Genomic DNA, 121,894 nt, shown 5'->3' with positions numbered 1-121,894 from the left:
AGCGCTGGGCTGGGGTGGCTGCCAAGGCCGGCAGAAACGGAAACCTTTCACCCACCTGAAATATTTACAGCGCGATAAATAACTTGAGCTGCTGCTGGCAGCTTTAACCCGCTGCCGGGTTTGTACGGCACAACAAGCGCCCGCGATGGCACCGGCCCGGCCGCCCTCTCGAACCGCCCCCGCCACCCGGCTCAGCGAACCGCTTCTCCGCGGGGGTGCCGCCGGGGGAACGGCAGAAGCCTCGCCTCCCCTCCCGTCCCCTCCCCGTTCCCGCCGTGTCCCTCGGCGGCGCCCGTAGCGGCCGGAAGCGTTGCCATGGCGCCGGGCGGCGGTGCCGGGCGGCGGGTGATGGCGCTGTGGTGGGCGGCGCGGGGCCGGGCCCCGGAGCGCTGGGCCGCGGAGCGGCGGCGGGAGCTGGAGGCGCGCAACCGGCAGCAGTGGGAGCGGGCCAGCCGCTCCTTCGCCCGGGCCGCCATTTGCTGCTCCAGGCAGGCGCGGTGGAGTGTGCCGCGGGCCCCACCGCCCAGGTACGGGGCCGGGCCCCGGGGGGACCGGGCGGGGAGACCGGGCCGGGCCCCGGGAGGGGAGGCGAGGCGAGGCCAGGCCGGCGGGCGCTTCCCCTGACACGCCCGGGTGTGTCGCAGCCCGGCGGCGGTGCGGCGGGAGGCGGAGGAGGCGGCGGCGCGGCTGGAGCAGCGGCGGACGCGGCTGCGGCGGCTGCTGGGCGAGGAGCGGGAGGCGCTGGCGGCGGAGCTGCGGGAGCTGCGGCGGGGCCGCGGGCCGGAGGCCGTGGGGATGCGGCAGCGGAGCGAGGAGCTGCGAGCCGGCCGGGAGGAGCGGAGGAGGAAGGTGAGGGGAGCGGCGGGGCCTCCCGCGGCCCCGGGAGAGGCCTCGCAGCCCGGGGTCCGGTCCTCACCTCGGCCGATTTGAGCACTTGTCGTGCTTAGTCCTGGGGGGGGTGGTTGGTATCCCGAGTTCTTCTGTGTTCGGACTTAATCCAACTCTGGTGGTTCCAGGTTGCTGAGCAGCTGCTGTACGAGCACTGGAAGAAGAACAACACTGAGCTCCGGGAGGTGAAGTTACTTTCTTTTTAGTCCCCGACGCCTTGCATTTATCAAACCAGTTTTTAACTCAAAAGTCACCATGTATCTATGTTGCCGTGCATCTTTAATTACAGCAGTTGTCCTGAGTTCTGATAAGCAAAAGGCAAAAAAGAAAATGGCTTCGCAGCGTAAGAGGTCCTCTCAAAGCTGGTATTTTTCAAAAACAGTCAGAAATCTGTTCTGGCACTGAGAGCACGGTTTCAGTGCTCGTGATGTAAATATCTCAGGTGCTTTTTAAAACTGTACCTGCCGTGTCTGTGGCGCTTCCTTATTCTTTATTCCACCAACCTGCTGCTCTGGCCGCCACAGCTCTGGTTTCAGTGTCACCGTAGCGTTTCCCAGAACTGGCACGTGACATTGACACCGAAGGAGCCCACCTCTGCAGAGGCAGATCCTGCTGGGCCAGGTGCTGCTCCAGAGAGTCCGGCAGATCCTGGGAAGAGGAGAGCCTCTGGCACATCTCTTGGTGTTTACAGGTGGAGTCGGAGCTGCACAGGAAGCACGTGCTGGAGGCTTGGGGTGATCAGCTAATGCAAAAAACCAAGGTACGCTAGGGCAGACTCCTGAAACACGTGAGCAGGGGCAGGTGTGACACCGTGTGCCTTTGGACCCAGCTGGCAGGCAGCTTGCCTTCCTGTACGGGCGCAGCTCGGATGTGGAGGGAATAGGACTTGGCTCTTTGTTTGTTTTTCCTCACACCAGCCCTGAAAGAAATAATGACTGAGGTCACCGTGCTCATTCCCATAGCGATGGGGAGTTCTGGTGTCTGCAGAAGGACAGGAGCTGCTAACAGGAGGGATGCTTTTAACAAAGAGCCGTCATTCCTGTCCAACAAGTACATACTGTCCCTCTCCTAGAAAATCCCATGCTCGCCTAACAGCAAACTGCAGCGCAGAGAGCTCAGTATTTGAATACGCACACACTAGATGTGGGAATACAGTGATTTTGATGTGAAAGAATAATAAAGGCCTTCAAATACAGATTTCAGACTTAACTAAAACAATAATCTAGGTTGTAATAGAAAATTCTGAGTGTATTTGTGAGACCACTTGTGCTTAGTTAGCATCAGACCTGTGCAGGGTCCTGCGAAGGACGTGTAGGGACTGAAACCTTTTTCAGGCAGTGGTCAGCAGAGAGTTTTGCTTGGTCCTTGTGTCCCTTCCTAGCGTATTTTGTTCCATATTTTCCCAATGCATGTCAGCTTGCAGGAGTTTGGTTTGTGGATTTCCTGAGCCAGAGGCTGTTTCTTTGCGTTAGCTTAACCTTAAATGCCATGTTTTCTTTTGGCTTGGAAAGCAAGAAGCAGCTGAACTTGAAGAGAAAAAACGTTATGAAAACGAATATGAAGTTGCACGAAGGGAAGCGCTGGAAAGAATGAGACAAGAGGAAGAGAAGCGTCAGCTGGAAGAGAAGAAGCAAGCGGAGACGTTGCTTCAACAAATAGAAGAACTAAAATTACAGGAGACAGAGGTAATCTTTAGTTTCTCCTCATTTGAGGAGGAAATTAATTGTTTCACTTGGAATACAGCAACACTGACCTGACCTCTTCCCTGCAGGTTTCCGCTAGATTAAATCTGGAACCAAGTTAGTTGGGACACGATTTCTGTTAGTAACGTAGACCTCTCGGCATATTAACTGAATTCTGGTAGCTTTCGTTTGCTCCTCTTGAAATGCGAGCACCCTTTCGTGCTGCATCAGGCAAGAAGAAGATTTGTAGAAACTTCTAAGTGTGACAGGTTCAGGTCAAAGGCTTTGTCAGCTGGAGCTCCTCACGGTGTCTCGTGCTGTGAGCCACTGACACACGAATTAAATTCCTGTGGAATATTTACTGCAATGAGGATTTTGACTGCTTGCAGAGGAGCAGAATGGGGTACAAGCTCTGGTACAAAGGCTCTCTCTGGGGTGTCCTAGCTCTCCGACGTACTCTTTTGTGGTGGTTGTTTCCTTTTAGGCAAAAAAACTGAAAAAAGAACAAGAGAATTTATTGAAGCAGCAGTGGGAGCTGGAGAACTTGGAAGAAGAAAGGAAACAAATGGAAGAGCACCAGAAGAAGAGAGAGCTTGGGTATGAGATCAAGCGTAGCTTGTTTCAGCAGGGCTGGGATAGACTCTGTTCCTATGTCCGCGATAGTACGTGTGGCACGAGGAGATATTTCAGATGGCAGCAGTGGGTTGTAAATATTTGGGTTTTTTCGGTGGAAGCGCCCAGAACAGCCAGTGAGCAAACACATCGGTGCTGTGACTTTTTGTTCATGTTAGCGGTCGCAGGTCCCTCTGTTGCCTGTGAGTTCCATTGTCACAGATGGACCTTCTTGAACGCTGGCATGTAACAACGTCAGGCTTTAGAGTCAGTTTGAATGTTTTCTTTTTTTTGTCCTTCAGTCGCTTTTTGAGGCATCAGTGTAATGCCCAGTTAAAGAGACGAGCCCAGCAGATACAAGAGGAGCTGGTAAGAGAAAGTACCCCTCGATTTATACCTTCTAGATACTGTGTGCTGAAGAAACTTGTTCTGTGTGGTTCATTTATGCATCTGCCTCTGATGCCTACAGCTAAGTAGCTAGGGAGCCCCTTTCAGGTTGTGAACGGGGCTGGAGCAAAAAGATGATGGAGAAGGTGGCAGACCGAGCGTCTTGCTGAGCACACCCCTGACACTGTCACCAATAATTGTAGCGAGTAGCCCTGCACACAGGCTGGAAACCTGTTGGATAGTTGTTACTAATCTTGTGGCTTTTCTCAAGGAGACGGACAGGCAAATCTTACTAGCCCTCCTGGAGAAAGAAGATGAGGATCAGCGCCGCCAGTCTGCGCGACGAGAACGAGCTGTTGCAGATGTTGCCTGGATGAAACATGTCATTGAGGAACAGCTCCAGTTAGAAAAGGAGAGGGAGGCGGAGCTGCAGACTATTTTTAGGTGAGTCTACCCGGCTCTGAACGTCATCGAAAGAGACCCTATGTGCTGAATGTTCCTGCCTGGTTGGAATTCCTGTTCGTTAACTAGGCTTTGAAAGCAGACATTAGAAACTGGTGCCTGGTTGGCTCTGCCGTAGAAGTGAGCTCTGCCCCTTCGTCCTGAGTGCCAAGCACCGTGCTCAGCGGTCAGCCTGCCAGGACAGAATCAAAACCTGAGGCTGTTTTTCAGTTGCTTCAGCCCAAAGCCTAGTCCATCATTTCTGTTACGTTAGCTCTAATGCAACAGCTTTAATAACAAAAAAAGGTAGTAACACAGAGACAGCAAGAATTACCTTTTAGTTGTAAGTACTTTGTAACCAACTCTCAATGATTCTTCTCTACTGCTGTGGAGGGGTTTAGTCCAAGTGACCCCAAAACCTGCAAACTGTCTCCTTCAGTAGCTCAGAGCTTGTAGATAAAAGCTGCCTCAGGTTCCACATGTGCTCTCCCTAGCTCAGAGAGCACCTTCACTGCTGACAGGACAGTGCACGCTCCATCAGTCAAGTTTTGGTTAAAAGTTTTGTTGCCGAGGGAGATCGGAGCGGCAGAGGGGGTGTGAAGAGAAACCTGCGTGTTCCTCTGAAGCACAGGGTAGCTCATCTATGCCCACAGAGTATATACTTGTTTTTAACTATAAGTAGTAACCTTAGAGATAATTCTTCCTCTCTCCTTTAGAGAAGAAGCTAAAAAAATGTGGGAGAAGAGGGAAGAAGAATGGGAAAGGGAGAAGAAGGCCAGAGATCGCCTGATGAATGAGGTGACGACCTCTTGGTTTAAAGCAGCCAGCTGTTACCCCTCCACCTTCCAGAGGGTTACAGCACCCAGGGCAGAGGTTTTCTGCTTGTCAGATATGTTTTCTGAGAGCTGTTTAACCGTCTGCACTGAGATTTCCCCAGTTCTGCTTCTAAGCCTGGTCCCTTTCTTGACTTACCTTCTCCCTTCATCCTCTCGCTTCACAAAGGTCCTGGCAGGCAGGCAGCGCCAGATCCAAGAGAAGATGGAGTTGAACAGGCGGGCCCAAGAAGAGTCTATAAAGTATCGAGAGCAGCTGATTAAAGACCTTGAAGAGGCAAAAGAACTGACTAGGCGAGAGAAGGAGCAGGAGGAGGAACTGAAGGCAGCCCAGAGGCAGGAGCTGGAAGCGCAGGTACACTCTGCTTCTCAGGTACACGCCCAGTTGCGCCCGATCTCACTCTAACAGCCCGGTCTTCTCCGTGCCCAGCTGACAGAACGCCGCTTGCGCTTGCGAGACCAGGAGGAGCAGCAGCGCCAGAGGGAGGAGGAGGAAGAGGCGCGATCAGCCCGGCAGCGCTGCGAGGAGCTGGTGCGGCAGGAGGCCAGACGCATGGCTGAGCAGGGCTATCGCAGCAGGGTAGGTGGCCGCAGTTACAGGTGGCCCTGATGTGCGAGCCCGGCGGGGAGGGCAATGGCATCACGCAAGAATTGTTGTTTCTGATCTCCACCGTAGTTGCCACGCAGCGCCAGGGCCCATTCCTTCCCCTGGTGCTATTCTAACAGAGGTCCACCATAGTTCTCTTATAAATTGCTTTTCTCTTGATGATACTGATACCTTAGGTCCCAATTTTAAAATAATTTGAGGCAAACTTATTGCTACTGCCTCAAATTCTAATTATTCTTAGCTGCTCAATGCCTTTCTGTCTTCTGTCATGCTTTGCCCAGCTCTAAACACAAAGCTGAATTTGAGTAACCCTGCCTAAACCACCTGCCCAGCAGCTTAGAGTTTCATACTGTGAACTCTGAGGTGCTGTGCAGTCACTCACCTCTGAGACAGCAGCCAGAGAAAGGTGGAGGGAGGTGCTCCTGCCTTAGAGTACCAACTCTTAAACATTACCGCTGCCTTTCTTGGCAGATGTTCTGCACTCTCCACAGTACCTTTGCACAATGTATAGCGTGGGCGCGGAAGGTTAATTCTGGAGCCCATGAAGCAGTTACCATCCTTGTTTTGACCCTGTAGCTCTACAGTTCCCCAAAAGCAGCATGGACCTGAGGATCCTCGTCCTTTGCACCTGAGGAACGAGCACTGCATGCAGCTGCAGACTACAGAAAGAAAAGTTTGAAGAATCAAGGAACTGCTGAAATAACAGGGGCTTTGGAGTAGCCTACAATGGTGCTGAGACTCAACACTGTAGAAGTGAGATTTCTGGAAATATTTAGCCGTGGACCAGGAACTGTAAATGACCCTGTGCTGCGTTTGCTGTTGAAGTGTCAGACTGCACAGAGCGCGAGGAGCACATCCAAAGATGGGTGCCCCATCAACACCGCAGGCTTTACTCAACTGGAGAAACCTTTTCCAAGATCTTTTCTGTACAGAACCAGCAAATAACCCCAAATTTCACACACTGAAAGGGTTTTAGCATTTTATAGTAATACTGTAAACAAAAGATTAAGTCAAAATATTGTACAGACAGAATGACACTGATAAATACAAGGTTTGGAAAAAGGCAAAAAAATTGTTTACTTTCCTATGCAGCATTTTGTAAAGAAAGAGCAAGTTTGTTTACAGGGGAAAAAGAGGAGATCTAGTCATAAAAGAACAAACCACCTTTGTTATTTCAGGTATTCTAACTCCCCCGACCCGCAGTGCTGTACAAGGAGGGCTAATTGACTTACTACCCTTTAGTTCCACTGTTGGCTCTGAACCGCTTCGCCTGTCTGCGGGAAGAGCTGAGGGAGCACGGCAGCACGTGTCGGAGAAGTGCCCGTCTTGCATGACTGTCACCACAGTTCTGGAGCGATGACGCAGTGTGACCGTAACCAACCTACAACAAACGTGTTCCCAACTGGGGGAAGGGACCAGAAATATTGTTTAAGTGACAGGATGGGAAATCAATTACGGGTTGGCCATGTTCTTATAGCTAAACCAAGGTAAATAGTTTATTTTAGAAAATCCGGAGCTAGCATAGCTGGAATGAGGGCTTGCAGTTATCTACGGGCCCCTTTGGTTTGGTACAGAGGCAAGTTTAAACAACTGGTAAATTACAGCGTAACTCAGTATTACCCTGCTTTGGGAACCGAGCAAGATACGTTACAGAAAGCATACAACGGTGTCCTGAGATTAAAAAATACCGTCCGCTGCCTTTCAAGGATGCCAATTTAAGAAAAAGTTCCTAGAAGATTATCAATGTATTTAATTGCCAGTAGCATAATTCTGAAGTAGGTTTTAGAAATATCTTTCGCAGTTCTAATCCCAGCCTGTCTACGTTCCCATTAGTTTAGAGACAGTTCTGGAATTCAGAAGTGCAGAAAAGAAATAAAAACCCCACTATGATGAACATTACAGGATTGTCCTCTACTCTCTCCCTTCCTTCCCTCAAACTTGCACTACTTTAAAAAGGGAGGTAATTGCAACACACAAGAATCGACAGTGTTCTGGCACTTAGTGCTTATTTATACATACAGACACACTATGATTTGAACAGGAACCAACCACTGAACTGTAGTTCGCTCGTGCTCCTAAACATGGCCGTTTTTCACCAGAAAGCCTTGAAGGGTGGGTGGTTTTGGCAGGCGGCACGCTGCAGACCTGTTTGTGGAACAGCAGAGCGCCGGTTCTGTGAAAACCGTCCAAATGTTCACATCAGCTGAACTGCCAGGGCCGGCTCCTTGGAAATGACAACACGCTTCCAAAAGGGACACACGCAGAGGCAAAAAGTGGTGATTCCCCCCCATGGAATTTAGACTCCCAAAACACTCTAGTTTTTGAAATCACGGGACACAGTTTTGGAAGTTTTGTGAACTGCTGTGAATGGCAAAACCTGAAACACACACTGACATTTGTCACCCACCTACCTTTCTGACAGGCAGCCTAGCATGGGTTACTCCACACGTAGCTTGTAAAATTTTGAAAGATTTGCATAAAACTAGAAGTAAGCAATCTTTTCACATTTGGGTATGTTGAGGTACAGAGGTTATATGCTATGGCAGACACAGCTGCTTTTGCACTGGCACTCTTCTAACTTCCTTTTTTTGTTTTGTGGTTTTTTGGTTTTTTTTAATTACCACAGAAATCTTTAGTGAAATTGCATCGAGTTACTGAGCAATGCTGCTGCAAACAAGATAGTGCCTTGGAGATGACAGTAAAATTCTGTAGAAAACTTAAGAATGAATTATTAAATCGGAAACAAAGGATAATATTTTAACCACTAATGCCCTAAAATAACATCAAACATATATATTAATGGCATAGTGACAACTAAAAGAAATAACTATTACATTTCAAATTCCTTCCAAAACAGATAAAGTGACAAAGACCTTGTATAGTTACATGTAATAAGCTCGGATGCCCACAACTACTATTGTTTTAGCAGACTAAAAACATATTATTGCACAACAGTCAATATGGGAACAGATAATATTCGGCTTGTACTCCGTTATCAGGACTACAGCCTTCTTCCTGCTGGGTGGCAGTTATGGTCCTGGAGCCGTCAGAGCCCTGTGTCGCTGCAGGTTTCTCAGTCAGCGACATCACGGCACACACGGCTCCGGGATGGACGGAGCAGAGGCCAGATTCTGCCCTCCGATAGGAGCAGCTGATGTCAGCGGGAGGTTTGCAAGCAGTATCTGAAAGCAGAACGTGGCCCCAAGGAAACATCTAGCAAGAGCTTGATATAACGCTGGTACGTGATATTGGCTCAACAGCTATTTGCAACATGCTATTATCTGTAACTAAACTGGCAACACAGGCACAAAATAAGGCAGTGGGTTAAATTAATCATAAAATTGTTAGAAAACATGCAAAAATAATACTGAGTTTTAAAAAAAAAGTTTCTTGCCCCTTTAGTTTTTCTCATAAAAATTTGAATAGTTCCACACCTATATTTGAAATCCAACCTTTAAAAAACAAGCCTAAAAAGCCAAGTGTGACTCAGTTGTTGTTCTCTTTGGTTGTGATGGTAACCAGCTGTTTAGCAGCCTTGGCGATGTCGTAGGCGCACTGGATAACTTGCTGCGTGACCAGCTGGATGTCTGTCGTAGGGCACGTCTCCACGGGAAGGGTTTTTTTGCACTCTGACTGGAGTCTGTAGGCACTAGATGTCAGCAGACGCAAAGAAGTCCTTACCAGTTCAGATCTGGGTTTCTGGGAAGGGAAAGAAGAAGTTGAACTAAGAACAACAAAACCGTTTCAGGATCACTTTTAATTAGCTGGTAGTGGTTCACAAGTACTGTTTAGTACAGGCCATCTGCTGCCAGGGCCCTGCTTTCTGCACAAGAGGTGGGGTAGAAACAAGTTCCTGGAATTTCTCCTCTCTCATCTCAGGGAGATTTCAAACTGCTGCCAGGCAGAATGCAGGGAATACTGCTTCATCCTCCCATTTAGGAAGTTACTCATACACTTTTTCTGCTACCCAGCCCGCGTCCTGGCTGACATCAAGGTACAGCGTGTACAAGACGAGCAGGTCAGGTAGGCACAACAGCATTAGGTTCTCCTGGCAGTTTTAGAGAGGTAAGACTTTACAAAATCTTCATCATGGAGACTTCACTCCCTAAATCTGCTGTGAAGAAACAAATGACTTTGGTATATGGATAACCGGTCTAAATATACCTGCAAGTAAGAAATCCAGGCAACGGCACTCAAATGGCAACTTGGGGGTGAGTCTAGCAAAATTCCCGTATAACCACGACTCCTCAAGCTAGATACAAGTAGCCTCCAGTTTTAGAGGAACTGCATGCAATTCTTAAAGTTTTAAGTTCAAGAGTAAAATTAAAGGCCTGGATTCACAAATTAGCCCTTCCCAATCAGCATGCTAATAAATACAAAGCTGCAAGATTTGACAAAAACACCTAGTCATTTCTCCCTACCTTTGGCTTTTGGTTTTCATGTACTGAAGGGAAATCTACTAATGAGGAATGAGGCCAAAAACATTTCAATGCTGGAAGGTACTTACTTTTGGGAACAAAGCTGCCATTTCCGTTACTGCCACATGTATTCTCTCGGAGCATGGTATATAGCTGCAAAAAGATGTAATCTATTATTCATTACATAAAGACTCCCTTTCCTCTTCAATTTCACTAGTCAGTGGCTATTATTCTAAAAACTGAGTAACAAAAATCACATATATATTCTAAAAGTATCTTTGTAGGCTGCACTGAAAGCAATGAAAGAAGCCAGTGCAACACACAGTATGGTGACTCCTACTGCCTCCTCAGCATTCCCCAGCACACTGCAGCACAAGTTTGTATATAACTGTGCAATTTCAGAAAAAGCAAGAACTTAACCAACAGTACAAAATTATTTCTTAAGTTTTCATTATTCTTTGAACAAAGCTGGTTTGAAGGAATAACTGTCCACGCCTATTATACCAAACACTGTCAGAAAAAGTCTCAATTTGTATGCAATTATGGAAATGTGTCTATGAATATTAACTGCACATTAATTCATACGCTTGCATTTCCTAACCTCCCCCCCGCCCAACTATTCAAGTATTAGAAATTGTCCCCAAATTGTACAGAAAATTGCTCAGCTTGTGCGTACACCAAACAGAACGACATATTATTGTTATGTGTAGGAGAGCATGCCCAAACAAACTGGTTCATGTAAGTCAGGCAGAAAATAAAGTAAGATTCTGCAGTTTGAAAATACTTAAACAAAATCTGGTGACACAGACATGCTTTGGAAAAAAAACAACTTTTTTTTTCCTCAGTGCAGTGTTGACTATCACAAGCAGATTAAAAAAACACTTTTGTATGTGGGATCTAAGGAAGTTTAACTTGCTGCCATTTTAGGGAAATCTCTATCCATTTGTTTTGAAAGAGCTCTTTCTGCATAAGCCAAGAGACTGTAAAACCAGTCTACTAAAAGTTCAAAAATTGCTAAGGATCTAAGCAGCTAAAAATAATGAGTAATCTCTGAAGAAAAGTTTAAAAAAACAAACCAGGAAAACCACCAAAGGTGTTTCAATTGATTTTATGTTTCAGAGTTTAATTTTGGCCATCCAAATTCTTCAAAATAATTTAAGAGTCAAGTGTTGATATTTATAGGACTGTCTTGTCTACACCTTTACAGCAATGTAATTTTTCTGCACTTCTTTTCCATGTGTAAGTTACAAAGTAGAGGCCTTTCAAAAAAAAACAAACAAAAAACCCCACACCCACCTTGTAGCTAAGTTACCAAAATACAGTAAACCCAAAAAATTGTATTTAAAACACAGCAAGACCTAAAGCCTGACCTCTGTAGGCTTTTAACCCATCGGTTCTCAGCTCAACGCCAAGCGATCTCTCTACCAACCACGTGCCTCTCTGGCTCAGCAGCCGGGCTGGAAGCTTTAGTTTGTCACAGAGACAGATGCTGAGGACATGCCTTGATTCCAAGGAGATTTATTTCCATCCCTGTATCAGTCCATTATCAGCTGAAGCCAGGAATGAAGCACTATGCACAGATTTCCCCTTTTTCATTTCACAAACGGGAAGGTTAGACACCTGAGAACGGGGTATGCCAAACCGCCAGTACAGAATTCAGACCCTGCTCTTTTGGTAAAGTTTAACTAAAGGTAAAACACCACACGAAGGTAACTTAAGAACACCAAGATGCCTTCTCAGATTAATTTATACACAGTAAACAGACAACGCACAATTCTCATACAGCAGCTTACAGATACACACATTTCCAGGCTAACAACTACTTTCACAATGTGTGAATTTTAGGCTAATTATTCAGTAATTCTGTTATTAGCTAATAAAACAAGGGCAGATTCCATGAGTCTTCATAGATTTCACTTCTGCCTTATTTACCAAATTAAAATTGGTCTGTTCAAAACAGATCTTAAAACTATTTACCATAAGCTGCTGTGAAGTGCTGTGTTAGTGTGGTCTGTCAAAAGTCTAATTTCAAAAGACTTGATTTATGTTTCAAAGACTCAAAGTTAGTCAACGTGATTCAATCTTAAACAAGAGAATCTCAAAATCACAAAGCAACAGCACTCAAGAAAAATATTCAGCATCTGTACATTACGGTAGATCACTGCTCTTTCAAGCAAAAAAAAAAAAACAACCCAACAAAAACCCAACGTCCCCCAGTCATTATTTATGCAGTCATCTTGCAATACCAAGGTGCAAAAATAGGTCACTTGCAAATGCACTGAGAAAGAAGCAACACACGGGGGTCATTTTGGCAATGCAGGAAAACTGCTTTACAAAGGAATGTTTCCATATGTCTCAAGTCACATGAGTTCTTGCAAATAAACTCAAAGTGGAGAAAAATCTTCCAAGTTCATTGTAATTTCCATTCTGCTATTGAGTTAACAATTAATTTACTCCCTGCAAGCCACACTGAACAGCACCTTACCTCATAAAAAAGCTAGTTTGCTGATTAAACCCTTCACTAACAAGGCACAGAAAGCCCTATGAGTAACTCGAATGAAAGAGATTAACGACACATATTTCATAATATGTTCTTAGCTTAGCTGCAAAGTGTACAGTGTGTCTTGGAGGAATGGCTTTATTTTATAGTCTAAACACCCACTCTAAGCTCATGAAATAAGCTGACATGTTTGTTGAGTTTACACACGTTCCAGTAAGGCATCAGGAAGATATTCAAGCAGTGACAGCTTGGAAAGAAGAATCCATCATTAGCAGTAACTTGTGGTAACCTTTTCCTCTAATCTTGATATTTGTCACTGGCATTAACATCTGGGTTAGAACTTGGGAAGTTCTGTTTTAAAGAACATCTCACTTAAATTTCATTTTTATTTTAGGCATTAATAAACAATATTTTGGTCAGGTTGGAAGATACCATATAAACACCCTTTTTTTCATTGATTCAAGGTACAAATGACCTCATTTGACATGCCAGCTGTATAAACAGTGAGGGCCTACGCTGTCAGGTGCGAACATTGCATATTGGGAACCATGAAACTTCAGTTACTTTTGCAACAGTGCACAGAAGCAGCAACCATATGTTGTGCTGTTAGTTGTGATAATTTATCTCGATGGACAATCAACAGAACAGAGACAGGACAGTCTCTCAAACTAGAGAGTTATATAGTTCCAGGCTGTGATTCTGTTCCCCATTAAATCAATACTGGGAGCTTCGACTGAATGGGCAGCGTCATAGGCTCGTAACACTCTGTATGAGCTATCTGCAATTTCTTTATCATCCGCAGCATTTCATGCATAGCCTTCAACGACCCCTGTGCAGACGGTGCGTGAGGGAAAGAGGCAGCAGAGAGAAAGAGAAAGGACACTGTGCCTGGGAGGCAGGGACAGAGGCCAGAGTACCAGGAGGCAGGACCAGGCTGCGGGATGGTCAGAGGCTGCAGGGCGGCTCTCTCAGCCCAGGGAACCACCACGCTGAAGCAGCCGAGGCTACGTCTGAGCTTCGGCAAGCCCACACGCTCTAATGGTCTACTTGGCCAGTTGAGTACAGGAAAAGGAACGGAAGAAAGCGAGGAAAAAAAGGAAGAAGGTGTTTCATCAATAGATCATATTCTTGCATCATTTTATTACTCTCCAATTATCTATGCACCACATGCTTTTTATCTACAATGTTCCCAGCACTGGCTTAAGAAGACGTATTATTATATCCCTAAGTATCCCATTTTAAGGAAGCGGGAAGAGAATGGTGGAACAAGCCTACTCCATCTCCTGCATGTCCCAGGCTGCGCAGTTCTCAGCCCACTGAGACAAAGCCATGGAATAGGAAAACAAAGAACAGCAGCTTCATAGTTCAGTGTTTTGCAAGATTATACTTGTTTAAGCACTTGGCAAACACCCCACTCCACACATGGCACAGAAGAACAAACAAAAAAGAACATAACAGGTTGTTTAAAAATCTATTCAATTTAAGAGCAAAAGCTAGATATGCTGCATTGTTTCCTTCAATGATTTAAAAAAATATATAATTCAAATACTGTAAATGGTGATCTATATAAACCCCAAACTCATTTAAAGCTTCTCTTTCTGTTGCTTCTCTGTGAGAAACAAGCAACAAGGGATCACAGTGGAAAAGGTTACGACAAGGGCAATGAGCTCAGCACAAACACGTTAGAACTCGCCATTCAGCGTGAGAAGGAGAGGCTGCGCGCTGTCCCTTCTAAAAATAGAAAAGTACAAGAAGGAAAAAAAAAAACCCAACACACAGAACAAAAGTGGCCCCATTGTTGCGCACTTCTCTGGGCAAGGCAGGAAGCGAGGGCTTAACGTAAATCAGCAGCTGCTTCTCGCGGGCAAAGATGGGTGCAGAACTTGGGCTGGGAGGCAGAATGGAAGACCTGCCAGGCTGCAAGTTCAGATTTTCTGCAGACCAAAGCTGTTCCAAACCTAAAACATGTTCATACCTGGGAGGACGTAACTCTTATTTACAGTCTTCTAAGATAGCTGTGCAGGAGCACCACCTGATGATCAGTCACGGGCAGTGTCACTTATACTCGCTCGTGGCTATTCTGATAATTAATTGTTCGGTTGGGCCAGAAGTTCCCTGAGGGAGCTGAAGCTGCGTGCTATCTGATGTGGTGATGAACACTGTCCTGCTTACCCAGCTACGTTGGTATCTAAACCAATAGTTCCAAATAGCTTTTGCTGGTACGTTATTGGTACTACTATTTCAGTAAGAAAGCCAAATTCTCCCTGCCTTTGCAAATTTTTCCTGAAACCAGACGTGGTGTTACTGTCACACTTCTGTGGGGTGTCCCTACCTAAGGACACAGAGGTCTGAAGATCCAAGAGAAACTTACGCCAAGTTCTCTGCAACACATTTGATTTATATCTAACCCAACATTCATTCTGCAGCAGGACTTCACGAGCGCTTTGCTCGCCAGCGCTCCCCGTCCCAGTTCTGGGCAGGGCAGGCAGGTAGGTGGCAGGCTGCAGCCAGAATCCACTCGCAAGGGGGCCAACACCAGCTTTTTGGACGGGAGTGTGTGTTCCCACTGCCTGTGCTGATCACTTGTCCCCACTCTCACTGGGTCCAGTACACGAGGAACCACCACAGACCTACAAGCTTTGTAGGTGTGCAATCAGTATCTCCAGTGTGAACATGGTGGGTGGTGGCGGTACTTCTCAAAATACTGAAGAATTTTCTTCGTTTTCTCACAAACTCCACAGCTTTTCCAGCACCCACTCCTTACCTGTCATGCTTGTTCTCTTGCGCTGCTCGCAGCAGCTCCTGAATGTTCTTAGTGATCTGCTCAGTTTTCCGAATCACATCTTCTGTACTGGGCAAACTGGAGCTGGGAGCTGTGTCAGCGTCTTCAGGGATGGATCCCTCCCCCTGCCAAATGACGCTCCTCTGCCGGCCCTTCCTGCCCGACCTGCAAAGGAACAAAGCGGAGGTCGGCCCTGTGGGACAGAACTGGCTGTTCACGCAACTCCCCATCAACTCCGTGTCACCACGCCATTAACTTCGCATCACCGTGCCGTTAGCTCTGCGTCGCAACACCTACCCCGTCTCCTCCAGCTCTAGGGGGGCGGTGGGGTTATCGTAGTCACTCTCAGACACGCTGCTCTGCTTCTCCAGCTTTGAAGTCTGCAATGAATACAGATTTATTTCAGTGCTGTGCAGGAAAGAGCAGCCCCGAGCTGTGCCAGCGTATGCAGGCCTGCTCTTGAGCACAACAGCCCCTGCACCAGCCGCTACCCTGGAGCCCGGTGCGCCCACCCGTCCTGTGCCGGGCTCCTGCTGCCAGCTTGTACCCACAAACGTGGGTGCTGAAACAAGAACTGAGGCCCAACACAAGGTGGGAGGCTGAACCAAGTGAGGGAGGCCCATGGCAGAGTAGAGGCCAAATCAAGCACGGGGGTCTGACCACAGAGCAGAGGCTGACCTGGGCATGGGAAGCCTACCGCAGAATGGGAGACCAAAAAGAGGGTTGAGGACTGTTGCAATGGGAAAGCCAAAATAAAGACAGGAGACTGGAATGATTGCTGAGTGGAAGCCAAACTGCAGAAGGAAGACCAAAGGGCATGTACGAAGCCAAATCAATGAGACTTGGAGCCCATCGCAGATTGGAGGCCAAAACAGGGGTGGGAGCCCAAAACAGGAAGAGTTGAGGCCCGCTGAACACTTGAGACTGATACAAAGTTGGGAGGCCAAATCAGTGAGAGATGTGGCCCATAGCAGAGCATAGGATGAAACAAGGGCAGGAGGCCTAGCCATCCGGTGTAGACGGTCACTGAAGGATGACACAAGGGTGTCAAAAGGAGGGTGGGAGGCCAGTTCCAAAGTGGAGGCTGAAACAAGGGCAGGAGGCACACAAGGAAGTGGAGGCTGGATGGACCGTTGCAGGCCCACTGCGAAGTGGGAGGCTTATCCCAGAGAGAAGGTTGAATGAAGAGTGGGATACCAAAACGAACTTGGAGGCCAAATCCACAGCGGAGGCCGAAACCAGAGTGAAGGCCCACAACGGAGTGGAGGCTGAACTGAGCCTGTGACTCCAAACTCAGAATGGAGGCCCACCACAGAGGCGGCGGCCAAACCTGGATTGGGGGGCACACAAAGAAGGTGAGGTCAAACCTACAGTGGGAGGACCATGGCAGAGGGAAGGCTGAAGACAGGGTTGGAGGCTTGAACCAAGCGTGGGAAGCTCACTGCAGAGCAGAGGCTAGTCCAAGCATGGGAAGGCCCAGTGGCAGTGTGCTGCTCCAGAGGGTGGAAGCCATAAACAGAGCCCAGAGGCTCAGTATTTTCCAGCTCTCCCCTTCAAGTGGCATTCCCTGAGGAGATACCAGTGACTTCGCCCACACCAGGAACCAGCACCGCCCACCCCCTGCCTCTGACAACATGCACCTCCTCCCAGGTGCGATGGCAGAACACTCACCACCTCCCACTCCCACACAGACCAGTTCTGCACCTCCCAGTAAAGCATCCAATCCATGGGCAAGGACGACGCTTGGGGTTTTTTTCCTAAACTCCTTTTCAACTTTTTTCGTTTGTTTGTTTTACCCTCTTGGAGGGCTGCTAACACCCATAAGCATACTTGCACCATGGCAGCTCAAGAGCACTCTCCCTGCAGATCCGAACATATAGCCCCCTGTCAGCAAGAGAGTCAAAGCAGACTTTCAGATAGAGAGCTAGGCTCCCTCCTCTGACCTGGTTTAGCCTTTTGGATCTTTTATGCCCAGGCAATGCAACATCCTGAAGGTCTATGCTATGAATACCTACTATCAGACCAATCTCATGAGTTTGCAGCTTGAAGCCCCTGAGGCACACTCCCGTCCTCAACCAGGCCCCAGGATCACCACACATCTGCTTACTCTAGTCCTAAAAATTGCAAAGCTCATCAGAAGTGCCTACTACAGCTCATCCATTTGCTCGTGTGCCACATCAGTGCCACTCTACGTACAGATCAGCCTCCGCATCAGCTCCTGCCTTAGTCACAGACACTGCTCAGGTAAGAGGGTCCTCTGCAATCTCCAGTGAAGAACCAGCTGTGGAGCCTTACAGATACTCTGAAGTCAGGAAGAGGGAATCTCGAGTGTTAGACTGTAAGGGACACCTTCCATTTGCATCCCCAATCCATACACTTACAAACTAATACTTCTACCTCCAGGACAGACCAAAAACGTGACTGGGAATTGGTTTTCATTGGTTAAGATCCAGTACATTTGTTAAGCGCTCATTTAATGTTAAACCCAACAATTCTTAACTCTGAACACCTGGAGGATGAACGTTTTCCGTCCATTTTAAAGTTACTCTGCACAGAAGGAAAAAAACAGCATTTTTTTAATGCTCACCTCTCAGGATAGCTAGTAAAAATCAATTGTAAAAGTGATACATATTTTGAAGATATGAAGCTATTACATGTAGGGTCTGATCTTTCCCTTTTCCCAGATGTATAGTGGAAAACAATACGATTAGTGGCAAAGCTGTATGCTATGCTCAGAAATACAAATGACAACAATGATTTACAAGAATAGGATATTACAGAATCAGTAATACAGTATAGAATCAGTGTACAATAAAAGAAAGAAACAAAACCTCTGCAAGTTTCTAGTACTACACAGTACTGGTATCAGCTGCAGCCAAACCTAGATTTGCATTTGACCAAGCAGGATATTCCCTTCTAAGTTTTATCATCTAGTCCTACTTGCAAATCTAATATTTTCTTGACTGATATGTCCATACATTGTACAGTTAAAATGGGGACACAAGAATTTGAAAAGCAGGTTCTTTATCCTGGCAGGAAGAGGCCAGGGTATGATCATTCAACATCTAAACCCACAGATGTGTTTTTTGAAAAATTTAGTATTATATAGTAAAATTTGATTAGAGACTCTACTATGCTTACCCAAAAAACTGAACGAGACAATAACTTCATTATACTAACCACACAGAAAAAGCAGAGCAAAAAGAGAGAACTTTTCTTGAAAGATTTTTTCAAAATCAGTTAAGTCTTACAAAGAAATACAAATACTTCTCTCTCAAGTTTACTCTCAGAAAGTCTTAACACAGAAATAAGCAGAGCCTAAGTCTTGAACATGTGGTACAACAAAATGGATATAAGCTACTCATTTCCTAAGAAATGAGACATAAACATCTAGAACCAGTCCAAAGGACCCTGTATCGATATTTGCTAAGTTAACGAGGTTTAGTCAGAGCAAGACCTTGAAATGTAATCAACTCCTGATGATGATGGAGGGTACTTTACGCAAGCAGTGCAAGCTGGTAGCTCAGGCTGGTCAAACAGCAGTGTGAAACCTATGGGTTGCTCGTCTTCAGCATTCATTAGTCTGTGACACATCAAGCTGTACCTGCTCAGTGCCCATTACTTCAGTCACAGCCCCTTCACAGCCAAAACCGGATGTTATTCTAGAGTTGCAAATGCAACGTGCTTTTCCCTTCTTTTGAATATGCAACTTGCAATTAGTTCAAGGATCCCAAATAAAACAGTCTAAAAAGAAGCTGTCACAGACAGACCACTCTATCAAACTGTTTGTCTTGCTAAATGCATTCTAGGGCAAGGTGGCATTTTATGCTCGCTTCTAGCAAATGAATCTGAGTAAGACTAGATTTAAGCATCCCACTACAAAAAGAGAGAACAGTGTTTAAGAAAAGTTTAAGCAGCTGGACAAGGGTTTCTTCAAATAGCTAATAGCTCACATACGAGGCCACAGCAAAGACAGTGTCTTTGGAATAACATAAGCTTACAGAATGCATTTAATGTTTCTTGGTAACACTGCAATTTTTTTCCCCTAGAGTCAGTAATGTAGCTAACAAAACCCCTAAGAACAAAGTTTTGTAGATCCTGATGGAACACCAATATAAGCTTCCTTTATACACTCTCAGTGTCTTTAACCTTGCCCTGAAAGGAATCTTGCTAAAAACAACTCCCATGCACATTCAGACTTTCGCCTATCAATGTCAGCAGAAAGCAGGCTACCTGACACTAAACGTATGGGAGGGCAATACAAATGACTGTTTGGATGCTTCGAGAACTCATTTCAAACAAACTAAAGAACATCTGTGAGATAACGGTCAATCAGTACCAACTTGGACTGGTGCAAATTGACAGCCCCCAAAGAAAGCAGGCTTTAAAGCTAGGATCCAGTGAGCTTCATACGCCTCATGCAGTGCATTTTAGTCAGTAGGGAGAGTTATGTATTGGCTTATGAAATATAACCCTGCCAGGTTACTTTCCAAACAGCAACCAACTTGTCTTCTGGCTGTTTTCAGCGTTAGACAGTTGAACGAGTGATCTGGAGTAACTGTGCACAGTGTTAAATGCTACAGATTTTAGCTGTTGTGAAGTTAGAGAGGCAAGTATCCACAGCATGTGGCAGAAGAAACCGAAAGTGATGAAATACTGCTTCATGCAAGCATGAAGGCTAATCAGCATGAAAGGGGAGAAGACAGAGGCATAACGGCTTCTGGGGAGATTGCCACCTCCTCCAGGTAAAAGACTGATTGGGAAGGTACTTAACCCTTCGTGTGCTTTCATCCCTTGACCAGGAAAGCGTGGAGGGGAAGGAAGGTAGAGATGAAGAGGAGGTCACAAACGCACTCCTCCCGATCTAAAAATGGGAAAGAGAAAAACACTCGGGAAAACCAAAAACAAAACACAAATAAATTCTTAACGGAAATAAAGGAACATTCTTAAAACCATGGAGATGACAAAGTAAGAATTATTTTGAGAATTTGGCTAAGCCCGAGTGGACTTAATTCTTTCAAAATACAATTGACTTCGTGTTAATTCAAATACTGATATTCCGGAGGTGCTAAGTTCCACAGAGAATAAAATACATTCACCATAATACCAAATTAACTAACTCCACGTAACAAATTAATGCTTCAGAACCGCTACTTCTATCCAAATTTCAAGCCAAATGACCAAAGGCCCTTTACAAAGCACCGTCATGTTTTGCAAACACTGCCACATACAAAAGAATTCTGGCATTTCTTGCTGCCTTTATATCAACATGCCAATATGTTTTAAAGGGTTTAATTGTTTATCTGGAAGGAAATACAAGATAGTGCTATCAACAAGGAAATATATTGAACCAAATCTACAAATGTTAAATACGTGCCTAAAAAATATTGTCCCATATTCCACAGGGCAAACAAAAAACTTTAATAAGCACTAGTGTCTGTTGGGTCACTTATCTAAAGTGTGAACACGTCAGTGCAGAATCCTTGGGGCTAATGCTGAACTCCCTCTCCACTATTAGCACATCATACAGGAAAATACTAAACCAGAAGAATTTGTTCAACTAACAGATCTAAACCATCTTCAGCCTCCAGTTCCAAACTCAGAATAAGAAATTGGTGGCCTACCGAAAAAGTTAGCTTCACTTTTATTTTTGAAAGGTGGTTCTGAAGTTCCACAAATTGGCACATGCCTGTATATCTCAAGAAAGAAATCCATGAACTTCACCCTACCTTCTCGGAATACTATTCCACCCCACCCCCCCTCCTGGTTTTCAAACAGCCACACATTGATATTTGGCATATACATTGTGGTTAAAAGAAACAGCTGAGCAGAAGCCAAAAGCTCCAGTTTACATATTCCAGAGTTGTTATAGCTTTTACTTTTCAAAACATCAAGATCCTGCAGACATGTTAATACAGCAAACATTAACAATTCTGACAGTTCAAATTCACTCTGAAGCAGACAGTTGAGCAGCTTTGGTAAAAGAGAACAGTTGGAATAGACAGAAAAGCTGAACATAAGAAATGCAGAAGCATCAGCAGTTTTACTTACATGTGGAGGGAAAGGCTGCAGTCTTGTTATGCTTTCTTCTGGGTATGTGACCTCTCCCATGGGGAGGTAGGGTTTCTGACCTGATCCAGTCTCATACATGGACATGGGTCTGCTACCCCGTGCAGATGGTCGCCGCTTTAAAGAAGAATTGTTGGTAGGGTCTGTGTACTCAGAACCACTTTGGACCTGATATATATTGGTTGTGGCCTGTCTTCTGAGGTTGGTATTTTCACTCTGTAGCGTTTGAAGCTGAAAGAAATGTTTAGCAGTGGGACTTTGTTTTTCTAAGAGCAAGCGTCAAAACCAAACTGACTAAACAATACACGCTTGTCAGCTTTACTAGTAAATCCAGCTACTAGTAGCTGGGGTTTGATTTCTTTTTTCAAAGTCTACTTGATTTGCTTAGTATAAACAGAAACATCTATGTTCCACATCCAGAAATATTTATGTGCTGATTTCCAGCACTTTTTGCTGGGATGCAAGCTAAATTAGATCTTAAAATTGGTTGTTTTAGTTAAAAAAAACCAACACAATCCATTTCTTCCAGCCTGGCTGTACTGGCACATGAATCATGTAATATAATGAGCTCATGGGGGGAAGGACTGCCAACAAAACAGTTTTTCAAGCAAAGTGATCCATTTCAGCAGTCAATACAAAAACTTAAAGAGGACTTTAACATAAGGCCCATCAAATCTGAAAATGCCAAAACTACAGCACAGACACCAGAGGCAGCGCAAAGAGAACTAGAGCTTGCTCTGCAAAGCAAGAAGAGAGTTTAGCTTATGAAAATTAAGTATCAGCTACTGCTTTCTAAGAAGCCAACAAGAAATAATTTTAAAGGTTTTTATTATTATGTATTTGATGAATAGTAAAAATGCAACAATTCTGGGTGGTTTTTTTTATGGAGTTACTCGGATTAAGTTTGCTATATTAACACATCATAAAGAAAAGATGTAAAACAGTCAGTATCTCCCTAACAATAATTGAGTATTTTTCAAACAGCTGATGGCCTTTTAAACAGGAAATTGCATATTTACTACTTGCATTTACTTTGCATCACATGAACCTTCAAGAACATTATCTCTATTTAAAAAAAAAATCCTATTTTGCCTAGAGCACTTTGCAGAACCCTAAATTAAATGAGCAGACTTCCATCAAGATAACTAATGCTTTTTTTCCTCACTTTCTGTGTGCTCTGTATTAAGATGTATCAAGTCTTAAGATTTGAGGATCAGGCAGGAGCTAAGCTATCCCTCTAAAGTTTGACATTAAAGGCAATTAAATAAGTCAATTTTATAGTCATCGTCTTCCAAACTTCTTCCACATTTTATAACTGTGCTTTTGGTGCAGTTTTAGCCAACAGCTAATGTAAACTCAGACCAAAGTCTTACCCGCCTATAAGCAGCTAAAAAAAAAAAAAAAAAAAAAGTCTGCATTTCCATTAGAATGCCCATCAAAGTAACAGAACTATTTTCATTTTTATTTCGAAAGAATCTACTCTAAAGTGGCATTCATCAAGTGCAGCTTTGCCTCTTCTTTAATGAGCATCTTTTGCTTAGGAATTGCCATGCAAAAGATTAGATACACCATTGGCTAATAAGGTGATACATAAAGTGGATAGAGTTTTTTAGTTTATGACCTTCTAAGCCCTTGCTTAGAAAAAAAAGCCAAAAAACCAAAGACTCTTGAATGACATCTATTGCATTAAAATTTCTGAAGTAGTACAAATGTATTGGTGTCTTGCCACAAATAACCCAGCAGAGACTTCCCATATTGTACTGCAGTTCCCAGCAGCTTAGAGCCAAGACGGCTGTTACCCCTTCCTCCCATCCTGCATTCTGCAATCATGCACGGCTATAGCGATTCTTCACCAATCCAGAGCCAGCAAACACTAAGTCAAAGCAGCCCCACGGCTATATACGTCATCAGGACATAAAAATAGTGCAACAAGTCGTCTTCAAGATGGAGTAAGCCCTGGCCATGCCATCTTTCAAAACAAGTTAAACTGCAGCACAGCAATGATGTCTCTTCTGCTACACCACATATACATGGCTAAAGTGTCATTAATTCATAGGCCCTAAAGATTTTTTAACCTTAAACAGACTATATCTGTTTAAAGAAACTCAATATAAGTGAAAAGTTAATTAAATTGATGCAGAGAAATGCTTCACCAGTGCAAGCTGTTAAAAGACCAAGGAAACACCCTGAGATCTCTTAGGTTCCTCTCAGTATTCACCATTCCAATAGACCTGAAAGGCTGAACACCATTGTAACAGAAGGATGGCACTTCACAGACAAGGAGATTCGAATCTGCTGAATTAGCTTGGCCTCAGATGCGAAGAGCTCAACGGTCCCCACCATTCTCCAAAGCATCAGCCTCTCTGCCCCGAAACAACAGGGAAACAAGCTCTCAGCACAGGTTCGCCTCTGCAACAACAGTTCCTCTACAGGGAGAGAGCTTTCTGCAGCACATACTGTAAGTCTTGCAGTATTGTAATTATTTGGAAAACAGGATTTTTAACACCAGATGAAGAATTAATTTGAGGAAGCAGCCAGCCCTTTCTAAGCTAGCTTGACAGACAGGACAGTGAACTCAATACAGATAGAAATCCTCCTTTATCCCACAAAAATCTCTATTTACCAGAACATTGGCAAGGCATTTAAATTGTTGATTTGTTTATATAAGTATTAGAAGGTCTGGCTTCAAAACTGGGTTTTTGGAGCTTTAAATTCAGGATTTTAGCAGAAAATGTTCAGTTTACCATTTGTATAAGACTTCTATACATAGTAATTCAGTTGTAAAAGAGATACCACTACCTTATCCTTGTCTAGACAAAACCCACACTGAAGGTTTAAAGCAGTAATTGAGTTTACCACTATATCCTTTATGTGCTATTTCAAAAATATGTATTTTGTATATATTCAAATACAAACAAATAAATCTTTGCCTCCTGGTATACAGGAACTTTATATTGTATTGCCACATTTCAGATTATTTTCTACTGCCAAACTGGATTGGGATTTTAATTTCCCTTCATTCCAGCTAGGCTTATTAATGGAAAAAACCCAACACATTTACCGGAAAAGTTGGAAGCACATTATATAGATATGTGCACAGACATAAGATGTGTGCTTACTTACTTCCTCATTGTTGAAAACTGCTTCTCTTGAGGCAAGACAGCAAAAACATACAAGACTTGCAACAACTGCCTTGTCACTTGGAAAACTTAGGTCAAAGTGAACTAAGCAGATCACCAACATCATCTCCACGAAAAACCATTCAAAACATGTGCTGCACATATACATTTATAGTCTCATATCTGATTCCAAAGCAGCTCCGTTTAAAAAAAGTTTTCTCACTATCCTAATATTGGGTTATTGCATCTGTACTTTCAGCAGGTTTATTCTGGCCAACTTAAAATACATCAGGGTTACGCTACTGTGCTCGTTACCTTTTTCTGCATGATTCTCAGCTCATCGCTCAAGTTGATGTTCACTTTCATTAACTGCTGAATCTTTACCTCAGAAGCCACCAATGCATTTTTAACTTGCATATATTCTTGGGCTGTCACTGGTCCATCTGACAAGTCTGAATCCAGACTCTATGAACAGCAAGACAAAAAATACTTACACCATTAAGAAATAGATTACCAAAAGAAAACAAGAAAATGAGATTTTCAACAGCTTTTCATGAACTTACTTTAAAGGAATCATGGTTTAAATTAAGTTCAAATTAGTAAGATCCATTAATTAAAATAATTTTAGTCCAATATAAAAGAAATTTTACATCAGTTAACTCTTAGCTCCTCTGAGACAAATGTTTTTGTGCATAGCATTTCAGTGACACAATACTGTTTCATAAGGATTTTTAAAAAATATACAATAAAGAACTGGAAAGTCATAAAAGACAGATTACTAAATATCCAGTGTGCATATTACAAGGGAAGACTAAACAACAGCTACTAGGTTTACTGCCCCTCCTTTACCATGCTGCATTATTTTCAGGAATGGTTTAAAACACTCAGTCACTCTTGGGCTGCTATAAATATTTCTTCAGTAGAAAGCAGTGTGTCAAATACCATGGAATCACCGATTAAGAGTGTTTTGGTAGATCCAATTATTTCATTTGTGTAATTAGATCTATATCTTATCTCCAGATACGCACAGTGGCAAACACTACTTTTCTAGAGGAGTATTTTATTTACAATGTAAATTCCTTATGTCACAACACTTAATTTTGTTAGAAATTTCATAGACTGAGGGATGATTCTGAAATGAAGCTGAAAATGAATTAAAATACTCATTTTCTCATAATTTATGCATGTTAAATCTCCTCACAAGTGGCAAGACTGACAGCAGGTTACCTTTACGGATAAAAAATATTTCAAACCTACCTTCTGTCTGTTTGATTTAGCTGCATTTGTTTCCAGATCTGTATCTTCATCTGAAGCAACGCTGTCATAATCAGGCTGGTCATTATCCTGACTTTCACTACTATGTTGATTGCTGATTGATTTGAGTATCAGTTCCACATTTTCTGTAGAACAACATACACCATTGAAAAATATACTAGTAAGTTTGGAGAAGAAATTAAAGTATGCGCTTCCAAGTAATTAAAAAAAAAAATATCAGAAAATATTTTCATCCAGAGAGACAATACAAGACATGCCATAATAAAGTATCATTTGACTAGCCCAGTTAAAAGAAAAAAAAATAAGTTAGATCCACCTAAGAGGTATGGATTATTATTGTTCAAAACATCAAAGTTTTATGGTTTTGTCTTTTCATTTCATGTTAAGTGGTTAGGCAAGTTAAAGTGGTGAGAATCATGCTTTAGCAGTAAAATAAGGGAAAAAACCCAAAACAGACTACACTGGACAAATGGATGTCAACATTCAAATGAAAAAAAAAAAAATAGGGAAAAATTACAAGTCAGGAAAGATTTTTTTGGTATTTTCTCTCCAGAGGGAGAACTACTGTTCAAATCTTGTTTCACACCATCATGGCTAGAACTATGGCTCTGTCTGGTTGTCAGCACAGGTATTTGTATTGTTTGATACCTATCATGCTCAAGAAATACAGAAAGTAAACATTTTTAGGTGAATAGCAATAAACTCAAAACCATCTGAATTACAGCACTGTCCTGCGTATTTAGAGCAGCCAGGAAAGCCAGCATCTAAAACACTGACATCGTCCTAGCTGCCAATCCAAAGAAGTATCACTCTAAAACTGTACAGGAGTATTCTGGAAAATTTTACCAAGTTATCATAAAAGTCACACCCAATATAAAAAGATGTTCCTGAATTGCACAAATTCCACTTGATTTAATTGTATTACAAATACCAACCTTAACAGACAAATCTTCTGTATTTCAGCGTTATTTTGGTGGCCTAATGCATGTTGTCAATAGCCTGTCAATAGCCATGATTTAATTCTTATAATTTATAAAACCAGTATAAATCTCTTTCTCCATTCATAGTACTTTTGAATGAGGCTATGGTATCGATTAAACTACTGAAGAACTGCATATAGAAGAGCCAACAACCAAAAATATGCTCACCTTTTGAACCAGTGATAGGATTTCCCTGTTGTCTTCGTTTGGCATCACTTAGAATATCTATAACTAGCGTAGCAAATTCATGGGCATTAAATCGAGCCAGTTTCTGTCTTCCCTAAATTACAAAATAATACAGGAAAAAAGAAAAAAAAGGACATCATGTATTAGATAAACAGCAGAGTTCCCAGGTAAAAGTAAGACTACAGCACAGTGAGTTGATCGTTTAGTTACATTTATTACAAAAAGTGTGATTTAAATTATCCAGCTGCACACTCCAGGGCAGGGGAAACGTTAAACTATTTTAACCTCTTCACAAGTAGATAAAACGCTTCTAGAGCAATGAAGCAATATTACTTAGAATATCTGGCCTATTAAATAAAAATGTTCTACAGTATTAAGAAGATTGCATACCTGATTCCTGGTAGAGGAATATTCAGGATTTACGGGAAGAAAAGGGACCACTGTGGTCTCTGTCACAAGTGTACTATGATTCTGAGTAGCCAGCCAAACTGTTCAGGGAAGAAAAGAAAAAAAAAAAAAAAAAAAAAAAAAAGAAGGAATAACCTTCCTGTACTATTTGATAGTGTTTCTTGTCAAAGAATAAAAGACCACAATTTCAAACACAAACACAATGAATTCAGAGGCAGGCTTTCCCCTCCCCGAGGGTTCTCTACTTTGTAAAAAACACAAGATTTTTTCAATTAACATCATCTTCAGACATTGCAAGACAAAGAAACTACCATTATCAGTAATTACTGAATACAAAAGTACTTTAAAGAGAACATGTGCTTGCACTAACATCTTGTATGTAATGTAACAATTCAAATTAATTTTATACACATTCCAGAAAGTGTCATTCACCTGCATCTGTTTCCCTCCTGTCAACTTCATCATACACATCCATGGCAAGTTCTTCAAATAAGTGGTTGCTTAGCTAAGGGTAGAAGAGAATAATTACAGCTTGAAAATAAACAAAACCTAGTAAGATCTCTGTAACAGAAATTATAAGAGCACAACTCTGCTCTCCTTTGGCTGTTTTTCAGCCTATATAATTGCTTGTTTCTCAGCCTGCATAGTACAGCAATCCATTAAGCAGGCACGTACCATCACTGATTGCTAGATACAGGGACACCACCACTGTGCTACACTTTTCATTTACTGGTTAACAGATTTTTCTCTCCTGCCTGATTAAAAAAAGACCAAGTTTTCTCAGTTTTGCTGTTCCTATGCTCTCCCAGTCCTGCTAGGGGAACTGTGCTGCTGCTGGGCTGCTGGCCAGGGTCAACCCACCACAACTCGCAAAAATACAATGTAGGAATCCAGCTACTTCTAGCTAGCAATGCATTAAAGTAGCCACTAACAGCATGTTAACAGTAGAAAGCCAGTTCTAAAGTAAGATTCGTATTTGGTTTGTATCTGAATACCAGTTCTACACATGCTGGCTTGCTTAGCTGGAATTTTTATGACTGCTAGCGTTAATTACCTTTAGAGAAAAACAGACATTGTCGCATAGAAGAATATCACCAGGATTGTTCTTCCCCTAACTGCAAAAATGTTTATCCTTTGATAAAGTTTTTAGCAGAAGCAAATTGTAAGTAGAGGGAGAAACATATCCCCATTCTACCTTGTGCAAGGATTTGGTCACCAACACTTCAGTAGTAGTGAACTGGCATTACAACCAACTAATTAGCAGACAGTAATGCACTATTCTGGCTTTCCAGAAAGCTAAAGGCAAAGAGTAACATTTAACGTACAGATTTATATGAAATACACGAGCGCCAGACAAACAACAAAGTTTAAGGTTTTGAACTGGGGAGGCAGACCTAGAGATACTACCCCAAACAAGACCAACAAGTCTTGTTCTCCGTCATGGATTTCTCATCATCTCTGCTCCTCCATTTCTGCCTATTTTCATGGTTTTCTCCAGATGTTTAACTTGCTACAGAGTTCACATTTATTTATGCAGGAATTAACAGCAGCTGAAACCAGCCTGAAAGATGAAGTGCAGAGTTTATGACATTCAAAGAAGTTTTACTTACAGACTGAAGCTTCTTCTTAGCTGCTTTTGCAAGTTCTGATAAATCTAGACTGCTATGAAAACAAAAAGTGATCATTATATTGACAGCATTTAATAGTTTGTTTAAACACAAATTCTATGTTTCGATAATTCAATGATTAAAATGTTACTTTTATTTGAAACTCCTTAGTCTTTTAGTATTTTTAATACAGTTTTTAACACATTGGTATTACTGATATACCAATTGGTATATTCTTAAGCTTTTCTAAACAACAATGTTAAATTTAAAACAAAAGGAATCCCAAAATCCTTTGGAATATAAATACCCACATTTGCATAGCTGAAGCAGCAGTCAAGCTGTAGTGCAACAAAATGCTTTCTGTTAGGAATTTGAACAACATGATCATTCTGACCAAAACTTGAGTTCACAGAAAACACACGGGATTTCACTGGGCTCTGCAGGAGGTAGGTGACTATCAGGCTGGCAAATGACTACAGCAATAAGGCCTTGCTTAAAATTATTCTGTACTGATCAGTAAATAATCTCTTCTCTTTGTTTCCAGACATGAACATGAGGCATAAGATGAAAATTGTGTAGTTCAACACAATTTATCACAAAAGCCACAGATCAGGAAAGCTGACAAATTTCAAGTCCGTATTTATAGCACCCATGGGAAGACTCCCCTGACCTACAAGGATGGAAAGGCTCAGATAAAAACTCTGTGTAGGCAATCACCTAGACAAGACCAGGGGAGGACACGAGGCAGAGGTAAAACAGGTTGTACTGCAGGCTCTGAGCAGTGGCTTTAAACAAGTCATTTTCTCTGTGTATCATCCTCCCCTCTCTGTGCAATCAGGCAAGTGATATTTACTCTGCTCTGAAAATACACAGTACTTTATCCAATAGCTAAACACAGCATATCTAAAAAATTGCACGTTTACACTAAGTATTTTACCAACTATTACATGGTTTCTAGAAGTTTTATTTCATTAGTTTTTCACAGAAATTTTGCAAGCAATATGTAGAACAGTTTACTTACAGCCGTCTTATTTCCAATTGCACAGCAATAAAAGAAAGATAGGCACTTATGATTAAAACTTGGTATGTTTTATACAAATGTGATTTCATTGATTGTAACCAAAAGTTAAAAGCATTTGGATGATCAAAAGCATAAATATTTTCAAAGAAAAATGCAGCTTTCTTACAAGTATTAGTTTTGAAATGCTGTATCAGGAAACTAACTCAATTGGTCCTTATATTATTCACAAAATCTGTTTCCCAGGAATCCCTATGTATCTTCCCTTAATATAATTGTCTCACATTCCCCCTCCATTTTAACAAATGCAGTAAGCTTCTATAATTTTCTGATATTGTTTAAATGCCAATATTCTTTCTAGAAAAAAAAGCTCCCAAGATCAATAAAGGCACACATTAAAAAGTTGAAATGACAACAACCTTAAAAGTTGTTTGGAAAGCAAAGGAAACTTACTTCTTATTTAAATAATAATAATTATTTTTTATTTTGATGTTTTCAGACATGACATGGAATCAACAACCTACCTGTCCGCCATCTGAGGTATAACAAAGTGCTGCCCATTCTTATGCTCTAGAGTTGAAAACAAATTGCACTTTAATAGGTTGTTACTGGACTACAGTTTTTAATGTCGTCATGATATACAGCTGGTATTCAGTTTTACTAAAAGACATAGCAATGAGAAACCCAAGAAGATACGCAACAGGCAAACATAGAATAATTTATCTTGCATGTAATTACTCAATTTCCAATTACAGAAAGCTAGCAAGTCTTAAAAGAAGGTTTCTACCACAATTCCCTGGTACTGTTGAAGATTGTAATTCAGGCTTATCAACTGTATTAAAATTCCATTAAAAAAAAATTAAGTGCTAACATGGCTAAAAGTTTTTAAGCGTGCCCATGTTCAAAAGGTACCTACTTAATTGAATACTCCCCTACCTTTGCATTTCAGTGGGAAAAAAACCACCAAACTTCAACAGTTTCTACAATATCTCCTACAGACTATTCAACATTCACAAAATTTTTATTTCCCCTGCAATTCGCTCCTTGAAGTTAAACAGCACTCATCTGACCTTATATGTGGGTTTCTCCACACTTTCAGGGGTATTCCATTTATAGAACACATATTTGCGGAAAAACAGAAAGGAACTTAATTTTTCATTTAATACTAAAAATCCTGCAGGTTTATCTAAATTTTAAATGCATTATCACTAATCTTACATCTTATACTTTCTTCACGTATATCACATTAGAATATTTGAAATGCATATAAAAAGTGTAGTCACACTGACACAAACGCTCTATACCTTAGTTTTAACTGCCCTATAATTAACACCGAAAGATCTCAGGCTGTAGTTTTTTCTACTTACCTGGTTTCCTGCCACAGAGATAGAAAGCTAACCTGTCTGTGAGTTCATACTGAATTTCCACCAGGCGTTCTGCCAGTTCATGATGCCCACCTTGTCTGGTTTACACACACACACAAAAGTTACATTAGTTATTCATTTTTAGACATACAAAAAAATTTAAAAATGGTCAGAGAAATAGATTTAGTACAAGCCACTCTTCAACATTGTACATGTTTGAGTGTATCAAAGCACAGACTCACAGCAGGATTTTCAACAGTATCTTCCAGTGGGGAAAAAACCTATAGATAAACTTTTATGAACTCCCCAAAATGAGCCAGTGAAGACTCTGAAAAGCTTTGCCTACTGCTTTACTGTAGGAAAAATAACAGATTATACAGGCTATTTTGAATACTCTATTTACAATTTTCTAGACAGTTCCTGAGCTCATGCAGCAAACTCACCCAACTTCACATTTGATTAATAGCATTGAAAAATAGAAATATTCTGGCATACTGTGTTCTGCAACCAAGTGAACTTATTCGGTCTTCAGATTCCATGTATGGCCTCAATTCAAAAGCAGAGCAATGAGGATGTTTTATTTACACAAATGCACAGCTTCTACTTGATCAGTAATGTCCAATTTCGCACAGAAACACCAAAAATCTTTAGCGCTGTGCTGCAAGTCTTGCAGTGCCTCATTCCTGCCCAACTGATCAGCAGAAACATTCATGGTTAATCTTCCTTGACATGAATGTGGTAGGCTTTCCTGAGGGTGCAGTTCTGCGACTGGATGCGCCTAACAGTTCACTGCCACTAAAAAGCCTGGCTCCATCCCCTGCTCCCTGACCCATCTGTGCAGTCCAGCTCTTTCCTACAGCAATTCCCTAGTTAATCCGCACTCCTGGAGTCTAGTCAGCTTGCTGAACTGCAGAAATTCTTCTCCTCAGATTACTTTTCTGTGAGCTGGTAGCTTGGCACAGCCTGTTTCATTGGGATCACAACTGTTGTCTCAAGCATCCAGGAGAATACAGGCTATGAAATGATGAAAATGCTTATTTATACTCTTTATGCATTCACTCTTTCTGGAAAACATACTTATTAGCATTTAACGGTCAAATTATTTTCAGGACAGAAACATATCTAAGCAGATTCATCATGTGATTTATGAACATCAGTTAACATATAACAGCATCATACATGTCAGAGCCTTCTACCTTGCATAGTCAATTGGAGTTTTTCCATTGGAATCTTGCGTGCCAGGATCAGCACCATAAACCGCTAATAATTCTGCTTGTAAAGTCTGTCCTGCCTTAGCAGCAACATGGAGCGGGGTGTTTCCTTTCTCCTACAAGTTATTGAGAAAAATATTTACTTAATCAACAGGTCTGAGTAAAAGATTGAAATATAATGTGTATCAGCTGAAATCAGAATAAATATTACGACGTATAAGAATTGACTGTATATCAAAATAATGAAAAAAGTGTTCATACAGGATGAAAGAAGTTGGCTTGAGCTCCTAAGGAGAGTAATCGCAAACACGTTTCCAGATTCCCGGTCCTTACGCTGGAATGGAGTTGCTGAAAAACAAGTAGGATTGTACTTAATACAGCGGCAATAACTGTGATTCAGCATTTGTTTTTTCAGCCATGCTTTTAGAAATGGGTATGCAAGAATTCTTGCTGCAGCTGGTTTATGTAAACATCTTTTCTCCTTAGCCCAAATTAATGCCTCTCAACCATCCACATGTCCAGTATCCATATATATTACCAAAAAAAGTGGCTTCAAGTTGAAGTCATGCTGTATTTGTTTACGTAATAGCGCTGAAGCACAGCAATAGTTATCTCAAGTCAAAAGCAACTAATTTAATTCAGTCAGATTTCACTGTTCCGTTACGCACAAGTTGTAGCTTCTGCAGACTGCCAGAAAAAAAACATACTAACCTTACTAAGATCTTTGGCAGTAACGCTGTCATCTTCTCGGCATGGCAAGCGATGAACAAATGCTAACATTTGATATTTAGCTCTAATGAATTCTGCTTTATTGGGACTGCAAAGAGAAGCCAAAGCAACAGAAGGGAAAGAAAACAATTATTAGTGATTTCACAGTAATACAGATGCTCTAGACAAAAGAAGATTCACAAGTGAAGATTGCATTAGATCTTCGCATGCTACTAGTAGCAAAGTTAGACACAGAAGAATATTTTCATTAAAAAAGCAACCCAGTGCAGATTGTCTAACTATACAGAGCATACTTTTGTTACAAACATCAAAATATCTGCAGACTCTAGGATGTACTGTGTATTTTGCAGATGTAAACGTTCAAACTATGTCAACTTAAGATCTATATTTACTATATGCAGTTATTTACATTTTAAAATGAAGCACCATATACAGCGATAGAAATATTTTTTTTTAATTCATCAACCAAATTTAATCTCATTAGCAGCATTCAGTTAACTGAAGCATGTGGCATAAGAATTAAAAGTCTTTTGATTCAAGTACAAGTAAAGGTTTTCACTATTTGAAGCTAAAGGTCAGGAATCAATAGTTTGGAAAATTCAAGCAATGTATTTCTATTTTTGCAATAAATTTAAAAAAACTAATTATTGGAATTTTTTTAAATAAAAAAGCAAAAAATCAGTGAATAAACAACTAGTTTACTCCTGTTCTCTTCCAGCAACAAAATGTTCCATGGATACCTTGTTTCCTCTGTCATTACTGAACAAAATAATCACACTTCTACAAAAATAAAAATTCTGTAATTTTCCACTTACTGCACTTTATCCTGTGGGCTAGCTTTGCGTCTTCCACTCATAACAGAGGCAGGGTCCAGCAACGAATGTTCCCATATGGAGTTAGCACCATTATTGTACAGTGTTTCAACCATCTGAAATCCAAAATGCATACAAACAGGCAGTAAAGAACTTTGCTGCTAGCTGCACAGACTGACTGATCAAATATCTGTAATTATTTTCAAGCAGACAGCAAGCCAACAGATTCACGTGCCAGCATCCATAACCTACTGGGATATCAGAACCAGGCACATGCCTAGGAGGTTATTATATGGAATGTAATAAGAACCCTCTTAAAATTCTCTACTCTTCCCACCAGCAGCTCTACAGAAAAAAGAGAGGCTTGCTGTATGTTGAAAACTTTGTTTGAAGCAGATGCATTGCACAAGTCTGAAAGAAAAGCTGAAGGTGACTTTCCAAAACAAAGGCGTCAAATTAAAAAGGCACAGACAATTCTGATTTTAGTGGTCCATCATGGCAAAACAAGAGAAATAAAAGACTAACTTAGAAAAAGAAAGCTTAAAAGGACCAGCCCCTCTCAAACAAAAGCTCAGCAATTTAAGTTCCATTTTAAAATGTTAAAAAAATTAATATGTCTAGTGTTAATGAAGGAAGACGCAGTTTTACTTTTTACCTGCAGCAGTGTGGGAGGCCATGGCGTATGCTTGAGATGTCTCACTTGAGAGATATGACGCCCCAAACTTCGATGAACACTACAGCATTCGTCACAGATCAGAATCCCCCTGTTTATAGATGCCCAACAAGGATCTGAAAAAGAACACATCAATTACAACACAGAAGGCAACATGACCTTGTATTGCAAACACAGAGCCTAAAATGAGGAGCCCTGCCTTCTAACCTTAGCTTTACTGCTTAGCCATTATATGAGCTTGTAAATGTTACAACCTTGCCAGGCCAATAACAGTCCTTGCGCTGATTGGGGATGTGGGAGTCCTAAGACAGCAAGGAGACCGCTGTGCAAACTCTGAAAAAAGCCCCACTTTTTGCAGTTCTTCCTATGAAAATACAGTATTTTTCTTTGTAAGCCTATCAGAACACTAAATTTATTACCTTCTTGAAGGGCTCACACGTAATTTAGTGGAGTCCGACAGAAATATTTCTAACACTAGTACCTACCTGCTCTTTTGAAAAACTCAGAAGTCTATGCCATCTTATAAGCAAACCAGAAAGACAACTGACAGAGGGCAGAAGAAGTAAACATCATATACTAGCTATTATGTAGCTTCAAACATCAAAAAGTATAAAACCAAGTACGAAAGTTACATCAGATTGAAACTGAATATATGCACAACAGGACATTAAACCGAGGTCCCTCTGCTGCTCTCAGCTCAGTCTTCAGAAGAAACTCCAGTTTTCTGTCAATGACAAGAGACTCAACGGGCCAAGAACCCTGTAGTAACTGAGTAGCAAGACAGACCTTCAGATCTAGCGCATCCCAGGAGAAAGAAAAGGAATTCAAGATCTCTTCTATTTCGGAAAATTCTTAATTTCAAATCCAGAGGTGAGTTTGAGGCTAAATAAGCGAGTACAGCACAAGCCCAGTATCTGATGAGAGATCTTCTGCATCCTGTCAGAATACATCTAAGCAATTGTGCATCATAAAAAAGTCCTCTCTGACCCATGCAATAAATTTACTGAATCCCTGAAACATGAGATCTGATCATAGTTGTGGTTTTTAAGCAGAGCTGATGTTGTGTGTGTGCTGAAGGCAATGTAGGCAAACCTGTTCAAACCACAGGCCATGAGGGATGGGAGCATCTATTCACAGATGATAACTATCAGAGCCCAGAGCCAAATTAAAGCATATGTTTTAGGAGAAAAACACCTAACCTAATTTAAAAAAACAAATTAATAACAAGCACACAACCTCCTTATTAAATCATTCCATTATTTTAACAACTTTCACTTCTAGGTAGTAAAAAAATAACAATGAAAAGAGATGCATTAGCGCTAACCTAACAACCCAAGACTGGAGGCAGCCTTCCAGATTAATGAGTCTAGTCCCTTTTCATTACAGACAACCTTATCACACACTCATTGATAAACTAATAGGATTCTTCTGAAAGCCATTACGTTTCTTCTTTCAATCACTAGTTACAGGCTGCTTGTGAACCTCACTGTTTTGACTAACAGTCACCATTAGGGTTTTTTCAGATGAAATCCATCTCAGTATCTAACCTAAATGGCTCGAAACAACGTCTATTTAGCCATGATAAAGTAAGTTGCTGTTTATTTGGTCATTTCATAGCAGAAATGGGGCTTTAAAAATTCTTCTGAAGAAAAAAAGCTGAGGCCTTGCGTAGAATTTCAGCTTGTATACTCTACTTAAATCACACTGATGAAAGAATCCACGTTTATGTAGAATCTGTCAAAAACTGGCACCATTGAAGTGTGGATGGTGTGCTGCAAAAAAAATGACAATTAAAAAAAAAAAGATGACAGATTTGCAAGGGAACCAAGAAGTTCTGCACAGCAGGCCAAGAGAACGCTGTTTGCTCCTACTAATTGTTAGGGAGGACGGACAGCAGCCCAGGCCCCAGTTTAGAAGCATAAATGATATGGAACAGTGTGGATTCAACAGCTTGCATCATGGAGAGTGAACTGATCAAAAAGCAACGGGAAGTTAAGCACTGCAACCTGTCTTCTGAGTCACACTGGTTTAAATGAAGGAGCTTTTTTAATAGTACCATTTACTTGTTCTGAAGTAACAGGTGGGGATGGGAAAGGGAAAAGGAACAGAGTGTTAGATAGTCTGAAAATACACAGAGTGAGCTGTCAGGTTATGAGCAAATTGGTATTTCAGGTTTAAATTTCATTAAATTGTATGTGCTGGAATTTGTTTGAATCATTTTTAAAAGAGATCCAATTATGGACGCAATCAAAATATGCTTAAGCCGATACCAAAATAAACTTAAGGGGAGAAACCAGAAAGATAGGTCAAATCTGTTTTCAGGAACATGGCAGAGTGATTCAAAACAGGAAGTGTGTGATGAAGACAAGCCTGAACCGTGAGTTTGAAAAGTGAACTCCTGCCTGAGAATAGGAAGTGTACCAGAAAAGTACACACAAAATCACCTCATGTAAAAGAAAACTATTCACACTCCACCTAGAAACAAAGCATTTATCGATAAAGTTCAAGGGGCAGGTACTAGTTATGGCAGCAGTCAAGCATCCTGCACTTGCTACACCTGGTGCGGGTGGAAAGGCTGCAGTCCCCAGGTCTCCTGACACAGCTGCACACCCAGCAGCTCCCAAACACCCTCTGGCAAATTATCTCTGCCTTAAGTAAAAGAGGTTTTTTTATTTAAGAAAGGATTAAACTAAGATTTCTTTATATATATGGATAAGCCAGCAGATTTCTTCACCAAGATCAAGTAAATATCTGACAATGCTATAATGTCACAACACAACAAAATAAAAGGCTGGCTTACAGGATGACCCTAATAGTGATTGTGATACACTGCATAGTCCTGACGAGCTTAACAAATACAAACACAGTAACACAACTTTATCTCAGAGTCATAACACCACTGACGTTTAAAAGCATAGATACGCTACCCTGAAGGAGATAGGGAAAACTGCCTACAGAAGATATGCAAGCTCTATTTATTGTGAAAACAAAATTACATGAAGATAAAGGTGCCTGGGAGTTAATTCGAGATTTTTATTATTTTATTTTTTTTTTAAACAGAAGTCCCATTTTACAAAAGTTACCCCTTTTCCCACATCCTATCTGCTGGCCATTCAAATGTTACCTGTTACAGTGTTCTGATTCATTTCAGTACATACGTAATTACATTGGAGGAACCAGCACAGAACACAAACAACAAAAGCTACATAACTCTGAGGAGGAAAAACAGCAAAGACACATAGTTGCTGAAGAAAAAAAAAAAGTAATCCAGACAGTTTTCAATATAAGAACAGTAAAACTATGGATGGTCAGAAAAGGAGATACAACTGACTTTCTAAACCCAAGATTTGTTTCAATAAGCTCCCAAACTTATCTGCAGTGTAAGACAGACAATGTGCATGTCAGCACAGAACATGTGTTGCTCGCTGAACATTTCCAACCCCAGTCTACCGGGCACTTCAGAACACCCTTTCCTTAGCAGCCTGGGATACCTACGCTCAACCCAGGCCGTGGGGCAAGCCGTGCACCTGACAAGTCTCAGTGTTACTTCCCCCGGACCCTCAGAATAAGGGATGGTCTCCAAAGCCAGCCCCACTCTCCCCTTCTCAAGTCCCCCAAAACGGCCAGTGTCCCTCTCGGTGACACATTTCCAACCTGCACCCTCCTCCCACCTCTTAGCTCCGTGACGGGAAGGCTCCTTTAGGTAAGCCTTCCTCCTTTCCCAGCCGAGGACTTCCAGATTCCCTTACAACCTGACGTGGTCGTTGTCCACGGGCCGTTCCCCAAGGTCTGGCCCCCGAGAGGGCAGAGTGGGGGGGAGACGGCGGTAACAGCCGGGCTACCAGGGCGACCTGTCCGCTTTACCGCTGAGGTGACAGCAAACTGGAGAGAGGGCTGGGCGCACCACCGCTCGGTACGAGAACGGCTCCTTCAGAAAAGGGTCGATACAAGGCAAAACCGCTGAAAACGGGTCCAGACCCGGCAAAACCGACTCCGCGCAGACGGGGTGGGGGGTGGGGGCCGCTACGAGGCGGTGACACCCCCGGAACGGCGCCGGGAAGGTGCGGGCCGGCGCAGGGATCGCCACCTTCCCCCGGGACGCTGCGCCGCGTTTCCCCCCCTGCGCCGGGTGCCGGGGCCGCTCCCGGGGGCGACCCACTGACAGGAGCCCCCCCGCCACGCAGGGGTACCCGGCCCGGCGCCCGCGGGCATTACGGGCCCGGCGGAGCCCCGGCCGCTTCCCGCCCCACGCGGCCCCTCACGGCCGCCACCTGCCCGCGCCCCCTCAGCGCCTGAGGGGGGGAAAGAGCCGCTGCCCGGTCTGAGGAGAGGGGGATGGGCTCGCCCGGCCGCTGCGGTGCCTTCGCCGCGCCTCCGGCCGCCGCCGGTGCCTACCCTGGGCGCTGCAGTCGGCGCAGACCTCGCTGCTCCTCAGGCGCTTCGACATGGTGCGCGGCGGCGGGACCGGGCGCTTCCTGCCGCGCTAACGGGTCCCCGCCGCCAGCCCCCGCCAGGCGGCCGAGATGAGGCGGCAGCGCGCATGCGCACGGTAGCACCGCCCGCTCCGCCGCCGGCGCTATTCACCAAACTGCGTGCGCTAGCGCTGGGCTGCGTTGCGCTGGAGAATGAGGGGTGGTGCGAGGCAGCCCCGGGCCGCCATGTTCGTTCCTGGCAAAAGGGCGGCAGTGAGCCCGGGCGAGGCTCTGGCTACGGCGCGGTCGGCCACGTTTGTCCCTGGCAAACGCCCGCCCGCCGGCAGGCTGCGCTCCGCTTCTGCGGGAGAGCACAGAGACCTGCCGGCTGTAGCTGCACCAGCCTGCTCCTGTCCCGTCACGACTGGGGCAGAGGGGGAGCTAGAAGAAACGAAGTTTCGGAAGCCTGGCCCCGCAGGCTCGCGGAAGAAGCTGCTCTCTTGCTAGCCTTGCCCTCATCCACCATGGCGGCGGCAGAGCGGGCGAAACCAACGCTCGGTGAAGACAGAGGGGGGGAGCAGCCAGCCCTGAGCGTCGCGTCCGGCCCAACGCCGCGCTGCCACCCCCTCGCGCGGAGAGCGATGGGACAGCTTGCGGGCGGGACGCTCCATCTGCCTGCCTGCGGTGGGGGGGGTAGAGCGGGCGGGGAGCAGCAACTTCCTTTTTCCGTGGGCTCGCCGGTAGCGGCAGGCTGAGGGGAATCGGGGGGGAGCCTCCCCCGCCCTGTGGTCCGTCCCGGCCGCTGTCCTGGACAGACAGGAAGGAGGGGCGCGGTGGGCGGGGGTGAGGCGGCGGGGGCGGGCGGGGGTGTGGGGCTGGGGGGAGCCCGGGAGACCCTCAGGGGTGGGAGGCTGGGGGGGGGCTGTCCTGAGGAGCAAGGGCTCCCCCGGGAGTGTGGGGCTGTGGGAGCACCAGGAGCAGGGGGCCCTCAGGGGTGTGGGGCTGTGGGGGCATCAGGAGCGGGGGGCCCTCAGGAGTGCGGGGCTGTGGGGGCACCAGGAGCAGGGGGCCCTCAGGAGTGTGGGCGAGGGGGGTGCCCAGGACCCCCCAGGAGTGGGTTTTTGTGTGGGGCACCCCTTGGAGTGAAGGGTTCACAGGGGGTTGTGGCCCAGTGCCCCCCCCCCCCCCCACCTGGGGCAGGTGGGTGCCAGGAGAGAGGAGAAGCTTAAGGGGTCAGGGCGTGAGTAATCTGGGGTCTCCAAAACAGAGAGGGGGGACCGGTGAGGGTAGGCCCCCTGCTTCCCCGGCTCTGCAGGTGTGTGGCATGATGAGTTCCCCTGGCAGGGCCAGCACCGCGTTTCCCCTGCACGTCCTGGTCTGGAATAATGACTACAGGCGGCTGGACGAGGAGCTGCAGGACAAGGTAACCCGGACAGCCGGGCAACTGGGGGGCTGGTGGGGGGCTAGTGGCCCCAGAAGAGCTTGTGCCGTGGTACGGGGCTTGGTGCCTCCTGCTTACCGCCTTTCTGGGGAGAAATAACCTTAATGGCACTGTCGGGTCTGCGTGCTGGGCTCGTGGGATTGCTGCGCTTCTTTTCCTATTTATTTGTGGTTGCGGGGGTGATGTAAGGAAGCATAGGAATATACTTTTTGTTATGTAAGATATTAAACGTTGACTTCTTATCTGTAAAACTGCGCTCAGAGCATTTGAGTGCAGGCTGCAAAATTGCTCTTTAGAAAGTATTAGGAGTCATTGAAACGTATGAGGAAGGCCGGATACGATGGACATTAATTTTTTTTCTGTGCCAGAAAAGCAATAAATACTGTTTACCTTAATGGGAAGTCAACATGCAGCAAAGGTGACTGCTGCTGCTGAAGATTAAACCAGCCTCTAGCTTGCTGAGGACCAGCAGTTCTTACGGCTTCGTTGCAGTCCAAGACTGTGGGGGCAGCATTTTTATACTGGCTGGAATGTTTTCAGCATCTCTGGTAAAAAAAAAAAAAAAAAAAGGATCATTGTTTCATGCTGTAGAGTAGAAAAATACAAAGCTGTTCCCTCTCTGGGACAGCTAAGCGAGAAATGGTAATGACATCAGGAAATGGTCTGAAAAGCTGCAGCAGAGCTGGAGCAGCAAACATCCGTCTTGCTGAGATGCTGTGTAAAAGCTCAGACATTCACTAGTGTGGAGTAGAGTTTGCAGAAGCAGAGCATATTAATTACATTATACCTGACACCACAAGTATATGAGCCAAAGATCAGCTGTGTCACCTCCTGACTAGTGACGATCATCTGCAATTCTAACGGTACACCACAATTTACTAATGCTTGCTTAGAGCATGCTCCTGTCCTATTTTTAGGAGAATCTTTGGAATGCAGTTACTCTTTATCTAAGTCATGTGATCTTATTCCTTAACAAAATCTTTAACCTTACTGGCACGTTGCTTCTGTGTATTTATTTCTATTTCAATAGTGTTCTCGTCTGTGAAAGTTTGTAATTAAATAAGGATCGCTCTGCTTCTTGTTAGTCTGAGACTGCAGTTCAAACCTGTGAAGTGCTGCTTCCTACCTGAAACGCTTTATACTGTAAGGATATGAGCAACGTGTTAAGATGGAATATCTGTCTCTTACTTCCTTTACCTGCCTTTAAATAACTACTTTTTTTTTTTTTTTAAGTATTCCAAAGATATATTTCCTCCTGCTTCCTTGGGATAAGCTTCTTGCTGTCGGAGGGTTGCGTGAGGGAATCAAAAGACACTTGCCTGCTGCACTTGGTATGGCAGAGGATGGGTAGAATGTGTGGTTACCGGTTAAAAGCAGCAGACAATTGGGAGGGATGCCTTAGAGTCCTTTACCTGTCAGTGCAGTAAGCATTGGAGCTGTAGGACGTGGGGAAGCAAATTAATTAGTATTCCACCACAGAAGCAAAAAGAAAATGCCTTAAAATGAAGCTTTCCCAAATCTGTGTGTGATCTTTCCAACTTAATGCTGTCAGATAACCGCGTTAACTTGCATAATAACTTTCCTTTCTTATTCTGCTATTGACTTTCCCCTTTTCCTTTAGTTATAGATGCTCTTCTGTTTCAAATCTCTAAGCTAATAGTGAAAAATAAGTAAGGTATGAGTATGTTGTGCTTGCATGTTTTGGATATTTATGCCTGCGTAGTTTTTTTTTTTCTTTTTTTTAGTGACTTGTACAAAATGCACTCACTCTTCATTGTGCTGTGTGTGTCAGTCGAATGGATGCTTTGTAAAATACCATTTGCTTCTCTACTTTGAACAAGTGCTATACAAAATTGATGTTGTACGCCCTGTTACTACTTTTTTTTTTTTTTTTTCCTTCCCCCCCATTGTGTTGTATAATATTAAACCCTCTATTGGTCTCTCAGGCTGTTGACTGTCCATGGTGCAATGCACGCAGACTAGAACTGTCTTCTCCTGAAAGAGCCCTTCTGAAGGGAGACAGAAGGGGAAATAATTACAGAAAAAGAAATGAGAAGCATCAACAAGAACTCAGTCATGTCTTACAGTGATACCATGTCGGTTTTACAGGCCCTGTTCTGCTTCTCTTTTTATTCCAGTGGGGCAGTAAGGCTGCACTGTACGGGGTGCTTGAAAACTGAGTCGGCTGTGCCCCACAGACCGATACGTGGGAATACCTAGGGAATGTTGACTCCTGGATTACTACTGACAAGCTTTGTTTATATAAACTCTTCTCAGCGTGCTCTGATTAGTTGCATTTGACAGGACAGCTTCAGCATTATTTGTCTCTTGGATACTCAACAGGATGTTGATCAACGTGATCCACGAGGCCGGACCTTGTTGCACCTTGCTGTTTCCTTGGGTTATATAGAATCTGCCAAAGTCCTCCTTCAACACAAGGCGGACGTAACGAAAGAGAATGCACAGGGATGGACAGGTAAAGATAACCTGGAAAACAGAAGCCATGTGTTAATACTTCTCAGTTGCAGATAATTGTATTTTGACTGCTTTTATGTTGTGTATTTTGCTCAGAAAGCAAACTGAAACTAGCTTGTATCTGGATTTCTTTCAGTTTTACATGAGGCTGTCAGTACAGGAGATCCAGAGATGGTACAAATGATTCTGCAGCATCGGGACTACCAGCAGACCTCTATGACACTTGGAGGAGTTCCGGAATTACTCCAAAAGATTAATGAGGTAATTGTTTAGTTTAAACCTCTTACTCCAGACTGCAATTCTCATTCAAATAGTTCAGTTACGTAAACTGAAATCAGATGGGCAATTGTGTTCCTCATTTCAACTTGCATATTCCGTGGTGGTGTGGAAGATGGAGACTTTTTCCTTGACTTTGCTTTGAAATTCTTAGTCATGAACTCCAGCATTGGAGGCTGAATCTTGAAGGTATTACTGCTACTATAGTAAAATAAGGAAGAAAAGCTCATCAGAAAGCAGCAGTGGTAGGCCAATGTCTTGTATGTTTGTTAGTTTCAATTTCATTTTTTTAACGTTCATTTATCATGTCTCCAGTTCTGTTCTTTTTTTGTTGTTGTTGTTTTCCTTTATCTAAAATGTTCATGAGAAATGTTGTACTGCGTGCTAGATTAAAACTATTTCATGAAGCGTTCATAAAGTATTTTCTTTTTCCAGACTCCTGACTTTTATGTGGAAATGAAATGGGAGTTCACTAGCTGGGGTAAGAATTCTGGTCATTGTCACCTCTTCTGAACTGTAGACAAAGGAACTGGCTTATCTACAAATGTCACAAAAGACATGCAGAGAAGTTTCTGCTCCCCAGAATACTTATCTCTTCACCTGTCAAAATACCCTCTTATATTTTTGTTGCACAATTATTCTTTGTTTTCTGTTTATTTGGTTTGTTTGTTGGGGTTTTTTTTGTTTGTTTTTCAACAAAAAGTTTGAGTTTAGCCATTGTTAGAATTGCTGAAGACTCTTCTTGGGGTTTTGTTTACCTCTCTCTGGCTACTGATGACTAAGACAGTGATACATCTCTCACATACAGATGCATAAGCTACTTGGGAAGCACCTGCTTTTCTTTTAAAGGAATGGATGCTAGGCCCCACAGTTGGCTGAATTTTCCAAACAGCTATTAGGCTGCTAGGAGATGGGCTTGTGTCATTTCACATCTTTTAGTCTGAACTCTAATGTCTTCTTCCTTTTCATGTTCATCTTTAAATTAAAGTTGGTGGATTTTGTCCCTATTGTTCGTAAAGCTAAAGAGGACTGGTATCTCACCTCCTCTGGAATAACAATCAGCAGTCCTGTATCAGGGATATAGCTTCTGCTTGAGTTCACACTTCCTGTGCCCTTTGTCTCCTAAATATTTTTATTTACATTTTTCTCATTTTCTTTTGCAGTCCCACTGGTTTCTAGAGTTTGTCCAAGTGACGTCTGCCGCATCTGGAAAAGTGGTGCCAAGCTGCGTGTTGATATCACTTTGCTGGGCTTTGAAAATATGAGCTGGGAGAGAGGAAGGCGTAGTTTAATTTTCAAGGGAGAAGGTAAATATTTTAGCATGTGTGCACCACTCATCACCAAATACTACATGAGCCACTATGAGAAATCTCAATTTTGCACAAAAAGATCTGTTGAGGCTGAGTACTGAATTTTGTAGAAGTTTTTATACGTATATTCTGCAAGTGTGTCTCAGAGATACTCTTTCGTGTTTTAATGTAATGACTTAATGTCATCTCTTTGAGTAAATCTGAGGTCAAAATTTGGTAATAGGGCTAAAATTTTACTTCAGTCTTTTACTTAGTTTTCCCCTTTCTGTTCTCCTGCCCCTAAATAAAAAATAATCTTAGATACAGCTCCAAATTTGATCTCAGCTGAGTCCAAAATACAGTGAATTAGCGAACACCCTGATTTGATATACAGTATATTCTCAGTTTTTCGTTCTGGAATACCATTGCTAAGTTTTTTAGATTGAGATGTACCATTTCCAACAGATACCGGAGGTTGGGCAGAGCTAATTGAGATAAATCATGATGATAAGTTTGTTACAACGGAGCGTTTTGAGATTTCCCAACACATGAAACGTTTGACACTGGGATCTATGACACCAAAAAGAAAAGATGTGGAAAGGCGCCTTACGTCTCCAATTATTAATACGTGCCTTGATACAAAAAATATTGCTTTTGAAAGGTAAGATACAAAGTTTCTCGTAACAAATAAACACTTCAAGATTATGGATGGTTATACTTGCAATAAAGCTTTAAAGGCAAATTCTCAAAAGCCCTGGTAATAGAAACTTCTAAGGCTAGATCTGAAATTGCTTTAAACTTTACGTACCGTTAGGTAAAGAAATTTGGCTTGGTCAGCTCGCCACTATTGCTTGGCAAGAAGTTTCCAGTTGAAAGAACTGATTTGCAGAAAGCAAGCTTCCAGTTTAGCATATCGGTGAGATCAGTGTCAATGTCTCATTACAAGTTTGCATTTCACCTCAATCCGTACGGATAGTGCTGAAACTATGGGCAAGAACTGGCATCTCATAGCTAAGTCAGTCAAATTCACATTGATACTTTAAATAAAAATATGTGTATAGTGTGTCTTTCCACAGACACACATTTGTCTTCTGTGTTTATCCAGGTGTCTGTCAGCTTAGCTCAAACAATCTTTTTCACGAAGCTCCTTTTGGAGCACTCTGTGATGCAGTAACCCCCCCCCCATGATCGTACAAAACAAGTGTTTTCAAAGTGAGATGTATGATTGCAGCATCTTTCTCCTGAATGCTTGATACCCTGTCAAAGTTGCCCAGAATTGGTCCCTGTGATGTTCACTGAGCCTTAGTAACTGCCGCATCTACACATCCAGAAACTAAGATTTCTTAGGCAGAAGTATTTCTGCTATCCAATTCCCCAAGTTGCAGTGACAGGTTACTTTTGAAATTAAACCATGTGTTAAAAGCTGCTGTGCCCAGGCTGTCCAACAAAATAATTCAGTAAGTTTTTAGGTTGTCCTCCTCTGAGGCTCAGGTATCCACGTCTCAACCCAAAATCTCTGCCTGAGCCTTTGCGCTTTGGCTGCAGGCTGAATGAGAACAGTGATGGCATGACTTCCTCAGCCGCTTGTGAGATGCGTGTGTGAGGACAGATTGACCTGTGCTTTTGTCTGGGGTTAATAATCAAATGACCTATCGAATGCTGTTTACAATCAATTTTAGAAAAATGGGCTGGGGATTGTGTAGAAATGCAACTGTACAGACACTTGTGGTGTTCACTTTTTGTCAGAACTACATCTGGATTCTGGGTGTGGAGGACAGAAAAAGCGGAAGGTGTAAATGGTTATGAAGCAAAGGTAAAGTCCATTCCATTCTATTAAGAGATCTTGTAGCTAACTGAAATGTGATTGTGTTTTGCCTTTATTTCCTGAATATTTCAGGCTTTAAACTTCCCATTGAGAGCTTTATTGTGTTGCCAGCAGAACTGGGCAGGAGTGAGGAACCTCAAGGCTGCCAAGCTTGAGGGAGGGATGGTGCCATAACATCAGCAAGGGCTTTAGGGGAGAGGGAGAATCAAGGCATTTCAGAAGAAGAGGGGCAAAAGATTCAGCATAACTGCTAGAGCTCCCTTCCAAAAACTGAAATTTAACTCATTCTTGAGTGTTGTCATTCTTCCACTGTTTAAAAGCCGAGGAACACATTGGTGAAGTGCCTTGAGCACTCTGGTGACAGTATTGCAAGGAAATAACAGCCTCCTACTGCTGTGGGTTGCATCCTGAATTCAAATAATAAAACCCTGCTGGTAAATCAAAGACCTTGACCATGCTCATGAGTCATGCCGTTGCTTAGATTTGTTCCATGTGACACTGATTTTTGTCTTCCATTTCACTTCAGTGAAATATTTTTGAACATGGCTTTACAGCCTTTTACTGGTTTAGCAATGTAAGTTAAGAATCACAAGAATTAACCTCCCTGATTCATAAGTCTTTGTTTACTCCAGCTTTTGGAATTTGTGCAATAAACTACGTTTTGTAATTTCATTTAATGAAAGAATAAATACTGAATAGCTTTCTACATTTACATGAAGGTTTTTCTCATAAGACTGCAGGATTATTCTTTTGGGCGTTGGCGTTCATTAATGTTCCTGCAGAATTAAACTACCACTACATTTCATTTGGAAGGCCTTACAAGTGACCTCTGTTTAGAAATAGCATTATCTGACTTTCCTTCCCTGTTCTCCTTAAAATCTCCGCCCATGAGGGAATTCTTTCCAGCAAGCTTGGAAATGCCTGCCTAGTTTTGAGGTTGGTTTAGTTAGTTACAAAAGTGTATTTCAAAGTGTGTAAATCTGCTTTCCAGGAGCTCGGTTGAAAGGCTGACTTCTGTTGCCGTCAAAGTCAATGGCCAAACTCCTTTGCCGTTCTTTGGGCACAGGATGTCTGTGAGATTAATGCTCTCTGGAGATACTGTGGTATATGATTTGCAGGATTTCTTATTTTATCAACTTGTCCAGCAGGTGGCATGTAGTTTCAGCCTTAGAATAGGTCTGTTGAGAATATATTATGTGGAATTTCCATTACATCCAAGCGAATAGAAAAATGAAAATGCAACATTTCCTGTTGATCACCAGTATGTTAAAGATGAATCAGATCTGTGCTGCTTTATTCTGTCTTTAGATTTTCTGTATGTAGCGTTTTACTAGAGAACTCTCTTTTTTTACCTGTGATGCTTCTTGGGTTTTGTCCTTGTACTTTTTCTTTTTTTTTAAAGGTATACATTGCAAACAATGTGAATGTGGTCACAAAAATCCGAACGGAACATTTAACAGAAGAGGAGAAGAAAAGATACAAAGGTAGTTTTCCTATATGATAACTGGAAATAAGTAGAACCTTTTGGCTCTCTGATACCTTCTCTGTGTGACTGCAGAAGAACTGGGCAGATAGACAAGGGAAATACTTTTCTTGCTGACTTTGCCCTGCTTTACTTTCACATGTTCTGTGTCTGAGGTAGCTCATTACCTGATTCCTAACCTACAAGTGAACCAGTATTTATCCTAGCTGTATTTAGAGGAAAGAAGAGCTCTTCAAAACTGTTTATTGCAAACTTTAAAAGGCTGCACTTTTCTGGGCTTTTTCCTGCTTTGGAATGTATCCATGCCTTTCCTTTGCTTTGGCCATGATCACAAGATTCATGTGGGCTTTGTTTGCGTGGACTTTTTATTTTGTTTTGATCCACTAATTTCTTCTAGTAATTAAACTAAAGGGTGACCAGCCAGTAACCTCGTTTGGCATCGCTGCCCTTCATTGGCCAACCTGGGGACCCAGGAGGAGAGGCACTGTGACTAATAAAGCTGTATGCTAATGATAGAAGCCACTGAAAATCTTTCCGTCTATTCTGGGTATTGTACCTGTTTTATACTGTCAGCTGTAGGTCCTAGGCTTGCGTGGTAAAGCCTACGGGATGTGCGAACTGCTTACTTCACTTCGTGTTAGAAGTGTTGATTGTCAGCACAGTGTGTACATAAATTTTACTGCTAATTAATAGTAATAGATTTTTTTTGTTGTTGTTTTTTCCCTCCTGTTATCTGAAGCTGACAGGAACCCACTGGAATCATTTCTGGGTACAGTGGAACATGAGTATGGTGCTCAGGTGAGTGTCTTTGATGTCAAAACAGATCGCTGCAACGCAGAGATCTGTGCCAATAGGAATTCTAGGTGTGTGGAATTACCTCTTGTTTCCTTAGTTTGGCTGCAATTTTGATTATGAGGCTTAAATTTTCCCTGAGGATGATTTTGTTTGTTTTAAACCCTCAAATGTTCTGTATGAATAGCAGGTACCTCCTGAACACTCATATGAAAAAGGCATAGAATCCGTTAGTACAGCAAGAGCTGGGGTGCGAGCAGTGACAGTAAATCTGAGCAAGCACAGATCTTAGCAGCAACCCACCGGTAATCTGGGAAGACGTGTCCACAGACCTGCAGGAGCCTCAGGCAGGAGACAGTGCTAGCATGGTGATCATCAGACAAAGATACGATGGGAGGGTGAAGTGACTCGGGGGAAAGCCATATATTCTCTGCCGTTCTGAAACGGGTTGATAATGATTTCAGTATGGCTTTAGGAACTCCCTTGCGCCTGTATGTACTTAAGTAGATAATAGATTTGCAAACTGCTGGCTCTGTATCAGGATGGCGTTGCAGATCTTTCGTGGATCTAGAGATTTTTCTTTAAAATACCCCATCAAAGTTTGCCCTTTAATAAAGGATTTGGAGCCTAGGAATGCTGTAGCTGGTGTGTGCATTGCTGGGTGGTTTCTAGCTTTAAACTATTTAAGTAGAATTTCCTGTCTCTACAATGCTTGGAGATTTTTAACCTCAACAGAAAGCAGTCTACACATGTGTACATTTATTTATATCAGTGTGTCACTGGTGTCTAAAATAGAGAATGAGTTACTTCACAAGAGGTAAACTAAAAGATTCTTATGGTTGCCACTGTCTGTTTGTTTCATACTTTTGTGGGTTTGTGGTTTGTTTTTTTTTTTTTCTCTCTTTCCGTGTAGAGTACGACCAAGACAACAGAGTATGCCACAAGTAACAATCCTACTGCTATCACTCTGGAGGAGTACTTTGACCCAGAATTTGATTTGAAAGGTAGAGATATAGGAAGACCGAAAGAAGTCACCATTCGAACGCAGAAGTGAGAAATAAAACTTTTCACTATTTCTAGTTTGTCTCTTCCTAATCGTCTAATCTCTGGAAATGATTCTTACCCAGTGTGGTTTTCCCCCAGCTTTCAAAATCGATCAAAAGAGAGATCTTGAAGCATTCAGCTATCGTCTAATTCTTCTTCCACTAAGTTAAAGAAAAAAGCTGGAGTAGTGCTGTAACTTGTTAGTAACCTCCTGTGCTTTGCCTTTAGTCTGACCTGTAATGTGATTCGGTTTCTCAGAGCAGTAGCTGTTCTGACTCTTTGAAATGTATGGAGTGGGTGACAGTGCTGTGTATTTTGCTTTACATCTGTTCCTAAACTGTAAACTTAAGATGCTTTTATGCAACTTTCTCTTTAAGATTTAAAGCAACCTTGTGGATGAGTGAAGAGTTTCCCTTGTCTCTTATGGAACAAGTCACGCCAATCATTGATCTGATGGCCAGAACTAGTGCGCATTTTGCCAGGCTTAGGGATTTCATCACTCTGGAATTTCCACCAGGATTTCCTGTCAAAATTGGTAATATTTAGCAATTTTGATTGTAGCATCTTCTTCATTTCCATTCATTCTATTGGTTTTGCAGCATATATTTATGAAAAACATGTTAGTTTTTTACTAGTCATCTCACTGCTATCTAGAACTGTGAACCCAGATGTACATTGTCTTGTACATCTGAGTTAATTGAATCCAAATTCTGAATGACCAGTAGAGAAGTTTTACTTTAAAGACACTATCATTTCAGTAAGAATGAGCTGTTGCTACTCTTTTCCTCTTAGCTTGGATGCCTTAGATTTGGCAAATCTTGTTATAAAATAAGAGATTTAGAGAGAGAGAGAATGACTAAGGGTAACTTCTCGGTGCAGTGAGTTACTATACACTTTGTGGTTACCGGATGCTGCTTGTGGAATATATTCAATAAACATGTAGGGATTTGATGTGTCTGTAGGTGTGGAAGTGAACGAGAGTGTTCTCTTTTTGACTGAAATTTTGTATTCTTTCTTACAGAAATTCCCCTATTTCATGTGCTGAATGCTCGAATTACATTTGAAAATGTCAATGGCTGCAGGACAGCTGACAAAACATCGTCACAAATGGTTGGAGGTGCACAGTGTGATTCAGGTAAGGAGTGGAAAGATGTGGTGATTCCATCTTTTTACATTTCTGTCTGTGGAATGCATGGAAGAGAGAGATGGGTTAACTGCAGAGAATGAAGCATTCACAGGCGAGAGGAAGCTGCAATGCATTGGATAGTGTTCCAGGCATTGCAGCTGCTCTGGAGTGTGTGATACTGCTCATACTGACCCATTCTGCCCCTTCCGTGCCTGCCAGACTGACTAAACTGAGCTCCAGCAAACTTTCCCAAGTATTTTGAGGTCTAAATTCTGGTGCAAGCTATTGCTGTGGGAAGCGGAATACAAAATTGCTGTTAACTGACAGCTAAATCTGCATGCTCTTTCAGAAAAGAGCGGGTTACGTTTGAGTAGGATGCTGATGACGGCATATATCCAGTGATACTCTATCTTATGAGCTGTTGCAGACCCACCTCATTAGGAATAACCTCAGAAGAGTCATTGCAGTATTTATCTTTTGCAACTTTTGTTTTTTTCCCCCATCTGGTTTTGTCAGAGTTCAGCCACCTTTTATTCGTATAACTTGCCGGCATCCTGAAGAAAGACTCTGCATTCTGTCTTGCTGCTGTGCTTGTTTGCCACAGAAGTCTTTCAAAGCCTATTAGTATATTTAGCCAGGTGGTTTATCTGAATTTTTGGAGTTAATCATGCATAAACATTCATCAGAATTTTTTAAGTCATAACTTGTAAAAACTATACTATGCCATGTTTGTAACTATATTTGGCTTCTGTAGGCGCTAATTTTGAGGTTGACCAGTCAGTGTTTGAGATCCCCAAATCTTACCACATCCAAGATGATGGCAGGAATATACACGTGCAGGATGAAGATAATGAGATCATGCAGTTTGCTATTCAGCAGAGTTTGTTGGAATCCGGTGGAAATAAAGTAAGTGTACTGTAATCTGTGCAGTGCAGATCTGACCGTTTTGCCAGGACTCTGCAGCAATAGCTACATCTCTGAATTAAACCAGCATAGGACGTATTTATTTTAAGAACATCAGAAGGAAAACCATAGTAATGTATTCTAAAGAAGAAATAAGAGTGATTTAAGTGTTACCATTCGGTGAGGTGCACTGCAGATCTGTTAACTGCTGTGGAATTGTCTGTCTTTCCCCATTTCTAGGAAGTGGGGGTGCAGTCCAATGGAGCAGTTGCATATTCACAGGACTTCAATATACAGTATCAGAGGTAACTAACTTTTTTTCACATCAAGCCGTGCAGTGACAGAACAAAATGCTTCCAACAGTAGCATGAAACAATTTTGCAGTTTTTTGTGTCTGTAGGTAGCAGGATGCACAGAACTCAAGGTCTCTTTTCTTGTGCTTCTTTAAACTTCTACTTTTCCAAGAAGCAAGGGCTCTAAACTGGGTCTTTTCTGGTTTATATAGCATAGCTCTTTAGCTCGGCTGTGGGACTGGTCTGCGCACATAACAATTCTTTACCCAACAAATAAACACGGTCCTTCTGTTCTGCTCTTAAAACTGTGAATTTGGTCCCTCTGGGCTGAATGTTTGTTTATTACATGCTGCACACTTTAGGGTAGCTCTTCTTTCTTTTCAAAATCATTATGTGACCCTTAAAAATTTAGCAACATGTATTTAATGGTCCCTTGAGAATATGCTTTGGTATCTGTGGGGTCTTCCTGCAGTTAAGTGCAAAGAAATCTCTGTGCACACAAAGAACTGCATCCTTGTGGTTCTTTTGTACGTGGAAAATCACGTCACTTTTAAAGTAGGTGAGAATGCTTTGCGAAGCCCATTGAAAATTTAACTGTTGGTATGTATGAAAGATTCCACGGAACCTTCAAAGAACAGGTTTAACATTGGGAATTTTATGGATGTTAGAACAACTGCTCTCTCATGCTGAAAAACGCTTTCTGCCCTCTGCGGAGAGATTTTCAGGTTTGCAGTTAGAAAACAGTTGCTGGGAAGGGTCATTGCAGGAAGTGTGAAATAGGCTCTGTCCCTCTTACTTCTTGAAGTTCTTTCTCTCCTTCAGGGCACTGCAGGAGAGCTATCTAACAAGCTCAGGTAACTCACACTGCAGCACCCCCAGTGAACCTTCCAGTTTTGAAAAAGACTTACAGCTTGCCATGGAGTTGTCTGTCCGGGAGCAGGAGGAACGGGAGAAGCAACGTCGTGAAGAGGAAGATGCAGAGCTTCAGCAAGTTTTACGGCTTTCGCTTGTGGAGAAATAACTCCTTAGCGACCTCCTGAAATAAGGATGACCGAATCTGCATCAAGCTGAAGGCTTTCAGAGCTATCAGTCTGAAGACCACTCCTGGATTGCCTAAGTAAACATTTCACCTGCCTTCTAAGTTGGCATCGTCAGCTACAAAAAGCTGTTTTATTTTTGTTTGATGGAGTTTCGGGTCATGGGACTCTGCATTTGGCTCCCCAACCATGCAGTCTTAGCTTTGAAGGAAGAGTTTTTATCTAAACGTATTTATTGAAGAGCAGATGGAAATTTTGTTAGGCATCAGAATACAGGATTGCAGTAAAGCTTGAAAACCTGATTTATGGGGAGTTCAGGAGGGGAAACTTCATTACTTACCAAAGAAATATACATCTGCTTAGTCATTTCTGAATAATTCAAAGCCATTGTCTGTTTCTTCCAGTTGTTACATGGAAGAGTATCTTTATGCATATCCATACATATGGTAGTTCTTCATGCTGACAGTGTACCTTGCAGACAGATGTTTTCTGTTAGTTTTGTTTATATGTGATTATCTCTTCTCTAGTTATTGAGATTTTATCATGTGCTCCTGCTTAAGAGGGATAATTTTATACTTGAACAGCTAATCCAAGCTCAAGATTAAACTAGTGCTTTCTGAAAAAAGGACAAAACAAGTAGCCAGTAAAATTTTAGATCCTAAAATGGGACCATCTGGCTAGTAAAGTAGTGGTTTCTGCAGTGATTCAAAACCAGCTAGTTCCCGTCGTCAGAGGGCAGCAAGAAAATAAGCGATAGATACAGGTGCTTCTTTGCGATCACTTGGGGTGTGTGTATGAGTGCATGCCTGTGTGTGGGTGCTAAATTCAAACAGAAAAAAATTCAGGTGAAATTTTAATGTATACTTATTGGAAGATAAGTTTTAATTCTGTCATCTGAAAGGGAAACGTGTGTTGCTTTTTAAAATTCAAATGCTCATCCTTCCTGTGAATACATATATTTTTTTATCTGAATATTTTTATTGATTTTAAAACAAGCCGATATGACTACACTCATAACAATGGTATTGTAACAATTCACAAGTATGTTTTAACCAGCTTTCCTCAGGTCTTTCATCATACGATGTATTTGTAGCTATTTTATCTGCACTTCTGTCAGTGTTTACAGTACTTACACTGTGACTCTCAAGTGCGCTCCACAAGTACACAACGTACATCCACAGGAAAGCCTTATCGTAGTTAAATGTGAGCAATATTCCTCTGTTCTGGCTGGCAGAAGTGTGAAGAACCCATGGTACATATGGTCTGATCTTGCTACCTAATCCTGCACTTGTTCCTTGGGCAAAACAGGGCGGTTCCGTGTGACCAACTATTAACCAATATAAAATCACTATTAAATGGACTTCATCATAACCAGTGAGGTGGTTGGTAACGTGGAACCCTATTTTAAACCAATAATCCATTGTTTCACATAGCAAATGATTAAAATTCCTTCAGTGTACACTAGAACTGGTATAACTGCACCATTTTTGTTTAGTGATACAGCTTGCATCCCTAAATCGCTTCTGTGGTGTTTGCAGGAACGTTGACTGTCTTGCACAGTAGCAGCGGTCTATGTTGGAATCGCATCTTTCTTTGACAAGGGGATTACTGTGACTTTCACAGTTGCAAAAAAAAAAAAAAAAAAAGGGAATAAGCCTTGCATTGAGCTCTTGACAAAGTTGTGAGGTAGGAGATGAAACTGTTCTTTTCCTCCAGTGGCAATAAAGAGTGCTGTTGCCTTTACAAAACCATCTGTCTGACGTTGCTTGTTTTCTATTAAGCATTTCAAAGGTTGCAAGGGGGGAATATCTCTTTTCAAGCTGGCTCGTTCTCTGTTTTTTATAGTATAAACTAAAGAATAGTGAGCAGTTTCACTTCAAGTTTTGTTATGCTCCTGCTTCTTAGGCTGGGACTGTAAAAAAAGTGTTTGTGGAGTGGTGGGTGGTTTGTTGTTTTTTTTTTTCTTTCTGTGCCATTTGCATCATTTCATCTAAACTAGAAGGCTCTGCTTCCCTGAATCAGGTGCTGTTCTTAAACCCCAGCTCACATTTTATGCTACATGGGTAACAAGTGATGTCTGATCCTGTGTGTGTGCTGGAGGGAAAAACAAAGATACCCACAATGTTACACCTCACACACCAGTATTTTTTTCCGACACGGTAACTGGAGTCTTTTAACCCTTATCTGCCTTTTGGTAGCAATTTTAGACATTGATATCATCTGTGAAACTAATGTTGCCTTTAAAGGTAGCTCTGGTTTAGTCTGAGACACATAATCCCTGGAAACATTTTTCTGACCTTTTCAATGTCACTTCAGTGCTCTTGACTAGTTTCCATATGTACCTTTTGAGGCAGGAGAGCAGCAGAGGGTCACATACTGTCTTTAATGCTGTATAAAAGCTGAGTCCAACTGCTCTTTCCAAGGAAGCTTGAGACTTGTGCAGGAAAGCAGCAGAGTTACAAATACCTCCAGTTTGTTCTAGAACTATAACTGTCTTTAAATGGTGCTATTTAAAAGTTCTTCAGACTGACACCATTTCCAGAGTGTTGGTGCTCCGTGCCTGTCTCTGTTCCTGGAAGTGAGACCAAGCATGCACTACTCTATGTTCTTTGGACTGCGGTTTCAAGTAGGTAAGCTACATGCAACAATAACTTGTGAGGCACTTAATCTGGAAATCCTTCTTGCACTGCTTTGGCTGACTTTTGATGCAAAATAATCAGTCTTCAGCACTGAGCTAACCAAACTTGGCCTGTTAACAGCTGCTGGTAACTGCACTACAGTGGCAGGATGAGCTTTCATTTTCAGTTTACTGTTACCAGTTCCTTGCTAACAAACACCCATGGGAGCAGGGGCTTCCCCCAGCTGTTCTATCGCGCTGCTGTCCTGCCCCCCTTCCCTCGCACCACAAAGGGGGCGAGAACATCGGGTGGGAAACGGGACTGCCTCCTCCCTTCGTAAAGCTACAATGAGTTATCAGCAAATAGAACAGCCATGAATAAATAAGAGTCCTGGGTTGTTTACTTAGCTTTTTATTTGTACAGAGAGACATAGCAGGGAGTGGAGGACGAACACAAACAAGAATGCTGCTCCGGGAACACGGAGCTGGAGCTGCACATCCACCCCCCCACAGACAGCACGCAGCTACGGGCCAACATTTGCACCTGGTGAAGGACCAAGAAAGATCAGCGATACAGGACTTAAATCAAAAAAGAAAAGGATCAGAAAGCAACAGAACAGTGCTTCCTCAGAGTTGCTTCCTCACTCAGGTTTCACTTAGATTAATAACTAGATCTGTTCTAGGCCAGTCTCCTACTGTCATTTTACTAACAGAGCAGCAAAGAAAATACCCCATTACAATGAGAATGGTCTGCATTCTTTAAAACAAACCAAACAGAAAACATGTCAGATATAGCACAAGGTTTTAGAGAACAGGTCAACACAATTGTTTTGGAAGTCAAGTTTTAAAACATGAAATAAATTACTAGCCAAAACACCCCTATGTTAAATACTAGAGTAATATTTAGTAAGCAAAATCCAGTTACTACTCATAGCAGTGCAAAACAAAATAGCAGCATTCATATGCAATTGTGATTTCAGTGTAAACACTTGAATTTATTACTGAAAATGCAAGGAACAGGTCTGTCCAAAGTTAAACACAAGGTACTTCCAGAGAGCCTGAGCCCAGCAGCCTCAAGCACCCGCCTGGCTTGCAGACTTCTGGAGGCTCCTACTTCCAGTAGGACAGCGACCTGCACCTGCGAGGAGGTGAGCGCTCGGCACAAGCTGGAAACCCTCGTCCGCACCCCAGTTTGTAACAGGTTCAGCATGGCTGGTTTGGTGCGAGGCTGCTTGTGGGTGTTAGTTACGAGTTAAAGCAAGTAACACCAGGAATGACAAGCCCGTCACCGGGGTCTGCTCGCGCGTCGGTATTTCTGCTCAGAGCACGCGCGTACCAGACCCGCGCAGCCAGAGCTGCGGTCAGTTGCTGAGCTTTTGCCTTCGGACTATATTTGAAGGCTGCGCTACAAACCCTCAAGACTCAGCATTCAAGCAAGGAACTGAATTCATCAGAAAGCAAAACTAGATGTGGTCTAGTCGAGTGCATGGGCTGCTGGGTGGACAGCGATGTCAGTAGTCTGGCCGCGCTCTCGTGCTGAGCCAGGACGGTTCCCCGGCACTGATCAGAACGGGCGGCATGGCCGGTCACACTCCCCGCAGCCTCCCGAGGCTCCGGGTGCACACACGCACCAGGGATGCTCTGACGGGCATCATGTCAGATCAGCCTCGCTGAACCACCACGTTTTGGGAGGAAGGTGCGTTGCTACAGACCCTGCTCGAACCCACCCAGGTTTGCTGCAGAAGCGCTCCCGGGAGGTCCAGGAGTCAGTTCGCCAAGAAGCGGGGTGTGATTTCCAGCACGCGGCCATGCTGCTGTTAAAAGCGACATCACGATCGAGCCACGCGATGATGCTGCGTGGGCAAAGAGCCGTGCACAGGATCATCGGGACGTTCCCCGTTGCCGGCAGGAGAGGCGGCCAGACAGCGGGGTGCCAGGTGGGACCAGCACCGCTTCCCCACGGTGGGCCCGCTGGGTCCCGCTCCGCTACCGGCGCCGGACGGGCTTGTAGACGCAGACGGCCATGAGGATGATGGTGAGCAGCAGGGCGCTGAGGATGCTGCCCAGCAGCACTGCGGGAGAACCACAGGTTAGGATCTGAACGCACCCCCGCGCCAAAGCATCCCCCAAAATTAGCTTTAAAAGAAAATTAAAACATAAATAACGAAAAACCAAGCAGAAAGGTGCCCGTGCGCCGCTCCTTACCCAGGTTCTGCTTCTGCAGCACGGCGTAGGGCCGGCTGCGCTCCGCAGGGCCCGGGGCCAGCAGCGCCACCGCCCAGCCCCGCACCGCCGCCATCGCCGCTCGCCAACCCGGTCCCGCCGCCGCCGCCAGCGGCCTTTGTGCGCCCGGCCCGGCCCTGCCCCTTCCTGCCGCCCCGCCCCGCCCCGGGCACGGCCCGCCCCGGCCTTCCGGGAGCCCCGCGGGGCCGGCCCGGGCTCCGCTCTGAGCGGCGGCTCGGGGGGGGGGGACCCGGCTGTCCGCCCCGGGGGGGTCCCTGCACCCATGTGCCCCCCCAGCCCCGTGTGCCCCCGGAAGCCCGGTGTGCCCCCCCAGCCCCGTGTGTGTCCCCCAGCCCTGTGTGTGTCCCCCCAGCCCTGTGTGTGTCCCCCCAGCCCCCTGTGTCCCCCCGAAGCCCCATGTGCCTCCCCCAGCTCCATGTGTCCCCCCCCAGCCCTGTGTGCCTCCCCCAGCCTCCTGTGTGTGTCCCCCCAGCCCCCTGTGCCCCCCCGAAGCCCCATGTGCCCCCCCCAGCCCTGTGTGCATCCCTCAGTCCCCTGCCCCCCCCAGCCCCGTGTGTCCCCCCCCAGCCCCGCGTGTCCCCCCCAGCCCCGTGTGCCCCCCCCAGCCCCGTGTGCCCCCCCCAGCCCCGCGTGTCCCCCCCAGCCTCGTGTGTCCCCCCCAGCCCCGTGTGTCCCCCCCCAGCCCCGTGTGTCCCCCCCCAGCCCCGCGTGTCCCCCCCAGCCCCGTGTGCCCCCCAGCTCTCGGCTGCACTCCTCTCTTCTCTTCGGCGTCACCCTGAAGGAGAGCAGCAGGGGGGAGGACACGGCGAGGGGTCACCGCGGTAGATCAGCACCCTTCGCCTCCGCCGTGGTGAACGTGGGTGCTGGAAAGTGTTTAATGGGCCCAATAACCGCTGAGAGATGGGGAGGCTGCGCTGGAGGCGATGTGACAGTGTTGGGAAGCTGCGACAGGCAGCAGGTTCACACCAGCACCAGGGCTGCTTCACCCTGACCCCAATATTTCTTTTTAAAATGAGATCTCCTAAGGTCTTTTCTTCTTCAAATGCCGGTGGCCGCCAATTCTCTCCCAGCCGATCCTCCTGGCTCGCAGAGCTGCTGCATCGCAGGGGCAGCGCCGGGACGGGGCAGCGCCAGGGACCGACCCCCCTCCTGGCTTGAGGGGGTCTGGCCCCAGCTGCGTGTTCCCGGGAGCGACCCCAGGGGCCACATGATTTCTCTACCGGACTTTTGCTCTTTGCTACGGAACAAGGTATTTGCGTGTCACGACAGCAACAGCCCCCACGTCCCCCAGCCCGACCCCGTGCTCTCAGCCGCACCGCGGCGCTCCGTGAGCACAGCACGGTGAGCTCCGGCTCCTCTCCCTCGTCTGATCTCCTACCAACTGATATCAGCTTTATTTTCCACATCACTCACGGCACGGCTAAAGGCATGCACTGCTCGTGCCAAGTAGGTTTGCACAGCAGGTCACGACTGTCTCTAAGCAAGACGCGTTCACGGCGTGTGCCGTCGGACAGCAATCTCTCTGCGGTGGCACTCACAGCTGTGCCTCCATCCTCACGGGGAGTCGGGGTTCACCTCCAAACCAGAGGAATTTGGCCCATGGCTTCCTGCGGCGGGTCCCGTTCTCCCTGCTGTGGATCAGAGATTTTCCCGCCCGCAGCGAGAATGGCCGAGATGCTCGGATGCGACGAGAGCCGGCGGCCGGGGAGCTGCCGCCAGCACGTGCGGCCGCTGGGGGAGACGCAAGGGGCTGGTTGCTGTGAGGAAGGCGACGGCAGCTTCTCTCCTGCCTGCCCCATTGCTCTGTCGGGGTGGGAGCAGGAAGCCGACGCAGTCTCTGCCTCCCCTGGACGTGCCACCGGGCTACAGGACAGGTGACATGTGCATCGCCTCTGCTTGGGGATCTCGTGTGGTTTTCTCCGGTCGAATGCAGATGGCGAGGCGCTGCAGGGGGTAAGCAGGCAAAGAAAAAAGGCAATGGGTTTCCTTCCCACGCCGGGGCCTGGTGCCACATGCGGGGCTGCCTGCCCTGGCACGTTGAAGTTGTCCCCGCTGGGATCTCGCTCGCTGCGGGGCCGGGGCTGTGTCAGCCTGCAGCAGCCGGCACCGGGCAGGAGGTGTCCCAAAAACGTGCTGAGAGGGGGGGGTGACAGCTGGGGACGGTCTCCTGCCTCCAGGGCCATGCTGGTGTAGCCCCGCTGCGTCCTGGCCCAGCCAAAATCGCAGCTTCGGAATAAGACTTTAAATGATCGGGCCATCGAGCCACGCTCCTCTGAGCCCTTTTCCAAGCAGTTCTCCAGGTGTGATTAAATTGCCACGTGAACAAAGATGCTGAGGACACGTCAACCAACTGCCCCGCTCCCTGGCCCCGGGCTGACCCGAGTGGGGGTCCCTGCCCACCCCCAGCCCGCACAGGGGCCGTGGGATCACCCGCTCCGCTCCTGACCTGCTTGAGAGACCCCGGTGTCCAGACGAGCTTGTACACCATGTAGAAAGGGATGCAGATGAAGGACGATGCTCCTATGAGGTACCCCACCGAGACGCTCCACTCGGGGTACTGATAGTCAAAGAGCGTCAGAGGCGGCTGGTCCAGGAGGGAGCTGATGACTATGAACTGTAACGAACAAAGGGCACCCGTTAGGGAAGGATGCTCCTGGGGCCGGGCCATGGCAGGACGTGCCCCACTGCCGGTCACAAGCAGGCACAGGGCAGTAGCAGGGCTGTACAGCCCACAAAACCCACGTGCACGTGACACGGGCGGCCAGGAAAGCTCTTTCGTGACGGCCAGCGTGGACGTTGCAGTGACATTTCCCAGGCTGCCGCCCTCGCCAGGTGTGGGCTGGGAGGTCTTCGTCTAACAAACCCCCCAGAGACGGCGGCCTGCGAAGGCTGCACGTCCCCGTGCTGAAATGAAATCATTTGCTGTCTGCTTTGATTATAATACTTCTCTCTTAATAACCTGGGCAAAGCGCTTAGAGCTGTAATTAATCCTCATGAGGCCTCTCTCCTCCAGATCCGGTGAGATTAGACCCCTCTGTCTCTCGCAGACGGCAGCCTTTGAAGTGCCGGGGGAGCTGGCATTTCAAAGGGGACGGATCCAGCCCGGCACGCAGGCTGCAGTGCCCTCAGAGACGTACCCGTGGCTGGCCGTGCCAGCGTGAGCGTGGGACACCACGGACCGGGTGCGACAGGGCTGCGCTCGCGCCCACGTGAGCACCCAGCTGCTGGCTCCCAGCTTTGCCCCGGGGCACAGCTCCAGAAGAGGCTGGAAAATGCACTTCCAGCTCCCTTTCTCGGGGAAACCAGCTGTCCCAGGAGCTGCGGGCAGCTTGTCCTCGCCCATGGTGGGAGCAGCAGCGCGGGGAGCTGGCAGGGAGGGCTGGCACGATGTCCTACAGCCCCGGCCAGGACCCTGGTCCACCCTCCCGGCAGCTTGTTCGCCGGGTGCGAGTGAGAGGGGAAGCAGCGGTGCAGGCGCCCGGGGAGCTGGGCAGCAGCCAGCGAGGGGAAGAGCAGCTCCCCTGCGGGGCGTTCAGAGCGGGGATGACGACCTGGTCTTTAATTCGGGCCGTAGATACTCACCGCTAGCAAGGCAGGGCTGACGGCGACCCAGCACACCTTCCAGAACATCCCCGGGGTGAAGCCGAGCATGGCTTTCACATCGTGGGAGAATCTCTGTATCCCTGCCGGAGGAGAGAGCCGTCACGGCCCTGGAGACCCACGGAGGATGTGGGCACAGGGACGTGGCCATGACGCTCCCCGTGCGCCATCCCAGCCCTGCCAGGAGGCACACGTGTGCCTTGTCCCTGGATCCCCTGGCATTTACTCACAGGCGTAAGGTTAAACACCCGTGTAGGTGCCCGCAGGATGTTTTTCATAACGGAGGCAGTTCCTTACCGTAAAACCAGGACACAGCTATGGTTTCCAGTAGCACCACCGCCAGGATTGAGCAGCCAGCACCGAACTCCTCCAGCAGCTTCACCACGTAGGCTCCCCCCTGGGACAGCACAAGGGAGGGGAGGGCGGCTGCAGACCCCGCGGGGGTGCGGAGCAGATCTGCGGCAAAGTCCCGCACCAGGGGTTGTTGGAGAAACGGGTGGGTGTGTGGAGGGGACGGGAGCTGAGCGGTGCCCGGTGGTACTCACGTAGGTGAGGGTGCTCAGGGAGCCCAGGAAACAGACTGTGATGAGGCCGAGGACAAAGAGCTCCCGTCGCCCAGCCAGGACCTGGGGGTACTCGTCCATCACGGCCGTGATCACGGCCTCCAAGCCCCCAAACTGCAAAGGAAATCCCAGCGTGGTGTGGAGAAATGAGACGTGCGGACAGTCACCCTCTTGGAGAAAACCTGCTCCCCCCAAGGCCCCCTCTGCCCGCGAGCACAGTGGGGACATCCCGTCCTGTCCCCTCCCTGCGGGGTGACCATCCCCTCCGACGGGCTCTGGGGGAGGCCGGCTCAGACCCACTGGAGACGACGGCGTGGTGCCCCCTCCATCCCCACGCTCAGAGGGCTCGGGCGGGCAGCGCTCCTTCCCGAGGCCATAGCTCCCCTTGTCACCCCGTATTCCCCGTGGGACACGGCCATTCCCAGTCCCCACTGGGGACACAACCCCGGGCTGCAGGGCTGTGCTGTCACGTTCCACGGCGGCACCGACCGTGCTGTCCAGCCCCAGCGTTATCATCATCAGGAAGAATATGATGGCGAAGAAGGTGGATCCCACCATGTTGGCGATTGCTTCGGGGTAGGTGATAAAAAGCAGGCTCGGCCCTAGGAGGGGACACTGGTTTGGTTTGCTGTTTCCCAGCTGCTCTGGCACGGCTCTGGGTGCCAGCCGCAGTGGGACACGCCTGGGGAAGGTGCCCCAAAGCCAGAGCGGCCGTGCCTGGCCCCGGCTGAGATACAGGGGCCGGACACCGTGCTGCCCTCCACTCCTGGGACCATGAGTCCCCGTGCCCCGGCAGACCCCAGGGCCGGCCATCGCCCCGGCCCCCCTCAGCCGCAACGGGCACAGAGCCCTGGGGCACCCAGGCACCGCAGGGCCAGGACCGGGCAGTCGCGCTGGAGGGACGCGAACCTTTATCTCTTGCAACATCCTCCACCTCCACGTCCCTCATCTCAGCCATGTAGCCCAGCACGGTGAAGATGACGAAACCAGAGAGGAAGCTGGTGAGGCAGTTCACCGCGCTGGTGACGAGCGCGTCCCTGGAAGGCAGAAAGCAGGGAGACATGTCCTGCGGCAGAAACCTCCCTCCCGCGCAGCTCTCACCCTGGCTGGGCTGCCCCGGTTGCCGGTTCCCTCTCCCAGCCCCGTGTACCAAACCCACCAGTAAAATGGGGAAAGGTGCTCAGCCTGTGGTCGGGATGCGGCTCTGGCACAGCCCCTGCGCCCGCAGGGACCCATGGCCGCAGCCCGCAGCGGGGGGCTCACCGGTAACAGTTGTTGTGGAAATGGTTGTAACTGGCCAGAGCAAGGAGGACGCCGAATCCAGGGCCCAGGGAGAAGAAAATTTGCGTGGCAGCATCAACCCAAACCTGGCAGGAGAAGCAACAGGCGGGCTGGAGAACGGGCAGGGCAGGGGGTCCCTGGGGCTGGGACGGGGCTGGGAGGTGCCCCACAGCATGGCCACCCCACGGCGTGCCCACCCCATGGCACAGGGACAGGGTCTGTGTTGGTACATGCTGCTAAACCCCCTCTCTTGCCTGTGCCCCCCCCGAGGTGTCCCGGGAGCTGCTGCGGGACGGAGGGAGCTCCTTCCCACCCTGGGGTCCTGCAGCAGCAGGTTTCAGCAATGGCATCTGCGCTCCTCCGTGCCTGGAGCGGGGAAGAAGTCGAGGGGACCCCCAAGACCCCCGTGCCGGGGCAGGTTGGGTGCTGGCAGCCCTGATTACCTTTAATGAGAATTCTCAAGTGCTGCCCGGTAATTACCCACAGGAAGCCTGTTGTCAGGCCAGGGCGAGAACACTGGCACAAACAAAGCCCAGCGGCAATGAGATGGGTGATTTAATTAGAGATTTACATTTCCAAGAGCCTGTCCAGGGTGTCTGTTGCTGTAGGAACAAGGGCCCCATCGCCCTGCAGAGCGGGCAGAGGTGGGTGTACGTCCCGCCGAGGGGTCTGGGTGCTGCCCAGAGCAGGGTGCCGTGTCCCACCGCACACTCACCGCAGTGCTCAGGAGCTTGCCCCAGTCCGGGCGCAGGTAGAAGACGACCCCTCTCCAGGCGCCGGGCAGGGTGGCTCCCCGGACCAGCAGGACAAGGAGGACAACGTAGGGCAGCGTGGCCGTCACCCACACCACCTGGAGAGAGGCACCCCTCAGCCCCTGGCGCCGGCAGAGCTGCTCCACCGAGCACCCAAACCGCCCGTGTCGGGCACGGCCGGGGCGCTCGCGGCTGCCCAGGGTGGCCGAGGGGTAGGGGTCTGGGGAGAGGCAATATCCCGTGTTTAAGCGGCCAGGTGAGCTGCAAGACCTCACCGGGGCTCGGTCGCCCCTGCCTGGCCTGGCCGTGGAGGGGATGCTGCGTGCCGGGCTGGTGCCGGAGCCGCTTTCTTACCTTCCCGGAGGTTTTCACCCCTTTCCACAGGCTGAAGTAGACAATGGTGAAGATGAGGAAGAGGCAGAGGAGCAGCTCCCAATGCATGCCCCCCACATCATACAGACCCCCAGACTTCTGGATCTCCAGGACCTTCCTCCTGCGGGCAGGGATCCCCGCGGCCGGGGAGGGTGTCTCAGGCCAGCGCGGTGCCGCTGGCTCTGCCCTCGCAGGCAGCCGGGGAGCGGGCTCAGCCCTGGGCGGGCAGTCCTGAGCTCACCTCTACCCTGGAGCACAGGGCACGGTGGCCATGAGCTCCCCAAAAGCATCCCCACGTGACGGCCATGGGCAGTAGCGTGCCTGCTCCCAGGCACCCCGGTCCTGCTCCCCGTGCAGCAGACCCTCTGCAGGGATGCTCCCCAGCTCAAACGCACTGTCCACGTACGTGCACTTACGTATAGAACTCTTCAGCGGGGGACCTGGAGAAGTTGGTCCAGGTCACGTTGTTCCTCCCGAAGTAGTTGGTGCAGGCGGGCGTGTTCCAGGGGTTGTCGCAGCTCGCCCAGGGCAGGGTGCCCGAGAAGGACGAGTAGAAGTAGTAGAGCGCCCAGGCGATGATGGTGTTGTAGTAGAAGGAGACGTACAGGCCGATGATGCAAATGGCAAAGCCGATGCCTGGGGGGGCAGAGGGGGGCAGACTCAGCAGCCCACGCCGGTCCAGCCCTCCGCCTGTCCCCCGGGAGGGGGCTGGGGGACCTGGGGGGACCCGCACAGCCCCGCTCACCAGCGCTGCGCGGCCCCACGTGCACGGCGGTGGCCCGGCGCCGGGGCTCTCTTACCTTTAAAGATGGGGCAGATGTGCTTCCAGATGGGGATGGCGCCCGTCCTGTGGAACTGCCCCAGGGCCAGCTCCATGTAGAAGAGGGGCACCCCTCCGAAAACAGCCATCAGCGTGTACGGGATGAGAAAGGCTCCTGCGGGGTAAGCAGCAGAGCGGCGGTGACCGCTGCGGCCCCATGCCGGCCAGCGAGCACAGGCAGGCCGTGGCTCCCAGCGCTGCAGGGATGTGTCACGGAGCAGCACGGGCGAGAGGTTTGGACGTATGTTTGTAAGATGCTTTGCAAATTATCTGTTCCATGGAGCTCACGGATGTGGGGACCCTGCTCGGTGCCCCAGCTACCCGGGCTGCTGTGTCAGTCCCCACAGGTGTCCCAGCCTTCGCCGGGGAGGGATGGCTTGGCCGGGCCGGTCCAAAGAGCCATACAAACCGTCAGGGCGCAGGGGACGGGGCACCGAGCACCGGGCAGGTCTGAAGAGTTTTGGAGCAAATCCCACTGAATATGCGTGGTCACCCCAAGACACAAATAATTAACGCTGTAATCTGCATTATTCATAGCAATATGTCCTCTGTACCAGGGCTACACTTGTACCCCATGGAGGTTTTGGAACTGGAGCTGCTCACCACGCTCGTCAGAACAGCCCTGCTGGGATTAGTTAATTTAACCCCCACGGCTCCTCTCTCACAGAGCCCTCCACGCTCAGCCCCTCAAGGGTTTCTCTTCCAGGAACATCTCCAGCTGATGGGTGAGCCCGCCACCAGCCTGGATCAGCTCTTGGAGACCCTGGCTGGCCCTCCCGAGAGCTGCTCCTCGCCCTCCCGTGGCGTGGGGCGGCTAAGGAAAGCATCTGCCGGAGCCACAGCCATGAAGAGCGGCTCAAGTTTGCTCCCAGTCCCACAGGAGTAAATCACAAATAACTGTGATTCAGTGTGGGCACCTGGGATCCAGATTTTAGCCTTGAGTATGGTACTAATTATCTCCTCCTAATTTTCCCAAGCAGTAGAAGACGTTACCCGAATGCCGACTTCGGCAATTAAATCCACTGTGCTTTTGCAAACAGCACTAAATTTTCTTTCCTCGTTTTTAATTTCCATGCAAGAGGTTTTTTTTCTACTCAGCTCTATTTAAAGCAATTTATTTAGTTGTCATTTACTCAAGGTTTTTTCCTTCACGGAGCTTTTGTATCTTAACTTGCTGTTGCTCCCTCCCTCATAGGAGCGAACACCCCGAGCTCCGTGCGTGGTCCTCGGGAGCCAGGGCTCCTCCGCGGGGTCCAGCACTGCCGGCCGGGATCCGCGGCAGGCGGCTGGGATGCTTGCAAGGATTATTTTAAAACACGAGCCATCAGAAAGGGTTGCAAAGTCACAAGATCGTGAAGTGCACGAACCTCCCACCCCAAATTTGCAAATTCTTAATCCTTTCGCGCAGTTTGGACCACGCCGGTTTTCTCTTTGTGATCCTGGAGCTGCTAACGCAGCTCTGACCGTGCCGGGGAAGGAGTGAATGACACCGGGGAAGGAGCGAATGGAGGAGGATTTTGAATGAAGAAAGGCACAAAACAGAAAAGAGACAGATGTCAGGAGAAGTTGGGTCAGTCTCTAAGCCGCCCTGTCCAGAGAGGAGCAGCCAGAGACAAAGAAAGAAAAGCAGCAGCGAGTTTTTCAGCATCGGAAAGATGAAAAACAGATTTCTTTTCTCCAAAAGAAGCCTTAAATAGTCCTAGCAGTGTCCTTACCCCCTCCGTTTTGGTAGCAGATGTAGGGGAACCGCCAGACGTTGCCCAGATCCACAGCGAATCCGATGACCGAGAGGAGGAAATCCATTTTTTTGCTCCACTTGTCCCTGGGGTGGGTTTGGGGCCCCGGGGGCGCGGGGCCGGCCGTGGGACCTGGGTGGGGGGCCGTGCCCTGCCGGGGAGGGCTGGCGGCGGGCGCCGGGCAGGGCTGCTCTGCCATCCCTGCAGGATTCAGGCTGAGGAACTTGGGGACGGGAAGGATTTTTCTGATGCTGATGACAGATCCGAGGAGGGGAGGGTCAGGCTGACTGCGCTTCCCCACCTCCCGCTGGAAACCCACGGCAGGGAGAGCAGCCAGCGGAGAAACCCATCCTCTGATCAAAGGCAGGAGGGGGGAGAGCAGTTTTGCAAGCGCGGGGCTGAGGCACGGGGACCAGCCTCGCCGCACGGGTTTCTGTCCCCTCCGCTCCCCGGGTCTGCACCCGCGCGGGTGCATTTTGGGGTTGGGGTGGGGTTGGTGAAACGGAACTGTATTTGCACACAGAAGTGGTGCTCTTTCCTCCTGACAGACAGTCATTTCTTTCTCCTGGGTGTATTTTGCAATTACCGCCCTGCCAACGCCGCCGCCGGCCCCGCCAAAGGAGACGGCCGCTCTTTCTTGCAGGGGAAACTCTGCGGAGTGAGCAGGGCCTGGAAATGCCCCCCGGGGCTGGGAGACGAGCGCAGGGCACGAACCGGACCGACACTCGCCGTGGGCCCACCGGACCCCCGTGGGCTGGGGGCATCTCCGAGCGCTGCCGGGAGCCAGCACCGCTCGCGCGGAGCTGCCCGGTTTGAGCATCGCCCCGTCGGTCCTCACGGAATTGCCGGGTCTTTCTGTAGCACGGGGGGTGCGAGTTGTGGCAAATACGCCGCTTGAAAGTGAAATAACTTTTGCAGCTCGGGTGCGATCAGGGAGGGGATGGCAGCGTACCGAAAGCCATTGCTCTCCTCAGTTTGACAGTTTAACAGCAAATTTTATTGCAAATGAAACGTGCCTGTGGAGGTTTACAGCCCGGGCAGGTCCCTGCATCTCAGCCCTTTCCCCGGGGGCTGCCGGGTGCTCCCAGGACCCCAGGGTGCTCCAGCACCGGCTTTTCCAGGCACCCTCATCTGTAATTAAAAGAAACTACAGAAGAGATCAAACCGGGATCTGCGGTTCTGAGGCCCAGGGTTAGCGGGTTGCTGTGACAACGTGACGCAGCTGTCCGGCGTCTGCCCGGCACGGGAAACCTCTGGACGCCGTTAGTCCTGCGGGCACGCGCATGCAGACCTGTTAGAAACCACCACTTAAATTCATTTTTTGTGTGTGTGTGTGTGTGTGTGTGTGTCCGGCGCTGGCTGAAGGGGCTGTCGGACCGGAGCAGCTCGGGGGGGTGATGCTGGTCCCCGGGGGGACACCCCGGTGCTGCGGGTGGCTGCGGCGAGGCGTGCAGGACGGGCTGTGCCTTGGTGGGTTTAATCCCTGCTGTCCCTTCCAACGCCTCTCGTTTGAAAACGCAACAGCTTTCTGCTCGTGGGTTTATGAGCAGCGACTGGTAACAGCTCTCCGCACGTGTTTTTCTCCGAGCGAAGGGGGATAGTTGGAGGGTGTCGGGGATCCCACGCGCTGGTGGGGGGCGAGCGGAGGTTGGGGGTCCCGTCACGGCCAGGCAGAGCCCCCCCCTCCCCGTGAGCCCCCGTGCACGTGGCCCCGCCGGGCTGTGCCGGTGCGACTTCCCCCGAGCCGAGGCCCGGCACAGAGGTGAGGGACAATTAATGTCCTGCGGGTTTACGCGGGATTTGTGTCACTCGCGGGACTTGGCAAAGCCGTGAGTTTTGGGGACAGCCCTCGTACCGTGGGTGTGGGCGTAGCCGTCGGCGATCCGGGCTGTACGGAGCTGCTGGCGCTGACGGGGGGGCCGCGGCGTCCCTCAGTAGGGGTGAGAAATCCCCGCTGCTGCTGCAAGGTTTAACCCCCCCCGACCGAGGACCGTCTTAAGGGCAGAAATGACAGAAACAGAGACAGCTGGTGCCATAGCAACTGTGAAAAAATAATAGCTCTTTCTCTGTGGCTGACCCTTCTTTTCTCCAGGGAGGTTACGTGCAGCGGCTTGGTGGGCCGAGTGTGGGGACCCCCCTGCACCAGGTCCCGCTCCCGGCTCAGGAAGCCTCAGCCGATGGGCTCAGGGGCGCTCCCAGCCCCACCGGAGGAGCTGGCCGCGCTGGCGGGGGTGTGAGCGGCGTCTGCAGTGGTCTGTGCTGGTCTGTGCTGGTCTGTGCTGGTCTGCGGTGGTCTGTGCTGGTCTGTGCTGGTCTGCGGTGGTCTGTGATGGTCTGTGATGGTCTGTGGTGGTCTGTGCTGGTCTGTGGTGGTCTGTGGTGGTCTGCGGTGGTCTGTGCTGGTCTGCGGTGGTCTGTGCTGGTCTGTGGTGGTCTGTGCTGGTCTGTGCTGGTCTGTGGTGGTCTGTGCTGGTCTGTGCTGGTCTGTGGTGGTCTGTGCTGGTCTATGATGGTCTGTGATGGTGTATGGTGGTCTGTGCTGGTTTGCTGGTCTGTGCTGGTCTGTGGTGGTCTGTGCTGGTCCGCAGGGAGCAGGTCCCCCCACACCATCCCTCAGCGCAGGGTGCCAAGCTGCAGCCACTTCCCGGGTATGAAGCAGCCGCTGTTCAAACACTGGTATCTTTTTAAGACTACTTGCTCTCCTGAAGAGCCTCTTGTTTTCTCCACATTGGGCTTTTAAATTCTACAAGGTGGGCTTTGCACTCGCGCCTTGGGCAGAGCCGAGCACGCAGGAACGGCACTAGCCAGGCACGGCTACAGCTATTCCCACGGCAGCTCCAAGCCAGAGCCGCACGGTGGCTTCGCAACGCAGGGATGTGCCGCCCGCACGTTGCTGTCTAAAAGCCCCCACTGCAGAGGCCCCGACCAGGATCAGTTTCCCAGCACACCGGTGCTGCTCCGCTCCAGCCGAGCCGACGTGCCGTGCCGTCGGTTGGATGCCAACGCTGCCGTTCCAGCAGCCCCCATCCCTGCCGGCTCCCCCCAGGGTCCTCGCTGCCGAATGAGCCGCGAATGCACCCAGAGCTCCCATCCCGCTCCCCCAGCTCCCCCCCCGTCCTTGGGCGCCCGATCGCCCACCCGTGCCGCTGCCCGCTGCCTCTCTGCACCGACCCCTTAATGCGGTTGCCTCTTCTCTGCATCGGGTCAAGGCTGCTGCTGTCAAGTCAATGAGGAGAGAGCTTTGAAATCTCTATTTTTTTTTTTTTTTTTTTAGAGGCTGCAAGCTGGAAAAACCACTGCGGGTTCTCAGGGCTGCTGGGGACGGAGGGAGGGCAGAGGGAGAGTTGTCTTCAGGAGACGGTTTTCATTGCGAGGAGTTGTGCTCCCCAGACTCAGTCCCGGTGTTTCGGGGCCCTGCAAGTTAGAAGTTGTTTGAGATTAAGATTGCTTTTATCCCACCTGCTCATCCATGCAATAAAATGCAGAGGGGTGAATTGTGGCCTTAAAACAACTATCCTGTTCAAGCCGCAGAGGCAGCAGTGGGAAGTTTAATTTAATTAGCATGATACTCGGAGATGTAACTTAATCACATTAAGTATAGATCAACGTGCTCTCATTTAAGCTCTCCAGACTTCAGAAAACAGGGACCAATTGTCTCCCACCCATCTTTAATTCAGGAAGAAGCAGAATTTTCTGAGGAAAAGGAACCAGCAAGGCTTATGGAGAGCTTCTCCCTGTGCTTGTTTCAGCTGATTTCTCCCCAAAGGAAGGTAATAAATTGGTAACGGGTCCCACCCCTCGTATAGCACCGTTGTCCCTGGTGAGAAAGGAGCCAGGAAAATCACTTTTTGTCCCTCTCAAATGGCCTAAGCTTTGCCTTACTTGATGCACGGTCCCCCGGGTTCGTTCGGCGTGCGGACGCTGCCCACTCAGCCAGGAATACCGCACAGAGATTGACAGGACTGAAGGGTGTACAAAACCAGCACGGTTCATTAACAGGAATCAAAATGACCTTCTCGCTCCTCTGGGCTTCCCTCCGGCAGCGCTGTGCATTCGAGTCAAGCTGGCCGGCGCTCGTCGCTGCCCCGCGCTCGGCAGAGCCCGGTGTGGGTCCCCCCCAGCATCACCCCTCGGCCGCATCTCGCCGGCACGGGCGCAGGAGGAACCAGCCAGCGCTTGTCAGAGCACAAACGCCACGGCAGAGCTGCCAAGGTGTTCTGGGTGCTGTGAAAGCTGCTTGGGCTCATCTTGGCCCTTGAAATAAGTGGGGTTTGTTGGTTTGTTTGTTTGCTTGTTTGTTGGGAAGAGTCCTAAAAGAGTTGTTTTGGCTCAGCTCGGACAGACTCGTTTCCCTGATTGAGGTGCTAACCTGAGCAATTCCTGGTGTCCCCTGCCAGTCAAGAGGCAGGTCGATGTCTCCGACATCGTTGTCACGACAGCAACAGTGAGAAACAGGCAGGAGAAACTCGCCTGCCTGTCCGAGGCCAAGTTCAAAGCTTCGTCAGGCAGCCCAGGCTCTCCTGCCTGGCAGATGCTGTCGGACAGTCTCATCCCGGGCTGGAGGAGCTTTACAGAGACCAGAGCTGTGCAAGGTGCCGCGTGTGACACGTCCGTGCCGTGCCCTGGCTCCGCGGGAACCTGGCACCTTTTCCGTTTCGGCATCCAGCACTGACGCAGAGCCACGGCTCTACACTGTCCCCGCGGCAGCTCGGGGTCGGGGGAGCGAGTAGGCTGCCTCTGCCCCCGGTAATTTGATTCACTGTTGATATCTGATGGTGCTCCTACACAGTGTTTTATGAGGCCGCGATGCCTTCATTATGAGTGTTTATTAGCCCGTCTTAATTGCCCGTTCAAGACTGTAGGACCCGCGGCCATCATTAAATGACAAGCGGAGTTGCAGAGCAGCGGAGCTTGGCACGAGCTGCCTGGGCTGACTGCGAGCACAGCCTGAGCCCCTCGGGGGGACGTGCTGCAGCCTGGCTCTGGCCGGCTCTGTGGGTCCTCGGTCGGACCTGAGCAGCCCTGGGCTCTGCTCTCAGCACCCTCCGTCCTTCTTCTCCCGCACCCCTTTTGGAAGGAGGGGACCCCACCGCGGGGCTCTCCACGGACAGCCCCCCGGCACAGGCTGCTGGGCAGAAGAGATGCAAATGCCACGTGGCGAGACCGGGCTCCCCGTCTCGCTGCCTGGGGGGTCGGCAGCGGGCGGCTGTGGGGTGCAGAGCCGCAGCTGTACTGACAAACCAGGAGCGAGACCCCCGACTTGGCATGCCAAGTGCTGTGTCACTCGCAGGGGCGTCAGCCTGAGCCCAGGGGTGACTCCCCGGGCTGAGATCGGCACCCCAAGGGTCAAATCACACCCAGTGACTGCAGACGGGAGCTGTGGCCCCCCACCAGTGGCACCCAGGGCTGCCCAGGCTGGATCCCAGTGCCAGAAGCTTTCTGGGATCCACTTGGATCAGCAGCCACATACCCCCAAGCAGGCTGGCCCCGTGCTGCAGTTTGGTGACATTTGCGCTGCCACCACCTCTGTTAACAGGGTATTTAGCAAGCAAATAAACAGTGAAAAGCAAACAGGTACAAGGAAATAAGTTTTCTCTACAAAGGGATATGGCACAGGTATTCTCCTGGCCTCTGTGCCAGTGGTGAAACACAGAAGGGACCGAATTCGGGTTAATCTCGAGTCCAGAGCTCCCTCCTGGCCTGCTGGCAGAGGACGCCCAGCCCGGGCGGCAGAGAGGAGCCATCGGCACGGACGTTCCTGCCGTCTTCAGGGCCGCCGAGCGCCAGCACGGAGCGCAAGGCAGCTGCTCCGGCCCAGAGGACGCAGCCCAGCTCGGGGCGCGATGGAGGAGCAGTGCCCGGGGCTGGGGGGTCACGGGGGGCTGGTGGGGCTGGGGATTTGTAACAGGGTGGGACCTTCCCGCTCTCTGTGCCGGGACCGAGTCCCTTCCCACGCGACGGCAGCGAGGGTCAGCCGGGGTCGCGTCGGTGGCCGGCGGCCTCGTGCCGGCACGCAGCGTGGCGGGCGCCGCTGCCCTTGCGCTAATGCGGTTTGTAGTTATCGGAAACTGGACTGCGAAGGAGCCGGGCTCCTGTTTCTATGGAAATGTCCAGGAGCAGCGTGCCAGGGAGCAGGAGAGCAGCAGACGCGTTAATGGGAGCTGCTCGGCACGGCTTTCTCCGAAGGGGCTGTGATTTTGAGAGGAGGCAGCTGGGGTCTCCTGGGAAGAGGTTTTTCAGCTCGTTATCACCTTCCCGGTGCGGAAGAGCCCACGGGAGCCGCCTGGGTGGCGCGGGGCTGCCCGGACACGGTCCCTTCGCCCCGCCGTGCGGCTCCCGGAGCTCCCAAAGCCCCGCACGGCCCCGGGCACCGCCCGGCTGCGCCCGCCCCGGAGCGGCCCCGTACGCGGGGACACAGCGAGGGCTCCGGCCCCGCGCCCCGTCCCCGTGTCACCCCGTCCCCGTGTCACCCCGCCCCGCGGGTCGCCGTCCCCGGGCACCTCGGCTCCGGGTTGGGGGGCGCTGGGGCCTCGCTGGAGATGGGGGGGTCCCACTTGGGGGGTGCCCGGTGGTGTGTGTGGGGGGGAGCCGGGGCCGATCGCGCCCCACTTGAGGCACCGGAGCTCGATGGGGTCCCCCCGCTGCGGGGCCGGTCCCGGTTGGGGTCACACACCGACACCCCCCCCCGCCCCCCCCGGTTGCCGGGGGTGCCCGCGGCCCGGCGGCGCGCGCGGATTGGCGGTGGCGGCGGCCCCACCCCGGCGGGGCGGCCCGGTCTGCCCGGCCCGGCCCCGTGAGCGGCCCCGCCGCCAGTCTGTGCCGGCGCTGCGGAGCGGAGGAGCGCGGCCATGGCGGCGGCCCCGGCGGGTAGGGCGGGCGTGGGCCGGGGGCGCGGGCGGGGGGGCCGGGGCCGCACTAACGGGCCTCTCCCCCTTCTCCCCACAGAGGCGGAGACCCGGCAGCGGCTGCTGCGCACCGTCAAGAAGGAGGTGGGTGCGGGACCGCGGCGGCCCCCGCGGGAGCAGCCCCGTCCGCCTCCCCCCTGCTCTTCCCCTGCCTCGGCTCGGTGACCCCCCCCCCCGCCCGCGGCGATGGGCGTCTGCGGCGGGACCCTCCCCGGAGGGCAGCCCCGGCCCCGGGCTCGCCTGTCCGCAGCGTCCCGCTGGCTCCTGCCGGTGCCGCTGCAGCGAACTGAACGGTTCTCCCCAAAATAACCCCCAGCCCCGGGCAGGGCAACGGGCCGGAGCGTGAGCCCGCCCCGCGGCGTGGGCTGCAGCTGCCGGGCGAAGCGTGGGTGCCCGGTTCCTGGGTGGGTGGAGGAGCGTCCCTGCAGCACCGCGGAATTTTGGCACCCCGGTGTCCTGTGTCTTGGGAACATCGGCTTTGGCTGGTGGCAGGGCTGCTCTCGCAAGCTGTGGTTTTCCGCAGGGAAAAAGGGGCGACTGCTGGTGCTGCTCCCCTTGGAGCTGGGCTGGGACGAGCCCCGCGTTGCAGCGACGTGCCCTTTCGCAGGGCGGGAGGCAGCCGGGTGTTGGGGACCCCAGCGCGGATGGGGCTGCACGCAGCAGCCAGCCAAGAAACCGGGAACGCACACATGTGTGTTGGTGTGTCCAGTGCAGGGCGATGGCGTTTTACATCTGCTTGCTCTGCTCTCTCTGTAACTCCTGCTAGTTTATACTGTTCTATGCTGAGCTGCCTCAAGCTCCTGTCTGTGCAGAGCTTAGCGTTTGTAGCGTGCGTAGCATGAGCGCGGTGAGCTGATGGTAGATCTAGACAAGGAGCTGAGGGTCCCACTGCTCTGTTCGTGTGGAGCTGGGCCGCGTGGGCTGGCGGGGCCGCCTGAGCTACCCGTCCCTGGCCGCGGGGTCTGAAGTGGCCGAATGCGATGGGACCTGCTGCCGGGGAACCTGGGCTTGCTCTGCCCTGTCGCCGGGAGTCGTTGTCATCTCCTGCCTGTGGTCTGTCCCTCCAGGTCACCTCCCCATGGATTTTGGAGGGTGTGATGTGTGACGTTTTGTTTCTGGTCTCACAAGCAGCTTGACATCCGGCTTACGGGCTGCGGAAAGTGGAACGTCGCTGCTGGAGACCCTGCTCGGAGCAGGGTGAGCAGACCCGTGGGTGGTAGGTCCGGGGAGGGTGACAGCGCAGTGTTTGGCTGTTCATCCAGACCACTTCCCACCTTCAGTCCTGTGCCGGGTGTGGTGGTAAGGAATACTACTTGTTGCCTTGGCAACAGCCATTAAACCAGAAAAAGGGTATGACATTTATTTAGCATCGTGGATAAAGCTGACATCTCATTATTACCGTCTGTCTGCGACTCCTCCTGAGCGGAGAGAGACAAAACAGCAGGCTGCGCGTCGGCTGCCGCTGCAGGATGGGAGGTGAGGGTTGCCCATCAGCGTGCCGGTGAAACCGCTCGGCCGGCGGACGGGAGCTTCCACCTGGAGACTGCGGTGGCCTCTGCAAGCTGGCACGGCACGCGAGCATCTTCTGCGCTGGCGTTCAGCACCGGGCTGCTCTTCCTCCTGTGCGGGGCCTGTGTGCTTGAACGAAGTGCAGCTTGTGCCTAGGGGAGGAGGGTCGTGACGTGCCCTTCCGCCGGCTTCTGTAAAATAAACGTATCGTACGAGGGTTCGGTGAATGCAAGTAAAGACTGAAGGAGAGAGGTGATGTACGGGGAAGGCCCTTCTGCCCTGGTAAAATGCCACCAGCCGACGCATCACGGTGCCGTGACGTGGGCGCGTGACACAATCTCGTGTCTCTCCAGCGGCCCTTTAGCAAGGGCAGTGCTAACACAGAGCACAGATTGTGTTTTCTGGGGGTCTCATTGCTCTGGGCTCTGCCTCGGGGCATCGGTGCGGGTGTGGGTTCTTCACCCGCGCAGGCACCGGGTGGTTGCGTGTTCCTTCAGGATTCTCCCAGTTCTCCCAGTGCTGCTGGAGGCAGAGACCTGGCCAGAGCCTTGGGGCGGCACGGTGGGGCTGCCCGTGCGCAGCCCCGGGGTTCCGTGGCAGCCCCCCGCCCTGCGCTCTCTCCACCGGGCTCTGCTCTGTTACGATTTAAAAAACCCCAAAACCCGGGGAGACACGATCCCATGGGTGCCGTGGTTAATTATTTAGCAACATCCCTGAAACCCGGAGCTGGTGGGGCATTCTTTTGCCTGTTGGTCCCTGCCCGTTAGGCCCGTTTTGCTCATGCTTTTGTTTTTTCTTCCTCTCCCAGACTGACGTCAGGTTAAGTCGGGAGCTTGTGCAGACTCCAAGGAGTAGTAGAAAGGGCCAACTGCAGAAATCTCTTCCTCCCCGGCCCCCACTCCTGGAATTTTTACCTTTCTCAAAACTGCATATTCTCATTTCATTAGACCACGTCTGGTTTTGCTTCAGCCGTGGCTCCGTGTGATCTGCTGAGGTCCTCGGGTGCCGGTGAGCTCCGCTGAGACCGGGGACAGCCATGGATCACGCTTGGGAAGCCGTGTCACGTCTGCCGTCCTGGTGCGATAACTGAGTGAATAAAACATTGTGAAGACGAGGTCTGATTAGAGAAGGTGGATAAACAGTAAATCAAAATTACCCAAAGCACCGCAGCGAGCAAATGGACTTCGATATTTGGTTGTTGCCATGGTTAATGCATTTTTATTTTTAAGAAGTCCTGCTCTGCAGTAGATCTACAGGTTGAAATGAGTTGTGCTATCACCATCTTTTTTTTTTTTTTCCCCCCATATGGTCATAATAAGTCAGACTAACCCTGAAAGCTGCAAAATTGACTATTTGTCAGCAGACTGCAAGGGAAGGAGTGAAGGTATGACTTTGTGAGGAATCCTGTTTCCTGTTATGCAGGATAAGCAGCATAACCAAATCCTCTCTGATTTTTTTTTTTTTCAGAGCTTTTATCAGATGGAACGAGGCTTCTTTAAAAACCCAGAGCCTGCAATACCCAAGTTTAAGAGGATGTTGGATTCTCAACTGAAAATACTCCTCTTGCAGCCGATGCTCCTTCCCTTGTTTTGCACGCTGCAGTTTGAACGGAGGAGGATCCCGGGGCTGGTTTTGCCTGTCTCCGGGCGCTTGCATCGCGCAGAGGAGCAGGTGGGGAGGCAGGTGGTACCCGTGACATACGGGCTGTGCTACGCCGCGCCTGGCAAATTAGTTGTGTGAAAAGCTGAATGGAATACAAAAGCAAACAGTTGTCTCGCTTATTCTTCTGCAAAAACTTAGTTTATATTTAACTTGCCACTCGGCAGGTAGCTTTAAGTCTTTTCCTCGTCAGTAGCTGCTGCGCCTGTACGGAACATTTTGCTGCCTCTTCTTAGAATTTTTTTAAAAGCTGTTGTTGATTGACCACAGCCTGCTCGCTGATGTCCCACGGGCCCTTATCGGATATATTGTTTATTTTTTAATAGCTTGAATGGTTGTCGCTATGTAGCTGTTGACTAATTCCATCATCATATATCGTAGGGCCAGCAGTCGGTCTCTCTGCCTCCCACCCTGTAAACGAAGTGCCCCCGCTACGCAGCTGTGTGGTCTAGTTCGTGGCTAAGTAACGCAGAGGGACTGGTAAGAGCAAGATTTTCGTAGCTTGGCTTCGTTTTTCTGGACCGTGTATGTATGCCTGTAGTTCCAAAATATCAGATTGCAGGTGTCAATGCCAGCTATTTCATTCTGGATTGGTAGAAAATTGTAAATTAATTTAATGTTATTAGGATTTGAAAAATTAATGTTGATAGCTTTAAATGTTCTCAAGGCCAATTTAAAAAAAAAAAAAAGAAAGAGGCCTTTGTGTAGCTGTCGAAACTGTTCAGGCAAAATGAAGATGAGGATGATAAGCTGCAGGTTTGTAATGAAAGCTGCTGTTTGCAGAGGGACCGTCTGACGTCTCTCGAGCACCCAGGTCAGCCTTTTTCCAATGTTCCTGTATCAAAAGTAAACAGACGGCTTTAATGCAGCATTTCTCGATTGCCTGCATCGATCTCTTCTGAAAAGAGTATTACTAATCGCTGGGGACCATTTTCTCTCCTTGTGAAGATAAAAGCCGTGGTGTGCAGAAGCTCTCCTACTCCGGAGCCCCTGGCTTGATCTTTCGTTCCCAGCACGGCTTTCGTGCTGCTTTCCTCCTTCCTTCGTCTCCCTTCTCGGCGGTCGGAGATGCCTCCTTCCTCCCCGCCCAGCCTCTCCTCTCTGCTGCCAAAATGTCATCCTCCTCTCCTTGTGGCGTCCCGGCCGTTGCCATGGAAATACCTGGCTTTTGCACAGATTTGGGACTTCAAAGCAATTCGGGGCTGGAAGTTGCACCTGGGTTCGGTGCAAACAGCGTCGGTCTTTGCCGTGTTTGCTAATTGAATGCGAAGCGCTTGTCAGCGTTAACGTTTAGCGCCTCGGAAAACAAAAGCTTTGTGGTGTGATGGGTGCAGAATAAAACAGGGTAGAGCTTCGAGATCAGGCGTTGGAAACGGAGAAATGACTAAAGTTTTTCCCGAAATGTTGCGGTGTCTTTATCGAGCATCTCGCAGCTAGCAGTGCCGGCAGTGCCAACAGATGGCATGGAAATTTGTGTTTGATGAGCACAACAGGAATAGAAGCAGCTATAACATGATCCTAAATGAGCTTAAATTAGTGTTGGATGTACGGGTTTTGCCCAAAAGTTGCTGCCCTGTGAAGAAAGTCTGGTGCAAAATACTGCCAGCAAATACACGTCACTGGGATCGTTCCTGTTTCCCCCAGAGTGCGATGCTGCATTACGGACCTTTCCATTTGGGTTTTTTTTTTTTTTTTTTAATTTCCTTTCCAGCAAACTGCCTAAACATCCAGAGTTTATATGCGTTAACACCTCCTTTCCCCCCTTACCCCCCGCGGAGACTCAGCCCGGTTCCCAGCCGTGAGCGCCCACGGTTCCCGTGGAAGGTCTGCTGGCTGGCCGGAGAACCCCACGTGTCTCACGTGGATGATACCCCAGCCGCAGAAGGTGCTATGTTTTATTTAGTAAGTGGCGATAAATAATTAAATAAGACTTTTAGTAAAGCCGAAGGTCTCAGTCGGTGGGGTTGCCGTCGGTGTTTCTGTGGCAGCAGGAGCACGGAGCTGCCGAACGGCTTTAAGGGCAAGTGCGTGGCAAGAGTCCGGCGCCGTAGAGGAGTGCCGCGCTCTGCGCGGGGACCGTGGTCTCTGTCGGTCCATCGAAGTGGCTGGCGGGAGAGTCCTCGAAGTCTCTGGGTATAAACAGTGCGTGTACGCTGAAGCTGGCAGTATTTTCACTGAGTGGAGCACGATTAATTGGAATTATTTAACGGTCAGCTAGTAAACTCTTAGAGAAGTGGCAGAGCTTGGCTGCGACTTGGGATGGTGCCGGAAGAGTCTGTCTGGAACTTGCTTTTGGAATAATCAGGGTGTTTGTTGCTGGAAAGATGAGAAACTGTATCTTGCAACGCCAAGTTGGATAATGTCAGTTTTATAAACAGGTCTGCTAAAAAAGGATGTTGTAGCTTTGTCGGCTAAAGCAACAAGAATGGCAATAGGCAGACATTTCATTTTCAAATGAGAAGATAAATCTGGTTTGTGAGGGGTATTAGACGGAGGTGAAGCCGTGGTAGGAGCCAGACACGAAACCCAGCCTTGCGTTTCTGCCGGGAAATGTCCGCGGGGTGACCCGGTGGCAAAGCCCTGCAGTGTGACCGTGGCCGCGCGAGGGACGGTGTTTGTCCTTGCCGGTGCAAACGTGCCCAGGGTTCTCTTAATATTGCATCCGCTTCGCTAAGTGATCCTGTAGCGGTTTGTAATACCTGAGAAGCGATAGTGCTGTAGTGCTACGTGGACAGGTCTTGCGCGGCGTGTGGGAAACTGTTTCCTGTGGAGCTTAAGCAGAGCTTGTTCCTGGAAAGAGACCTTGATTCGGAGAAGCAATTAAAGAAATGCTCAGATTGCATCAAGGAGTGCCCACGTGGACTTGTCGCACCAAAACTACCATGTAAAATGGGATTTTTAAGTGCTAGAATTAACTCCCAAATACGTAATCACAGCAGCACTTAAAGACTGCGATGAGAATGAGAGAACAGCTCATAAAAGAATTTGAAAAGCAAATATACAAAAGCAAACCAAGTTTAAAGCCTACATCATCAGTGTGGGGGGGTTTGTCGGTTGGTTGGTTGGTTTCATTTTGGGTTTTTTAAAAACACATAGGAGAGCAGGTTAAACAAGTTGATGGAAAGGACGTGCGCTGAGAATTGGTGAGGAGACTTGAGCGACAAGCGGCAGTCGCGGATCCTGAACGCAGGGCTTGGTTGTGCCTGATGCCTACGGGGATGCTCTTTCTGATTCCTCGCATATTTACTTGGGATAAGAGTCGTCTTCCTGCAGCCCGTTCGAAAGAGATGGGCAGGAGGAGGGATTTCCAAGGCTCCTCCTGCATCCGCCGGGGTTTTTCCGAGCTATTGCAGTGCTGCTGGTGAGCAGAGGGGTTTTGTGGGGCACCGCAATGGTCGGTGCTCGGTTGCCCTCCTAGGCAAGGTGGAGCTGAGAGGATGCAGGCAGCTGCCTGGCTCTGGTGCGGCATCGTCTCGTCCTACCCAAATCCTTGACGCCCCACGCGGAGATGGGTGTTCCGAGGTAGCAGAAGACATCTTAATTTCCGGCGTATCTTTTGTTTTCAGGATGTGGGTTACCTGAACATTCGGCAGAAGGTCTTGCTGTTTCTGACCAAACCAGATCGATAGCAGTTTCTAAAAACATACTTCTGCAAAGACCAACTGAATCACTGGAGGCATTTATTTTATTGTAGCTTTTATTTCTATGAAGTGACTCTTTTTGTGGAAAGTCCCGCTACAGGGGCTGCCGTCAGACCTGGCTCTGCTCTCCCGTTGCCCTGGCCGTGCATCCTTCAGTGGCTGGCTGCTTTGTCCCCGTGGAGGGGGACGGAGGACTCTGAGCACCCGGCTGTTACCCGTGTGTCTCCGTACCAGAGGCCGTTTTCCGGGGTCCTGTCTCTGGGACCCCTGAGGCTGGCTCTAGCAAACAGTCCCACGCCTGGGAGCGTCCCCGCAGCCGCATTGCACAGGGCTCGCTGTTCTGCCGCCCTTTCGGCAAAGTGACCGAGCTTCGCCTTGAAACAGGGCTGGGAAAAGGATCAAGCTGGGGACTCTGTTTGCATCTGGCTTGCTAGAAACGATTCCACAGAGCTACGGCCGAATGTACGGGAGGTGCTGTGCTTCGATACGCGTGCCTTGATAACCAGCGAAAGGCTTTGCAAGAAGCGTGGCAGGAAAAATTGTGACTGTAAACATTACTGAATAATCTAGGGTACAAGGTGTGTGGTGGCTTGGCTGAAAAAATCCAGCCAGGTAAAACAGAGTTGTGAGTCAATATTGCCTTAGACTGATTAAACCCAGCGTTATTGGTTTCTGCTCTCTGCACCTTGGTGGTTATTGTAACTGCTGCAATGTTTGGCTTGCTCCACCGCTGTAAATGACAGCTGGGGCCGGGTACGGTTATGAAGCTCTGTCGTGGGAAAAGTCGACCCGGAGACGAAGCGTAGCCCTGGGAATTTTGTAGCAGAGAGATCTAAGCCCGCCTCCCTCACTGGGGCTGTTGGATAGGTAAGGGTTTGTCTTCATTTTTAAACGGGGGGGGGGGAAGCAGTTAGTCCAACAAAACGTTAATAGCAATGTTTTGGCTGCGATGGAGCCGGCCAGGCCCAGGGGATCCAAAGGAGAGGCTGAGACCGCTGGGATCAGGACCTGGCTGGAGGTATGGGGGGTGCAAGCCCTAATCCCTGGTCTGAAGCGAGTGTGCCGGGATTCCCGATGCCCCGCTGAATGCTGGAAACCCGAGGACTCTTCTCAGTGCCTGCGGCTCTTGGATCCGGCTTTGGAGATGGGACAAGGAGGAGAAAAAAATTGTTTTCCTTGTAATTCAGACGTGCACGTGAAGCAAAGCGGGACTAGCTCACTTGGTCCCGAGCCAGCGATTCAGACGGCGGTGCCGAGGCTAGCCTGTCCGCCGCTGTCTTTTTGGAACCGCAGCTAACGCCGTTGGGTTTGCAACGTGGACACCTTGTTGTGGGGTGTCCCTGTGGCCCCGCTCTCCCGGAGCAGGGGCTGACTTCTCCTGTGCTCACAGCTGGGTTGCATCGCTGTGGAATACTTTATGATATTTCCCTCGAGTTTACCTACAGCTAAATTATTAGTTGCTGCTTTAATTTCCTTTCTAATAAAAGAAGAGCAAACATCTCATTTTCCTTAGACTGGCTTTAGATAAAGAGTGGGCAGCTTCATTTGTCGAGATTGTTCTGGCTACAATATGAGAATTAGCATTAAAATGCTGGAATGCAGCGTATTTAGAGGCTGTTCAAGTCTTCTCTGTGGAGCGAGCCAAACGTGGGTTAGCTGGCGTTCCCCGTCCCCGCAGCGTCACAAACCCGCTTGGCTTTCAGGAGAGGATGCGGGTGGCAGATGGCGGCTGCTGCGGCCGCGCTCGTGATCCCGGCCGGCTGGGAGAGCCCTTCGGGACCTGCGGACGGCAGCCTGGGAGAACCTGCCAACAATTTTGGGGTTCTCTGGGCTGGCGCTGCCCGGCAGATGCCAGCCGTGTCCATTTATGAGCAAATGTAAGATTGTTTTGTTGGAAAACTTGCTGGGTATACCGCTTGTTTTCTGTTAGGGGATGGTATCTGTCTGCGTGGCCCCAGCCTGTGGGGCTTTTCTGTTTACTGCGCAGCTGCTCCCGTTCTGCTCTAGCCCTTCCCGGCAGGTGAGCGCCCTTGTTGCAATGCCCTTTCCGCTTCTATTTCTTTAGATATCTGTGATTTATTTTGTTTAATGTGATAACCTCGGTCAATACAGTGCTTTCCCCCCCCCTATTAATGAGTAATTTTCCACTAAACTGCATCTCTTGCAAGGTTGGTTTTTTGTGTGCCTTGAGAGTGCAGGTTGGTCGTGCCGTGTTGGCACCAAGACGCCCGGTCAGAGCCGGAGTCGCGCTGTGCCAGTTGCTCCACAGGCGCCAAATCAGCAGATGGTCCCTGCCCCACGGAAGGCAGTCCTGCCGGCGTGTGACTGCGGGCATCGCGTCGGGGCGGCGAGGCCACGGCTTGCGCGAGAGGTGGCCGACAAATATGTGAACATACTGCTTAAATTTGAATAAGTTCCTAATTTAATCAGAAGCCGGTAGCTACGTGCATTGATTCTCAAGTTGGTTTTGGGGGTTTATAATACGGACAATATCGGCGTTGCCGTGAGGGTACGTTTTATATCTGTGTGCTCATCATTTTCTAATAGATTAGTCGGATGTGTGAGAGACGTGCCCGTGCCCCGCTGTCAGAGGAAGCTCAGCCCGGTGAGGGCTGTCAGCCATCTGGACGAAGGCAGCTCAGCCTGCAGGGAAAGCTGAATTTTGGGGAATCCCTGGGGGCCCCAAGGCGTGCGTCACCGGACCCCTCTGCCAGGGCTGCAACGAGGGGCCGATCGGTGATGGTTCTTGGGGTGACCGGGGTTTCGAAAGGAGGGATTGGCATGGCTTTGTTGGACTCCTGTAATGTCGGGTGGAGGAAAAGGAGGATCTCTGTTTTGGGGCGGACCTGGGCACCGGTTGCTGGAGGACAAGAGGTGCGCGCTGCTTCCCGTCTCTGATGCACCGCTCCAGCCAAGGTCGGGGGATATGTCTCGCTACAGCGCAGCACATGGAAGAGAAGAACTCCTTTCCTGTGCTGGGACCTGCTCTGTCCCCGTTCCGGTTTCACAGTGTTCCTTCTCTTGTTGAAGTTTAAAATAAAACCCCGCTGGAGCCGTGAAGCCCGAGCGAGGATTGCAGCTGCCCCCCTCCCGTGGCGCTCAGCACGTGGCAGCGATACGAGGGGCAAAATTGTACGCCGTGCCGAAGGTGCCCTGATGAGGGGCAGCTGCACTTTTCGGCCACTTGCCACAAAAAAGCGCTGAGGTAGAGGAGGGAGCAGAGCCCTCCGTGCCCGGGACGTTCCTGCAGCTGGAGCCGCTGCTCCGAGCACAGGGTCGGTATGTAGGAGCTGCCGGAGCTACGTCGCGCTGTGCCAAGGGGAATCTCCCGGCGCTCTGAGCCACCTCCGGTCCCGGGGTCCGCATCTCGGTGACGTTCCACCTCCGGTCCCGGGGTCCGCATCTTGGTGACGTTCCCTGTTGTGAGTTCCTGACTCACCGTCAGCTCATCTGAGCTGCCGTGATGCAGGTGAAATCCCTGTGCGAGTGCTGCTGCCCCAGGTACACGAGCAGGCTCTGTTAGTCGCCCCGCACGTCGGAGCAGAGCAGCACTGGGAGCTGACCTGATCGCTTCGACATGCGGAGATACGCTTTTGGCTTTAGATATGACTTTTTTCTTAATCAATATTCGTAAAAGGATTGCCTTTATTGAGCTGTCAGCTGTGCATATCTGACCTTGATTATATCTCGCAAAGAAGTTTAATTCCCCACACGGTGCCGTTAAAGGTCCCTCATCCATGCAAGGTTTGCTTGAGCAAGTCTTGGCCTGCTGGATTTTCCTTTACCCTGTGCCTTCAGAGAGAACGTCCTGATACGCAGAGCTTGTCTTACACCCGCATCTCTGCACCCTGAACCCTTCCCTGCTTTTTCTGAAGCCGAAGAGCGAAAAGCAAGATGTTACAGAGGCACTGGAAGAGGAGATCCAGGCACGCTGGCGCTCCGGAGTTAAAAGGAAAACCAGTTAAGCACTGGATGCTTAAGGACCAGACCTTCAGCTGGATTTTTGCTGATTTCAGCAGGATTAGGGAGGGTGACAGCTGGGAATGGAAGTCACCGCCGCTCCGAGCAGGGTAGGACAGTCTGGCTGTAAGAGGCACGGCACCTCGGGAGCAGGACAGCTGGGGTCTGCCTGGGAGGGCTGCGGGGTTCACACCAGGGCTGGGGAGATGTGGGGGCACAGGCAGGGGACAGCAGATCCTGTCACCTGCTGGTATGAGCTGCCGGCGCTTCGCCGGCGAGGCTATGGTGGGCATGGCGTCGAGGAGGCAGTCTGGATGGAGGATGGCGGCTGGCAGAGCTAGGGCGGTTCATGGGGCCATCGGTTTGGGGCTGCCGCCTCCATTAATAACGCCGCCTCCATTAATAACGCCGCCTTCTCCAGCCCTTCCTGAGCCAGGCTCAGACCCCTCTGAGCACTGAACTCCACATCTCTGGTGTGCAGCTCCTGCGTCCTACAGAGCCGTGGGGGCGAGTGGAGGAGCTGCTGCTGCCGCTCTGCGTTCCCCGCTCTGCGTTCCCCGCTCTGCGTTCCCCGCTCTGCGTTCCCCGCTCTGCCCTGATCGCCCGACCGCGGCCCCCCGCATCCTCCAGCTTTGAGGGCATTTCACGCGGCATCCCACCCTGAGAGTCGGAGCACCCGCAGCCTGTGGGCACTGGGAGAAGTCATTTCTGGTGAGAGTGCGAGGTCACTTGAGGTGCCCGTTACTGTGTAGTAGCAGCATCATGTATTTTGGTGTTCCCTTCAATAACTGAGCTCAGCACGTCGGCAAGGTAGCTCCCAGGAGCAGCGGGAGATGTGGGGGGAGGACGACACGCTTCCGACAGGAGAGGTTCAGCAAGTGGGGACAGTCTGCTGGCAACCTGCGCTGGAAGCTGATCGTCGGAAATAGGAACTCAAAGCACTTACAAAATCCTCTCCGTCGATAGCGACTCAGGTTTGTAGCCTGTACTTGCTGCATAGGGTTGGGACAAAGCTCTGTCTAGCCCAGTTTTCTAGCTCCAAAATACCGAGGGAACAGCACGGGCTGCGTGGGAAGGTGTTCTGGAGAGCTGCGAGCTGGCTCAGGTACGTCTGTTGAGGCTGCAGGCGCGGCGGGGAGGGCTCTGCGTTGGAAAGGTGAGGGCGAGCCCTGCACCGTAATCCTGCGCTGTTCGAGCCGGCAAAGCCGAGCCACGGGGAACCAGTCTCACCGCGGCACGTTGTACCCGCTGGCTCTGAGGGGATGCGTAACCGGGGGCTCTGACCCCTGTGTGTCTCCAAAACAGATCTGAGGGGTCCGTACCCTACGAAAGGGGTGCTCTCGGTGGGAGGGGGAGAGCCGGGCAGTGTCAGTGCTGGAAGAGCAGCAGTGTTCGAGGTACTCGGATTTCTTTTTTCTGGAAGTTCTTGGCTCCTCAGGCTCCTCCGAGCTCCTGCCGCGGAGCAGCCAGGCAGCCCTGGGAGCTTCTCCAAGGCTGGCGTCTGTCCTCTGCAGCTTGTTTACCTGGCAGGTCTGACCTCCCATCTCGTGTCTGCAAAAATTACGCTCCTAATTTATGTGGGCTCCTATTTATTTTCTTCCCCTAATCGTGCCCCTGATGTGCGACCTACACGACAGTTTCCTTTTGATGAACTGCGCTGAAACGAGTGCCCGTACCGTGTCGTGGGAGTCAGGCGGTGGGAGGGCAGCGCCGATGCGTTGCTATGCAGGTAGCGTTCCTGGTCACATTTGGTGCCAGGTGATCGTGGACTTGGGCACTGATGGATAATTACAGTCATTTGGGGCAGCTGTGTCCCGTGAAATTTGTCAAATCCCCGTAAAATGAAAGAACCTAACAGTACCGTTACCTTTATTAAGATGTCTTTTATCTAATTGATGCTTGATTTCCACGCTTAACTCTCTACTCGTAGTTTTTCCTACTTTGAAGTTTCTAAAAACCAAAACAACCCCTTTTTATTTTTTAATACCTGACTTTTTGAAATAGCTGGTGATGCTCAACGAGCGAAGATGCGGTGATATTCCGTGAGACCTCGTGCGCCATCAGAGGCGATTCGAGGAGTCGGAGAGCGGAGGAGGTTTCCTTACAGACACGAAGCAAGCAGAGCGCCTCGTGTCCGCTCCACCACGGCTCTCCTCACCCCGGTCTGTGGCTGAAATTTGAGATTTTTCTCTAACTGGGCCTCTGTTCCGCAGGTGAAGCAGATCATGGAGGAGGCGGTGACGAGGAAGTTTGTGCATGAGGACAGCAGCCACATCATCTCCTTCTGCGGTGAGTCGCTGGTGGTGGGATGTTGGCGTGACCCGGGGGCTGGAGCACCCTCTCCGTGTTGGGCTGTCCCTGCCCGGCGCTGGGGCCGTGGTACCGCGGTTCCTGGGGACATGGTCCCGCTCTGAGCGTTGTGCTGGGGCTGGGAGGTGGTTAGTGCCAGAGGATGGCTGGTTCCGGCAGCGGTCCGAGTCCCTGAGGCCTTCGCTCTGCGCTTAAAATACATTGAGATGTGTCAAAAAGAGGGAGGGATGTTGGCAGTGTATACGGTCACTTAAGAAATACTAGAAATGATGTTTTCCTTTTAATTCCTTTGAGAATTGATTCAACAGAAAGTCTGTTAAGTCCAAATATCTCTTTGTATTATGGAATAGGAATTTATGGAAAGGAGTCTTCAGTCTGCGTGAGCGTGGGAGCAGAGAGGCTGGAGGCTGCTAGAGAATTTTAAGTGGAGTTTGTGGAAGACCTGCTCTGATACTGTGCTGGTTTCGGGCTTGCTTTCTGGAAGCTATGCTTTTCACTTAAACTGCTTTTTTCACCTATTTTTTTTTTTTTTTCCTACTGGTGTGACAATTTTGTAAATGTGGAAGTGTTTCAGAATGAATCCATCCAAGCGTTTTTTAAAAACTCCCCTGAAGAGCTGTTGGCTTTTGTCTGTGATACGTGCTGGGGGGGCGGGGGGTACACTCTGGGCAAGGACTGTGGAGCAGAGATCCCGAGGAGAGGAGGAGTATTTGTGTCTCAGAGGGGGTGTGGAGCAGGAGGGAGCAGCCTTGTTCCCGGTGGGACCTGTCACGAGTTTGAAGCCGGGTCTCAGCATCCTGCCCGGTGCAGAGCTCAGCAGGCCGGCGCATCCCGGGAGGAGCGTTCGGGGCAGCCTGCCAGCTCCCGGTTTGTGGCAGCCCAAACCGCGACCGCGATGTGGTGACACACGGCGCGGCTGGCGAGCTTGCGTGGCGGCGGTGCCCGGGCTCCTCCCGGCAGCTGCTCTGCGCTGGAGACAGTTTCTGGGGGCTGGACCAGAACTTTGCAATCCGAGTGGCAAAATTAGATTGTTTTGGTCCTTTGCGCAGCTTCGGTCACTCATTCGAACTGGAGAAGAGCCCACCTCGGACACAGTTAATGCCCGGGTAAAGCAGGTTCTGCAGCAGCCTCAGTTGTCCAGCCCACCCAGCGCTGCCAGGGTCAGCGTTTGCAAAAGTGCGGAGACCTGGCTGGTGGACTGGGCGGTGTTTGAATGTCAAAGCTAGGCAGAAACCAGTTAGCCTGATGGCAGGGTGAGCGCTTCGGGCTGTCGGATGAGTGAGGCGGTTGGAGCCCTGGCCGTGGAATCAGGCCCTTTTTGCCAGCGCTGCCTGGGTAAGAAAATTTCTCAGCTCCTTGGGGGTGCAGGTGGGGTGGGCTGGAGCCATCGGGGGTTCGAGGACACAAAGGGACAGCGTTAATCAGAGACCTGAGCTGTGGCTTCTGTGTCCCAGCAGCCCTGTCAGAGTCGGGTGCTTACCCGCTCCCCCAGAGCTCGAGAGCGCGCTCCGGCAAGGCGCCCGGTGCCCTCCATCTCTGTCTCCTCAGTGGCAGCTGAGAGGTGAATACCGGTTTTGGGAGACACCAGCGACTGCTGTGGAAGAAGAGCAAGTCCCTTGCTGTCCTCTGGCACGGTCGTAGGCTTACACAATGGTGGTTTTCCCAGGAAAACCTTTGGTTTTGACTCTGTTGACAGCCCCTTCCCTTGGCTCCGTTGCAACGGAGCGTTCTGCCAGGCGCGGTGGCTCTCGGGACGGTGTGGATGCAAAAGCTGTCACTGCTGGTCACTGACAGCACTGGGCAAATGGTGGAGGTAACTTGCCGAGGGCTAGTGATTGTGCCGAGTGTCTCACCCTGCTGTGCTTCCCCGCTTGCATGTGTGAGATGAGGCTCCATCCGCCAAAACAGGTGGAATTGCCCTCTTTGGGACGCTGCCTGAATTTCGCAAGACGAAGTCCCTCCCCTGGACTCCTGATGGAAGTGGTCAGAGCCCCCCCTGCCCGCTGACTCCCAGGGCAGGATGCCTCGTCCTGGAGCGCAGCATCTGTCTGCTCGGAAGGGGCTTTTGGGGAGCGCGGCGTGCGTGCCCATGCCCCGGTAGAGCTCCCATCTGCACGGCAGGCGCTGCCCTTTCTCCCGGCTCAGTCTGATCTCGCACGCTCAGTGGCCGTGCACCGCTGCGGAGGAAGCCGTGCTTCCCCCGACGTTTAGCAGGCTGCGGTGATCTCCGGAGGAGCTTGTGCCCGCTGCCCTCTGCGTTTCACGGATTTCTACTGAGAAGGCAGAAGGCAGACAGAGGAGGGATGGTCGTAGCTCTGCTGGGAGCAGCTCTGCTCCCTCTCTGCCCACTCACCAATTTTGCAGCCCTGGCGCCTGTGCTACGGGCCACGTGCCGGCTCTCCCTGCGCCCGGCTGCCGCGGTAGTGTCTATGGCAACACGCAGGGCGATGGCTGAGCAGGCGGCTGCAGCGCCGGCAGATGCAAAGCCGGAGTCTGGGCCCGGCTCTGCCATGGAGTGGAGGTGATGCTGTGAGCTCCCTCGGCCTGGGCCTTCCTAGCAGCCACAGCCTGACCGCTCGTGGCGGTCCTGGAGGTCTGGGGGGGATCCCTGGGGGCACCGCTGGGCAGCGCCTGGCCTCTGCAACGTGCCTGGGTGCTCCTGGAGCGGATCTTGGGCACCTCCTTGTCCATTGCTGCCATGCGATGGTGAACGCCCGAGACCGGGGGTCTTTCCCAGGCCAGCGGTTGCCTCTGCAAAGCGCTTAGATGGCAGGAACAAACGGTCTGCCTTTCTGCAGGGCGCAGACCTGCTGACAAACCTTCCCTGCCTTCCAAAGAGAAGCAGCGTTCAGGGAGGGAGGCCGGCTGGCCCCTGCAGACGGTACGGCTGAAAGGGCCTTGGGGGAGACTGCTCCCGGGTGCTGGGAATGCTCCGGGTGGGTTTTATCTGTGGCTTGCTGTTTGCTGCCACCTCCCCTCCCCAGGTGACAGTTTGCCGTCCCTGCTGAAAGCCCAGCATCGCTCCAAGGGGAAGCATTGCTCCAAGGGGAAGCATCGCTCCTGCAGACTGAGGAGCTTGGGCCGGCACAGCCGGGCTCCGCTGCTGCGGGGTGTCTGCTCAGCATTGCTGCTGCCAGGGATTTGAGACGGGGATGTGGACCCTGCAGGGTCCTCGGCCGAGCAAGTTTCTTTAAAGGGCAAAGTAATAAACTCCCGTGTCGTCCTGCGGCTCAGCCCTGGGACCGAAGCTGCCGGGGAACCTCTCTGCTGCTCCGCTCCGATGCCACGAGCCCTGGCTTCCAGGTAAGGGGGTGGCAGCCTGTGCCCGTTTGGAGCCGGATCTGCTTGCTGTGCCTGTCGCTCTCGGCAGAGGTGTTTGCTGAGTTACAGTCAGCTGCGCTTCCAGCACGCCCAGGCTGGGGCCATGTGGCTGCTGCTGAGCAAATGCTGCAGGCAGCGTGCGGAGGGGGAGCGGCGCTCCTCCATTTACAAATAGCTGAAGGGCAGCTTGCTAATTTGGAGGCTGGGAAGAAGATGACAGAAGTGATGACAACTAGCTTTTGAAGAAGTTGCTCCGAGAAGGCTCGTGCAGCGCTGTCGCCACTGAGTAAGACTGTAGCATCTGCAGACAGGCACAAAAAAGAAAGAGACGGGAGCTGTGAGGTCTCCTTTTCTGCTCCGGAGAGCAAAGGGGCTGCCTTCTGCCTTTTCTCCTGGACCCTCGCATGAAAGACACGCAGGTGGTGCTTTCAGGCCCCGCGTGCCTTTGTATGCTGTCGACCGAATGGCATCGAAAGAGCAGAACAGACTTCAAGGTGTGACTCATTCTCTGCTTTTCTGTGCAGCACGAGGCTTCACAGCCTGGAATTATTTATAGCCTCCTGCGACACGGAGCTGAGGCATCCAGGCACGAAGGGCTCGTTGGGTCCTTCTGGCTTCTTAATGATGCTGCTGCACTTTCACTGGCTTCTGGAGTCTGCCCCTTCTGGTCTGTCTGCTGTTGCTCTCTCATTTGAATGGTATGTGCATCTTCCTCGGTGCTGTGGCTCTCCGTGGGCCGGGTGAGCTTGTAAATAACCTCAGTCCCTGACAAGCAGCGTGCTGCGAGCCTGGCTCTGGCTAGGCAGAGCTGCCCTTTTCTCTGGGAAGAGCCACCTTCCTCGTCGAGCCCTCCTCATCCTCTGCGTAGCCAGCGTACCGCAAACCCCTTCTGACGAAGCCGGTGGTCTGGCAGGAAAGGGCGGCTGCCCTGCTTTGCCCGCGAGGGAAGGGTTTGAAGCAGACAAACGCGAGTTGGCATCTGTCACGTTCGTGCTGCCCTGGGAGGCTGATGGAGAGCCGGCAGCGGGGCTGGGGGCCTGCGGGAGCTGAGGGCTTCGGTGTCCACATCAGTGCTGAGACTGCCTTCGTGCTCGACCCCTGACTGGTTTGGATCGTGCCGGGCCAGAGCACTCTCGGGATCTCAAACATCTTTAGTCTTTTGCCAAGAAATAAACCTCCCAGCTTGCCTGGGTGTAGCTGCACAGAGCCCCTGCGCCGTGCGTCCCTGCCGTGGGGATGGGGAGAGACTTTCTCTTCGCAGTGTCTGTTGGCAGTGGTGGCAGTTATGAACTGGGCTCAAAAAAATCATAAGGTTAAAAAAGAAACTACCATTACCCCTGCGTTTAGCATGGACCCGGTGCACTTAGTTTATGTGCTCAAGCTTCTGAGCCCTTGGGAGAGCACAGGGAATTTTTCCTATGGAGAGTGTACATTTGTGTGTAGTTTTGCCAGCAGGAGTAGTGTTTTGGTTCAGGCTATGAGTCGAGGACAGATGCTGATGACTGCTCCGTCTTTCTGGAGGGTTTTCAGCAGTCCGGGCTTTCTCCCTTGCGCTGCTCCCTGCCAGGCAGGGAGGTGATGCACCGCTGATCTGCGAGCGAAGCGATCCGCCGCTCTCCCACATGAGCGTGAGCGTGAGCACTCTCGCTCGCCTGCTGGAAATTCGGAGCGGAACTGACGGCGCACGGAGCCCCTGGTGCCGGGCAGAGGCTGTGTGCCGGGGGGCTGCAGTGCAGGGAGGCGGCCCTGGCTGCTGGTCCCTGCGGTGCTCTGAGCCGCGGTGGCCCCTCAGCTGGGCTGCTTCGCACAGCCCTGTGCTTGCCGGGGTGGGGTGCCGTGTCCTGGCTCGGTACCGTACGGCATGCCGGGCTCCAGCGGAGGCAGAGGGCTCCTGGTTTGCTGAGGTGTTTTGGTGGGCAGCACAGGCAGGGCCACCTCATCGGCTTGCCGCAGGCTTGCTTGCGTGACTCTTCTTTCTGGCGTATGAGGGTGGGTGCGAGGCACAGAGGGGCTTTTTGGGCTCGCTGCCTTGCTGGCCTCTTGTTATCGCATGCAGCTGCTGGAAAACCAGGGCCTGAGAAGGTGCAGATTGGCAGCATAATCGATGTGAGAGCTGATGGCTTGGCGGAGCTGGGCATGCCACAGAGCCAGCGCTGCTCTTGCACCGTGTCCGGCAGCTCCGGCGCCCAGCTGCATCGGGTTTTGAAGGTGCTGCCGTGACTTCTTGTTCAGAAGTGTATCAGCATAACCTTACATTCCAGAAACAAAGCTGTGGCTTTTCTGCTTGCGATTCCACTCCAGCTGGCTCCTGAACTCACCTGACCGGGGTTGACGACTGCTGCTCCGTCCTGCCGAGGTTAGCAGCGGAGACCTGCCTGAGCTGTTGGGAGATGCCTGCTCCGTGGCTGGGCACTCTGAAGTGGGTTTGACTGGGTGCAGTCTCAGGCAGGTTTGTGTCTGTCGCTTGTATTTCGGCCTTGGAGCGTAGAACAAAGGAGTGAAGGGACGTGGGGTAGGGCGATTTGAGTGTGCGTGAGGGAGGGGTGGGTCTTCTCGCTTTTGGCCCCAAAGCCGTGAAGCAGTCTGGGCTTATTCTGCAGCTGCAAATAGCCCTCTGGGACAGGTAGGGAGCCCCATCTGTGCACAGGCTGTGCTATTTGCACGCGTCTGGGCTTTGGAAGAGTTTCTGCAGGGCTTTGTTTACGACCTAGGTGTCCATCCAGCGGCTCTGCGTGGCTGGGTTTGGGTGAGCAGGACTTGGCTGGCCCAAGCATGGTGGGTTTCTGCTGTTAGCGCAGGACGTGTCTCGCAGCACCTCGGCTGCTGCCCGCCCTGCCTGCTCGGCGGCGAACTCGGGCATGGCACTAAGCAGAGCAGAGATAATGAGAGCGTCTCTCAGCCCTGGGAGCTGATGTTGATGGGTCTGCATGAAATGTCTTTTTAAATGTCTCCATAGAGTTGTTCAGCTGTAGGAAAAAATGCCTTTCCAAACGAGAGGCGAATCGGCATCTGCTGGGCTGCTGCAGGGAAGGCTCAGCGTGGCTCGCTCTGCAGCGGCAGGTTCTTGGGGAGGGAGGGGTGCCGTGCACCAGAAAGCTTGTTGTCAGACCCAGATCAATAGCCTGCAGAACTGTGGGTCTGTGTAATTTTCCAGTGCTTTGATCAGCCTGTTTAATAAGTCTGTGTTTGACACTAGACATCCATCCTGAGCCCTCCCAGGGGACTCCGCCAAACAGATTGCCGGTGGAGCCTGTACGCGTGTGCGTCTTTCTGTGGAGTCATCGCCGTCTCCCGTCGCCAGCAGAGCCGGCTCCCCGGGCTCCCCGCTCGCGGCGTGTGCAGGCAGGGAGCCTGGCAGGAGAGGGCAGGCGGACGGTGCTTTCCGGGCACTCGCCGTGGTTTGGGGAGCGCCTGACGCTGCTTTTCGGCAGAGCCCAGTGCGGGGAGTTAGGCGAAGCATCGCGCGGGGACTTCACTGCCGAGTACCAGCTGCGAGGGGCCAGCCGAGTCACCGCCGAGCAGGGAGGGTCTCTGAAGCCAGGCTGAGCTGCTGGCGTTGCCTGTGCTTTATCCCCAGGTTCTCTTCGCCTTTAGTTTTTTTTGTGAAAATGTTTGTGTGAACACTGAGGTTTTTTTGTGAAAAAACTGCCCTATTTCCTCTGCTGCTTTAGAAATCCTGTCTGCCTGTCTCTTGCTTTCTTCTTCTTGCTTAGACCGTCCCAGCGCAGGGGGCCAGGGCCAAAATCTCCCGTTCCCGTCCCTCAGACTGGGCCGACAGGAAAACTTCAGAGAGTTGTTCTGTTTCTCTATAAACGGCAAGAAACCCGTGAGGAGAACGTCAGCCTGTTTGCCTGCTTAGCAAAGCAGTGACCCTACCTGGAGAAGACGCAGCGCGCTTGCCTGTCAGTTGTCGCACGTCTGATGAGGACGTTTTCCCTGAAAACCGTTTCGGACGCGTTTAGCCGGTGGAGCAGCACCAGCTGCATCACCGTGCAGCGTACAGCCACGCTTGGCTTCGAGCTGTTAAACCGCAGATAAACTGTTCGCTCCCACAGGCCGAACCCGGGAGACTCTGTGTGAGCGGGCTCTTGGCAGCTCCTGACCCGGGCAATCGCTGTCGTGAGCCGGTCGCTCCTCTGCTGGGAAAATCGCCGCTCTGGGAACAGCGATCCTGCAGCGCAGACCTGGAAGCAGGATGTGACCTCCGTGCGTGCTGAGATTCCCCAGCATCAGCATCGATTTGTTTGCATTTAGGATATCGTGTAGTGGAGTCAGATCCTGGCGTTTTCAGAACAAAGGGCTGCGAACACAACGGTCCGAGTCCTTTCTCCCGCTCTGTTTTTATGAGTGAGCAAAGTGCTCCGAGCCATCCTAATCCCGGCCGGTAGCGTGGCACACCAGTGCGGGCCGCTCGCTGTTGGCGGCGGGGACACCACCTCTGTGGTCCGAAAGCTGCACGTTCCCAGTTCATGGCCAGTCTAGCAGGATCTCTTTAGGCTGTCGGTCGGTCAGATAAGTGAGTCCAAGACAAGTTAGTCTGCCTGACCCGTCCCTCTCGGGTGATTTCAGGGAGACCCTGGCTCTACGTTAGCAGGCACAAGTTACCTCTCCATGGGAGTGCTTACATCTTCGCACGCCCACAGCTCATGTTTGCTTCCATCAAGCTAGCCCTTTTGTTCGGATTAGCCGAGCTTCTAATAGCCATCACCCAGCTCAATTCTTCTGTTTTGCAAAACTGAGACGGTACCTCTGTTAGGCAGCAGAACTGATGACTCTGCGGGCAGAAAAGTCGTACCGCCGTCTGCTGCTTCGGGTCAAAAAGACATCTGGGTTCCCTAACCTCCTGTCTGCTTGGGCAGGAACGGAACGTGGCACTGGTTTCCTCTTGGGAAACGTTTCCGCTGTGCAGTAAGGGCATGGATGCAGCGGGAGACTGGCTGTAGTGACGTGAGCTCCGAGTTCTCCTGCCGCTTCAGTAACAGCTTTGCTCTGTTGCAGCTGCTGTGGAAGCCTGTGTCTTGTACGGCTTGAAGCGGAGGGCGGCAGGGTTCCTGCGCAGCAACAAGATAGCAGCTCTGTTTATGAAGGTGGGCAAGAGCTTTCCTCTGGCGGAGGAGCTTTGCAAGAAGGTGCAAGACCTGGAGCAGCTCATTGAGAATGCGTAAGGCGCCAGCGTTGCTATATCCCACGGGTCGCTTGCGTGCCGGTGTGGGCGTGTAGTTTGGGTATGGCTGCGGATCGCAGTGTCCACCTTGAGCCTCTACAGAAGGAACGGCTCTTTGGTGGGGCTGAGTCCTGCCTCGGGCTTCAGGTACTCTGACTGAACGAGGTGCTTTTTAGGAGACTGAACTGTGGTTGTGGTTTAAGCCAGGATGGACAAGTTCTTACTTCCTCTGCCCCTTGTCTCGTGCTCCAGGGACATCTAAGCACGTTTGCTCCTGAATGGCCACAGTTTATGGACCAGTGCGCTAAGCCAACTGGAACCAAATTTGGTCTGCCTCAATGTGCAGGGCTTGAACCTGCAGTAATTCAACTTCGGTTTGAGAGTGGCTTACTCATCCTTGGACAGGAACCAGGGAGACGGATGGCGCAGCTACCTGGGGGGAGGAATCTTTATGCTGTCCTAAGATAAGCCGCTTTGCTTGCAGACTGCTGTCCTCAGGCACCAGTGGAAAAGCTGTGTGGGTTGGAGGACTCTGCTGAGGCAGAGGCTTGTTCTAGGGTGCCTTTACAGCGGGAAACCGATTTACCAAAGTCAGTTTTCAAATGCAGATGTGGGCCTTCTGGAGTAGGGGGTGGAATAGATGCAGGGAGGAGTCTCCAGAGCCCTGTCCCCGCGGTTCCCTGGGCATCCCCCAGCCACCACAGTCAGCACCACCGAAACCCCGGGCCGTGCTCCCGCGGTGCTCGGTGCCGAGCCAGTGACGCTGTTGTCTTCTGCCTTGTGCCTCTAAAGACGAAATCAAGTCCAAGGCATCCCGGAGAATGTGCGCAAGATGCCGAAGCTGCCCAACCTGTCTCCTCAAGCCATCAAGCACCTCTGGATCCGCACAGCCCTCTTTGAAAAGGTCTTGGATAAAATCGTGCATTACTTGGTAGAAAACAGCAGGTGAGTGCTGGCACAGGCCAACCATTTGCCCATCCCAGCTCACTACAGCATCTGCCCCTTCCGATGGTACCGGAGGTGTTGCCGGCTGAGCTGTGCCCAAGTGGGCCAGAGAAGTCCCTGGATGGGGCAGGCCAGTTGTGTTGCTCTGTGCCCATCACGGGCACTCTGATGGATACCCTGCTGCTGGTGGCCACCGTACGCTCCCTAAAATAAAGACAGGCCACCCTTGCTCTGCTGATGGCTGGGTTCTCAGGGACCGCATTGTCCTTGTCTGCTGGAAACTGCGTGCTGAGGGGTCCTGTCCTGGGTAGGTGTCATCTCCAGTCCCTGGCATGTTTTGTTAGGAGATGGTGATGCTTCCATCGTGCTGCAGGAGGGCATCTATTCCCCAGGAACTTCACTGCTAGAAGAAACAGCCTGTTAAGGGCTTCTTGCCCTCAAGGAGTGATACAGAAAGAGAAGGGCATCACAGTGATTTAAAACCACTGACTGTATCGTTTTGTAGTCCCAGGGGGCTGCAATGCTACAGTGTTCTGCTCTCTCTTATTTCTTCTAGTAAGTACTATGAGAAAGAAGCTCTCCTGATGGATCCTGTGGATGGACCAATTCTTGCATCTTTATTGGGTAACACTTTCCTCTTACCCTACTTCGATAGCTTGCTTGCCAAGCCTGTGTTCCCAGTTCTGTGATCTTGGGTGTGAAATACAGTTGTTTTCTAGGAAGAAAGACGTGATAGCCCTGGACAGGTAGCCCTGTGGAGCACTTAGAAAGACCGCATGATGCGCAGCTGCTGAGCAGCGCATAGAGATGGAGAGTTGCAAGGCTCAGCCTGGGGGTTTCCTTTTCTCGCGCAGACTCCAGTAATACTGACGGGCATAAACCAGGGCTGAGGCCCTGCGGTGCCGCAGTGCGGGGCTCTGAATGCACAGGCCGTGGGTTATCTGCTCGCTGCCAGGGCTGGCCGACCCCTCTCAATTCTTTGCTGCTGTTATACCGTGCAGCAATGTGTGCTGAGCCTGGTGCTTGCTGCCCGCCATCCTGCCTGCCCTGCCGAGAGGATCTGAGAGGTGACCACAGTCACCGAGGACTTCCTTACGTTTGCGATTTTTCTTCTCTGCGCAGTGGGGCCCTGTGCGCTGGAGTACACCAAGATGAAGACCGCCGACCACTTCTGGACAGACCCCTCAGCTGACGAGCTGGTTCAGAGGCACCGGATCCACAGCTCACACTGTCGCCAGGACTCACCCACCAAGCGCCCGGCGCTCTGCGTGAGTGTGGAGGGGACGGCCCCGCGCAGCGCTGCTCCCGGGCTCGAGGCTCCCTTTTGTTTGCAAAGGGCTGTGAAGCCCTCTGATGAGAGGAGGTACAAAAGCGCAGTTACTTCCCGGCCAGAATTGCGGGGAACGCGGGCCGTGGAGGCTGCAGGCGTGCTGGACCAACGCGGCACTGCATCGTGGGGTGTCTGCCCTTTGAGAACATCACGTATGAACAAAAAGCAAGGGCAGCTGAAATCTGCTTTGTTTATTGCAAACCAAGCAAGCTCCTGGAGCCTCTTTAAGTACAGAATCGAGCTTGGCCAGAGCCAGGAACCCTCTTAGAGGACACAGAGAGAAAGATTTCTAGTAGTGACTTTCTTAAATATGTGAGTGAGGAGGGAATGAGCTTCAAGAGAAGCTTTTTGAAAGCAAGAGGTGTCCGTGCTCACCTCATGTTTGTAGGTGGATCTCTTCCAGATTCAGAAAAGGCATTCGAGTGGCAGTATGGATGACCGGCCATCGCTGTCTGCCAGGGACTACGTGGAGTCGCTGCACCAGAATTCCCGAGCCACGCTCCTCTACGGCAAGAACAACGTCCTGGTGCAGCCGGTAAGTACCGGCCGGGGCATCTGGGCTTTAAAGAGCTGCTCTGCTCCACACCGGGTGGTTCTATCCCAAGTTGCTCTTTGATGGAATGCTCTTTGGAATGGGAGAGCTGTGCTTCTGTCTGAGCAGAAGCAGGCTCCTCTCCCTGCCCTCTCTCGACCAGAGGCCACAAAACACTGTCTCCTGTCCCTTCCTGCTTTCTGTAGTCAGATAAATGAAGTGCAGACTGCTTGGCTGGAGCTGTTAAGTTTGTCTCGGCCAGGCAGCTGCCCTCGGCCCTCTTCCAAGCTGGAGAGGTGTCCGGTTGTCTCTGCTGGGAGGTTTTTTGTGGGTTTCTCGCTGTTGGTGGGTGGATGGGCTCAAGGGCAGCAGGCAGGGCTGCGTCACGGTCCAGGACTGTGCTCCAGGGCACGGCTCAGCCTGGCGTAGCCTCAGGCGATGCTTCACACTCCTGGCATCTTCCAGGCTGATCCCACCAGCTCACTCTCTCCCTGCGTTTCTCTCCTCAAGCGAGACGACATGGAGGCAATCCCGGGATATCTGTCCCTTCACCAGACAGCCGACATCATGGCGCTGAAGTGGACTCCCAACCAGCTGATGAACGGCTCTGTGGGGGATCTGGACTACGAGAAGAGGTGACTGGCTCCGAGCGTGCCCTCAGAGGGGAGGCAAATGTTCCCTGGGTTCAGAGTTTGGGTCCGAGGCCGTCGGGGAGTTTTCCCACCGACTGCAGAGCAAAATAATCGTCACTGAGTCTGTAGCAGGGGAGAGGACGGGGAAGAGGCCTGAGGTGGTGGGAGAGGTGGGCTGCGGGAGCCGGCGTGAGACGCTGCCCGTCCCTGCTGGGATGGGTTCGGCAGGGGAACGGGAGGGTGCTTGTTCTGCAAGATGTACGTGGTTTCGTCTATTGCCCTCGGGGATTTCGTCAGGAGAATGCCCTCTCTACGCGCTACCCGGTGCTTTCAGGTTTATCGTGGTTATTTTAATCTGGGGAACTGAGGAGCTCATAAACAGGGGCCGCGTATCTGCAGAGAGGGGGGACGTGAGCGGTTCCCAGGTAATGGCACCCTGGTAACAGAGTTTCGGTGCAGTCCGCAGCTGGTCCTGCGGGCGGGTATTCAACGTCCCTTGGATTTAACGGAGTCCCTGGAGCGTGTTCCTCCACACCTGAAGTTTGCTTGGCAGGGGTCTTGCCATCCCTTTGCCTGGGATTGCCTTAGGGGCTGCTGGCATTTCTCTTGAGCGCTGCAGTCCTTTTAGCAAACTACAGAATCGTGCCAGGTCCCAGTTTGAGAAATGAAACAAAGCAAACAAAGTCCCTTCCCACCGGCAAATGCTCCAGGAAAGCTGGGGTGTTTGGGACACTGATTCTTTGACCTGGGGTAAAGATCTTCTTCAGCAAAACTTGTTCCCAGTTTTGTTTATTCTCAATTGCAGTTTTTTGGGGGTTTGTTTACCTGTGTTCTTTTCATCTCCCCTTTCTTCTTGGCCCCTGGGCCGTTCTGTTATGCCTGGTACCTTCCCCCTAAAATGCTATTTTCATCTCTACGCTACTTTTCTGAGTTCTTGACTTGGGCATCAGCCTAAGCTCTAAAACTTCCCAGTGTCAAGACGTGACCAAGGAAGAGAGGAGTGAGATGACAAAGTAAGTATGAACCTACAAGGAGTGACTCTTGCGCACCCTTTCCCGTCTTTAACTGCCTTTTTGACCCGTTATTTTAAGCGCTATTTTTGTAAAGTGACAGCTAATGCTGCTCAGATCTGGAAACTGCTTTGTTGCAAAGACGTAGGATGTTATTAAGTGCTCACAGAGCAGCGCTCTTGCTAGGCTCTCCGCAGAAATGAAACCCTGCATGAGGCCACGTGTCTCCTGGCAAGGTTCCTTCCCGGGTTCCTCCTGGCCTCCCTGTCCCGCCGCCCTGCCTGGTGACCAGCAGCTCTCCAGCGTTTCCTAGCTTTGCTCGGTCCCCTTGAGGTGCCTGCGCTGAGGGAGCGCGGTTCTCGGGCAGGAGCAGCTGGGACCAAATCTCTTTTCTGCTCTGAAAAACCCCACAGATTGCGAGGGTTTATGTCCTCCTCCCTGGGGGACAGGAGCAGAGCAGCCCTGCATGTTCCCTTGGGGCTCCGGAGCTACTCCTCCCAGGTTCCCGGGGTTCTCCCAGCACTGCAGCAGGATGGGGAGCCCTTTCCGGGGTGCCCGGGGGAGAGTGCTCAGCTCTGCCGGGCTCCGCGTCCCTCCCTCCCTGCAGTCGCCAGGATCCACGGGCACGTTGTCCGGGTCCGGGAGCGACGTGGGGGTAGAGAGCAGCTCGGGGCAGGGGGGCCTGGACTTGCCCTGACCGAGCTGTAGCGGCAGGGACAGTCAGTGGTTCTGGAGGGATGCTGGCGCTGAGTCAGGCTGGCTTCGTGGCAGTCGCACTGCTGCTGGGACCTCATCCTAGCTTCCCCGGGATAGCTGGAGGCAGGGCCTGGAGCTGATGTGAGCAGAAGCAGAGGCTCTTGCATCCCTGAAGCTCACAGCTTCCTCTCTTTCTCTGTTCCAGCGTGTACTGGGACTACGCCATGACTATTCGCCTGGAGGAGATCGTCTATCTGCACTGTCACCAGCATGGTAAGGCCAGGGAGGGGGCTGCTGGAGGGTGTTATCCCCTGACACTCGCTTCATCAGATCTTTGGGGAGTGCCTGTACGGGGATGGTTTGATTCAGCCCCAGAGAGATGCCCAGAGCTCTGGGTGGTCACCACTATGGAAGTGCTTCTAGGAAAGCTCTTTATACCAGCTCCTGGCTGCGGTGCTTGGCTGGGGAGAGCAGTGCTCTGAGGGTTTCAAGGGTGTGATCTCCCAGGGGAGCCTTCTCCAGGGCCCCAGACTTGGAATGGACTTGAAGAATCCAAACGAGGCAGAAAGTCTTTCTTTTCCGTACCAGAAGGACAATTCCCTGAGCTTTCTTGCCTGTCCTCTGCGTTTTTGACTGGTGATGTTTCCCTCATTCACGTACGTGTCTTCTCTCTGCTGTCACTCTTGCTAATAGTAGACAGCGGTGGAACGGTGGTCTTGGTGAGCCAGGATGGGATTCAGAGGCCCCCGCTGCGGTTCCCCAGAGGAGGGCACTTGCTGCAGTTCCTGTCCTGCCTGGAGAACGGCCTCCTGCCCCACGGGCAGCTGGATCCTCCGCTCTGGTCGCAGCGAGGAAAGGTAGGCACCCCAAAACCGGGCTTGTTCCTGAGCCCCTGGCACCGCGGGTTCTTGCCGGTGTTCCCTTGTGGAGTGTCCCAGAGCAGAGCTGATGGGGAGGACCCTCTGCCTGTCGTTAGTGGCTGCTGCATTTTAAACAAGCCCCCTCCCAAAACTAAGGAGGAAGGTGGGCTGGGAATATGGCAGCTTGGTTTAGCTCGTGGCCTTGACCGGCTGAACAGACCCTTCTGGGCAAATCAGAAGGGAGGTGGGGTGGGAGTGCTGGCCACAAGGTGGGCAGGTTTGGGTCTCGTGGACCTGGCCGTGCTGCGTCGATTATACATACCCTGTGCACAAACAGGGTTATGTATGTATTCAGCGTGTAATTGAAAGCTTAATCCAAAGGCTGTTGCAGAGCAGGGAGCATCATCCATGAGCAAAGCATCATCCATGAGCAAAGCATCATCCATGAGCAAAGCATCATCCATGAGCAAAGCATCATCTGGGCTGACAAAGCACCTGCTTTTGCGGGGCAGGAGTTCGGCAAGCGAGGCAGTGACCGCGCTGGCCTGCGTGGTCGAGCGTGGGGCGGCTTGTGAAGAGCAGGTTTTGTTCACCTAGGGCAAGGTGTTTCCCAAGCTGAGGAAGCGAAGTCCCCAGGGCTCTTCCGAGTCTGCGTCCGACAAGGAAGATGACGAAGCCACGGATTACGTTTTCAGGATAATCTACCCAGGGACGCAGTCTGAATTTGGTGAGTGCGTTGGCAGCGTGTTCCACAGGGTGTCTGAGCAGCCGGGGACCGGCCCCGACAGGCGCGCTGCAGTTCACGCCAGGAAATGGTTCCAGAGAAACGGGCTTTGCTTGTAACTGTGCTGCCTTTTATTCACCATGTATGGGTTGGGGCATTACTGTTTTGTTTTAACCTTTCATTTGCTGTCGAGTCCTTCGTTTCTGCAGCTGCACAACAAGCCATGACTACCTTAATGGCTGGAAAAAAAATTCTTGCACATAATTTTGGTAGTGAGGTCATGTTCCCTGGGGGTCGCTTTTCACCATCACAAACCTCCAGGGCTGATTCTTCTCTTGCTGTCACCATGCCGATCCGGCAAGCACTGCGTCCAATCCCACTACGTTCCTTCGGTGTTGCTTCTGCAGCGCGAAGGGGAGGTTACAGCACCCTCCTCTGTGTGCTGCCAGGCTTGACCCGTGTGTCTTCGCTCCCGAGCTCCCAGGGAAGGGAGAAGGTGCTGCTGGGTTCACCAAACCAGAAATCCCTCTTGCTGTCTGGTCGTGAATGATCTGAACAATGTGCTTGGCTGAATTAGTCATTCATTTGTCCTCGCTCTTCTGTGGGATACCAAGAATAATTTTTTGACCTCTGGGAACATCGTGATGACTTTATAAGGGGGAAAACCAAGAGTGTAATAGAAGGCTTGTGGAGTGTTTTTTTTTAAAAAGCTATGAAATTTGATCAAAAACTTGTTCCTGTATTTTTGAGGCTAGAAGAGGGCGATCACATCTCCTGTGACTCCTCCATAACATCGGTTAAGATTATACTTATTCTCCCTGCCTTTAGCTGACTAACACAATTCAGTGAGTCAGATGAAAATCTGACTGAGGCTAAAATAGCAGATAGAGATGCTCCTTTCTGTAGCTCCCTTTTGATCTCCCTCTTAAAATTCCATGCTAGGGGCCAAATTTTCTATGAAATGAATTGCTGCAATCTTCTGAGCTGGCATCATCAAAGACTGCACAGTTCCTGTGGACCTTCCCAGAGGGGGGTGCAACTGCATCAGTTCGTTCTTCTCTACAAATTCTTCCTTTCTCTGCTTTCATTTGTCCCCTTGTCCTCTCTCTGTGTCTCTAGTTACCATTAATGGTAATTTTCATCCGTTCCTTGTGTCTGTGATCTCCATCGCTGCTGAGAGAGGGAAGATCGCGAGGACTCCAGCTGCAAGCAAGATGGTGGTGATCCCCAAATGGTTTCTGAGTCTCCCCATCACGTCCCGACCTCCCCTTGCCGCTCCGGGGGCCACTCGGCATCAGTGTAATGCGGCTGTCGTTTGTGTCCGGTACTCCTGCTTGCCTGTGTTGTCACTTGACAATTCCCGCAGAGGTGTCCCCTGCCGCTGCCGACCGGCACTGACCCCTCAGCGTCTGCTCACTGGGAGGGACAGGGAGGAGGCTTTAATGGGAATGTTTTTCCCGTTTTTCTTGCCAGTATCAGTTATTCAATATCGCAAGCAGGGGGAGTCAGTGAGACCAAGGGGGAGTGAGGAAGCCCTCTCCCAGCTGGAAGAGGGAATTTCTACCACGATTTAATTTCCAAAGAGGAGTAAATAGGATTATTCTTCATTAATCTTTGTCTGCATCCCACAGTTCCCCTTCATCATGACGGCCTTTTCATAGGGAGGCCCCAGACCGAAGGGCAGGGGCTGTTCAGCGTGGGGACAGCTCAGGGCTGCGCGCTCCCCGTGCACGGGCTCTGCGCCGGGCCGGCACCTGAGCAGGATCCCAGGCCGTTGCAAGAGCGCTTCTGAGTTTAAGCAGGGATTTAGCAAGTGACAACATGAAGAGCTACTTGTTCCTGCTGTTCCTCTCAACTTCTTTGTCAAAGTCTTTATCTCCTGTGATTTGGATGCTCCCGTCTTTCCCTGAATCTTGCATGGGGTCCTAATGTTTGAGAGGCGGGGGCTTTTCCCTCCCAGTGACCCACTCTTCCTGGGACAGCGGTTGATTTGGATCATGTTTCTTCTCATCTGTGTGACAGTGTGGTGCAGCCCCTTCTCTCGGGTCTCTCTGGGGTGGGTGTTTTTCTGCCTTGGTCGGCACTCAGCGGTTTAAGATTGTCTTGCTGAAGGCGCTGTAGTTAATTAGCAGATGGTTCTCGCGCTCTCTCATCAATGCTCTTTGTTTCCTTTCCTTTCTCCTGAGCTCACCGGTGCTGTCGCTACCCGGTGTGGGTCCCACCCGGTTGCTGGAGTCTCCTTGGGAAGAGCGCGGGGTGCTGCGTTTGCTAATCACAGCTCTCCTCCCTGACCTCCCGCGGCTCACCTGACCCCGGGGCAGTGCCGGACAGTGCTGATGCTCCTCTCCCTGCCCTCTTACAGTGCCCCAGGACCTGATGGACACGCCGGGTGCTGGCCTTCCTCCCATGTGGCAGCCCAGCACCCGCAAGTCCTCCTGCTCCTCCTGCTCTCAGAGCGGCTCCTCTGATGGTGGGCCGTCCAACGGCTGCAGCCACGAAAGGTACGACGGCTCTGCCGCGCGTGCTGTGAGAAATACAAGTAAAGCGAAGCAAGGGTGGCGGGTGAAAGCCCAGCTGGACGGCTGCAGTAGAGCATGGTGCAAGCGGTGTCTCCAGCCTCGCGCTCGGCTCGGTTGTCCAGGGACGGTTTGCAGGTGCCCGTGGGACGTGTCCAGGCTGAAGTGAGGCTTGTCCCCCTCATTGGGACATCTCGGCTGCTCTGTGGCCGTGTCCTGGCAGCAAGAATTGCTGCTCCCAAGCTGAGCAGAGGGATGCACCTCTGGGAGCAAAGCTGGAAAAGTGGGATCAAGGCAGGGGCTGAGGGCGTGCATGGGAGCGCTTCCTCTCCTCACGTCCGATATGTTTTTATTGGCAGAGCTCCGCTGAAGCTCCTGTGTGACAATATGAAGTACCAGATCCTCTCCCGGGCCTTCTACGGCTGTGAGTACTTGTCACGTCCGTGATGCCTTGAGATGTGTGACGGCCAAGGGATAAGGTCCCGGGCTCCGGGCTAGCGGTGGTGCTGAGGGCACTGGGACCAGTCTGTTGCATGCAGGGCCCTGGGTACGCATGCTCAGGATTGGGAACAAACATTTGAACCCTGGCCCTCAGACTTCAGCCCGTGCTGGTGGTACGAGATGATGAGCTGCTGACGTGTCCCAGCACGGCTGAATGTTTGCTTCTGCCTGCCGCAGGGCTGGCCTATTGCAGACACCTCTCCACGGTGCGAACCCACCTATCTGCGCTGGTTAACCACAACATCGTGTCTCCTGACGTGCCCTGCAACGCCAGCTCGGGGCTGACTGTGGATGTATGGCAGAGATACCTGCAGGACAGCACGGTAGGGCCGTGGCACTTGGGACACGTGGGCTTGGGACGTCCAGGGCAGCGTCACTTCAGCGGTTGTAGCATGGGGAGGTAGAGCACTTTGAGAAGTCAGACAGGCTGCACAGAGCCCGGGGCTCCTAATCCTCCACGTGTGGAAGGCAGGGAACGAAGGCTGCTCTCCGTCACGTGCCGCTGTTCAGAGCCTGCCGGCCCCAGCGCCTGTCACCCCCAGCACCGTGCTCTTGAGGGGGGTCCCAGCAGGGCTGTTACAGCCGGAGAGCCCCGACCGGTGCCCCGGTCCTGACGTGCTGCCGGCGCTCAGAGGCACAGCGGTGACCCTGAGTGACTTTGGCTGTGGTGAGCCAGTGTTTCCCAAAACGCCCGCCCGCAGGGGCCTCTGGCTCTGCTTACACCCGAGCAGAGATCTGAGGTTATCTGCGATGAATGGGCAGCGAGTTTGCGGTGGTCGGTGCCTGGGCGCTGCAAGGCGGCAGGGCCGGGCGGTGGGCCGTGCTCCTGGCTGGGTCTGTGCGCTGACTCGGAGCTCTTCCCGCAGAGTTACGAGGACCAGGAGCTGCTGCGGCTGATCTATTACGGCGGGATCCAGCACGAGATCAGGAAGGCTGTCTGGCCCTTCCTTTTGGGCCATTACCACTTTGGGATGACGGAGGCAGAAAGGAAGGAGGTTGGTGTGGCTGCGCAGCCCGGTGTATTGCGTTGGTGTGCCCTGGCTGTTTCGCAGCGTGAAGTGTCTGTATGCCAGAGCCCACCCTGTGAACCCGCTGGGCGTTGTGTCCCCTTTGTACTGCGGCTGGTGGGAGAAAGGCTCAGATAAGCGGGAATTGATAGGACCGAGCTCAACGCTCCCCTGTGCAGCTCCTGGTTGCTTATGTTCAGTGCCCTTGTGCAGCTCTGGAAGGCAGGAGGGAGGTGGATGATCATTTTTCCATCCTAATTGTTGCAAGGGTTTGTGGGTGAGGCTCTGGCTGGCACCGTGCAGGAGATGGGTGACTTTAGCCATAGTTAATGCAAGCGTGCACTTGTCTGCGCAGGGCTCTTTGGGGGATGGAGGAGGCGCTGGCTTCTGGGCTGTTCCGAGGCATCTGTCCAAAGACCCTCTGTCTCTAAACGCTGCAGGCTGACGACCAGATCCGCACTTGCTACGAGCACACCATGGCGGAGTGGCTGGGCTGCGAGGCCATCGTCCGGCAGCGGGAGAAGGAGTCGCACGCAGCAGCTCTGGCCAAGTGCTCCTCCGGGGCCAGTCTGGATTCCCACATTCAGAGGATGATGCACAGGGACTCGACGATCAGCAATGAGGTGAGGGTGCGGGGGCTTGCGGAGGGCTGTGCCCGCCCGCGCTCCTGTTGGCCTCTGCTACGGGGAGGGATGGAGACACAGTTCTTGCTCACCCTCCTTCCCTGATCTCTGCGCCTCGTTGCTCCCTGTAATCCATGCAAGTTAGAGCTGGAGCTTTCTTGCCTGTTTTCTTTCATCCGCTCTTCCAGAGCGTTTAGCGGCAGGAGTGTGCATCTCCTGCGGTACGAGCCCAGCTTCCATGTTCTGCGGTACTGCGCTGACCGAGAGGTTTTGGTCTGCAGCCCGAGTGACATATCGGGGGTCTAACAGATTTGGTTTGGTTCTCGCGGCCGCAGCAGCACTGAGCAGCTCTGCATCCGTCACCCTGGGCAGGGGTGCTGGGCACAGGGGGCCTGAAAGCCGGGGGCAGCAGGGAGAGGGCAGGGGTCCTGGCAGAGGGCAGCGGGTCAGCCAGCAGCCCAGGACTCGTTTGTGGAGCCGCGTCTCCGAATCCAGACACTCACCAGTCCTGCGAAACGTTCCTTGTGGGTATTTCTGGAGAATGAGATATCGGTTACCCGGTTTGCACTCCTGGTGCACATCAGGATTAGCTCCATGGGAGTCAGTGCGGGAGGGAGGGAGGGAGGAAGACCATGTTTCTGGCCCTGGGGGGCTGTGAAACAGGTCAGTGGGCTGCTGGACTCCCTCCTTCCATCAGCCGCTCAGCACAGAGGGAGCCTGGGCCGCTGCCTGTGGGCGAGGAGTGGGGGTGAAGGAGCCTGCGGGGCTCGGGGCAGCCTCGGTCACCGTGCCGTCGTGGGACGGAGCTGGGCCCCGGTGCCATGGGACCGGCTTAGAGCAGTGTGGTGAGGAGTTAGATCCACGGCCCAAACCCAAGGGGGTGGAGGGAAAAGCCTGCAAAAGGAAAGGCAGTCCTGGGAACAGTCCAGGGAGTGTTTCCGCGTGGGTTTTGTCCTTGGAGGAGAACAGCCCGGCACGGCAGAGCAAGCGGTGCTGGGTTATCTGACCTCGCGCTGCCGCACCAGGGGCAAGCGGAGGCCAAGCCGAAACGGGCCCGGTAAGCGCAGTGCCGGAGACTTCATTTGGTTTCCTCTAGGGAGTTTGTGTGGATGCTTTTGGAAAGAGACGAGCTGAGCCCCAGCCGTGCCCGTGCGTGTACAGGGAGGCAGAGATGCGGGGAGGGCAAGGCCAAGCCAGGCTCTGCGGGCAAGAGCTGGCTGACCCAGCTCTCCGGGGGATGAGCAGCGTGGTCCGCGTTGCTGAAGCCCCGGGAATCATTCCCGTCCCAGCAGCATCTCCGCGGTGGTGGTTCTTTTGTATCCACGTCTGCCTGCTGTGGGAACGTGCGCTCGGAGGGGAGCCGGCAGAGGTGATACGTGCAGAGGTTCACCCCTTTCCCGCCTCGGCCTGAAGTTTCCTGTTAGAAAACTCTCCCATGGTAATGGAGGAAAACTGTCGCCCTTCCTCTCTCCATCAGAGCCCTGCCCAGCAAACACCCACAATACTAGGGTGGGGACAACTCCTGCTGCCGCTCTGAAAGTGCCGTGTTTCCTTAAAACCCTATTGTTTGTGTGTGGCGTCATCGCAGTGCTCTCCGCATCCCGACTGGCGTGCAGTGTCAGCGGCCGCAGGCTCCCTCCTGGCGCAGGGAGGACGCGCTGCTAAGCCGAGGCTGGTTGCTCGCGGGGAATCCAGGAGGCAGAGCACTGGACTGATTGTTGCAGAGCCCCACGCGTCCTTCTGTGCTTCAGCTGGACGCCAGAAAAGGGTGCTGTTGGCTTCTAGAGAGGCTGCCTCGACCGAGTCTGGCTTGAAACGTCAATATTTGTCCTTTAAGAAAAGGGAAAAACATTAATGTGCTTGGAGGGATTGTTTTATAGCCTGTGACTTCATCGTTTATGTAAACTGAGATGGGGTGAATCTCATTGCTGCCAAATTAGGACAGAGATTTGTAGAAATTTGCACTCCAGGGAGACAGCGTGACCTCTCTGAAGGCCAGAAGAAAGCAGTTTCTTTCAGACCCAAACAGGCAGTGTTTGAACAACTGGATTGGCCTGGGACTTTGTTCTTTGTCATCTTCTCCAGCAATAAATGTCCGTGGCGGGCCAAGGCAGGGTGCTGCGCCGTGTGACAAATCTGCACGGCAGAGGTGACGTGATGTGAATGTCTTTCATGGGTCCAATACGAGAATTCATTGGATGCATTTTCTGCTTGTTCTTTAGACAGATGTGCCCACCTCTGGTAGCGTGGCTTGAGCCTCCCCCCGCTCCAGACACCACGCTCTTTGCCTCTTCACTGGCCTTTTTGTTCTCTCTTGCAGTCTTCGCAGAGCTGCAGTTCTGGCCGACAGAATCACGCCCGGCTGCAGAGCGACTCCAGCTCCAGCACGCAGGTGAGCGGCCGTGCTTTGTCCTCCCTTGCTCGTTCAGACACCGGCCACCCGACAGCGTTATGGCGCTCTGCCCCGGCGCGGGCTGCTCGCTAGTTAATAACCATGGTGATTGCTGGCAAACAGAACCGGTAGCTGGAGGAGGTAGGTGACTCACAAACCTGCCTCTGGAGCCGCTAAGGTCAGACCTGCGCGCTGCTCGGCCGTGTTGAATATTCACCAGCCTGCTCTGCCCGGGCTCGAAGGACCAACCCCCATGTGGCCTTCACACTTGAGGGCTCTTGGCTGCTCCGTATGTTAGTAACCATGTGTTTAACCAACCTGTTTATGTGACATTCTGCCCAATATATTACGCCGAGTAAAGCGCAGCCCTTTGGAGCAGGGGCTGTGGGCTCCGAGTTGTGCCAATGAGCAAGCACTGACCTGCCAGGTCCAGGCAGGGGAGAACCTAAAGGCTGAGGACTCTGCCCAGAAATTCCTCCAAGAGTCCGGTTAAAATGGGGACAGAGAGCTAGATGCTCAGGCTGAAGTTCTCTCACTTTAGCAAAGATGTGGAGCCACAGCCAGGCACAGCGCTAGTAAGTTAAAATGCCTTCGAGTCCTCCAAGCTTTCTTCCACTGGTTGCTTGCACGAGCCCTGCACGTCTAGAGCAGATCTTCCTCCCTTCCTGCTGTTGGGAACATGGGCATTATCTCCCCAAGAGCTGCATTCAGCAGTTTAACTGCTCTCGGGGAGATAATGCCCACGTTCCCAACAGTTTTCCGAATGCAGGGTGTTTGCTCGCTCTCACGTGGCTTCCCTGCTCGTGCCTTGCAGGTGTTTGAATCTGTTGATGAAGTGGAACAGGCTGAAGCAGATGCTCAGCTGGAGGATGGCAAACAAAGCAAGATCCCCAACGGGACGGTTCCCAATGGCACGTGTTCCCCTGATTCTGGCCACCCCTCTTCCCAGAACTTCTCCATCGCGTCAGGATTCTCGGAGCGCAGCTTCAGCAATGAGGACAGCACCCTGGAAACCAACAAATCCTCGGCCAGCTCTCAGGGAAAGGCCGGGGGGTCCGACGTGCCAGCCCCACAGGACCCGGATAGTGCCCGGCAGCAGGAGAAGCTGCAGGGTCAAGACAGCCTGGAAGGTGAATTTCCCACTGGTGGAAGCGTGGACTTTGTTCCCGTGGGTGAGAGCTCGGCAGGGGTCCTGCGTGATCGTGACGCTGTGGCCCTGACTGTGGTAGAGAGCTGGGCAGACAGCGAAGCTGAAAAGCAGAGCTTGGTGGAGAGCGAGGATAACCTCTCCGAGGAGCCGGAGATGGAGAGTTTGTACCCGCAGCTGGATTCTCTGGCTGTAGCTGATCTGGCCAACAGCGAAGCGTCTGCTGTCTCCTCGACGGGTGTCACCTACTCTGTAAGTAGGCGCTTGTTTGCCAAGTGGGTTCCTTCCTGGGCATCTCGCTGTTTGCCTGCGCTAATCCTGCAGTTGTGTGTACAGCGGCTCTCCGCCTTCCACCCAAACTCTGCCCTCTCGCTCCGTTGCCCTTGCACCTTTCTTTTTGGTTTTTATTTGAGAACAAAATCAACTTTGCTTTTGTTTTGGGCAGCCAGAGCTACTGGACATGTACACGGTGAACCTGCACCGCATTGAGAAGGACGTGCAGCGGTGCGACCGCAACTACTGGTACTTCACCCCTGCCAACCTGGAGAAACTCCGCAACATCATGTGCAGGTGGGAGCCGGGGGGTGAGGGTGGGGGTCTGCCAGCGCCCCCCCACGACGGGAGCGGGTTCCTGGCGCTTGGTTTCCCTGAATTCACCTTGAGGCCGGAGCCTCAGACTTTGTTCTTTTACTGAGTTTCGCCTCCCTGAGTTCCTCCCCCAAATCCCCTCGTCATCCCAGAACTGGGGCCGCAGCTCCGGGGACCTCCCGGCTCCCAGAGCGAGGAGTCCGACCGTCCTGCCTTGTGCCGCGTCTGGGTGCTTGCCCAAAGCAGAGGGCTCCGCGGGGCTGCCCGGGCGCGCTGCCTCGTGCTCTGAACCCAGCACAGCCCACCCGCTCTCTGCAGTGTGTCTGGACACTGTTTTAACGAGGATCAGCCCGCAGAGCTGTAGTGCTAATGAGGAAATGCCTGAAGCGACCGAGCGGTTAGTGCCTGCCCGGGAGACAGCAGTACCTGGGTGCGTTTCTGCTTCTCTTTGCTTAGTCCCTGTGACTAAGAAGTTGCTGTGTGACATTCACTGACTTCAAACCAGCTCCAGCTCAGCAGCTTCAGCGGCAGCAAAGGCCAAAATATTATTACTCATCTTGCAAATATGAGGAGAAGCTGCTGTTTCATTAGAGCTGTCACTTTATCTGACAGCCGGGGTTGGAGATCTCTGCTGAGTTAAGACCTACAATACAGCAGACTTTGGAAAACTAGTGGGCAGGATGGAAAAGATTGTTCCCTTGTGCCAGCAGCAGATCTGAGTCCTTTCTGAACACATTTTGACTTGCTACTAAATATGGGAAGATATCTCTGCAGGGCTGGTTGCTTGCTAGGACACTGGGTCCAGGGAGGCGAAGCAGGCAATATCGTGCAGAGCGAGCCGAGAGGATGAGAGATAAATTAACAAATTCTATCAGTCTCTGCCCTTTGTCCAACCACCCCACCTCGCTGTGCTTTTTGATTTTTACTTTTCCCACCGTTGATTTCCGTGCAATGGCCATGGCAGAACCCTGGATCAACACCCCGCCATGGCCATGGCCGGGTGTTGATCCGGGGTTGTGCCGTGCGTGACTTCCCTGAAAGTCACAATCATTTACCAGCTGTAGAGGACACAGAGCACAGAATTAACAGGTCTGATTTGCCCTGCCTGCCGCCGTGCGTTGGTGGCAACACATAGCGTCCCAGGAGTGGAGGCAGGGCACGGGCAAGGCACGGGAAGAGCTCACGGGCCACCTTTCCCGCTCTCTCACACAGCTACATCTGGCAGCACATTGAGATTGGCTACGTGCAGGGGATGTGTGACCTGCTGGCCCCTCTCCTGGTCATCCTGGATGACGGTGAGTGCGTGGCTCTGCTCCGCTTTCCCTCGGTGGGAGCGGACGGGGGGGATCTGCCGGGCTGGTGGTGCACGGGGAGGGTCCCGCGCTCGGAGGTGCAGAGCAGCTGGTGGCAGGACCCCGTTTGTCCTTGGTGCTGTCTGACTCCCAGGAACCCAACCTGGGCGCAGCGTGCACTTTTTGCAGCGTGAGTTGTCTTTCCGAGGCTGGTCCCTGCTGCGTGTCCCTGACTGTGCGTGTGGAGCGGCGAGGGATGTTCCCGCTGCGGGCGGGTGGTGCGGGGCGCTGATGCGGGTGCGGATGCAGCCGAGCAGTGACTGTCTGTCCTCCCTGCGCAGAGGCTCTGGCTTTCAGCTGTTTCACCGAGCTGATGAAGAGGATGAATCAGAACTTCCCCCACGGGGGAGCCATGGACACCCACTTTGCCAACATGAGATCTCTGATCCAGGTAGGGGGGTCCCGGCACTGGGACGGCAGCCTCTCAAACCAGAGAGCTGTTCTTGGGACGGGGGGTCTCGGAGGGGCTGAGAGGAGTTTTCAGTGGTGGGAAGCAGGAGGGGGAGCTGTAAAGGCAGCCTGGGAGTAACGTGCACCGGGATTGCAAAGGAGGAGAAGCTGCGTGGAAGATGTTGTGGTGCGGCAGGCGAGCAGTGGGAATGGAGGAAGGCAGAGGAGTGCCTGGTGCCTCTGGTGTGCGCTGAGGAGTTCCCTTTTGCTTTTCTTGGCAGATCCTGGACTCTGAGCTCTTCGAGCTGATGCACCAGAATGGTGATTACACCCATTTCTACTTCTGCTACCGATGGTTTCTCCTGGACTTCAAGAGAGGTGTGTGCTGGGAGGGAGGCAGTTGAGACCAGCAGGCGGGGAGGAGAGGCGAGCTCTGCCGTGCCTCCACGCTTCTCTGTACGCTCTGCAGCTTCAGTTGTCTCAACTTCACGTTTTACCGTGTGTTCCTGTTTTGCTTTTCCCTGGTAGACTTGTGGCTGACTTTTCTGTCCAGGTACAGAACCTGCTTTTCCAGAGCCGCTGGTGAGCCTCCGCCGGGTTTGTGTCCTGACGCCTGTGCCACCCGCTGCAGGCCAGAATATCTGTCTCTACCGATGACTGACTTATTGCTTCCAACTGGAACAGGTTCTTGCGGGAAGAAACCACCCAGCGTGTCTTCCCAGTGCTGCTGTGAACTCTCTGAGTCAGGATGAGTGTAAACCCGTGGCTGGTGTAGTAACTGCTGGGCTTTTTCCTCTGTTAACAGAGCTGGTGTATGATGACGTGTTCGCCGTCTGGGAGACCATCTGGGCGGCTGCACACGTTTCCTCGGCACACTATGTGCTCTTCATAGCCCTGGCTTTGGTGGAAATGTACCGGGACATAATCTTGGAGAACAACATGGATTTTACAGACATCATCAAGTTTTTCAACGGTACAGCTTGTGTTCTGTTGGGCCGAATTTGCTGCAGCTGCTGAGATGGAGGCAGCACATGTCTGTCCCACTATAGATAGTCGTATCTGGGCTATACTGGTAAATGTTTAAAACAAACAGAGCAGTGTATGGCTGTGCCATGCTGGTGCTTGGAAGACGATGGTAAAGACAGCCCTTGTCCCTGAGCAGTCAGGCTCCGAGGGGGTCAGGCGGTGCCTGGGGAAGCCATCCTTGGCACCAGCCCACCTTGCCGTGCTCAAAGGGAGCTGTAGGTCGTGCTTCCTGCTGGCTGTAGTCACCCGGAGATGAGGTGGCTAACGATGGCTCTTCAGACTCGGGTGTCTCTGCCAGGGAGGGTGCTTGGGGACTTGGGCAGGAATTTGCAGCCTCAGCTCCTGCCTGGAGCTCGGCTGAGAAGCAGAGAGCCGTGAGGCTGGGGGGAGCCCTCGGGACACCGGGCTGCTCAGGTCTAAGCTCTTTGTGGGTCCTTCTGCCTCTGTTCCAGAAATGGCTGAGCGGCACAACACCAAGCAGATCCTGAAGCTGGCTCGGGACCTTGTCTATAAAGTCCAGACTCTGATCGAGAACAAATGAAGGACGTGGGGAAGACGAGGCGTCCAGACCAAGAGCCGGGACTCCCCCTCAATGCTTCCTCCCCTTCTCCTTTTTGTCCAAGTGCCACACCTGCGGAAATAAGGTAGTTGGATGCGTGCTGCTGTCTGAACTGGAAGTACCCTTAGCTCTCAAGTGCTGTGTTCAGTGTTAGGTCCAGGGGCCCCGGCTCAGATCTTCGCAGCCTTCTTCAGTGACTTAACCAAAGATCTGTACGATTGCATTTTATCGCTAAGGACTTGCTTCGGAAGCAAGACCCAGGCAGTCGCTTCCTTGCCTTGCTGCAGCACGTGTGGTTACCACCACCGCTGCCGAGGCAGTTGCCAGCGTCCCAGGTCAGAGCTCGGGCTCTGGGAGAGCAGAGCTGCCAGCCCTCCTCGGGGCCAACTTGGGCTCCGCAGCCTTTGTTGCAAGGAAATAAAGCTGCTTCCTTGGACAGCCGTCAGCTGTGGCACGGGGAAGCCAGCCAGCCCTGCGAGCCTGGGCAAGGCAGGGATGCCGCGAGTACTCGGCTTCTTACTAACACGATGAGGTTCTGCCAGTAACAGAGAGGGACTTTGATCACAGAAATTCCTCTTCTTTTGATCTTGTCCCTTGATGCATAGCATCCCCTTTAGTATTTTTGTAGGGCTCTGTTCTCTCCCTGGGATTTTTACATTGTTTGTTACTACACTATCTGAGCACACAAGAGCTTCGGCTCTGGGTGGATTTTCAGAAGAGCTCCAAATTCAGCATTGGGTTTTTCTTTCAAAGTCCAGCCTCTGTAACGCTCTCTGAACACTGGAAAATCTGGCCCTAACCTCCTCTGGGAACTCTAGACTTGAGGTTTTCTTACCTGCCTTACTCTAGCTGCTTGCGTTAGGGGTCTGGTCTCCCTGTGGTTCCCCTGCAGCCCCTGTCAGGGGAGAGCTCCTCGGAAGGCAAGTCAGAGCTCCCGACGTCGGCGACGGTCCTGACTTTCCCTCCGAAGGCGCCCGTCTCTTCCTCTGTTAGTGAAAAGACCAGCTGCTCAAAGCTAGACAGTGCAAACAATCCCCTTGGTGCCTGCGGGTTTTCTGTGCGCTTCTGGGGCTGGCTGCAAAGCCCCCTAAGTCTGCTGAAAGTCTCCAGTTAAGTCTCGGTGGGCTTCTTTCGCGAAGAGGCAAATAGCCCAAGGTCCCTGAGTGGTCTTTGCTTTTTGGAAGATGCACTTCTGTGGCCCCTTGCCCTGCAGTGTGGCTCTCCAGCGCTGCAGCCCCCGGAGCACGCCGCACGAAGTGCCTCTCCAGCACTACGGGCGCGAGAGCTGAGCCGCCGCGCCACGCGAAGGCTGCGCTACGGAGGGTTTGGATTCATTTTTCAACTCAGGTAAAAACCATAAAGGATAAAGGAGAGGCGTAGGTTGTTGGTAGGTCTAGTTCAGCCAGGGAGGGCTTTGTCCTGTCCGCAGCAGACTGCCGTGAACGTGTGCTTTCAGCAGCAGGGAAGGTGCTGGCTTGTAGCTCTCTCTAAGGGTACTTTCTCTCAAGTTTTGCTGCAAAAATTTGTGTTCCCCCTCCATGCGATGTGTGACGTGCGTGCGCTCTCCTCCTCCCCTCTGCAAGATAAGGCCCTGCTCTTCTCTTGCTGTCGGAGCGCTGCTCACCAGAAGGGAAAAGGGGCCCTTCCCTTCCTCCGTGTGGAACATCTGTCTGTGCTGTGTTTTGTATTTCCCTGTGGCGTGTGTCAGATGTCGCTTGCAGAAAAAAAAAAAAAAAAGAGACAGATGTAAATCTGCAGAAGAGAAAACTGCTGCTTCGGAAAAGTTCTGCAGAGTGTGGCGAAGCGATTCGCGGTTTCTGAGCAAATCGGCCGGTCTTTCCGCAGTACCGGGAGACGGAGGCTGCAGCTAGAAACGCGGGGGAACAGCAGGGCGTGCTGAACCCCTTAGGGAAGAGCACTGCAGCGGGGGGGAGAGCGATGGGCAGCCTTTCTCTTCTCATAATAGCAACAAGCAGCTGTGTACCAACAATCTAGGGAATTCTTTGAAGCAGTTTTCTGCAGTAAATGTCCACAGAGTGCTCGGTCTGCAGTAGCACAGGAAACAAAGGCGTTTGAGCTTCAGATCTGCCAGTTCACGTACGAATCTCTCGTCTTTCCACAAAGCAGAGCGGGAAGCTCCTGCCCTCCCTCCCAGCCTGCTCCTGTTCCCTCTAGGACAGGTACTGGTCTGCCTGCGTCACCCAGGGGGGAAGCGCTCTGCCCTCCCCTTTCTGAGGGACAACAACCAATAGGTCACCTTTAAATACGGTCTCGTCAAGCAACATCGCTGACACTTTACCTTTCACGCTTCTGTTTTTCTTTTCTTGGCTTTGAAACAAAAACGGCCAAGAAATTCTGCACAATATTTGCTGTCTGCATCAACTGAGAGTGTCTTTGGGCCGCTCAATAGCAGTGTTTTTTGAATAACTTCTGGGGGAAAACAGTATTTATTTATTGATTGTACATTACTGTGTGTCCTTGTATACTGAAGTATGTGAGTGTGCATTGTTATGCAAATGGAGATATATCTTTTCAATGTTCTTTACAATATCTTGTAAATGTTTACCAGAAAATTGTGTCTATATATACTATATATATATATATACAGTATAGAGAGAAAATACGTGAATTAAGTGGGTTATTTTTTGAGGGGGGGAGAAGAAATCTTTTGCTTCGAAGAACTGGTGGTTTCTCTAGCACCTATTCCATGATGTGCCAATCCGTCACTGTCCCCGTACTGGGAGAGTTGTTCTGGTACGGCAGCAGGTAGCTCAGAGCAGAACCACCATCGCCCCACTTTGGCTCGATTTTAATTCTGACTTAAAATCTGGGAAAGAATTAAAAAAAAAAAAAAAAAAAAAAAGAAGGAAAAAATAAAACTAAAAAGAAAGCTTTGTTCCAGCTCTGGTGCTGAGTAGAGCCCGCGGGAGCAGACCTCTGCCCGAGCTGTGCAGGCTGTCCTGTCCGCCCCAGGTAAGAACAGTCGCAGGGTTGAGGCTTGGGGCGGGTTGCAAAGAAGTTGGGATAGTCCAAAGAACATGGTATGTCAGGCTAGGTTTAAACTGGGACTAAAGGCATTCTCCTTTAGTCTGATCACAGCGTTTGTTAGGAAGGGATACGAGACAACCTGTGCAGAGCGGCTGCGGAGCCCATCCGCTCTCCTAGCGCCCGTCCCCACTGGCTCTGCTGAAGGCAGCGTGTCCCATCGCTGTTCTGCTCCAACTTTGCAAAGTCAGCAAAAGCTATCTGCTCCCGAATGCTCCGTGAGAACTCGAGTCTGACCTCGGGGGTCCGGCTTTGTGTTCCCACGCGGATGTGAGACAGAAGACGTGAGCGGTTTACGGGTCCTGCAGCGGTGGAGGGTGCTGCTCCGTGGCTGCCCGCCCTGCCAGACCCTGGCCGTGGCTGCGGGAGGCCAGGAACAGGCTCTGGTGGTCCCTGTGCTCTGCCCTTCCACGGCCCCTGTCCACGCACGGTCCCACCTCGGTTTTGAGCGTCTCGCCAGCAGTCGCAGTGGGTCGCTGTTCCTTGCTGGCCTCTCGGGGCCGCGCTGTCCGACGGCAGGTTTGTGTGCTTGTGGAGACCCGTGGCGAGGCAACGCCGGGGGTCTGGGGCTCGAGATCTATTGGAGGGTTAAAAGCTGCTAAAATTTAAGGAAAGGTTTTTGTTACCCAGCTGGTCGTAGGCCTTTTCCTGCCTCAGCCCCTCCTGCCTGGCCGCCCCTCGGTTAGATTGCCCCTCGGTAAAAGCGTTATTTAGGGTTTCTGACAGCGTGAATCCCCGTGGCCCTGCGGGGCGGCACAGATCTCCCGGCTGCGCAGCCGGAGGATTGCCTGTTTACCACGGAGGGAGAAGCCCGTCGCAGGGGAATGCTTGCCCATATACAGTAATCTCGTCAGGCTCCTCGGGGGAGAGGAATGTCTCATCCCAGCAGCTCCGTGCGGCTGAAATCCACCCTGTGCAACGGCGCTACAAGCCGGGGACTATCTTTAGCCTTTTGCTCGGGGGGACCAGGGCCTGGAGCTGCTGCGTCCTTCCCGCCGGGCGCAGCGAGGTTTGCGTCCCGCTCGCCCCTGGCCGGCGTTCTCTGCTCCGCGTCGCTGCAGAGCGGAGCCCGAGTGCAGGACGGACTCCGCGGGCTGAGCCGTGCAACGCACGTTGCACCCGCGCTGAGCCGCCGCAGAAGCGTGGGGTTTTGGCGTTATCTTTTGTTCGAGCTGCTCAGCTCGCAGATGCTCTCGGTATGTTTAAATACAGTGAATGTTTGTGTCCTGGCCCCGAGTTCCCCCGAGGGAGTTACTAATGGGTTCTCTTTCTGCATTTGAGCTTTCTACTGCTGCGACCTGCCAAATAACTCCTGGTACCCATCTCTTTTAGTGTTACTCATGTAAACGCTTTAGAAGTTGTCTTTGTTCCTAAATGCGTGATTTTTTTAAAGGAGTTTTTCTCTTACTGTGGTGAGTCTCTGAATTGCTTTGCTATTAACGTTTTCCATGAAGAGTGAGAGGGTTTTCTGCCTGGGAACTTCTTGCTGCCACCCTGTTCTGCCCTCATCCAGCCTCTTACGTTCTGAACATCCCTTAAGATATCCAAACCCACCTCTTATTGTACCTAGAGCCAGCAGTGGAAGTGCAGGTGTCTGCAGCCATTGTCACTGGTGAGTAAAAAACAGATCAAGAGAAGTGACTATTCTTGATGCGGTAGCCTGGAATCGCAGTTCTGCCGGGAACCCATCCGTGGGCAAGCTGAGCCCATCCCAAAATCCCACCTTGGAGACACATGCCTTGTGGCCAAGAACAATTTATGGGATGAGATTCTTCTTATTCTTCTTTATTTGCTTACTTATTTTAATCTGGCTGGGTAGTTTTCCTTTCTTTCCCCACTTACTTTGAGCAGCTGGCTAATTCTCCGCACTGGGAGCCACTGTGGCAAACAGTCCTCAAAACCAGGTATGGGACCAATTTCAGGATTCTCATCACGTAAGTTTGCTTTTAGAAATATCCTGTACTATGTTAAATTGCTGCTCTCCCTGTGGCATTGCTGTTCAGGCAGTGGTAGCCTCCGAGCCCATTCGGGGCCAAAGTGATTGTCATTTCATCAAAACATCTGTCAAATATTTTTCACTCCGTTCGGGAATTTTCACGAGTACCGAGCAGTTCTGGGCACGTTTTCAGCATTTTACTATCGCGTGAGCACAAACTGATAGCGAAAGAGCACAACTCACAGATGAAGTGACAATTTTCTACCACTATGGAAGGGTTGTAACTCTCACCAGAACCAGTTTTCACAAATTCTTATAAAAGTTTTCAGATGCCCTGAAGTAGATAAAATGCCACTTACTGTTGCCTGCTATTTCAGGCACTCCAGTGGTCTTCACTCAAGGTCATTGTCCTCGCTGCCTGCCCTGAAGTAAACGCATATTGCTAAGGGACCCGAAGTCTTTGTGGTCCCCGGCGACGCTCACCGCGTTCCTGGTTTATGGCGGCAGCATGGGCCAAGGTTAAGGTTGTGTCGGTGCCATAGCCGTGTGTTTCTGCAGCTTGGAGTGCTTGGATTTCTTCTAAACTTTGTCCGAACCCTGAATTTTCCGGAGAATGTACGTTGTTGGAATAGCCATAGCGGTCTTTTAATGTGTGTCTAATTTTAGATTAGTGATTAGCATATTCAACCTTAAATTCTCATCCAGTAGTTTAATAACTTCCTATTTAAAATTGATTTTGCACATGGAGACTGAGCAGGGAGCCCAAAGACGGAGCTGCAGGTGCCAACCTCTGGTCCGTGGCTGGCTGCACACGAGGGGCCGGCCCCGCACACGCAGCCGTGCCCGGAGCAGGCAGGTTGTGTCCCACCAGACGGGTCCGCCGGGGCTCTCGGATCTCCCGCAGAAAGTCCCCGCTTCCCTCTACCCGGGAGAGCAGCCCTCGGCGGTGGTGAGAGCCAGGGGAGCTGGCACGTGGCGGGGACGGGCATGGAGTGCTGCCGCAGCGAGGTGGCTGGGAGGAAGGGCGCTTGTCGTCAGCTTTTTTGTAAGGGGTTATTTATTTTATTTTTTTTAATAAATCAATGCTAAAATTTAAACTATGCACAAGATCTCCAAAAGTACAAGGTAGTTTTCAGAATCAGTGTGGCTTCACTGCTAGGGAAGATAAAGAACTGAAAATCCTCATACTGGATCCTGAGATACTAAAAATTGCATTTTTATGACTACGTAAGATGATCTACTTAAATTCTCAGAAATTCAGTCTCTTCTTGGAGAGTAATTCCCAGGAGCCAGGGAAGGAGAAAGCTGTTTTTCACAAACAGAATTATCGAACACTTGTGTTGACAATCCACCTCGGCTGTACCCTTAGACCCGTGATTGTCACTCCCCAGCGCGAAGGTGTGTTCTGGAGAGCGTGGCGGGGCGCGCGGGTGACGCTGGGCTGTCACCCTGCTACAGCCCTCGTGGAGATGACAGGTACCATCCCGGGCACCGTGGGACAAGGGATTACCTCGCAACAGCAGGGTTATGAATGTATCTGATGGACTGGCATTAGACTTTTATGTTGCCCTACACTGAATTGCTGCTTTTCTATGTTGGGTGCCATTTTGGTCTCTGGGAGTCGCTCTATCTGAGCTTAATGAGCACTATAGCTTTTAATATATTTGTAGAAGTGCTGCTAATGTTCTTAGATTATTTGAATTCCACACTGTGGTATAATATCTGTTTTATATTATTTTATCCATGCTTTTGGTTTTTATGTAAACTGTTCCTTATTGTTGTTCAGAAAGGAAAATTAAAGCTCTATTCTCTATGGTTAATGTATTTTCAAATCAGTAAAACCCTGGTTGTTCTTTACGGCTCCGCGGTCCCTGATAAGACGGCAACGATGGAGTACCCCAAAAAGGCAGCGCCTTTCAGAAATGCTGCGTCCGAGAGCACCAGGGGTGACTCTGCTGCACCCAAAAATGCTTTTGTCTCTGGGGGAATTACTCCCCTCCAGGCATCGCTGCCGTCACAGCGTTCAGCACTGTAAACCCGCTGTGGTTGTCCTGCGGCTCCCGTGTCCCGGTTCCACCTTGCTGGTGCTGCTGCGTGGTTGCAGCTGCGGTCGCAGCTCGGCTCCGGGCTCGCTGTGCGTCTGCAGGGAGCCGCCGAGCCCGGGTGGATGCGTCCTGCCTGGCAGGGCTGAGGCTCCTGGGTCCCGGGGCAGAACTTCTCCTACCGATATCGTCTGGGTGTTCTTCACAGGACTTCTGCTTCCCTCCTCAGAACCCCTGCTCCTTCCCGCTAGAAAACCTGCTACTAATTTGCAATGAGCACTCAGCGCCATGGTGAAATAACCGGGCCTGAAGCCGCTTTGGTCTGGAAAAAGCTCCTCTCGTTTCTGAGCGCGTGTCGGTAAAGGCTCGCCGGTGCCGTTAATGAAAGTCATTCTAATGGAGTTAATCTGCACCAAGCTATTTCTGTGCTCGCTGAGCTGCTGGCAAGGAATTTTTCAAGGAATGAACCGTTGCGTGGCCTCGGATCTTCTCGAGCAGACGCTTTCCCTTGCCCTCCTCCCGCTTCAGCACGCCTGGACTCACTTTTATTCTCTGGAAGTTAGAGCTCGCCCTGCGCAGCACCGCAACCG

General features: G+C 50.6%; 6 protein-coding genes across 19 annotated transcripts; 3 read left to right on the top strand and 3 right to left on the bottom strand.

Annotated features, from left to right (window-relative positions):
* The first annotated feature begins 275 nt into the window (after positions 1 to 275).
* TCHP (trichoplein keratin filament binding) lies at positions 276 to 7,329 on the top strand. The gene is made up of 12 exons (XM_075769652.1): positions 276 to 527; positions 645 to 849; positions 1,017 to 1,073; positions 1,580 to 1,648; positions 2,400 to 2,573; positions 3,055 to 3,167; positions 3,485 to 3,551; positions 3,841 to 4,013; positions 4,727 to 4,808; positions 5,013 to 5,198; positions 5,274 to 5,423; positions 6,027 to 7,329. The coding sequence occupies exons 1-12, from the start codon at positions 316 to 318 to the stop codon at positions 6,057 to 6,059; spliced, it is 1,521 nt and encodes a 506-aa protein (XP_075625767.1). The 5' UTR covers positions 276 to 315; the 3' UTR covers positions 6,060 to 7,329.
* On the bottom strand, positions 6,413 to 39,690 carry GIT2 (GIT ArfGAP 2). Of its 7 annotated transcripts, XM_075769649.1 has the most exons (21): positions 38,997 to 39,498; positions 34,584 to 34,717; positions 33,932 to 34,044; positions 33,099 to 33,204; positions 32,649 to 32,735; positions 32,373 to 32,503; positions 31,180 to 31,274; positions 30,337 to 30,382; positions 28,798 to 28,849; positions 27,620 to 27,692; positions 27,170 to 27,267; positions 26,762 to 26,873; positions 25,596 to 25,738; positions 24,654 to 24,803; positions 21,202 to 21,450; positions 19,925 to 20,014; positions 15,448 to 15,530; positions 15,133 to 15,315; positions 13,286 to 13,411; positions 9,958 to 10,021; positions 6,413 to 9,149 (listed from the first exon to the last, which is right to left on the bottom strand). In XM_075769649.1, exons 1-21 carry the CDS (start codon positions 39,046 to 39,048, stop codon positions 8,937 to 8,939), a joined length of 2,400 nt encoding a protein of 799 aa, XP_075625764.1. In that variant the 5' UTR covers positions 39,049 to 39,498; the 3' UTR covers positions 6,413 to 8,936. The 7 variants fall into 7 exon arrangements, with proteins under 7 accessions (XP_075625764.1, XP_075625758.1, XP_075625759.1 ...); XM_075769643.1 differs by lacking the exon at positions 13,286 to 13,411 and having other exon boundaries at positions 38,997 to 39,493; XM_075769644.1 differs by lacking the exon at positions 13,286 to 13,411 and having other exon boundaries at positions 28,798 to 28,846; positions 38,997 to 39,493.
* Positions 39,691 to 39,934: 244 nt separating this feature from the next.
* On the top strand, positions 39,935 to 54,745 carry ANKRD13A (ankyrin repeat domain 13A). 2 transcript variants are annotated; one of them, XM_075769650.1, is made up of 16 exons: positions 39,935 to 40,017; positions 40,103 to 40,436; positions 42,798 to 42,930; positions 43,066 to 43,190; positions 43,641 to 43,686; positions 44,369 to 44,512; positions 44,960 to 45,155; positions 46,241 to 46,307; positions 47,722 to 47,803; positions 48,542 to 48,600; positions 49,508 to 49,644; positions 50,016 to 50,173; positions 50,660 to 50,773; positions 51,519 to 51,670; positions 51,908 to 51,972; positions 52,783 to 54,745. In XM_075769650.1, exons 2-16 carry the CDS (start codon positions 40,338 to 40,340, stop codon positions 52,979 to 52,981), a joined length of 1,776 nt encoding a protein of 591 aa, XP_075625765.1. In that variant the 5' UTR covers positions 39,935 to 40,017; positions 40,103 to 40,337; the 3' UTR covers positions 52,982 to 54,745. The 2 variants fall into 2 exon arrangements, with proteins under 2 accessions (XP_075625765.1, XP_010298911.1); XM_010300609.2 differs by lacking the exon at positions 39,935 to 40,017 and having other exon boundaries at positions 40,205 to 40,436.
* A 1,265-nt stretch (positions 54,746 to 56,010) lies between these two features.
* C17H12orf76 (chromosome 17 C12orf76 homolog) lies at positions 56,011 to 57,990 on the bottom strand. Its single transcript, XM_075769641.1, has 2 exons — positions 57,820 to 57,990; positions 56,011 to 57,686 (listed from the first exon to the last, which is right to left on the bottom strand). Exons 1-2 carry the CDS (start codon positions 57,911 to 57,913, stop codon positions 57,601 to 57,603), a joined length of 180 nt encoding a protein of 59 aa, XP_075625756.1. The 5' UTR covers positions 57,914 to 57,990; the 3' UTR covers positions 56,011 to 57,600.
* Positions 57,991 to 59,140: 1,150 nt separating this feature from the next.
* On the bottom strand, positions 59,141 to 67,181 carry LOC142604208 (sodium-dependent serotonin transporter-like). The gene is made up of 13 exons (XM_075769374.1): positions 66,962 to 67,181; positions 65,227 to 65,361; positions 64,843 to 65,062; positions 64,409 to 64,547; positions 64,018 to 64,152; positions 63,285 to 63,388; positions 62,931 to 63,058; positions 62,511 to 62,623; positions 62,004 to 62,135; positions 61,756 to 61,855; positions 61,441 to 61,541; positions 60,305 to 60,472; positions 59,141 to 59,802 (listed from the first exon to the last, which is right to left on the bottom strand). The coding sequence occupies exons 1-13, from the start codon at positions 67,179 to 67,181 to the stop codon at positions 59,722 to 59,724; spliced, it is 1,776 nt and encodes a 591-aa protein (XP_075625489.1). The 3' UTR covers positions 59,141 to 59,721.
* Positions 67,182 to 73,772: 6,591 nt separating this feature from the next.
* Positions 73,773 to 121,077, top strand: SGSM1 (small G protein signaling modulator 1). Of its 7 annotated transcripts, none has more exons than XM_075769367.1 (27): positions 73,773 to 73,849; positions 73,928 to 73,971; positions 86,870 to 86,945; positions 95,286 to 95,448; positions 96,244 to 96,396; positions 96,953 to 97,020; positions 97,519 to 97,664; positions 98,130 to 98,261; positions 98,769 to 98,893; positions 99,841 to 99,903; positions 100,802 to 100,869; positions 101,293 to 101,453; positions 102,054 to 102,183; positions 103,300 to 103,479; positions 104,543 to 104,681; positions 105,056 to 105,120; positions 105,375 to 105,520; positions 106,064 to 106,192; positions 106,645 to 106,827; positions 109,148 to 109,219; positions 110,034 to 110,618; positions 110,812 to 110,936; positions 112,167 to 112,249; positions 112,588 to 112,697; positions 112,978 to 113,074; positions 113,502 to 113,669; positions 114,175 to 115,453. In XM_075769367.1, the coding sequence occupies exons 1-27, from the start codon at positions 73,831 to 73,833 to the stop codon at positions 114,261 to 114,263; spliced, it is 3,519 nt and encodes a 1,172-aa protein (XP_075625482.1). In that variant the 5' UTR covers positions 73,773 to 73,830; the 3' UTR covers positions 114,264 to 115,453. The 7 variants fall into 7 exon arrangements, with proteins under 7 accessions (XP_075625482.1, XP_075625481.1, XP_075625485.1 ...); XM_075769366.1 differs by having other exon boundaries at positions 101,290 to 101,453; XM_075769370.1 differs by lacking the exon at positions 103,300 to 103,479 and having other exon boundaries at positions 101,290 to 101,453; positions 114,175 to 121,077.
* The last annotated feature ends 817 nt before the right edge of the window (positions 121,078 to 121,894 follow it).

This window comes from Balearica regulorum, chromosome 17 (genome assembly GCF_011004875.1).
Source record: "Balearica regulorum gibbericeps isolate bBalReg1 chromosome 17, bBalReg1.pri, whole genome shotgun sequence".
NCBI lineage: Eukaryota > Metazoa > Chordata > Aves > Gruiformes > Gruidae > Balearica > Balearica regulorum.
Note: the sequence above shows the minus strand (reverse complement) of the source record. Positions and strands in the feature narration are given on the sequence as shown.

What these genes read in the sequence shown, in the direction of transcription:
- C17H12orf76 (XM_075769641.1), bottom strand. Translation starts at nt 57,913, where the DNA reads ATGGCGGCGGTGCGGGGCTGGGCGGTGGCGCTGCTGGCCCCGGGCCCT. An exon ending in GCTGCAGAAGCAGAACCTGG is followed by an intron (nt 57,687 to 57,819) that starts GTAAGGAGCGGC and finishes GTTCTCCCGCAG; the next exon opens with TGCTGCTGGGCAGCATCCTC.
- SGSM1 (XM_075769366.1), top strand. An exon ending in AATTCTTGCATCTTTATTGG is followed by an intron (nt 97,021 to 97,518) that starts GTAACACTTTCC and finishes TTCTCTGCGCAG; the next exon opens with TGGGGCCCTGTGCGCTGGAG. An exon ending in TCTCCTGGACTTCAAGAGAG is followed by an intron (nt 113,075 to 113,501) that starts GTGTGTGCTGGG and finishes CTCTGTTAACAG; the next exon opens with AGCTGGTGTATGATGACGTG.
- ANKRD13A (XM_075769650.1), top strand. Translation starts at nt 40,338, where the DNA reads ATGATGAGTTCCCCTGGCAGGGCCAGCACCGCGTTTCCCCTGCACGTC. An exon ending in ATGGGAGTTCACTAGCTGGG is followed by an intron (nt 43,687 to 44,368) that starts GTAAGAATTCTG and finishes TTTCTTTTGCAG; the next exon opens with TCCCACTGGTTTCTAGAGTT. An exon ending in TGGAATCCGGTGGAAATAAA is followed by an intron (nt 51,671 to 51,907) that starts GTAAGTGTACTG and finishes CCCCATTTCTAG; the next exon opens with GAAGTGGGGGTGCAGTCCAA.
- GIT2 (XM_075769649.1), bottom strand. Translation starts at nt 39,048, where the DNA reads ATGTCGAAGCGCCTGAGGAGCAGCGAGGTCTGCGCCGACTGCAGCGCC. An exon ending in AGCCCACAGGATAAAGTGCA is followed by an intron (nt 33,205 to 33,931) that starts GTAAGTGGAAAA and finishes TTCTCTTTGCAG; the next exon opens with TCCCAATAAAGCAGAATTCA. An exon ending in ATTCCTCTACCAGGAATCAG is followed by an intron (nt 26,874 to 27,169) that starts GTATGCAATCTT and finishes TTTGTAATTTAG; the next exon opens with GGAAGACAGAAACTGGCTCG.
- LOC142604208 (XM_075769374.1), bottom strand. Translation starts at nt 67,181, where the DNA reads ATGGCAGAGCAGCCCTGCCCGGCGCCCGCCGCCAGCCCTCCCCGGCAG. An exon ending in GGATGTTGCAAGAGATAAAG is followed by an intron (nt 62,624 to 62,930) that starts GTTCGCGTCCCT and finishes GTCCCCTCCTAG; the next exon opens with GGCCGAGCCTGCTTTTTATC. An exon ending in CGCTGGGGCTGGACAGCACG is followed by an intron (nt 62,136 to 62,510) that starts GTCGGTGCCGCC and finishes TTTCCTTTGCAG; the next exon opens with TTTGGGGGCTTGGAGGCCGT.
- TCHP (XM_075769652.1), top strand. Translation starts at nt 316, where the DNA reads ATGGCGCCGGGCGGCGGTGCCGGGCGGCGGGTGATGGCGCTGTGGTGG. An exon ending in CCGCGGGCCCCACCGCCCAG is followed by an intron (nt 528 to 644) that starts GTACGGGGCCGG and finishes GGTGTGTCGCAG; the next exon opens with CCCGGCGGCGGTGCGGCGGG. An exon ending in CAGAAGAAGAGAGAGCTTGG is followed by an intron (nt 3,168 to 3,484) that starts GTATGAGATCAA and finishes TTTGTCCTTCAG; the next exon opens with TCGCTTTTTGAGGCATCAGT.